We start from the raw sequence: 144,179 nt of genomic DNA, 5'->3' as shown, positions 1-144,179 counted from the left end.
CCATAATAAGACATGATCTACAACACTTTATAAATAGCAATCAACAGGACCAGAGAAGAGAAAAAAAGCCAATTAAAAACAGCAGGACAAGACATGACTTTGTTACGAGGTGAAGTTTGAACAAGTGAAAAACGGTTTTTCAAAGTCTTCTTAAATTTATAACTAAACACGTTAACAGGACATAGTTTCGGAAAAAAACATCTTTATTTTTACTTACCTTTCTTTCAACAACAACAAAAAAAAGAACATGAACATACATGTCTACATTATTTATGTCATGACTTAAAGTTTCTTAAAACGAACATCTTTTATCTTGAAACCATGAGTTCAATGACGATTCGTTCCTATCTTAAGGGGAAACAACTTCGTAGCGCAAAAGCATATGACCAAAATACCGCACTCCCACAAAAAGAGAGAAAGACATCATCTGTAAGAATAACAATTGAAGAATTAATGAAAAAGTGTGGTTGTGGCTACGATATCTCATCATTTCTTTGGCAACCCTTCTCAATTGACTAAAATATTTTGAAAATCTCTTTTATAGATGTCATCGACATATTTGAATAAATGCAGACAAACAACACAAGATCAAGACCAATATATGATTGAGAAAATTCCGCCTATTATCGACGAATTCATTGCGAACAAAGCGAACCATGCAAGTAAGTTTTACTTGCTCAGTCAAATACTCGGTCTGCACAAAGGCACAAATTTTCATTAACTTCTTATTTTGCTTTTTTTTTTCACTATCTATAACCAATAACGAATGTTGACATTTTATTAGAATATCCAGTAAACCCATGAAAAAAAGAGGTCACTTTTAATGGGATCACAATCTATTCATCAATTAAGTCTATCTTAATTCATAACTATGAAGGTAGAGAAAAAGATTCAAACAAACCAACTGGTGGCGAAAAGATTGATAATTACAATGTGCAGATTAAAAAGCTTTTTATTTGTAACTTCTCGAAAGGCAAGACATGTTCCATAGCTAAACTAAGAAAGCTACAATGGGAAGCTCAACCAAACAGAAGTCAAGGTTACTTGGTCAACTCAAATCCCTTAATTCGCGGTCTATGTTGACTGGATTGTTTAGCCAAATTACAATTACAAAATATTCCTTGATATTTCATAAAGTCTGGGAAATAGTTTAAGTAAACAGATTATTTGGACTTGGTTTCTATGTAACTTGATTTAAATTGACTCAAAACTAAGAAACAACTTACAACTTTAGATCAGGAAAAAAAGGAGAATGAGATTTGGATATGAGGTGAAAATAATGAAATCACGGTTTTATAGAGGAGAGTACTGGAAATGTCTCCGTTGTTGAGAAATAATGTGATAATGAATATATAAGCACACCAGGTAAAGAAACATACGAGGAATATAAAGGTTACGGAGCAGCGTGGCGGATGAAGGGGAAGGGATTTAAAGGTCAATGTGGAGGAAGGGCTTTGTGACTAGGACACAATGAATTCTCCTAGATGCTGACTGGGCAACCACGTAGATATATGACTAGGACAACCACTTCTCATTCAATTTGAACCATCTGTTTTCTCATTTACACTCCACATATTGTCTCTTCATTTATCTCCATTTAGTAGAAAGATTAATTCTCATTGTCAATGTACACTTGAATACTTGATTGTCCCTCCTTCATTTATCTCATTAGGTTATGAAATGTTCCTTTTCCCTCTCATAAATTCATTCTTTACCCCTCCATATAGAGACTCTCCATTATCCTCTTTTTTCTCTCCCAACAAAACTTTTCTTTTTCCCTCTCATAAACTTCGGACATCTCTTTCTCTTAACTCCTTACCTCTTCTCACTATCCAATTCTCTTTGTTCTCTCCTCTTTCTTGTTGTGTAATAGAACCCTATATCGAAAGTATTCGTTACTAACTCCTCCTCAACTCGTCCATTTGAAGCAAACCAAATTGAAACAACAACAACCAGCACTGCTAAAGAGATGTTAGTTATATAACTTACAGAAGTTCCAATGAAGTCGTATTCCCTGTTTTAGTTTTTTTTCTAAGAGAATTTCATGTTTGACAGTCCGAAGTAGCTGCTGTATTAGCTTCTTCCACCATCGCAAACCTCGGCAGAAGTCACCGTCTACAAAAGCAGCACTGAAAACGCTATTTACACTGTAAATTCTTATATCTCTCTTGCCCGCCTTCTCTTTAATTTAAAGTTGTACTCCTAAATCCCCTGTATATTGTCTTCGCTTTGGTATAGCCCAAAAACAGCTTCGTATGGATTCCAATCACTGGTACACTTTCTAATACGACCCAGGATCATTTTGGCTCAACAAGAAACTGATTTTGGAAATTTGAAATTGACCACATCAGTTACATTTCGTCCTCTCTGATGAAAAAAAGAAGGAAAGAAAACAATAGGATTCATCTTCAAAATATTTATGCAGGTCGGTATCTTCATAAAAGTGTGCAAAGAGCAGATAGATATTCTCCAGACTACGATCCCTGATGAGGATAAGAACGGGAATTCAAAACCATGGCTTGGCATACGGGGTGACAATTCTCATGTTGATATTATAGCTTACAAATATGTAGTGATTTGAACAACTAATTCTTGGTTACATGTTTTTGTTGTAATATTTATGTGCTCTCTTTGTCTAATAAGATCTTAGTTGTTGAGACAAGTTTCAGCATGATAGAGTATTTCGTATTATAAACTTAAAAGAGATATGATTGGAGACCAGGACTCGTGCTGCCTAAAAATCCAAATGTTTTGAATAGGCTCTGTCAAATTGTCAAAAATAGTGACTCTGTCAAATCTTACACTTAAACAACATGTGTCAAAGCACAAAATTCTTGCCCACTTCGTATAGATCTTGGTTTGTTAATCTACCTTTTCTTCGTCATGTTCTGATACTCACAACAAGGGTTTTGATTTCTATCGCAGTTCAGAATGGAAATTGTTTTTGTTGGCTATATAACAATTGAAGTTTATCGAAATATGTTCATGACTTGTACTATGTAAAAAAAGTTGAAGTTGGAAATTCCAAGATAGTAGCTCTGTTATTTTGGTTTTGGACCTAATCTAACTTTACAACATTGACAATATTGATACTGCCATAAAAAATCATCTATATTCAATTTTGAGAAATTAAAGCATTTAAGTTAGCTCTGTTATTTTGGTTTCGGATTCCTAAATCCTAACAAATTATCATTTGCAGATTTTCTGTAAGAAACAAGAAAGAATCATCTATATTCAATTTTTTCTTTCGCTTTTCTGGTTCTGTTAATTGAGCTTCTTCTTGTAAGATCTTTAACAAAAAAAAAAAGCTTCTTCTTGTAAGAGGAATCCTGTTAAATGGAGTATTATTATTTTCTGATTATTTTAAATTTATAGGGAGTATTTCAGATTAGTTCTATTTCAATAAAATAACTATCAAAGTGATTCACAACCGTTAGATTGTGGTATTTTATGATTAAAACTTTATCTCTAGAAATAATATGATAAAAAATAAAAGTAGAGATTCCTCCGGTAAGTTCATCAAGAATTGAAAAATCAAAAATACCTTCTCATTACTACTAATAGAATACCCATTATAGAACTCAACTATTTCTAAAACAAAAAAAAGTAAAAATAGAGACTACCATTTTTCTTACCGAAATTAAAAACTACTCCATGTAGTTAACCCTTTTGCAACTCTAGATAAACTTCTAGACAAAATGACAAAAATCGTACCACACAAAACTTTACTTGAACCAAACTTAACCAAAAACCCACTTATCACTCAAGCCACAGTAGTCATCAAATATAGTTCTTAATCTAGTATATATAAATATATAAATATATAAATATATAAATAATATAAAGTAGAAATGATAGCTTACTTAAACTCTACTGTAAGTAAATCTAGAATTTCGAGACTTTATATTTATTAAAGAAATGTTCACGTGTAATCTTCATACCGGTAATTTAAATTCGAAAAAAAAATTAAAATTAATTACTTTATGATATTTAATAATACAAATAAGAAAACATTATTAAACATTACTTCTTTTGAAATTCTGTTAAATAATTTTTTTTTTCTTTTTATAAAATTAATGTTTATTCTTCCTCGTAAGTTTTGTCAATAGTTTTCTTAATAATATATTAAATAAGGTATTTTTGTTTTTATAAAATCGATTTTAACAAGTATAAGACATCAAGATTTTAGATTTATAAAGGAAGCAATAACTAATCATCTTCATACCCATACGATTTGAACTTAAAAAATTTATAATTAATTAATTTATAATATTTTAATAATAAAATAGATTTCTATTTAACTAATAAATTTTGTTGATGTTTTAATAATGTACTTAATTTATAATATCGATATAACAATTAAGTTAGGTTTTGGTGCCATGTTATAACAATTATGTTTAGTTGTTTCGATTGTACCATTTAATATGCCAAAATGTAAGAAGAGTCATAGAAGGCAAAGATAAAAAGGTAGAAGAAAGTGTAAAATATTTTTTATAAAATGTAAGGAAAGAAGATGTGTTGATGGAATATAGCAAAGACTTTTTACTATAACAATAGTTTATATCCAAGCTACCATCTGTTTATTTTGGTTTTGGACCTAATCTAACTTTACAACATTGACAATATTGATACTGCCAAAAAAAATCATCTATGTTCAATTTTGAGAAATGATAGCATTTAAGTTAGCTCTGTTATTTTGGTTTCGGATTCCTAAATCCTAACCAGGGGCGGACCCATGTGTAGTCCAGACTAGGCAGTGGCCCCGTCTATAATTTCTATAATTTTATGTAAGAAATGAACATAAATGAACTAATGAAGGAGTAGCTTAGTGGTTGGTTCCCTATCTAATGCATTGAAGGTCACGATTTCGAATCCCTGGAAACGTAACTTTGCCCATTTTCTTTTTTGTCAATTTTCTTCTTTGATACAACTTGTTTTTATCTCCATTCTAAAAAATGATTCCAATATTTTTACCAACTTCAAAAATAACCCCTATAGATAACTTTTTTGTTATCTTTTCTCTTTTGATAGTGATTAAGTACTATCTTAATACCTTTTACCTTAAAGTTTTTAATATTATGGAAGATAAAGGTTATTATAAGGGAGAATAGAAGATTTGGTACTTTTTACCACTCTCATTTTCGCCTCATATTTAAAGTCAATGTCTCTTCTTTTCATCCTCCTCTCGAAGAAGATGAAATTCTTTTGTAGAGAGAGACTATTCCTCTGTTAACGAGCCTCGTTCTCGCTCTTTTCTCTCTCTCTCTCTCTCTCTCTACTTAGTTTCAGATAACAAAATATCAAAATTTGTACATATACGCATAATAATTTGTGAAATTTGTAAACATCTACACAATACTTACATGTTCAATTTATAGTACTTTAAGCTTGCCCAGGCTAGCTGGAAATCCTGGTTCCGCCCCTGATCCTAACAAATTATCATTTGCAGGTTTTCTGTAAGAAACAAGAAAGAATCATCTATATTCAATTTTTTCTTTCGCTTCTCTGGTTCAGTTAATTAAGCTTCTTCTTGTAAGATCTTTAACAAAAAAAAAAAGCTTCTTCTTGTAAGAGGAATCCTGTTAAATGGAGTATTATTATTTTCTGATTATTTTAAATTTATAAGAAGTATTTCAGATTAGTTCTATTTCAATAAAATAACTATCAAAGTGATTCACAACCATTAGATTGTGGCATTTTATGATTAAAAATTATCTCTGAAATTAATATGATAAAAAAAAAAAGTAGAGATTCCTCTAGTCATCAAGAATTGAAAATCAAAAATACCTTCTCATTATTACTAATAGAATACTCATTACATTAGAACTCAACTATTTCTAAAACAAAAAAAAAAATAGAGACTACCATTTTTCTTACCATTACAGAAATTAAAAACTACTCCATGTAGTTAACCCTTTTTCAACTCTAGATAAACTTCTAGACAAAATGACAAAAATCGTACCACACAAAACTTCACTTGAACCAAACTAGCCAAAAACCCACTTATCACTCAAGCCACAGTAGTCATCAAATATAGTTCTTAATCTAGTATATATATATATATATATATATATATATATAATATAAAGTAGAAATGATAGCTTCCTTAAACTCTACTGTAAGTAAATCTAGAACTTTTGACACTTTATGTTTATTAAAGAAATGTTCACATGTAATCTTCATATCGGTAATCTAAATTCGAAAATAATGAAAATTAATTCATTTATGATATTTAATAATAAAAATAAGAAAATGTTATAACAAAAAATTATTACTTCTTTTGAAATTATGTTAAGTAATGTCTTTTTCTTTTTATAAAATTAATGTTTATTCTTCCTTGTAAGATTTGTCAATTGTTTTCTTAATATTATATTAAATAAGGTATTTTTATTTTATAAAATCGATTTTAAGAAGTATAAGAAATCAAGATTTTAGATTTATAAAGGAAGCAATTATAAATCATCTTCATACCCATACAATTTGAACTTAAAAAGTTTATAATTAATTAACTTATAATATTATAGTAATAAAATTGATTTTTATTTAACTAATAAATTTTGTTGTTATCTGAATAACGTGCTTAATTTATAATATCTATATAACAATTCAGCTAGGTTTTGGTGCCATGTCATAAACATTGTCTATAAATCTTGGACGTGCAATCTTCATTGGTAAATCATGTCCCTTGATCTAAAGCACTATATAACAACCTATATTTGAACTTTATTTTTCAGCCGAGTATAATGCTAACCGAACCCCATGATCTCTGATGTTTGCTAGTGAGACATGAAAATAACCCATCAGAATCACTTAACTCGGGCTAGTTAGTCCAGTTCGAGCAGTGACTCTCATGAATTGTGTGTTTCCCTTGTCCAGGTGTCTTTTATGGTAGGGGTGAGCAACGGTCGGTTTTAGCTTGAGCCGAAACCGAACCAATAAGTGGCGGTTTCACTAAATCGTCAGCCGAAGTCGAGTCGATTATTCGGCCGACCGACATGGTCCGACCCGGTTTGGTTCGGCTCGATTGAGTTCGGTTACTCGGTTTAAACAAACACAATTTCATTGCATAAAAAATAAATTTCTTAGTCTTGATTGGGGTTCTTTTAATTTATTTTCCTTTTCAGTTTAATACTTTTTAACGTTATTATCTATTATTAACTTAAGGTAACAAAAATAATTCGGAACTTCTTACTAAAGTTTACTATTTCTTACTCTCTACTTCTATATATAATATTTTAGTATGTTAAATACCTTAGGGGTCGGTCAGTTCGGCTTGGGCGGTTTCTAGAAACCAAAGCCGAAGCCAAACCGAATCGATTTAAGTTGTTCGGTTTTTTGGCCGAACCGAGTCGAATAGTGATCGAGGGTTTTCGACGAGTTGTGGCCGATTTTGATGCTCGGATGAAAGTAGAGTCCAAGACGAGTTCAGCGGCAAAAACGGGAGTTAAATCGGAGTCCGGGGGAGAGAGTTAGCCCAAGTCAAAGATCGAGTCAAAGATTGTAACCCAGTAAACTAGATGACACGTGGTTCAGATCTGGCGGGAGTACGCGAGGCAATCTGGGCGTGAGTGGGATACTGTTGGCGCTCGGGATGTCCTGGAGTATGCGATTCAGTACTCGTGGACGGAGGTAACTACAGTGGTCTCAAGCGATCCACCCCTTCATTTCTGTGCACGGCTTGATCTGATGGTTCTTATACAATACGTGCCATCCAACGACTTGAATGGAGCATCCCACCTTCTTAAGTTACTTTTTATAAATGGAGCGTCCCACCTTCTGATGGGGTAGGAATAGATGGAGACGGAGAAGGATTAATGGAAACATAAAATCAAGAGAGAAAGATATCTTTTTATAAATGGAATGAGTGATTTTTAGAGATAACCAAACAAAGAAGGAGAGTTGAGATTTGGATTGATTTAGAGAGAGGATTTACACAGAGATGGAAAGAACAACTGGGTAAAGCTGGAGATATTTGATTTCTCGGCTGGATTTAGAAGGAAGGTTGAAGAGTCAATTTTATGACTGAAGAAGCTTGAACAGATTTCATAATCATCCTAGTTTTTTGATGCACCCGAAAAGGTTACACACCCAAACGGAGGTATCAAGTAGTAATCCGGCAAAGCCGGGATCGATCCAAGGATAGGAAGGTAGTTTGGATAACGAAGGGTCTTATCCCTCGGTCTAGATATTAAAAGCTAACTTAGACTAAAAAGGAGAGAAACAAGGATAAAAGGGGGTTATGATATTGAATAAGTAATAAGAGAAGAAAACAAGTAAAACTAACTGGATAATAAAAGTAAACGGGCGAAAGAGATTCGAGAGAAGAGTCGGAGGAACAAGAGTCGGGAGACGGTAAGACTAGCTTCGGGCAACAAATAAGTGAGAGAGGTGTCGAAGTCCGGGAATCCATAATGATAAACCTACGACTATGTGTAGTCCGATTTAATGTGTCGAAGTACAATCGATGTTCGACTCCTAAAGTAGATGTCTCTAAGTACTACGTATATCCGGAGATTATACTTAGTCAAACAAACGTCTAAATCGGTTAATCCCGAGTCATCGAAAGTGTCGTCTAGTCGCCTAACTATGTGAAGTGCATGACAAGACACATGAAATTATGACTTAGACTACGATCGATATCGAATACTTCGTTTCGTCGCTTAACTATGCGAAGTGCTTGACAAGACACATGAAAATACGATCAAAACGATAATCGAAATAAATGAACATCAATTTATAATCAAAACATCAAATCATATTAAACATAATCACGAATTCATCACATTTCATCTCATATAATCGACACACTAAAGTTAGCTAAACATGGTGATTAAATAAGAAATGGAAAGAAGATGACGAGAGAATCCCCCTTTTTCGATGTGGTTCGAGGCTAGTATCGTCGGAAAATATGAGTCTTTAAGGTGCAGCCGATCTCCCCTTAGCAAATTTTGGGTCCCCATAGCGACCACCATCATCTTCTCCATTTAGAACACAACCTTCATTAAAGATAACCCTAGCTTTCTCTCTCTAGAAATTTCTTGTCCAAAATCAAATCAAACTACATGGGAAGCTAGCCAAGATGATGGGGAGCAAAAGCTCCATGGTTTCGGATCAAGAAGGTTGCCGGAAACCTTTGAAATTTCTGGTCAAAGATGGTGAAATCCAGGCCAAGAAAAGTGGAGTTTCCGGCCAAATCAAGCAAATCCGAGCCTTCTTGAGCCGTCCCTTGCGTCTCGTGTTGCTGTCCCGAGTAAACCGAGCATGGGAAGCTTCCACGGAAGCTGCTGTCGCGCCGGAGCAGCTGCTGTGTGACCTCCATTGCTGTTGTAGAAGCTCCCGTGGACGCGTCCGGCTGTCCCGTACACAGATGAACAGCAGCCCGAGCTAACCTTGCTGCTCACGTGTTGTTCCTATGCCGGAGCAGCTGCTGTCCCGTGCTGCCGTAGCCTCCCGTGCAGCCCGAGCTGCTGTTCCGGCCAAGCTTTGGCCGGCCTTAGTGCTGGCCGGCCTAAGCTTGGCCGGCCCCCTTCACCTTCTCTCTTTGCCTCTCCTCAAGCTCTCTTTCTAGCTCTCAAGAACAATAAACCCTAGAAACTTCAAGCCCTACCTCCTTCTCTAACTTTTGTTAAGGAAGAAGATGATGAATAGTCTTTTTTTTTTTACTACTTGTGATCCTTTCTTTTTGACTCAAAACCCTAGTCAATGTTTGACTTTGACTCAGACTTTACTTTGAACCATAAAGAGGGTGCCTCCAAGATTTTTCCTTGTAATCTTCTTTGGGCTTGTGTGGGCTTTGGGCTTGGTTTAGAAACCAAGCGAGTGCCTTCATCTTGTCTCTATATTTAAAACCAAAGGGGGTGCCTTCAAGAAAAGACCTTAGCTTCTATCTTTCACAACTTCCTCGTCCGAACTCGGAATTGACTTCTGTCTTCACCGTTGGACTCGCCATTGCCTCCACTTGTAATTTGATTTGCTTGAAATATTTTTCTCTCATTTTGGGCACATGAAATAATAGTGACAATTCGTTCCCTTTATTCCGATTTTCATGTCTAACTCCAAAATAGGTACCTAACATGAAAAACACATAAAATATTATTGATAACACTCGATAAAGACTAATTAGTCTAAGTTAGGCTCTCCAAATGTGACATTTTCATGTCACATCAAGATCCCCAAACTTAAACTTTGCTAGTCCTCGAGCAAATAAAACAAAATAGAAGCCTAACTCACTTTCGGAGGCATCCCGATTGCATTTAGCGTATGCACCAAGCCTTTAAACCTCTAGGTTACCCCTAGAGGACGAGTATTGTCTCGTGAGGGTTTCCATAGATGACACCCACAAACATCATGGTTTCAAATACACAAGGGTCCAACATCCAAATCATAAATAAGCATGGTTCATCTAGTAAAGGGTTTAAGCATGTCAAATCATAAAGCTAATGGTCCCTTCACTAATGATCTTACCCTAAAGTGCTAGTGTCATACCATAATGAGCAACATCTATGTTCCGAAGTCACAAAACTTTGATTCTTAAGTTAGTACATTTCGCCTCGACTTCGGCCTCACGGACATACACTCCAAATATGAAATCACTCAAGAATGGTTCGCTCGTATGTGTGAGTGTGATCACTAACATGTACTCAACACATAAAAAGGGGTGAAGACAACATTTTGGAACGAATGATCTTCGAAAAGGAATTAGCCACTAAATAGAGTGGGGACTCTCACTCGCCCTTCTCACCCATTCTACCCTCTAAGAACGCCTTATAAAGGTTAACGGATACTAGAAATGGATGATGATGGTGGATTCCTGAGAATGTCGAACTCTTCATGATAGAACCTCTTAAGCATTTCCACATTCGTTTCTTGCTTCGAATACTTATTCATGAACATACACACAAACACACATATATACAATCACATCACTCACACGAAAGAGCTAACATGCTCAAACATAACATAAACAACTTTATTCATCATTACTTCCTTCTTTCTTTTCTTTTTTTTTCTCTTTTTTTTTTCATTCTTTTTTTTTTTCTTTTCTTTTTTCTTTTTCATAACACAAATACAATCAACCAAAACAAAATACAACACACATAACTCTATTCTTGCAATCAACTTTTCATTTCATACTTGCTCTTGACATTATTTATTCTTTATTCTCATGTCTTCTTTCTCGGGATATAAGATGATGGATGGTGATGGAGTATCCCCCTCCCTCTAGTTGGCATTCTTATCGGGTTTCATGGACTACAAGGGCAAGGTTAATTCGCTATCCTAATGTCACTCCTAGTGGCTAAGGAAGTTGAGCACACGAGATCAAATGAGCTCTTTTAGTAGTTACGAGGTTGAGTAGCTCTTCATTCTACTCGGAGTTAGCGCGGAAGAGTACACTCGAAAGGCAATTTAGGCTTTGAGCTCTCACATGGGTTAAGTCTCCACTAATGACTACTCTAGGTCTCTTAGAGATGTTTCTTCTTCACTAAGATGTTACTCCCATAGTATAACACAAACACTCAAAGACTCGACTTTCATGCAAAGACCATTAGCAATCACAAAACTCATAAACTCGACACATATGCATCAAGATGTTTAAAACTATCACTACAAACACATGCAAGTCTACTCAAAATGTTAAAAAATTTTCAAATTTTGGCTAATTTGAACCCTTTTGTCTTTGAAACCCATGGTCATGCATTGGTTATGGTCATATCCCGCGTCCCCAAACTTAAAACTAACATTGTCCTCAATGTTCTAAGCATACACTCACCAAAAGATAAAGAGGCACATCAATTTAAAGAGAAGAGTGGAGAGATATTACCATAACCGAAGGAGATAAAGATGATATTACCAAAGCTCATGTATAAAGAGGTTCCAAGTTGATGTTAAGCTCGCGCCATCCCCAAACTTGGAACAAACCATGTCTTAGAAGTAAAACATATAACAGATGCTCCTAAAATATCCAATAATATAATGAGAATGAAGCACATAAAAAGCATGACCATATAGAACTCTACCACTAACGCGGGTATACACGATAGCATTGAGCTATGCAATTAGCCTTCGATTCTCTTGTTGTCACACAAGAGCACGAGTTATGTCTCGCGGAGGGTTTCCAGAGATGATGCCCACAAACATCAAAGGCCCATCTTAATCGACTAACGATCATTTAGTAAAAGCCGGAAGATTTGGGGATCAACCCAAAGAAAGCTATATACACATGGTAATCGTCTCACAAATATATACAAGCTATAACGTGCAAGTGAGACGAAAACCGAAAAGAGGCCATCCCCAAACTTAGTGGATGCACGGTCCACTAAGTTAGCATGAATGCTAGGGGCGACGACTAAGAAGTCGTCAAAAGGAACGACATACAATTGAAGGGTTAGGAAGTCGGTCGAAGGTAAAAAGTCAAATCCAAGCTTAGTGGATAGAACATCTACTAAGACCCTAGACATGCTAGGAAAGACGTCTGAAGTGTCCCATAAGGGGTCAACAACCGAGTCTGAGATCATTTGGAAGGTCGAACTAGACTTTAAGGGTAAGACAATAGGCTCGGGGACCAAGTCATGGTCCGTAATTTCCTTAGGTAAATGGTCCGATAAACTATCCATTATGTCTCTAACTACTATGTCATCGACGTCCTTAAAGGCATCGGGAGCCTCCAAGTTGGTTACAACACCATTCCTTCCTAATATGGCATCTAAGACTACCTCCTCACAAGTGTCAAAAATTGGAAAGTTCATAATAGTTTCGTCCCCAAACTTGCTCATAAAGCCCTCATCCTGAACATCAAGGTTTACTGTAGTCCTATCATGGTGAGATGTCGAAGGTCGGGAAAATGAGCAATAGGGGTCACCGGTCATTTCCATCTCAAAAGGTCTATCAGGAGCTTCTTCGACATTTAACTGAAGACTAGAGTTATTAGGTGTATTACCGCCACCATCATTCATAGTCTCTTCTTGAGTTTGGGGTGCACAAACCCCTTCCTCGTCGACGATAGGCTCTGACTCAAGTCTATCAACAATTTTGAGAATCCATTCCGTGATCTCTGCTACATCTCGATTGAACCTAGTCTGATACTCTAAAAATGCTTGGAGAGTGTCTTCAGACATCTCCTCGTAATAAGGCACATGAGTATAACTAGACGAAGACTCTCGTAGAACACGGATCATGGGACAATACTCTGCCAAATGGTCTAAGCTCGCACAAATAGCACAAACTGGCCTAATGGTCTCCATGGTCCTTTCTTCACTACCTTCATGTAGATACCTAGACTCGACTCCTTGAGTGGAATCATCGAGTCGGGAATTATCATCACAAAATGAACCGTTCATATATGCTTGTCGATAGTCACGAAGACTTTGACGTGATCGATCAATACTAATAGAACTACGGTTATCATCAAATGACAAATCCATACATGAAGGTGTTGTCATCCCAAATTCTTGTCGATAGTCTCGAAGACTCTTACGGGGTTGGTTACCCTCATGCTCATAATCTCTAAAACCATATTCATGACGAGTCTGACCGACTCCATACATCCGTCGATATTCACCCATGGTCATCCTAGGTCGGTCAGGCTCAACTCGCCTATTCCTATCACTAGTCGGACCATTCCTATATAAATTTGAGTAGTCCTGATGACTTGTAGATGGTCGACTAGTGTTGGAAAGGGTTCGCATAAGGTCATTCTCATCAAATGACCAACTTGCCATGATCTCACAATATTCAAGGACACTAACACACAATCGCAAAAATGGGAACACACTTATAGAACTAAACAATCACACACAAGTAAAAAGGATGCGATAGAATGCGATACTATCGAGTGCTCCTCTCGTTTCGTTCGTCTTTCTTCTTAAGCTTCTCGAATCCTTCCTTTTCCTTCGCCTATATGTCACCTTTGGCTCTTTTCTCGAAATCGGTACCTAAAAAAATGAAATTAAGAAAGTACAAAATAAAATAAAGATGTCTAAGAAGAAAATAACACTAAACTAATAAAAAAACAATAAACGATGTCCAAACTACTGAACCTATCCCCGGCAGCGGCGCCAAAAACTTCATGCACCCGAAAAGGTTGCACACCCAAGCGGAGGTATCAAGTAGTAATCCGGCAAAGCCGGGAGCGATCCAAGGATAGGAAGGTAGTTTGGATAACGAAGGGTCTTATCCCTCGGTCTAGATATTAAAAGCTAACTTAGACTAAAGAGGAGAGAAACAAGGATAAATGGGGGTTATGATATTGAATAAGTAATAAGAGAAGAAAACAAGTAAAGCTAACTAGATAATAAAAGTAAACGGGTGAGAGAGATTCGAGAGAAGAGTCGGAGGAACAAGAGTCGGGAGCCGGTAAGACTCGATTCGGGCAACAAATAAGTGAGAGAGGTGTCGAAGTCCGGGAATCCATAATGATAAACCTACGACTATGTGTAGTCCGATTTAATGTGTCGAAGTACAATCGATGTTCGACTCCTAAAGTAAATGTCTCTAAGTACTACGTATATCCGGAGATTATACTTAGTCAAACAAACGTCAAAATCGGTAATCCCGAATCATCGAAAGTGTCGTCTAGTCGCCTAACTATGTGAAGTACATGACAAGACACATGAAATTATGACTTAGACTACGATCGATATCGAATACTTCGTTTCGTCGCTTAACTATGCGAAGTGCTTGACAAGACACATGAAAATACGATCAAAACGATAATCGAAATAAATGAACATCAATTTATAATCAAAACATCAAATCATATTAAACATAATCACGAATTCATCACATTTCATCTCATATAATCGACACACTAAAGTTAGCTAAACATGGTGATTAAATAAGAAATGGAAAGAAGATGATGAGAGAATCCCCCTTTTTCGATGTGGTTCAAGGTTAAGATCGTCGAAAAATATGAGTCTTTAAGGTGCAGCCGATCTCCCCTTAGCAAATTCTGGGTTCCCTATAGCGACCACCATCATCTTCTCCATTTAGAACACAACCTTCATTAAAGATAACCCTAGCTTTCTCTCTCTAGAAATTTCTTGTCCAAAATCAAATCAAACTACATGGGAAGCTAGCCAAGATGATGGGGAGCAAAAGCCCCATGGTTTCGGATCAAGAAGGTTGTCGGAAACCTTTGAAATTTCCGGTCAAAGATGGTGAAATCCCGGCCAAGAAAAGTGGAGTTTCCGGTCAAATCAAGCAAATCCGAGCCTTCTTGAGCCGTCCCTTGCGTCTCGTGTTGCTGTCCCGAGTAAACCGAGCATGTGAAGCTTCCACGGAAGCTGCTGTCGTGCCAGAGCAGCTGTTGTGCGTTGCTGCTGTGCGACCTCCATTGCTGTTGTAGAAGCTCCCGTGGACGCGTCCGGCTGTCCCGTGCACAGATGAACAGCAGCCCGAGCTAACCTTGCTGCTCCCGTGCTGTTCCTATGTCGGAGCAGCTGCTGTCCCGTGCTGCCGTAGCCTCCCGTGCAGCCCGAGCTGCTGTTCCGGCCAAACTTTGGCCGGCCTTAGTGCTGGCCGGCCTAAGCTTGGCCGGCCCCCTTCACCTTCTCTCTTTGCCTCTCCTCAAGCTCTCTTTCTAGCTCTCTAGAACAATAAACCCTAGAAACTTCAAGCCCTACCTCCTTCTCGAACTTTTGTTAAGGAAGAAGATGATGAATAGTCTTTTTTTTAACTACTTGTGATCCTTTCTTTTTGACTCAAAACCCTAGTCAATGTTTGACTTTGACTCAGACTTTACTTTGAACCATAAAGAGGGTGCCTCCAAGATTTTTCCTTGTCATCTTCTTTGGGCTTGTGTGGGCTTTGGGCTTGGTTTAGAAACCAAGCAAGTGCCTTCATCTTGTCTCTACATTTAAAACCAAAGGGGGTGCCTTCAAGAAAAAGACCTTAGCTTCTATCTTTCACAACTTCCTCGTCCGAACTCGGAATTGACTTCCGTCTTCACCGTTGGACTCGCCATTGCCTCCACTTGTAATTTGATTTGCTTGAAATCTTTTTCTCTCATTTTGGGCACATGAAATAATAGTGACAATTCGTTCCCTTTATTCTGATTTTCATGTCTAACTCCAAAATAGGTACCTAACATGAAAAACACATAAAATATTATTGATAACACTCGATAAAGACTAATTAGTCTAAGTTAGGCTCTCCAAATGTGACATTTTCATGTCACATCATTTTTGAAGACAGATAACACAGTGAGAGAGAGAGAGAGAGAGAGAGAGAGATTTCTCTCGTGATTGCAGCAGATTTGTCAAGAGAAGGAAATATGAGCAGAATTTTAGTGAGAAAAAATCAGTGGGGAGATTTCTGAAACCAAGAAGGAAATACGATTTTTCTTTTATAGAAAGAAGGAATTGATGGTATTTCTAAAGGAAGGGATTTGATTTTTATTTTAGTGAGAGAGGAGAAGATAGGGAGTGTATTTTACTTCCTCTTCATAGCTAAATGAGGAGGAGATTCAGAGTTTGATTGAAGATTCAACAGATTTTTAGAGACAGGGTCGACTGTGGAGAGCTCTTGACTTCTCTTCTATATTTAGTGAAACAGAGAGAGAGAGAGAGAGAGTGAGAGCAGCAAATCATCTCATCTTTGGGGAGTCGAATCCTCTCTGAAGCTCAACTAAATATAAAGATATCAGATAGAGATAACCAGAGACCATTATCATCTTCTTCATCCTCTGTTTTCGTTTATTTTGGTGAGAGAAAGCGAGAAACAGAGAAACAGAGAGAGAAGTTTGTACAGAGAGAGAGAGAGAGATTGTTTGTATTTTCAAGTTTTAATATTATATAACATCTCTTCTTTCAATTAGTTTGTGTTTGTTGAGTTAAAAATTGAATTAAAAACAGAGAGAGAAGCAGTGGCGAGAGAGAGAGAGATTTGGTGGAGAAGAAGACCACGTTTGGATCGGGAGATTTGCTGGAAAATTATTTTCCCACTTGCTGGAAATTTACTTTCCTTAGGGTGTTTTTGACTGCCAGACAGGAAATAAGCAAGAAAGGTCTAACTCTTCTTCCATTTTCTCCCTTATTCTTCATATTTATTTTAATCTCGTATTATGATTAGCTAACCATCTAATCTAGGCCTAGGATGAATCCCATTTTTGAGCTTTTAGAAACATATTTTGAATTGATTAATTCTCTAACTGTGCTTCGATGGTTAAGTTATTTTCTTAAATCGGTTATTTTTTCATTTTGTATGCTTTTAGATTTGATACATCATGCTTAGGTTAAATCCTTTGATTGTTTATACTTATCACTTGATAGATAATATATTTTAGAGGTTTGTTTTTCAAAATAAAATGATTATCAATCGGGTTTTAATGAAAACATCTTCCGAAATTCGGATAGTTCATTACTTTGAATTTTGAGTTATAAAAAGAGAGATTTAATTGATTAGATAATTATTTGTTCTAAATGTGATTTTATGTGGTGAATTCCTAAACCCAAGACTTCCCTCATTTGAGTTCATCTCTTTTATTCGTTTTAATGCTTTATTATTTTTATCACAAAAAAAAAAAACAATTTTCAAAGAAAAATCTGACTAATTCTAAGTTTAAGAACGGGTTTGACTAGTCTCTACAGATCGACCCCGGTCTTACCGGGCTTTACTACTTGACGCCCGTGCACTTGCCGTTATAGACCTTTTAGGCCGATCATTTGCTTTAACACCAAAAAAATATCTCTGATTTTCTCTTTCTACGCTTAACTTCCTCGATGTTCCAATTGGTTCATCCAGTTTCTCAACAAAAAAAATTGGTTCGTCCAATTCTTCATCCAAGGTCAGATTCAATCTGCTTTCACCATGATCTCTCCTCCATTATTTCCAACTTCCCCATAATAAATTCATTTAAACCAGAGAAACTGTACAAACATATAGTTCTACCAACGTCAATTGGAGTTCCAGTACTCCGTCTCTCACAGTTGAAAGGTCAGTAACCTTTTTCCGAAAACCCATAATAAATTCATTTGTTGTTCGTTTTCTTTTCTATATGTAGTAATTTTGTGGAATTCTTAGCTTGATCCACATACTTTATTAGCTTCATTTGTGTGGGTTTCATTGAGTTGTTTTATAACCGATAGTTATATAAATTTCTTTTCTGTATGTAGTAATTTTGGGGGTAGATTATTAGCTAATGAATTCCATATGAACTTCCATTCATTATTAGCTTGATGCACATAAGGTGTTTGCATAAATGTTCAATTGATGATTAATGAAATTAATGGAACTCTTCGAATTCTTCTGCAAGTGAAAACTATCCTCGCATATCTAATTGTTGGTCAACACAAGGGTTTGTTTTTAGTTAGGTCATTACTTGATATTATTCTAGAAAGGTTTTAGATTGCTTGTATGCTAACTTCTTCATGTTGCGTAAAGGGCATTCTCCTGCCGTAGGGCGGGGGTTATGCCTAGTATAGATATATAGGAGGTGGTATATATAGTCTTAGGATGTATAAAAGGATTGTGTTATACAATCCATGGGATTCTAGGAGATGTAACGGACACACCTGCCCAAAATCAGAGTTGGCAAAACAGCCAACTTTTAATGATTTACTAACTTTTGAGAAAGGGAAATGCTAAATGTACAATGAATCTTTGACAAGATTCTTGACAAAATGCTAAGTGAACGGTCTTGATCAAAGTCAAATTGTCAAAAACTTTGATCCATTTTTGTCGAGTCATTAAGTCAAGAATTTTATCAAAGACTTTGTACATGTAGCCCTCCCGTTTGTCAAATTAATCCAAATGTGAATTCTTGATGGACTTTCTCACTGCTTTTAATAACGGTTGATTATAATATAAGTTTGAAATAGTTTTTTTTAAATGTTTTCTATCATTTTTATACATAAAATTATAATTTGTTTCTGTTTTTAACGAGGAAAGATTTAACGACTATCTATATGCCAATTCTTCCGAGTTAAAAGTAGAAAAGGTTTATGCATTGAACTGTTAAGGTAAATAATAAATGGGGGTCCCTTGAAGGAATAATTTGCTTTATTTTGGAATGGGGAGACCATTTTGAATATCGTTTGGCGAATTAAGGAGAACTATAGAGAGGTGGAGATAGTCATACAAGATTAAAAGTTAACAGGGTTTATGGTACGCCCGACTTGGACGGGTATAATCTAGTGGGAGAAAGTGTTCCCTTGACCGGGATTTGGCCTGGATACTTGCCGGACATACCATCATTTTTGAAAAGTTAAAGTGGTTAAATTTGAGAAATATTTTTATCCTGTTATACTATTTCATTAGAAGTACAGATTAAGGAAGTATTGGCTTAGATGCATCATGAGATCATAAGGTATTGCTATCATAGGTGTATGAAAAGCTACCACATTAACAAGTAAACGGCCATATATAAATGTGATAAAACAAATTGGTTTTCGGTATGGGAGGCCATTAGTAGAAAAGCAACCATGGCATAAAGAGTTTGTCCATTTTTGTAGATTGTCAACGTCGATCTCTTTAGCTATCTCAAAACTAGAGTTGAAGTAAGCATGTATTGCACATTATAAATAAACTTCTTAATCTCTTGCAAATAAAATTTCATCTGCTGTCTATTTTAGTATACGTAATTTGAGTTGTAATGACGAGAACTCTAACATAAGATAGCATGTTTTACATTTGTATGGAATTCATGATCGTATTACTCAAATTGATTTGTTTAAACCTGAAGAAGACGTCTCAAAAATTAATTTTGTATGTTTGAAGAAATGTACGTAGCTTTATTAGTTGATGATCACTCTACATAATGTTCAGGGCCGTGCGGTGCCCAGTGCGGGCGCCGGGCAGGGCGCCCGTACTGGGCCCCACAATCTAGAGAGCCCACAAATGGTAATTAAAAAAAGGTAGTAGTGGACGTGTGGACTGGATCAACGTTAAATTCTTTGTTTCCCTCTCACCCACCGTTGATGCATGTGACGTGTGGCCCCACATTAAAAATTCTCAATTTCCACAAAATTATATTCCTTAATTTTCTCTCAATTTTAATATTATTTTATTCACTCGTAAGCGCTCAAATTTTTAGTTCTTTTTATCTCTTCCCTACTATTTTATTTTAGCTTAATATGTTTCTAAATTGTCCTCACCTAAATTCCTAAATTATTACTTATAAATTACAGTAAAAAAAAATTATTTCTTATAAATTAAGAAAATGGTTGAAGTTTGCATTCAATCTTGGATTCGAGTAATTTTTTGGATTTCTCCCGTCAATTTATTTTGAATTTGAATGTTATTTTGATTTTAAAATATCTCTTTACGAGTTTACGTTCGATTACACAAGGGGCAGGGCCCCAAATAAATTTGCACTGGGCCCCTGAATTCTCAGGCACGACCCTGATAATGTTCCTATATGTATGTTCTCGCACGTCATTGGAATTAATTCTCCATATTAATGTTTGAATTCCAAATCCACTGATGTACATCGTTCCATGAAGGCAAAACACTACCTCAAAGAAATGATTTTGCTCGGTGTTTGTCTAAAAACAGAGATATATAGTAGTAAACGAAGATTTTGGTCTAGTATTCGATCGGTCTCTTATACTTTCATGCATCATTGACTTATTTTTAAGAAGTGTTGGAAGGCTGAAGGAAGACGGAGAATGTAATTCTTCATTTCCTGGGTATTGGCTCAAGGGATTAAGCTTGATCTCAGAAATAGGAAGCTCAGATTCAACATGAGCGTGCACCCATAGCTCAGACTCCGGGCACTTTCGTGAGCGATGTGAGACTATCACGAGAATGCTTAGATTTTTTTTAGCAAATTGGGTTTGTGACGAATTTGTATAAGTGACACACATAAAAACCGTTCAGATTTTGATTTGAATGTCATATTATATGTAGGTAATAAACAGCAAAAAGGAAAAGAGATCTTAAACACCTAATTTAATTAGTTTGAAACTTGAATCAAGGAAAGCAACAACAATCTTATTTGAAACACAGTAACGACGACCCCCTAGATGAAAAACTAGATTAAAAGAAAGTTAAAGAAGGTGGCCAATACGCGGACAACCGTTTTTCTTATATGGACAACTATCTTATGTGGACAACGTAAAAAAATTAAATTTTTATATGGACATCAGTTTCTAAGGGGACAACTCTCTATTATTTTCACTCAAGTCCTCTTAGAATCAGATGTATTATTTGATGACCTCTCTCTTTCTCCATAAACCCTAGGTTAGTTTAGTCTTCATCTCTTCTATTACTTGTTCTTCATCATCACCCAAATTTCTAGAGAGAAACTCCTTGGAGAAGCATTGGTGGTTATGGCATCAAACAAAGGCAAGAGAGTTGTTGTAGAATCTCCCCAAAGACAAAGGTTAGAACCCTAAAACTCTAAAACCAACTATTAAGAAGAAGATGGTACTGATGACAGAGAAAATTAGAGAAGATGTGGAAGATGAAGATGGATCTGTTGGTTCCGACTCTGAAAACGATGTTGAAGAGGAAGATGAATCTGGTAATTCGGGTGGTGCAAAAATATGGCATAACAGAACATTACTTGCGATGAAAATCTGGCATAATCAGAAAACTTGCCAGATTTTCGTCGCAACTTAGCTTCTGTTATGCAATATTTTCGTCGGTTTTCTCCGAAAATACGGCATAACAGAAGCTAAGTTGCTACGAAAATCTGGAAAATTGTCCGATTTTGCCAGTTTTCGTCGCAAGTTATGTTCTGTTTTACCTCATCAATGTCATTAATGCCTATTATAGAAACGCCCGGAAAAACTTCTTCAGGTGCAGATTGAGGAATTTTGTCTTCTTCATCCATCTAAGGTTTGATAAAAAAAATGGTAGAAACTACAGTTTACTTTTAGTAGAAGTGAAGAAAGAAGAATAAGACTAAGAAGAGATTTTGTCTTCTTCATCCATCTAGGGTTTGATAAAAAAATGGTAGAAACTACAGTTTACTTTTAGTAGAAGTGAAGAAAGAAGAATAAGACTAAGAAGAAGGAAGAAGATGAAGAAGAAGAAGACAGTTTAGGTTTTCAATCTTTAACTATTATTTTTGTTAGTAGTCCGCAAGTTACTAATTATTAGTATTTAAGACTTTATGGAGTTGTCCCCTTATTAAATCAAAGTCAACTAAGTCAAGCATAGTTGACTCGCATCGGGCTCGAAAATAATTGTCCATATAAGAAAAACGGTTGTCCGCGTATTGGCCACCTTAAAGAAAGCATAACATATGACTAAGTTTAAGGAAAAGCAACAACAATTAATCCTTATAGTAGCTTTATTTTACTCCTGGCACAGATCATAGGAATCAGATAATATCGCCTTCTCAAATTCCTCCGACAGCTTCATTGTGGTCTTTTATTTGAAACTGCGTATACAAATCAATCATGAAAGTCTCATAAGTCCAAATTAAGATAATAATTAAACATAATTAACTAGGAACTTGAATGTTATGCTTTATCTATAATAACCTCACCTTGTAACATATGGCTCAGTCGCAAAATCTGTATACATTTCATGAGTGATGAGTTCCACAAGTGACGCGGTAGTAGCTGGTGCTGATTCTGAAGCAGCAGGTTCCGACTCCTTGGATTTTGGTTCAGGTATTGACTTCCTTCGTTTTGGTTTGGTTATTATTCCAGTTCTTAAAAAGAATAAAACCGATTTCTTAGACCGAAATCGATAGTCGAACACTGGATCATAATAGTACTGCACGCATATATAAATCATATGAAAACATCGTTAGTTTCCCCGGTAAATGCCTCAATGTATATGTATATACTATAGTACTAAAAGTAATTCTCTTGAACAAATAAAAGAAGTTGGTGATATGATATATATATTTACCGTGTCCTTCCTACTACCGTTGGGTCGTTCCTTTTCTTCCATCCTCCAGTCTTCGGGTAGCCATATCGGCCACTTAGTATCAGGACTATCCACTAGTATTTCTGCTTTTGTTTTGGCTTCGTACGATAGACGCTTCCTCCCACGATTCGACTTCAAGATGGTGGTTACGGGGGTTGTTACTTCAGGATTATCAGTTATTGTTATCTCATTCCCCAGCAATTGTTGAACATCAGTGTTGTCATCAAATTGATGAGCCACTTCTTCACTAGTATCATCGTTCCATGTCTCGTCATTTAAACCTAGACACCTCTCTAATTCAACCTCCCAATCATCCTTGTCCTCGCCCGTTTCTGCGTTAGGAAACATTGGATCCATGGCAAATGAATAAGGCAGAAAGAGCAAGAGAAGAATGATGAAGATGAGGAAATGGAGAAGAGGTATTTATAGTGATTTTACACTAGTTGTATATTATATATATATATATGTATCTGTATGATATAGTATATCTTTTCATAACAATCTTACAATATGTGTATTTGGGTATGTAATTTAATGGCATGAGTGTATTAACTTTTATGATATATATCTAAATGATCTTCTAAGAATATTAAGGTAGTTGGCCATAATGATAAACTAATTTTAGATTTTTGAAATAAGATTTTTTTTGATATTTTTCTATGAGAAAATCATGTAAAAAAATTTATGAATTATAGGATCATGGAGAACCACTTTGACTTTACAATAAATATTCTATTACTTTTTCCTCATTTTCTTTTGGTTTTTAGGATGAATTCTTTGTAATATTGTAAATCACTACAACAAACATCTTTTTTTAATAAAAGATATTGTCTAGGAGTCCTTCCTCCTTTGCAATATGGTCAATTTTTAATAGATATTAGAAATTCTTAAAAGAGAATAGGGTTAATTCCGTTTTGGCCCCCGATTTGTGACCAACTCACCGTTTTGGTCCCAATAAGTGTCCGGCAGTTCGTTTGGTCCCAATTTCCTGTTTGGCCCCCACATTTTTTATAAGCTTCTCCATTATACCCTTATGGCAATTCCGTAATTTAAATGTGTTTTTTTCTCTTTGTCCACCTCACCAAGCAATTCCACGTCACATTTGTCCACATAAGAGCCGGAATATGTTGCCGGAAAATGTCGCCGGACGACATCTTTTTCCGGCGACCTCCATTTTTTTTTTTTATCTTCTTCTCCAATCATCACGAGTCTGTTTGTGATGAATCTTTCTCTCTCTCTCTCTAGATCTGTTCTAGAGAGAGAGAGATAGACGAATGAAAAAAAAAAATTTAAGAGAGAAAAAAAAAACAGTTTGAAGGTCGCCAGTCGAAAATTTGGTCGCCCGGCGACCACTGCCGGTAAAGACGATGATGTGGCGTGTTGAAATGACGTGGCAGAGAGAGAAAATGAGATGGAGGAAAGAGAGCAACGGAAAGTTAAAGATAACGGAAAAGGGGGCTATACGGGAATTATTGCTAAAGTAGGGGGCCAGGCAGGAAGCTGGTCACAAAGTTGGGAGCCGTTTGGGAAATAACCCGAAAAAAAAACGCTATCTACATCTTGACAATCAAGAAAAGATATTTAATTACCGTGTTTAAGGGGTAATTGCGAGGCCTCGTTGCTTTCCCATACCATACATTCCTAGATTGTTTCACTTCACCAACATCACTATTGGCATGACATTCCGATTCTGTAAGAAAATGTTAAAGATTTTAAAAGGAACTTAGATCCAAAAATAAATTGGAGTATAAAATTCAGACAAAGTAAAATAAATTGAACAAAATCAAAATCAGAGAAACTTACCATCATTTTCGAACCCCTTGACATGCCCTTTGTGTATCTCAAACGCCACATCTATCATTTCTGCGGATAGAAATTTTCTTAGGATGGCAGAGAATGTGTCTATGGTGTTCTTTTATATAGACCTGAAGCCCATAGTTATCTCTCCAAACCGCAACGATGAGCCCCTTGTATTGAAAACCATTGTTTTCAAGAAATAATTCTCCCATCTGACGTGGATCCTAAGGTTCTAGTTTCTAGAAATACCTCACTTACTCTATGTGCTTTTATTTTTCTTATATACCGCTTTGCATATCACGTTGTAAGAGTCTCAGTTGTTACAAATAAACCGCTTTCATCTCACGTGACTCTAAGGCAGTAATTTTAAACAATAATTATGCAATCTCTTATTGTTCAAGGATCTTACCTAATGATTTTGTTAAAATGTAAACCTTTTATATCACTGTAATTTTTTTATACTAAAAAAAAAAAAGGTAATAATATGTGATGATAAAACAAGATTTTTGTTTCTTCGAAATGGGCGTAGATAATTTTCTGATCATTTTGTGAAAGACACATGAGCTTTTGATTAATTAGGAATCGACTCAATATTAACTGCCACTTAACTTCAACTAACCGTCGTGGGTCAATTTGTTAAATACAAGAATTACTTATAAATTTGTAAAGGCTATGGCAGGCCTTGTTATTCTAAGAGCTACCTAATCATTATCACATCTTTGTCACCTCAAAAATTACGCCATGAACTGAAGTGCAGTTCTCCATTCACATGTCATACAATTATAAATTATTAAATTGTAGTCGAAAATAATTAATACGAAAAAATGATAAGGAAAACTAAAGATCTTAAATTAGGTCGTTAATGCTTTGACTATATTCTCATGTTGAATGTTTAGGCTATGAATTATAAGGTTTAAATGCAGCTCTTGGTTAGTTTCTCCATTCACATGTCATACAATTATAAATTATTAAACTGTAGTTAGAAATAATTAATAGTGAAAACTGATCAGGAAGACTAAAGATCTTAAATTAGATCGTTAATGCTTTGACTATATTCTCATGTTGAATGTTTAGGCTATGAATTATAAGGTTTAGATGCAGCTCTTGGTTAGTTTCTCTTGGTGTATTTTAGTTATATGGACCAAATGATTATTTTTTTCCCTTTATCTGCACTTTGGTGCTTAATATACTCGTCACTTGCGTGGTTGCTTAGGTTTTAAATTGTAAAAATATGAAAATGTTATTGGATGTTCGTCTATACCTCTTATATAAGGCCGCGGCTTTGGGGAATAAAGAAAAATCTCTGGGGAATAAAAAATTAGTTGATAACAAATTGATTTAGAAGTATGTTCTTGTTTTAATTCAAAAATTGATTTGATCAAACATTGCCCCCTAATCTCTATCTTCTCACTTCGTGTCTCTCTCGTTCTCGTTTTCGTTTTCTCTCTCTCTCTCTTTCTCGTTTTCTCTCTATCTAAAGAAAATTCCATCCGCGTTTATTATTAGTAAACCTTATACCCACCATTAATGAAAGAAGACCTACTATTCATCTCTCTCTCTTAAAAGGAAACGGCATGCATGAACTACCCACTCAAGTATCCTTCTCTAGGGAGTGGCCCCTCCATTAAAGAGTACATCAACATTCTCTTTCCTTCAGCTGGAAGGGAATCAGAACCACTTCATCTCCTTCCTTCAACCAATCTGACTGTTAATTCAAGCCCATCTAATGATTTCAAACAGGCCCATGGAATTCACCAGTAGTGGATTGTTGGTGGATTGTTCGAACAATAGTGGGGCTTAAACCCTTTGGACAGTTTATGATCATCATGATTATCAGATAAATCTTTATACACAACTTCAAATCACTTTTCGTGTGAATTTTTTTCGTTCTATATTAGTGATGTCTTCTGTTATTTGATACATCTCATATAAAGTTTTGTTAGATTTTCCTTATTTGATGATTTGAAAGGTGATTCATTATATTTTAAAAAAAAAACAAAATTCTCTTTCTCTCTCTAAAAATTGTACATAAATATAATTATAATTCTAACCTGTTACTACTACAACATCAATGAACAAAAATTCCACCTACCCATCTCTCATTTTTCCTTCTGAAAACCTGCAACGACAAACCGTAATCCATGGAATCTCTGAGTAAAGTTCAACTCCTTCAAATCTCATTTGCTACTCTTTTAATCTTCACTCTTCTAACCCACTACACATTCTTATTCTTCACTCATTTCCTTCACTTTATTTCCATTAATTTCACTTTTTCTTTATCCTGCGCTTGGTGTTGTTTAATCACTCTAAATCCCCTGTATATTGTCTTCATTCTGGTATAGCCCAAAAACAGCTTCGTATGGATTCCAATCACTGGTACACCTTCTAATACGACCCAGGATTGTTTTGGCCACATCAGTTTCATTTTGTCCTCTCTGATGAAAAAAGGAAGGAAAGAAAACAATAGGATTCATCTTCAAAATATTTATGCAGGTAGGTATCTTCATAAAAGTGCGCAAAGAGCAGATAGATATTCTCCAGACTACGATCCCTGATGAGGATAAGAACGGGAATTCAAAAGCATGGCTTGGCATACGGGGTGACAATTCTCATGTTGATATTATAACTTACAAATATGTATTGATATGAACAGCTAATTCTTGGTTACATGTTTTTGCTGTAATATTTATGTGCTCTCTCTGTCTAATAAGATCTTAGTTGTTGAGACAAGTTTCTCACCAAATTGTAAAAAATGTCGTTCTTCAGTTGCAAGCAGAATGAGGGACCAAGAGGCATGTGTTTTAGCATGATGGAGTATTTCGTATTATAAACTTAGAAGAGATATGATTGGAGACCTGGACTCGTGCTGCCTAAAAATCCAAATGTTTTGAATAGGCTCTGTCAAATTGTCAAAAATAGTGACTCTGTCAAATCTTACACTTAAACAACATGTAGGTACCCATCATTTCTAGCTGTGTCAAAGCACAAAATTCTTGCCCACTTCGTATAGATCTTGGTTTGTTAATCTATCCTCTTCTTCATGTTCTGATATTCACAACAAGGGTTTTGATTCCTATCGCAGTTCAGAATGGAAATTGTGTTTGTTGGCTATATAACAATTGAAGTTTATCAAAAGATGTTCATGACTTGTACTTTGTAAAAAAGTTGGAGTTGGAAATTCCAAGATAGTAGCTCTGTTATTTTGGTTTTGGACCTAATCTAACTTTACAACATTGACAATATTGATACTGCCATAAAAAATCATCTATATTCAATTTTGAGAAATGAAAGCATTTAAGTTAGCTCTGTTATTTTGGTTTCGGATTCCTAAATCCTAACAAATTATCATATGCAGATTTTCTGTAAGAAACAAGAAAGAATCATCTATATTCAATTTTTCTTTCGCTTCTCTAGTTCAGTTAATTAAGCTTCTTCTTGTAAGATCTTTAAAAAAAAACTTCTTCTTGTAAGAGGAATCCTGTTAAATGGAGTATTATTATTTTCTAATTATTTTAAATTTATAGGGAGTATTTCAGATTAGTTCTATTTCAATAAAATAACTATCAAAGTGATTCACAACCATTAGATTGTGGTATTTTATGATTAAAACTTATCTCTGGAATTAATATGATAAAAAAAGTAGAGATTCCTCCAGTAAGTTCATCAAGAATTGAAAAATCAAAAATACATTCTCATTACTACTAATAGAATACCCAGTATATTTGAACTCAACTATTTCTAAAACAAAAAAAAAATAAAAATAGAGACCACCATTTTTCTTACCATTACAGAAATTAAAAACTACTCCATGTAGTTAACCCTTTTTCAACTCTAGATAAACTTCCCGACAAAATGACAAAAATCGTACCACACAAAACTTCACTTGAAACGAACTAGCCAAAACCCCACTTATCACTCAAGCCACAGTAGTCATCAAATATAGTTTTTAATCTAATATATATATATATATATATATATATATATATATATATATATATATATATATATATATATATATATATATATATATAAAATAATATAAAGTAGAAATGATAGCTTACTTAAACTCTACTGTAAGTAAATCTAGAACTTTCGACACATGTTTATTAAAGAAATGTTCACATGTAATCTTCATATCGGTAATCTAATTTCGAAAATAATGAAAATTAATTCATTTATGATATTTAATAATAAAAAATAAGAAAAATGTTATTACAAAAAATTATTACTTGTTTTGAAATTATGTTAAATAATGTCTTTTTTTTTTTTAGAAAATTAATGTTTATTCTTCCTCGTAAGATTTGTCAATTGTTTTCTTAATATTATATTAAATAAGGTACTTTTTATTTTATAAAATCGATTTTAAGAAATCAAGATTTTAGATTTATAAAGGAAGCAATTTTAAATCATCTTCATACCCATACAATTTGGACTTAAAAAGTTTATAATTAATTAACTTATAATATTTTAGTAATAAAATTGATTTCTATTAAACTAATAAATTTTGTTGATATCTTAATAACGTGCTTAATTTATAATATCTATATAACAATTAAGCTAGGTTTTGGTGCCATGTCATAAACATTGTCTATAAATCTTGGCCGTGCAATCTTCATTGGTAAATCATGTCCCTTGATCTAAAGCACTATATAACAACCTATATTTGAACTTTATTTTTCAGCCGATTATAATGCTAACCGAACCCCATGATCTCTGATGTTTGCTAGTGAGACATGAAAATAACCCATCAGAATCTCTTAACTCGGGCTATTAGTCCAGTTCGAGCAGTTACTTTCATGAATTGTGTGTTTTTCTTGTCCATGTGTCTTCTACGGTAGGGGTGAGCAACGGTCGGTTTTTTTCGGTTTTAGCTTGAGCCGAAGCCTACCAATAAGTGGCGGTTTCACTAAATCGTCGGCCGAAGTCGAGTCGATTATTCGGTCGACCGACATGGTTCGACCCGGTTTGGTTCGGCTCGATTGAGTTTGGTTAATCGGTTTAACCAAACACAATTTCATTGCATAAAAAATAAATTTATTATTCTTGATTAGGGTTCTTTTAGATTTTTTCCTTTTCAGTTTAATATTTTTTAACGTTATTATCTATTATTAACTTAAGGTAACAAAACTAATTCGGAACTTCTTACTAAAGTTTACTATTTTTTACTCTCTACTTCTATATATAATATTTTAATATGTTAAATACCTTAGGGGTCGGTCAGTTCGGCTTGGGCGGTTTCTAGAAACCAAAGCCGAAGCCAAACCAAATCGATTTAAGTTGTTCGGTTTTTCGGCCGAACCGAGTTGAATAGTGATCGGTTCGGCCCAAAAATCGATCGGTCTGGTTCGACTTGGTTTGATTCGACTGATTGGTTCAGTTTTTGCTCACCCCTAATTTACGAAATTGAGCTCGAAAAATAAATAAAAAGAGGGGTATTTTGGTCATTTTAGTGGTAAGGGTATTTGGCGAGTTATGGCCGATTTTGATGCTCGGATGAAAGTAGAGTCCAAGATGAGTTCAGCGGCGAAAACGGGAGTTAAATCGGAGTCCGGAGTAGAGAGTTAGCCCAAGTCAAAGATCGAGTCAAAGATTGTAACCCAGTAAACTAGATGACACGTGGTTCAGATCTGGCGGGAGTACGCGAGACAATCTGGGCGTGAGTGGCATACTGTTGGCGCATGTGGTACAATTTCGGGATGTCCTGGAGTATGTGATTCAGTACTCGTGGACGGAGGTAACTACAGTGGTCTCAAGCGATCCACCCCTTCATTTCTGTGCACGGCTTGATTTGATGGTTCTTATACGACACGTGCCATCCAACGACTTGAATTGAGCGTCCCACCTTCTTAAGTTACTTCTGCTACACTATATTCACTCGACTTTGATAGCAATTAACAAATATTCTGTTTCCATTTTCTCTCATCTCTATTTTTTGGTCGTTCAAAAAAGAAAGAGAAGAGGAGGATGTCAACAAAAAAGAAAGAAAGAAAGAGGAGGGTGTGGGGTAGGAATAGATGGAGATGGAGAAGGATTAATGGAAACATAAAATCAAGAGAGAAAGATATGTTTTTATAAATGGAAAGAGTGATTTTTAGAGATCACCAAACAAAGAAGAAGAGTTGCAATTTGGATTGATTTAGATAGAGGATTTACACAGAGATGGGATAACCAAACAAAGAAGAAGAGTTGCAATTTGGATTGATTTAGATAGAGGATTTACACAGAGATGGAAAGAACAACTGGGTAAAGCTGGAGATATTTGATTTCTCGGCTGGATTTAGAAGGAAGGTTGAAGATCCAATTCTATGACTAGAGAAGCTTGAACAGATTTCATAATCATCCTAGTTTTTTAAGACAGATAACACAGAGAGAGAGAGAGGGAGATAGAGATTTCTCTCGTGATTGCAGCAGATTTGTCAAGAGAAGGAAATATAAGCAGAATTTTAGTGAGAAAAAAATCAGTGGGGAGATTTCTGAAACAAAGAAGGAAATACGATTTTTATTTTAGTGAGAGAGGAGAAGATAGGGAGTATATTATACTTCCTCTTCACAGCTAAATGAGGAGGAGATTCAAAGTTTTATTGAAGATTCAACAGATTTTTTGGGACAAAGTCGACTGTGGAGAGCTCTTGACTTCTCTTCTATATTTAGTGAAACAGAGAGAGAGAGAGAGCAACAAATCATCTCATCTTTGGGGGGTCGAATCCTCTCTGAGGCTCAACTTAATATAAAGATATCAGAGAGAGAGAGAGAACCAGAGACCATTATCATCTTCTTCTTCCTCTGTTTTCGTTTATTTTTGTGAGAGAAAGGGAGAAACAAACAGAGAGAGAAGTATGTACAGAGAGAGAGGGATTGTTTGTATTTTCAAGTTTTAATATTACATAACATACCTTCTTTCAATTGGTTGGTGTTTGTTGAGTTGAAATTGAATTAAAAACAGAGAGAGAAGCAGTGGAGAGAGAGAGAGAGAGAGATTTGGTGGAGAAGAAGACCACGTTTGGATCGGGAGATTTGCTGGAAAACTATTTTCCCACTTGCTGGAAAATTACTTTCCTTAGGGTGTTTTTGGCTGCCAGACAGGAAATCAGCAAGAAAGGTTTAATTCTTCTTCCATTTTCTCCCTTATTCTTCATATTTATTTTAATCTCGTATTATGATTAGCTAACCATCTAATCTAGGCCTAGGATGAATCCCATTTTTGAGCTTTTAGAAACATATTTTGAATTGATTAATTCTCTAACTGTGCTTCGATGGTTAAGTTATTTTCTTAAATCGGTTATCTTTTCATTTTGTATGCTTTTAGATTTGATAAATCATGCTTAGGTTAAATCCTTTGATTGTTTATACTTATCACTTGATAGATAATATAGTTTAGAGGTTTGTTTTTCAAAATAAAATGATTATCAAACGGGTTTTAATGAAAACATCTTCCGGAATTCGGATAGTTCATTACTTTGAATTTTGAGTTATAAAAAGACAGATTTAATTGATTAGATAATTATTTGTTCTAAATGTGATTTTATGTGGTGAATTCCTAAACCCAAGACTTCCCTCATTTGAGTTCATCTCTGTTATTTGTTTTAATGCTTTATTATTTTTATCACAAAAAAAAAAATCAATTTTCAAAGAAAAATCTGACTAATTCTAAGTTTAAGAACGGGTTTGACTAGTCTCTGCAGATTGACCCCGGTCTTACCGGGTTTTACTACTTGACGCCCTTGAACTTGCGGTTATAGACCTTTTAGGCTGATCATTTGCTTTAACACCAAAAAAATATCTTTGATTTTCTCTTTCTACGCTTAACTTCCTCGATGTCCCGATTGGTTCATCTAGTTTCTCAACAAAAAAATTGGTTCGTCCAATTCCTCATCCAAGGTCAGATTCAATATGTTTTCACCATGATCTCTCCTCCATTATTTCTAACTTCCCCATAATAAATTCATTTAAACCAGAGAAACTGCACAAACATATAGTTCTACCAACGTCAATTGGAGTTCCAGTACTCCGTCTCTCACAGTTGAAAGGTCAGTAACCTTTTTCCGAAAACCCATAATAAATTCATTTGTTGTTCGTTTTTTTTTTCTGTATGTAGTAATTTTGTGGAATCCTTAGCTTGATCCATATACTTTATTAGCTTGATTTGTTTGGGCTTCATTGAGTTGTTTTACAACCGATAGTTATAGAGATTTATTTTCTGTATGTAGTAATTTTGGGCGTAGATTTTTAGCTAATTAATTCCATATGCAATTCCATTCATTATTAGCTTGATGCACATAAGGTGTTTGCATAAATGTTCAATTGATGATTAACGAAATTAATGGAACTCTTAGAATTCTTCTGCAAGTGAAAACTATCCTCGCATATCTAATTGTTGGTCAACACAAGGGTTTGTTTTTAGTTAGGTCATTACTTGATTTAATTATTGTTAGTTAAATTATTCTAGAAAGTTTTTAGATTGCTTGTATGCTGACTTCTTCATGTTGCGTAAAGGGCATTCTCCCGCCGCAGGGCGGAGGTTATGCCTAGTATAGATATACAGGAGGTGGTATATATAGTTCTTAGGATGTATAAAAGCATTGTGTTATACAATCCATTGGATTCTAGGAGATGTAACGGACACACCTGCCCAAAATCAGAGTTGGCAAAACAACCAACTATTAATGATTTACTAACTTTTGACAAAGGAAAATGCTAAATGTACAAAGAATCTTTAACAAGATTCTTGACAAAATGCTAAGTGAATGGTCCCGATCAAAGTCAAACTGTCAAAAACTTTGATCAATTTTTGTCTTTTAGTGAAAATGAGTCATTAAGTCAAGAATTTTATCAAAGACTTTGTACATGTAGCCCTCCCGTTTGTCAAATTAATCCAAATGTCAATTCTTGATGGACTTTTTCACTGCTTTTAATAACGGTTGAATATAATTTAAGTTTGAATTAGTTTTTTTTAATGTTTTCTATCATTTTTATACGTTAAATTATAATTTGTTTCTGTTTTTAACGAGGAAAGATTTAACGACTATCTATATGCCAATTCTTCCGAGTTAAAAGTAGAAAAGGTTTATGCGTTGAACCGTTAAGGTAAATAATAAATGGGGGTCCCTTGAACGAATAATTTACTTTATTTTGGAATGGGGAGACCATTTTGAATATCGTTTGGCTAATTAAGGAGAACTATAGAGAGGTGGACAAGATAAGAAAAAGTTAACAGGGTTGATGGTACGCCCGACTTGGACGGGCATAATCTAGTGGGAGAAAGTGTCACCTTGACCGGGACTTGGCCTGGATACTTGCCGGACATACCATCATTTTTGAAAAGTTAATGTGGTTAAATTTGAGAATTATTTTTATCCTGCTATACTATCTCATTAGAAGTACAGATTAAGGAAGTATTGGCTTAGATGCATCATGAGATCATAAGGTATTGGTATCATAGGTGTATGAAAAGCTACCACATAAACAAGTAAACGGCCATATATAAATGTGATAAAACAAATTGGTTTTCGGTATGGGAGGCCATTAGTAGAAAAGCAACCATGGTATAAAGAGTTTGTCCATTTTTGCAGATTGTCAACGTCGATCTCTTTAGCTATCTCAAACCTAGAGTTGAAGTAAGCATGTACATTGAATATCTCATTATAAATAAACTTCTTAAATCTCTTGCAAATAAAATTTCATCTGATGTCTATTTTAGTATACGTAATTTGAGTTGTAATGAAGAGAACTCTAACATAAGATAGCATGTTTTACATTTGTATGGAATTCATGATTGTATTACTCAAATTGATTTGTTTAAACCTGAAGAAGACGTCTCAAAAATTAATTTTGTATGTTTGAAGAAACGTACGTAGCTTTATTAGTTGATGATCACTCTACAAAATGTTCAGAGCCGTGCGGTGCCCAGTGCGGGCGCCCGCAATCTAGAGGGCCCACAAATGGTAATTAAAAAAAGTAGTAGTGGACGTGTGGACTGGATCAACGTTAAATTCTTTGTTTCCCTCTCACCCACCGTTGATGCATGTAACGTGTGGTCCCACATTAAAAATTCTCAATTTCCACAAAATCATATTCCTTAATTCTCTCTCATCTTTAACATTATTTTATTCACTCGTAACCGCTCAAATTTTTAGTTCCTTTTATCTCTTGCCTACTATTTTATTATTAGCTTATTATGTTTCTAAGTCCTCTCCTAAATTCCTAAATTATTACTTATAAATTACAGTAAAAGAAGTTATTTCTTATAAATTAAGAAAATGGTTGAAGTTTGCATTCAATTTTGGATTCTGAGTAATTTTTTTGATTTCTCCCGTCAATTTATTTTGAATTTGAATGTTATTCTGATTTTAAAATATCTCTTTACGATCGATTACACAAGGGGCAGGGCCCCAAATAAATTTGCACTGGGCCCTGAATTCTCAGGCACGGCCCTGATAATGTTCCTATATGTATGTTCTCGCACGTCATTGGAATTAATTCTCCATATTAATGTTTGAATTTCAAATCCACTGATGTACATCGTTCCATGAAGGCAAAACACTACCTCAAAAAAATGATTTGGCTTGGTGTTTGTCTAAAAACAGAGATACATAGTAGTAAACGAAGATTTTGGTCTAGTGTTCGATCGGTCTCTTGTACTTTCATGCATCATTGACTTATTTTTAAGAAGTGTTGGAAGGTTGAAGGAAAACGGAGAATGTAATTCTTCATTTCCTGGGTATTGGCTCAAGGGATTAAGCTTGATCTCAGAAATAGGAAGCTCAGATTCAACTTGAGCGTACACCCATAGCTCAGACTCCGGGCACTTTTGTGAGCGATGTGAGACTATCACGAGAATGCTTAGATTTTTTTTAGCAAATTGGGTTTGTGACGAATTTGTATAAGTGACACACATAAAAACCGTTCCGATTTAGATTTGAATGTCATATTATATGTAGGTAATAAACAGCAAAAAGGAAAAGAGATCTTAAACACCTAATTTAATTAGTTTGAAACTTGAATCAAGGAAAGCAACAACAATCTTATTTAAAACACAGTAACGACGACCCCCTAGATGAAAAACTAGATTAAAAGAAAGTTAAAGAAAGCATAACATATGACTAAGTTTAAGGAAAAGCAACAACAATTAATCCTTATAGTAGCTTTATTTTACTCCTGGCACAGATCATAGGAATCAGATAATATCGCCTTCTCAAATTCCTCCGGCAGCTCCATTGTGGTCTTTTATTTGAAACTGCGTATACAAATCAATCATGAAAGTCTCATAAGTCCAAATTAAGATAATAATTAAACATAATTAACTAGGAACTTGAATGTTATGCTTTATCTATAATAACCTCACCTTGTTACATATGGCTCAGTCGCAAAATCTGTATACATTTCATGAGTGATGAGTTCCACAGGTGACGCGGTAGTAGCTGGTGCTTGTAACGCGGTAGTAGCTGGTGCTGATTCTGAAGCAGCAGCTTCCGACTCCTTGGATTTTGGTTCAGGTATTGACTTCCTTCGTTTTGGTTTGGTTATTATTCCAGTTCTTAAAAAGAATAAAACCGATTTCTTAGACCGAAATCGATAGTCGAACACTGGATCATAATAGTACTGCACGCATATATAAATCATATGAAAACATCGTTAGTTTCCCCGGTAAATGCCTCAATGTATATGTATATACTATAGTACTAAAAGTAATTCTCTTGAACAAATAAAAGAAGTTGGTGATATGATATATATATTTACCGTGTCCTTCCTACTACCATTGGGTCGTTCCTTTTCTTCCATCCTCCAGTCTTCGGGTAGCCATATCGGCCACTCAGTATCAGGACTATCCACTAGTATTTCTGCTTTTGTTTTGGCTTCGTACGATAGACGCTTCCTCCCACGATTCGACTTCAAGATGGTGGTTACGGGGGTTGTTACTTCAGGATTATCAGTTATTGTTATCTCATTCCCCAGCAATTGTTGAACATCAGTGTTGTCATCAAATTGATGAGCCACTTCTTCACTAGTATCATCGTTCCATGTCTCGTCATTTAAACCTAGACACCTCTCTAATTCAACCTCCCAATCATCCTTGTCCTCGCCCGTTTCTGCGTTAGGAAACATTGGATCCATGGCAAATGAATAAGGCAGAAAGAGCAAGAGAAGAATGATGAAGATGAGGAAATGGAGAAGAGGTATTTATAGTGATTTTACACTAGTTGTATATTATATATATGTATCTGTATGATATAGTATATCTTTTCATAACAATCTTACAATATGTGTATTTGGGTATGTAATTTAATGGCATGAGTGTATTAACTTTTATGATATGTATCTAAATGATCTTCTAAGAATATTAAGGTAGTTGGCCATAATGATAATCTAATTTTAGATTTTTGAAATAAGATTTTTTTTGATATTTTTCTATGAGAAAATCATGTAAAAAAATTTATGAATTGGCAAAAATAAAACTTATAAGATCATGGAGAACCACTTTGACTTTACAATAAATATTCTATTACTTTTTCCTCATTTTCTTTTGGTTTTTAGGATGAATTCTTTGTAATATTGTAAATCACTACAACAAACATCTTTTTTTAATAAAAGATATTGTCTAGGAGTCCTTCCTCCTTTGCAATATGGTCAATTTTTAATAGATATTAGAAATTCTTAAAAGAGAATAGGGCTAATTCCGTTTTGGCCCCCGATTTGTGACCAACTCACCGTTTTGGCCCCAATAAGTGTCCGGCAGTTCGTTTGGCCCCAATTTCCTGTTTGGCCCCCACATTTTTTATAAGCTTCTCCATTATACTCTTATGGCAATTCCGTAATTTAAATGTGTTTTTTTCTCTTTGTCCACCTCACCAAGCAATTCCACGTCACATTTGTCCACATAAGAGCCGGAATATGTTGTCGGAAAATGTCGCCGGACGACATCTTTTTCCGGCGACCTCCATTTTTTTTTTTATCTTCTTCTCCAATCATCACGAGTTTGTTCGTGATGAATCTTTCTCTCTCTCTCTCTAGATTTGTTCTAGAGAGAGAGAGATAGACGAATGAAAAAAAATTTAGAGAGAGAAAAAAAAAACAGTTTGAAGGTCGCCAGCCGGAAATTTGGCCGGCCGGCGACCACTGCCGGTAAAGACGATGATGTGGCGTGTTGAAATGACGTGGCAGAGAGAGAAAATGAGATGGAGGAAAGAGAGCAACGGAAAGTTAAAGATAACGGAAAAGGGGGCTATACGGGAATTATTGCTAAAGTAGGAGGCCAGGCAGGAAGCTGGTCACAAAGTTGGGAGCCGTTTGGGAAATAACCCGAAAAAAAAACGCTATCGATCTACATCTTGACAATCAAGAAAAGATATTTAATTACCGTGTTTAAGGGGTAATTGCGAGGCCTCGTTGCTTTCCCATACCATACATTCCTAGATTGTTTCACTTCACCAACATCACTATTGGCATGACATTCCGATTCTGTAAGAAAATGTTAAAGATTTTAAAAGGAACTTAGATCCAAAAATAAATTGGAGTATAAAATTCAGACAAAGTAAAATAAATTGAACAAAATCAAAATCAGAGAAACTTACCATCATTTTCGAACCCCTTGACATGCCCTTTGTGTATCTCAAACGCCACATCTATCATTTCTGCGGATAGAAATTTTCTTAGGATGGCAGAGAATGTGTCTATGGTGTTCTTTTATATAGACCTGAAGCCCATAGTTATCTCTCCAAACCGCAACGATGAGCCCCTTGTATTGAAAACCATTGTTTTCAAGAAATAATTCTCCCATCTGACGTGGATCCTAAAGTTCTAGTTTCTAGAAATACCTCACTTACTCTATGTGCTTTTATTTTTCTTATATACCGCTTTGCATATCACGTTGTAAGAGTCTCAGTTGTTACAAATAAACCGCTTTCATCTCACGTGACTCTAAGGCAGTAATTTTAAACAATAATTATGCAATCTCTTATTGTTCAAGGATCTTACCTAATGATTTTGTTAAAATGTAAACCTTTTATATCACTGTAATTTTTTATACTCAGAAAAAAAAAAGGTAATAATATGTGATGATAAAACAAGATTTTTTGTTTCTTCGAAATGGGCGTAGATAATTTTCTGATCATTTTGTGAAAGACACATGAGCTTTTGATTAATTAGGAATAGACTCAATATTAACTGCCACTTAACTTCAACTAACCGTCGTGGGTCAATTTGTTAAATACAAGAATTACTTATAAATTTGTAAAGGCTATGGCAGGCCTTGTTATTCTAAGAGCTACCTAATCATTATCACATCTTTGTCACCTCAAAAAATACGCTAGGAACTGAAGTGCAGTTCTCCATTCACATGTCATACAATTATAAATTATTAAATTGTAGTCGGAAATAATTAATACGAAAAAATGATAAGGAAAACTAAAGATCTTAAATTAGGTCGTTAATGCTTTGACTATATTCTCATGTTCAATGTTTAGGCTATGAATTATAAGGTTTAAATGCAGCTCTTAGTTAGTTTCTCCATTCACATGTCATACAATTATAAATTATTAAACTGTAGTTAGAAATAATTAATAGTGAAAACTGATAAGGAAAACTAAAGATCTTAAATTAGGTCGTTAATGCTTTGACTATATTCTCATGTTGAATGTTTAGGCTATGAATTATAAGGTTTAGATGCAACTCTTGGTTTTTTTTTTTGTTGAAAGCAAATACATTAACTTAAGAGTCTATTACAATCTCCAAATTAAAAAACAAAACATAACAATAAACAAAGTAATACAACAAAATACAGAATTGAGGAATTGCGTAAAATAGCTTCTAGTAGTGGAGCTTCCTTCATTCTGTAGCGCATACACTTGACAACTCTTCAAAAGGATGATGTGAAAGTTGGTCTTGCGATTCCTTTCGATAGATTGAAAGATGAAACTAGTACCTGCCTTCCTGTAACACTGAAGATGGATTAAACAAACACCCGAAGTTCCAGAAAGAAACAAGGGTGTCTGTAAGGTGGAACCAAAAGATGGTTCCGAGTTATCCCGCCAGTATTCTCCATATGCAGAGACCATATCCATTCGAGTTCCACAAAGTAGAATCTGATCAGATACCTGGAAATTGGGATCGCCGTCATAGCCCGAGTATGAATACTCCGCTAATTCGACAAAAGATCGCAAATGAGTTGCGAAGAGGGGTGGAAGTGAGCATGTTAAGGACCTAGGATAATTAGTTAAATCTATTCGAACATCAAACACGAAAGAATTCGACAGGGATTGAGCTGAAGCGTATGAAACAAAAAGTGGGGTACCAAGATGGACAAAAATATTTGAATCGAAGTGTCTTCCTGGGTCGAAAGGTAAGTTAATACTAATGTTAAATCTCTTATAAGATAGACGATATGAGCTCATAATCCATAAGGTTAAGCGATGGATCCAAATTAACATGAATTGATCCCATATGTTAAAACCTTTCTTGGTGATGAAATGTAATATGATAGAAGACGGACTGAGGTTAAGGTAATATTCAGTTAAAGTAGAAGAAAAATTTGAACCTAAGGTATGATCATCGGTTAATCGGAGGGGGGTGAAAACCACCAATCGATGTTGAGCTCTAAGCTTGACCTCTAAAGAAGCACATCTAAAAGCCAAGAGATGCAGAAAATTATACATGTCTGTGGTAATACTGTTACCGACAGATCTAAAGATCACAAAAATCAACCAAAAAATGCAAGAAACCATTACAATATACTAAATAATGATGAGAAGAAAGCTTAGATTAAAGACTAGAATCTTAATGAGAATAAGATATCAATCTAGACACAGATACGGTACTGAAAAACCATAAGATAAACATGCATGATAATAAATGACATGATAAAAAGAGGTGGGTGATGAGGAACTCCCTGATGTTTGAAGTGTAGATATGTTTCGAGAAATTGATTAGCCGATTTATAATCTACCCTTTGTCTTCGATCTTGCTCCTTTCCACTCTTTGGTTACCAGTAGTATGCCCTTTGTAGTTTTATTTTACTTTGTCCTTTATGATGGCTGGTTGTTGTTTGTTGTTGATTTGTTGATCGGGGGAGGAATAGGTTGTTCCCACCTAACACTAGATGCGACTAGATATCTAACCACTGAATATACTATAATATATTCGACTACATAGGTCTAATATGAGGGGAGATCGAGAGAAAATTAGTGTCTAAGCAAACAGACATGCAATGAGGATGAAAAGGAAAAAGCAATGGAGAAAAGATCAGTCAATAAGATCAAAAGCAAATAGAGTGCTTCCCTGAAAGGACGACGCCTTGAAGATTCTTTACTGATAGTCCTGCTACTTTTTTACCTCTTAGACCCTTTTACCTGTAGTGCTTTCGTGGGGAGCCTCGTAAATAACTTTTAAGTCAGCAGTAGTTGACAAGATGAAGATTTGTTGTGGATGATGATAATGGTAAGGGTTTTTTTTTTAAGAATAATGGTAAGGGTTTAGGTGGGTATTTCTTGGAGTTATTGGAGATCTATGTACTCTAGAAGGAAAACAGCTGCGAGATTGATGGATCGACAGAGTTAGGGTTCGTGGAAAGGAGGGTAGGAAAGATTACCTCTAAAATGTCCGAGATTTGTTGCTCTGCTTGATGTATTCAACATCCAAGTTAGTTAATCTGGTTGTGGGTTGGTGGTCTTATGATGATGATAATGAATTTCTTGAGGATTCATGATGTGTTTCTAGTCTTTGAGAGGGTTAGATTGGTTGATTTGTAGTATCTTATGAGTGATGTTGCTGCTGGATTTATGATTTAGGTGAGATTGAAAGGTAAAGTTAGGGTTTGGAGTGGAAAGGAAAGGGGAAAATCGGGATTTTCTCTCTCCTCAAAAAACTCAAAATCTAAATACTCTTAGAAGCATCGATGCAACTCTTGGTTAGTTTCTCTTGGTGTATTTTAGTTATATGGACCAAATGATTATTTTTTTCCCTTTATCTGCACTTTGGTGCTTAATATACTCGTCACTTGCGTGGTTGCTTAGGTTTTAAATTGTAAAAATATGAAAATGTTATTGGATGTTCGTCAATACCTCTTGTATAAGGCCGCGGCTTTGGGGAATAAAGAAAAATCTCTGGGGAATAAAAAATTAGTTGATAACAAATTGATTTAGAAGTATGTTCTTGTTTTAATTCAAAAATTGACTTGATCAAACATTGCCCCCTAATCTCTCTAGATGAAGGACTGCGCTTAATCTTTTTTTTTTTGATGAAGGACTGCGCTTGGTGTTGTTTAATCACTCTAGATTATTATTATTATAAACCTCCCTTCGATTTAAAGTTGTAATCCTAAATCCCCTGTATATTGTCTTCATTCTGGTATAACCCAAAAACAGCTTCGTATGGATTCCAATCACTGGTACACCTTCTAAAACGACCCAGGATCGTTTTGGCTCAACAAGAAACTGATTTTGGAAATTTGAAATTGCCCACATCAGTTTCATTTCGTCTTCTCTGATGAAAAAAGGAAGGAAAGAAAACAATAGGATTCATCTTCAAAATATTTATGCAGGTCGGTATCTTCATAAAAGTGTGCAAAGAGCAGATAGATATTCTCCAGACTACGACCCCTGATGAGGATAAGAACGGGAATTCAAAAGCATGGCTTGGCATACGGGGTGATAATTCTCATGTTGATATTATAGCTTACAAATATGTAGTGATATGAACAGCTAATTCTTGGTTACATGTTTTTGCTGTAATATTTATGTGCTCTCTCTGTCTAATAAGATCTTAGTTGATGAGACAAGTTTCTCACCAAATTGTAAAAATTGTTGTTCTTCAGTTGCAAGCAGAATGAGGGCCCAAGAGGCATGTGTTTTAGCATGATAGAGTATTTCGTATTATAAACTTAGAAGTGATATGATTGGAGACCAGGAGTCGTGCTGCCTAAAAATCCAAATGTTTTAAATAAGCTCTGTCAAATTGCCAAAAAAATGTGCAAAGAGCAGATAGATATTCTCCAGACTACGACCCCTGATGAGGATAAGAACGGGAATTCAAAAGCATGGCTTGGCATATGGGGTGACAATTCTCATGTTGATATTATAGCTTACAAATATGTAGTGATATGAACAGCTAATTCTTGGTTACATGTTCTTGCTGTAATATTTATGTGCTCTCTCTGTCTAATAAGATCTTAGTTGATGAGACAAGTTTCTCACCAAATTGTAAAAATTGTTGTTCTTCAGTTGCAAGCAGAATGAGGGCCCAAGAGGCATGTGTTTTAGCATGATATAGTATTTCGTATTATAAACTTAGAAGAGATATGATTGGAGACCAGGACTCGTGCTGCTTAAAAATCCAAATGTTTTAAATAGGCTCTGTCAAATTGCCAAAAATAGTGACTCTGTCAAATCTTACACTTAACCAACATGTAGGTACTCATCATTTCTAGCTGTGTCAAAGCACAAAATTCTTGCCCACTTCGTATAGATCTTGGTTTGTTAATCTATCCTCTTCTTCATGTTCTGATATTCACAACAAGGGTTTTGATTCCTATCGCAGTTCAGAATGGAAATTGTGTTTGTTGGCTATATAACAATTGAAGTTTATCGAAAGATGTTCATGACTTGTACTCTGTAAAAAAGTTAAAGTTGGAAATTCCAAGATAGTAGCTCTGTTATTTTGGTTTTGGACCTAATCTAACTTTACAACATTGACAGTATTGATACTGCCATAAAAAATCATCTATATTCAATTTGGAGAAATGAAAGCATTTAAGTTAGCTCTGTTATTTTGGTTTAAGATTCCTAAATTCTAACAAATTATCATTTGCAGATTTTCTGTAAGAAACAAGAAATAATCATCTATATTCAATTTTTTCTTTCGCTTTTGTGGTTTAGTTAATTAAGCTTCTTCTTGTAAGATCTTTAACAAAAAAAAAAAGCTTCTTCTTGTAAGAGGAATCCTGTTAAATGGAGTATTATTATTTTCTGATTATTTTAAATTTATAGGGAGTATTTCAGATTAGTTCAATTTCAATAAAATAACTATCAAAGTAATTCACAGCCATTAGATTGTGGTATTTTATGATTAAAACTTATCTCTGGAATTAATATGATAAAAAAAAAAGTAGAGATTCCTCCAGTAAGTTCATCAAGAATTGAAAAATTAAAAATACCTTCTCATTACTACTAAAAGAATACCCATTATATTAGAACTCAACTATTTCTAAAACATAAAAATAGAGACTACCATTTTTCTTACCATTACAGAAATTAAAAACTACTCCATGTGGTTAACCTTTTTCAACTCTAGATAAACTTCTAGACAAAATGACAAAAATCGTACCACACAAAATTTCACTTGAACCAAACTAGCCAAAAACCCACTTATCACTCAAGCCACAGTAGTCATCAAATATAGTTCTTAATCTAGTATGTATATATATATATATATATATATATATATATATATAACATAAAGTAGAAATGATAGCTTACTTAAACTCTACTGTAAGTAAATCTAGAATTTGGAGACTTTATATTTATTAAAGAAATGTTCACGTGTAATCTTCATACCGGTAATTTAAATTGGAATTTTTTTTTTAAATTAATTACTTTATGATATTTAATAATACAAATAAGAAAACATTATTAAAAAAGTTTATTACTTCTTTTGAAATTCTGTTAAATAATGTCTTTTATTTTTTCTTTTTATAAAATTAATGTTCATTCTTCCTCGTAAGTTTTGTCAATAGTTTTCCTAATAATATATTAAATAAGGTATTTTTGTTTTTATAAAATCAATTTTAACAAGTATAAGACATCAAGATTTTAGATTTATAAAGGAAGCAATAACTAATCAAGATTTTAGATTTATAAAGGAAGCAAAAACTAATCAAGGAAGACATATTTTTAGTGGAACGATGCATCAAGGAGAAATCACCCCTCGAACATGAATTTGACAAGGCATGGTTTACGGTACAATTTCATGATCTACCCTACCATATCTTAAATGACAAAACCATCAATCTGTTAGCAAAAGGGATCGGGACTTTTGTACCAGCGACGGCGGAGGAAGCAGCCACTTGGAAATCATTAGGCAAGGTAAGAATAGAGGTCTCTATCTGCCAACCTTTACCAAAATCTGTCTGCCTACAGATTGTGGGGGGCAAAACACTCCATGTATCCTTACATTTTGAAAGATTAGGAAGGTTCTGCTTATTTTGTGGTTTCTTAGGTTACACTATGGGGTTTTGCCCACGCCGATTAAAATTGTTAGACTCATGAAAGAAACAGAGGACCCAGGGAAACAGGAAATGATCATCAACAAAGCTAAGGCCAAATATCCAGAGAATTTCAAAGTAATTCAGCCATGGTCGGGAAATTTCCGAATCACAACGGTTGGTGACACGGGTGACCGTCGCTGGGATGATTCGGATAGGTCGGAAGAGACGACGTCGCCTGAACGGAGCGGAGACAACAATTCCACAAACCGCTACCCACTTACTACCAAAGCAGTTACCAGATCGGCCAGGCAAAATAGTGGTGGGGGCAACCACAATGCAGGAGGTACGAATCTGGATACCTTCCCACTAAAGAGTGGGACCCAAGTAGAATTTCTCCCATGATCCCTAGGAAATTCAAGGCAGCAAGTGGGTCAGGGAACCAACTGGTTATGGCTGACGTAACTCCTAAGGTGCCTGTTGAATTTGCAGAACCCTCAAAAGCTAACCTGAAAAGACCAGCTAGAGAACAGGGTATTACTGAGTTACATTCTCCTAAAATCCCCAAAAACAATACACCAAATGGTAAAGGAATGGATAGGGTCGTGGCGGCTGCTCCCGAAGAGCCGCAAGGACGATGTTAGTCCTCTCATGGAATTGTCAGGGATTGGGGAACTCTCTGACTAGCCACACTCTTCATCAGTTCCTCCAGTCAGTTAAACCAAACATTTTATTTCTGGCTGAAACTAGACTATAGATGCTATGGTTTTTAATCTTGATCGTTTCAATTTAACAAATAGAACTATTGTACCTGCCTTAGGCCGAAGTGGAGGCCTAGCTTTATTTTGGACCAATGATATCAACCTAGAGCTGGTCCAGCAATGTTCTAATCTGATTCATATGAAAGTGCTAAACCAGGACGGTGAACACGAATGGGATTTACTATGTATATATGGGCCACCCTGTCTAGAAAACAGACAGTCTTTTTGGAATGGTATCCAAGACAAGTTAAACTCTCTCACTACCCCTTATTGTTGTATTGGGGACCTAAACGCCATAAAGAATTCCTCGGAAAAATTTGGTGGATCCCAATCTGTCCCTTTTTTAGACCAATTTAACTCCTTCATGAGCAATACAGGTTTGGTGGACCTGGGATTTAATGGCCCAGCTTATACTTGGTCTAACAATCGTGGCAATGGTCTTTTAATTAGAGAAAGATTGGACAGGGTGCTGTCGTCAGTCAGTTGGCTCGATATGTATACAAATGCCAGGGTTTTTCACTTGCCAAGATATAACAACGATCATTGTCCTATCCTGCTTAAAACAGAGGTACATGGTACGACCACAAGGGCAGAAAGTAAATTTGAGGCATTTTGGTTGAAACATCAAGACTACAAAGAACAGCTGAACTTGCATTGGATGAAGGCAGACTCAAATATCAACCTTAGGCTGAAGGGGGTGAAAAATCAACTCAATCTATGGGGAAAAGACTGCTTTGGCAACCTTGACAGACGTATTTCGATTCTCCGATTTCGGCTCAAGAACGTACAGGCCCAACCTATCACTGACTGGACATTAATGCAGGAATCGAGAATCCAGGAGAACTTAATACACCTTGAGGAACTTCAGAGGACAAAACTCGAGCAGCGGACCAGACAATTCTGGGCACTAAATGGCGACAGAAACACCAAAGCTTTCCATGTTGCGGTGGCAAACAAGAGACAAAAAAACCACATCCAATACCTTATGAAGCCAGACGGATCGAGGGCCACAACAGAGACAGAAATCTCAGAGATATTGATTGCTCACTTTCAGAACTTATTTACGGCAGACAGGGTAAATACTCCTCCCTCTGACGTTTTATCTAATGTCAAACAGATTCCAGCAGATAGTCTACATGTCATTTCAATGGTCCCAACGGCTGAGGAGATTAAACAAGTGGTGTTCAACATGGGTGCCTTAAAAAGTCCCGGGCCGGACGGGCTCCTGTGCTTATTTTACCAGAACGGATGGGACATTGTTGGTCCTGATATCATTAAGTTCATACAAAAGTCTTTCTCTGAGGGCTACTTCCCCCGGGAGATAAATGAAACCAACCTTGTATTAATCCCCAAAACCGAGCATCCTTCGAAGGCTGCTGACTATAGGCCGATAACTCTGTGTAATGTTTTATATAAGTTCATCACCAAGATCATAGCAAACAGACTCAGACCCAATCTTGATTCGTGCATTGGTTGGTATCAGAATGCTTTCGTGCCTAACAGACAAATTATCGACAATATAATCATTGTTCAAGAATCGATGCACTCTATGAAACTTTCTAAAGCAAAGGCAGGGGCATTTATGTTAAAGTTGGATATGGCCAAAGCCTACGACCGTGTAGACTGAGGATTTCTTAAACTGGTGCTTATTCAAATGGGAATTCCAGAATCACTACTCAAACTTATTATGTGTTGTGTAACAACCCCTACTTTCAGTGTGATGATAAATGGAAAGAAAAACGGGAAATTCACTACCACCAGAGGACTTAGGCAAGGTTGCCCCCTCTCACCTTACTTATTCATATTGGTGTCACAGACTCTGTCGACCCTTATAGAGAAGTACGAAAGAGAGTCACTATTTGACGGATTTAGAGTTAACAGAAAAGCACCACGTGTCTCACACCTATTATTTGCAGATGACCTTATCATTATGGGCGAGGCTACTCAAAAGAATCTACACGCTGTTAAAGCTATTGTGGAGGAGTACACTGGTTTTTCGGGACAGGCGGTCAATTTCACCAAATCGTCCCTTTTCTTCAGTTCGGGTGCCACGATTGAGATCAGAGACCTTTTCATTAATGTACTCCAAGCCCCCCTTATGAACGATTCAGAGAAATATTTGGGAGCTCTTATCCTTAAACCCAATGCGCGTATCAAGTCACACGACTTTCTAGTGCAAAAATTCAGGAAAAAGCTTGCAGGGTGGAAGAGGAAATTTATATCTCAGGCGGGTCGGACCACATTGATCAAGGCTTCTTTGAGCCCAATCTGTACTTATTTCATGGGCATGTCTCTACTGCCTCAGGGAACCATTTCCCAACTTGAGAGACTAGAGAGAAATTTTTGGTGGAACCAAGATGAAGGGGCACACAAAATGCACTTTCTATCTTGGGAATTGCTTCAAAAACCTAAGGTATTGTGTGGACTTGGGATTAGGGATTTGGCCAAAGTAAACCAGTCTCTTGTGGCTAAAATAGCCTGGAGACTGCTAATCCAACCTAACTCTACTTGGGCCAAGATCATTATTGTTAAATATTACAGCACAAGTTCGTTTTGGAATGAAGGAAAAAAAAGAAATGCAACTCCTCTCTGGGCGGCTTTAATGGAGGTTAAAGAGCAGCTTCAAAAGCAGTGTTGTTGGATGGTAGGTGATGGAACCTCTCTGAAAATTACTGAAGACCCCTGGATTCCAGACTTAGCTGATTTCAAGCCTCGGTGCATAGAGCCTCTACCTGAAAGTGTGTACTGGGTATCAGATCTGATTGACAATAAAACTATGACTTGGAAAACAGAAATGCTAAATCAATATTTTGATGCTACTTCGGCCTTGACAATCAACCAAATAAGGCTATCTAGACTCATACCTATAGATAGACTCGTTTGGATACCCACATCTAATGGTGTTTTCTCATCAAAGTCGTACTTCAAGGAAATATCATCAAACCACCCAAATCCTAGAACAGATGCTGATTTCCCATGGCAAAAACTGTGGAATCTCAAGTTTATTGAACCCAAAGTACTTCACTTCATTTGGAAATTAGTAAACAAAGGATTACCTGTGTTGACGAATATAGCCAGAGGTAATAACCAGATTCCAACAGAGTGTATATTGTGCCACCAGGGACCAGAATCAATCAACCATCTCTTCACTGAATGCCCAAGATTTTTAGATCTATGGGTTTTAGCACAGGTGCATGAGCCTCTCACCAAAGAAGATGAACCAGGGAACCTTATCAGACATCTCATATTACTCGGTAAAACAAATCAAAAGAGAGTAAAGTTTTATTTCTACCTTTTGTGGTTCTTCTGGGAAGGAAAGGAACAATAGCCACTTCAATCACACCATTATACACCTGCCAGGAATAATCATCAGATCTTTTCGAGAATCATCAACAGTTATGGAACAAAGCACACTCGACAATGGAGATCGCCTCTGGACACCTCCTGAAGACAATATGATCAAAGCTAACTTTGATGGGGCGTATGGTAGCAAAGGTGCTTCAGTGGGAGTGGTAATCAGAAATAAGGAAGGGGAGATATTGTTCCAAGAGGGAAGATTGATAAACCCTAAATCGCCACTTGAGAGTGAGGATCAAGCTCTGCTGTTGGCGACTAAGATTGTGGTGGATTTAGGGTTCCAAAGAGTTATATTTGAAGGAGATTCAAAGGCTGTGATTGAAGCAGTTATGGACGGTGAAGATCATGCCCCGTGGCGGATCCAAAGCATTATTTCAGAGGCTAAAAAACAGGTGTCACAGTTAGAAAAAAGGGCCTTCCACTCGGTATCACGTGAGGCGAACACACTTGCCCACAACTTAGCTCAATTTGTTTTTAGTACCTAAGTGTGCTCCGTTTGTATGTCTAGTCCTTACGTTTTGTTAGGTCTAGTCTGTTATCTAACTTCATTTGTAATCTCAATCTGCCGTTAGTGGCTTTTGATGAAGTTTGTTTCCAAAAAAAAAAAATTATCTCTGGAATTAATATGATAAAAAAAAAAGTAGAGATTCCTCCAGTCATCAAGAATTGAAAAATCAAAAATATCTTCTCATTACTACTAATAGAATACTCATTACATTAGAACTCAACTATTTCTAAAACAAAAAAAAGTAGAGACTACCATTTTTCTTACCATTACAGAAATTAAAAACTATTCCATGTTGTTAACCCTTTTTCAACTCTAGATAAACTTCCAGACAAAATGAAAAAAATCGTACCACACAAATCTTCACTTGAACCAAACTAGCCAAAAACTCACTTATCTCTCAAGCCATAGTAGTCATCAAATATAGTTCTTAATCTAGTATATATATATATATATGTATATATATAAATAATATGAAGTAGAAATGATAGCTTACTTAAACTCTACTGTAAGTAAATCTAGAACTTTCGACACTTTATGTTTATTAAAGAAATGTTCACATTTAATCTTCATATCGGTAATCTAAATTCGAAAATAATGAAAATTAATTCATTTATGATATTTAATAATAAAAATAAGAAAATGTTATTACAAAAAATTATTACTTCTTTTGAAATTATGTTAAATAATGTCTTTTTCTTTTTATAAAATTAATGTTTATTCTTCCTCGTAAGATTTGTTAATTGTTTTCTTAATATTATATTAAATAAGGTATTTTTTATTTTATAAAATCGATTTTAAGAAGTATAAGAAATCAAGATTTTAGATTTGTAAAGGAAGCAATTATAAATCATCTTCATACCCATACAATTTGAACTTAAAAAGTTTATAATTAATTAACTTATAATATTTTAGTAATAAAATTGATTTCTATTTAACTAATAAATTTTGTTCATATCTTAATAACGTGCTTAATTTTTTGAGTTTAAGGCCCAAAAATAGGGGGGTAATGAGTCATATATCCACTCCTAAATCAATAAATAAAATAAAACCAAAATAAACCGAAAATGTAAAATAAGTCCAAAAATTAACTATTTGGTGGGCCCCATGCACCAATCCTTTAATTTTCTCTCATTTTTGCCCTTTCATAAATATTTTTTAACCAGTAAACCAAAGGTTTCTAATGGTTGAGTTAATACAATTGTTATTTCCATAAATTTTATGAAATAATATTTATGGTGCATCTTTAATGTCAATCTTTATTTCCAAAAACTTACATTTTTCTAAAGTAACTTGGCAAATCAATAGATATTTACATAAAACTAGTTTCTTTTTTTCAAAATTCGTTTTTCTCTTTCTGTAACTCTATGTTCTTTGAATTCAAGAAAATATATTATTTCAAAAACTTGTATTTGTCTAATGTAACCTACCAAATCAATTGATATTTACCTAAAACGAGACGCTCTCTCCCAAAAATGAGTTTCTCTCTCTGTAACTCTATGTTCTTTGAACTTCAAGAAAGTATGAATTTGTGATTTGCTTTTTATCTCTACCTCGATCAAATCAGACATCTACAAATTCGTTTGTGATGTATGTCCAATTTAAATTGATCGTTAGAATCTATAAATCTCTATTACTACAATCTTCTTAAAAATTAATTTTATTCCAACCAAAAACTTTAATGTAACATTTTTTTATCACTTTTTGGTAAAAAGTGAATGTTTAAATCTCTATCACTACAATCTTTAAAAGTTATATAGAGTGAAATTGTTTTTGCTACATTTTTTGTATTCTAATAGCATTTCTTACATTCTATTAGCATCTGTTGAATGAATTTGTTACAGTAGGTTAAAAAGAAAGTACTATTTTGCTAGCATCTTATTGATTCTAATAGCATTTCTTACATTCTATTAGCATCTGTTTGAATGAATTTGTTACAGGAACATATTTAAAAAGCAAATACTATTTTGCTAGCATCTTATTGATAATACTAGTATTTTTTACATTCTACTAGCATCTGTTGAATGAATTTTTTACATTCTACTAGCATTTTTTTACATTCTACTAGCATTTTTGACATCATCAGGAGTAAATTCTAACTCTACTCCTCCAAATATAAATTTCTTTTTATCAGTGTTGAAGTAGCATAGCAGCTCAAACACTGCCCGATGTGGTTTCACTTGATTCTCCATAATTATCTGACCTCGGATTTTTGAGTTACACTATCCTTTACAGCCACCGAAGTTCGACAATCGACTTTCTTGTCGCTCTGGAGCTTTAATCTTACCATTTGTCTGAATCTGCGAAATGACTAACAAAAAACATATATACTAGTTAAATTACAAATGTGTGTTAATCAAAATACCATACAAACAAGTTTGGGTACCCGTAATTTATGTGTTTCTATAAGAAACTAAAATATGCTAGTCAAACAAGTCAGTTTTTTTTTATGAAACTAGTTTTGAGTAGTAACCATTACAAGGTTCTATGATAAAATTCAAAAATGCTAGACAAAAAAAAGGAAATTGTTTATGCAATCCGATATATTTTGGACTTATTACACCATATAGTGTTTTATGGTTGTCAAAAAATCAGGTTTAGGTTGTAACCATTGATAAAATTCTATAAGAAACTTCGTAATGCTAGACAAAATATTAACTTTTTTTTAAGTCACTATATTTTATATCTAAAACTATGCTTGAAATAATCATTATAACTACAATACAAAAACCTAAATTAGATAGAAACCTAAATTGTGGGACTATAATTAAAATTTTTAGAGAAGATGTAGTAGTAACTAAACTTTATAAAGAGATTAAGCTCTAGATGTTATTTCTTCAAAGAAATTATACAACAACAGAGACAATGTAACCCTAGAAATTTCTTGTTGCATGAGAACCTTACTCTTCACTGTGAACTGATTTAGGGTTTCAAAAATAACTTCCATTAATCCACATTGAAACAACTAAACCCTAGAAATTTCTTAGTAGCTGATCAATTTCAAAAAACTAAATCATAAGAAAAGTTGTACAAATCAAAACCTAATTCGTGTTGTGTTGTAAAAATCAATCTAAATCATAAAAAAAAGTTGAAGGAACAACCAAAATGATGAAAACCTAAATGCAATTTACTTACTCTTCACTACTGTAGATGATGAATGAAACCAACAATCGATTTTCTGTCTCTCTCACTCGATGCTTTCACCTTTTCACTCGGTTTGATTTGGGCGTCGATGATGAATGAAATCAAAACTTAATTTGAGTATTAGAAAGTGACGATGCTCCTCTCTCTATTTCCTCAGTTTGATTTGGCCTAATTCTAATAGAAATGAGAAATCTAAAATAAACGGAAAAGGCAACTCTTTTTCCGGAAAGAAAGTTTGTTTTTGAGGAAATCATTTAATGAATCTCTAAATATTATGGTATATTTTATTTTGGCTTATTTTTTTTTAACTTAGGATAGGTTAGGTAGTAAAAGTGAGTGGGAGGATAGACATATAATTTACTTTGAGTGGATTTATTTTCTATTTCAAATTATCTTTGGTCTCTAGACTCATCGATCATGCGATTTTGGACTTAAAACCCGTCCCCCGTTTATAATATCTATATAACAATTCAGCTAGGTTTTGGTGTCATGTCATAAACATTGTCTATAAATCATGGCCGTGCAATCTCCATTGGTAAATCATGTCCCTTGATCTAAAGCACTATATAACAACCTATATTTGAACTTTATTTTTCAGCCGATTATAATGCTAACCGAACCCCATGATCTCTGATGTTTGCTAGTAAGACATGAAAATAACCCATCAGAATCTCTTACTCGGGCTAGTTAGTCCAGTTGGAGCAGTTACTCTCATGAATTGTGTGTTTCTCTTGTCCATGTGTCTTCTACGGTTGGGGTGAGCAACGGTCGGTTTTTTTTTGTTTTAGCTTGAGCCGAAGCGAACCAATAAGTGGCGGTTTGTCAAAAGAAGGAAATATGAGCAGAATTTTAGTGAGAAAAAATCAGTGGGGAGATTTCTGAAACCAAGAAGGAAATACGATTTTTTTTTACAGAAAGAAGGAATCGATAGTATTTCTAAAGGAAGGGATTTGATTTTTATTTTAGTGAGAGAGGAGAAGATAGGGAGTATATTTTACTTCCTCTTCACAGCTAAATGAGGAGGAGATTCAGAGTTTGATTGAAGATTCAACAGATTTTTAGAGACAGGGTCGACTGTTGAGAGCTCTTGACTTCTCTTCTATACTTAGTGAAACAGAGAGAGAGAGCGTAGCAAATCATCTCATCTTTGGGGGGGTCGAATCCTCTCTGAAGCTCAACTAAATATAAAGATATCAGAGAGAGAGAACCAGAGACCATTATCATCTTCTTCTTCCTCTGTTTTCGTTTATTTTTGTGAGAGAAAGGGAGAAACAGAGAAACAGAGAGAGAAGTTTGTACAGAGAGAGAGATCGTTTGTATTTTCAAGTTTTAACATTAGATAACATCTCTTTTTTCAATTGGTTGGTGTTTGTTGAGTTGAAATTGAATTAAAAACAGAGAGAGAAGCAGTGGAGAGAGAGAGAGAGATTTGGTGGAGAAGAAGACCACGTTTGGATCGGGAGATTCGCTGGAAAATTATTTTCCCACTTGCTGGAAAATTACTTTCCTTATGGTGTTTTTGGCTGCGAGACAGGAAATCAGCAAGAAAGGTCTAATTCTTCTTCCATTTTCTCCCTTATTCTTTATATTTATTTTAATCTTGTATTATGATTAGCTAACCATCTAATCTAGGCCTAGGATGAATCCCATTTTTGAGCTTTTAGAAACATATTTTGAATTGATTAATTCTCTAACTGTGCTTCGATGGTTAAGTTCTTTTCTTAAATCGGTTATCTTTTCATTTTGTATGCTTTTAGATTTGATACATCATGCTTAGGTTAAATCCTTTGATTGTTTATACTTATCACTTGATAGATAATATAGTTTAGAGGTTTGTTTTTCAAAATAAAATGATTATCATCAATCGGGTTTTAATGAAAACATCTTCCGGAATTTGGATAGTTCATTACTTTGAATTTTGAGTTATAAAAAGAGAGATTTAATTGATTAGATAATTATTTGTTCTAAATCTGATTTTATGTGGTGAATTCCTAAACCCCAAGACTTCCCTCATTTGAGTTCATCTCTTTTATTCGTTTTAATGCTTTATTATTTTATCACAAAAAAAAAAATCAATTTTCAAAGTAAAATCTGACTAATTCTAAGTTTAAGAACGGGTTTGACTAGTCTCTGCAGATCGACCCTGGTCTTACCGGGTTTTACTACTTGACCCCCGTGCACTTGCGGTTATAGACCTTTTAGGCCAATCATTTGCTTTAACACCAAAAAAATATCTCTGATTTCTCTTTCTATGCTTAACTTCCTCGATGCCCGATTGGTTCATCCAGTTTCTCAACAAAAAAATTGGTTCGTCCAATTCCTCATCCAAGGTCAGATTCAATCTGCTTTCACCATGATCTCTCCTCCATTATTTCCAACTTCCCCGTAATAAATTCATTTAAACCAGAGAAACTGTACAAACATATAGTTCTACCAACGTCAATTGGAGTTCCAGTACTCCGTCTCTCACAGTTCAAAGGTCAGTAACCTTTTTCCAAAAACCCATAATAAATTCATTTGTTGTTCGTTTTCTTTTCTGTATGTAGTAATTTTTTGGAATTCTTAGCTTGATCCACATATTTTATTAGCTTGATTTGTTTGGGTTTCATTGAGTTGTTTTATAACCGATAGTTATATAGATTTCTTTTCTGTATGTAGTAATTTTGGGGGTAGATTATTAGCTAATGAATTCCATATGCACTTCCATTCATTATTAGCTTGATGCACATAAGGTGTTTGCATAAATGTTCAATTGATGATTAATGAAATTTGTTGTAAAATTAATGTCAACATATGTGTACTGATTCAAATCCCGTCGGGCTTACGTCAACATATGTACAGAAAATGTATTTGGTAGCCTAACTGTTGTTGTTATCATAATTGAGTACCATGATACATTCGTTTCTCATGCATAATGCAAGCAATTTCGAGTATATACATGGTCGGATTCTATATGTACATGGTCGGATTCTATATACATGGTCGGATTTTATATGAAAGTCAATTGACATATTTCATGTTTCCTTAAAATTTCAGGTTACTGCATCAATAATCCAGGATACGGCTATTGGAAAGAACTATGCTTCTGATAAGGTAGACTGCACAGCTGTTGCAAGTTTCTGAGTTTCTATTGCAACTAGGAGAAATGTTGAGTATACTCTGATTAATATTCTCAAGTTTACCTCTTCTAATCTCTGAGCATTCAGCCATTTCTATGTTGTCAGCTAATTGATGAGACTTCATCTTTGAGAATTCAACCATTACTCGCACTTACAAAACCTAATTTTTTAAAATCTAAAAATGAGTATGAGAGAATTAAAGTCTATTCTTTTGTTTAGGTTTAGTTTTTAGAATTAATTGCTTAGATCTTATTTATTTATATGTTGAAACATGCTTTTGTGCAGGCAACATGTTTGGAAAAACTTTATGAATCACTTACTAAAATGAGATGGAAAGAAGAAGGTCCTCCCATCCCCTCCAAATTCATCATCTCTACGGCTCGGCCTCTTGAGTAAGTTTTTTAGTTTCCTTTTTGAGTTTCATTTATCTTATTGCATTAGTAATTTCTTACTCTATGAGGTTTATTTTTTAGCCTATGATGGTCCATAGCTCTGTCCTCTTACTCCATTGGGAATTAGTAAAATTTCAATTTGTTAGTGGGCTGAAACAAAAGGTGGGTGGAAATTAGTATGAATTTTTCATTGGGAATTTGAATATCAGGTTTTCAAGTTTACATGGCATATTTTTTTTTTAATATTTACATGATTCTTTATACAAAAAAGTAGTAGTCATTGCATGATTTAGTGCATCTCTTCTACAGTTATTGCATGATTTAAACATTTTCGATCTTATGAAATTATATTTTGGTTATATTCTTTATTTTATTTTACTTTTTTTTTTTGTTGAGATACAACGGAACTATCTAAACCAAATATACAACTCCTCTGGGAGATCTAATAAAGAAAGCCACAACCATGTTCCCCTATTCATTCGACTCCATTTTGCCACCTGGTCCGCTTTGTAGTTGCCTTCTTTAGGAATATGAGTATAGATCACCTTGGTAAAATTTCCTTCCAGCTGGTGCACTTTATCTATTAGCTTTTCAGTCTGCCAGGTTATGTCTGTTTGCTCCTTGTTAAGTTTCTGAACTATATTTAGGTTATCACGTTTAATGTGAAGATAAACAATCTTCTTTCGAGAGCTTTGATGATGGCTCCGTATTCACATTCTTCAGCATTTTGACCACGAAAAGTGAAAGCCGCTGCCGCGAGGAAGTTTGCCTGGTCATCGTGCATAATACACCCTATCCTCGCCTCTTCCTGCGCTGCTATAAAGGAAGCATCCACATTAATTTTAACAAAAGGAGGTGTTGGGGGTGACCAAACGATAACCTTTTCAATCTGCTGTGAAGTACTTTGATGATTTTGGATATTAGCAATACATTTGATTTTATCTATGATCAGCATCGGGACAGGATTCGTTGATGCAAAACATTTATCACATCTTGCTTTCCATATATGCCATAGTACTGTTGCAAAAAGGCTACTAAATTGTTCATCTATATCTTTCCAAGAAGTAATCTTGTCGAGAATATTAAGGATATTAATTGAAATAACATTGAAGTGCAGCCATATAACCTTAGCTAAATCACAGTGTAAAAGTACGTGAATCATAGTTTCTTGTTCTTGACAAAATTCGCAATTATAGATCTGGCCAATATATTTACCAATTCTATCTCTTACCGGAAGACTGTTAGTACAAAATTTCCATAGGAATAGTTTGATTTTGGGCAGAATTGGCAAATGCCAAATAAAAGCCCAATCATTCGTATCATAAGGATAGTGTTCAGTTCGCAAGTAGTAGTACATGGATTTTATAGTGAACTTACATGATTTGGTTAATGACCATCTGGCTATGTCATCCAGCTGCTCCTGTATATTAACACTCAAAATTGCATTGCGTATATCCCTTAAAGCATTGAATCAAAGTATTCGTATCCCATTGATTATTCCTAATAAGTTGTGATACCTTGGTGAGATTACTATTATTAGTATTGTTTAATGGGGGAGGATAATTGGGTATCCAGTAGTCCTGCCAAATATTTATATTCGTACCTTTATTGATATCCCAAAAGGTTAGATTGGACACTTTGTCTACATGATTGGATATGGATTTCCAAAGCCAAGAGTGATGGTTCTTAGCCTCCTTAGGTTTATGATCTTTGGTGAAATACTTAGCTTTAAGGATAGAAACCCACGGGGAGTCAGGATTTTTGATGAGACGCCAGACAAGTTTACTCAAGAAAGCTTGATTATCCAAAATAGGGTAACGAAAACCAAGCCCTCCTAATTTTTTTTGGAAGACATATGGCCGACCAGTTAATAGTATGGATGGATTTGGGTTTTCCCCGCCAGAGAGCTCTTTGAAGAGCTTCAATGCGATTACTTATACCTTTAGGTATGGCAAAGCATTGCATTTGGTATCGGGGAACAGCCGCAGCTATTGTATTGATTACAATAGAGCGGCCATCTTGGGAAAGGAGAGAAGCTTGCCACTTGGACAACATATTCTGGATTTATGTGACGAGGGAAGAAAACACTTTCTGTTTATTAGCTCCAATGAAGAGATGAGTGCCGAGATATTTATCAAGATTAGAGGATTGGTGAGCTTTTAAATTATGAATAATCTGACGTTTGAATTTCGGGTGCTGTTTTTCGAGAAAAAGATAGTAGATTTGTCGAAGTTAATCCTCTGGCCAGAAGCTGAACATAAAGTATCAAGAATGTGCTGAAGCGAAGAGATATTCTCCAGAGAATTTTGACCAAAAATGATGCAATCGTCAGCAAAGAGGAGATGCTTGATATTAATGCTGGTTCTAGGGATAGGAAAACCTTTGAATGGAACAACCATTCTGTTAGTTTCTAAAAGACGACTGAGGCCTTCCATGACTAAAGTGAACAAGAAAGGAGAGAGAGGATCACCTTGTCTAATACCTCTACTGACATTAAAAGTCGGGCCAGGGCGTCCATTAATCAGAACAGCCATGGTAGAAGTAGAAATACAAGTATGAATGAGATTAATCCAGTGAATCGAAAATCCCAGCCGACTCATGATAGTCTCTAGGAAATTCCATTCAATACGATCGAAGGCTTTAGACATATCAAGTTTAAGAGCGAAAAAACTTTTCGAACCCCGAGTGAGCTTAAAAGAGTGAGTGATCTCTTGACTGATAATAATATTATCGGTAATTTGTCTACCGGGAACATAGGCAGACTGAAAAGGCGAAATGATCTCAGGAAGGACTACTTTGAGACGATTGGCCAGAATTTTGGTGATGATTTTGTAAGTAGTGTTCATAAGGCTAATAGGTCTATAGTCAGACGTAGTCTGCGGGGATTTGGTTTTGGGGATGAGGCAAATATGGGTATGATTAACCTGCTCAGGCAGGTAATTCTGATGAAAGAAGTCTGACACTAAAGCGATAAGATCCGCTTTCACTGTGTCCCATTTAGTTTGATAAAAGTGAGGGGGAAAGCCATCTGGACCCGGAGCAGAATCATATTTAAGCGACATGACAGATTTGTGGATCTCAATTTCAGACGGCATATTGGTAAGAATAGTATTCTGAGAGTTAGTAATTTGGCCATCAAAGAGATCAAGTAACTCACTGGAGATACTTGAGCCATTAGACTTGGAGATAGCTTGAAGGTTAGAAGAGAAGATATTGGAAATATCAGAGGCTTCCTGCAACCATGAACCATGGTTGTCTTTAATGGCCGTAATTTGATTTTTCCGATTACGATTAATGGCTTTAGCGTGGAAAAATTTTGTGCTCCGGTCTCCTAAATGGATATTCTCATTTCTGGATTTTTCTTTCCAGAGACTCTCCTGTTGATTATAAGCCTCCTCCAATTTATTATTCAAATCCTGATAATTATCAGGGTTATCAGTATTCTGGAGAGCCTCAGTGAGAGCACGAATCCGGTTGTCCAAGTGACCAAACACAAGTTTATTCCACCTGGCTAGTTTAACCGCTAATTGGTTGAGTTTCGGCTGGATAGGAATGGAAATGATGGGCCAATGATCACGAATGAAATTACCACAGTCAGGATGAGACATCCAAGTCCTAATAAATTTAAAAGGTCACTTACCCAAATTAGAAGTGGTAGCAATAGTCTGAATGATGGGGATGTGGTCAGAGCCAACCCCAGACAAATGAGTAACAAGAGAGGAAGGGAAATCCATAAGCCAACTGTGATTCGTGAGGGCTCTGTCCAATATTTCCTTGATGAGGGTGCCCCTAAAATGTTTGTTAGTCCAAGTAAAAGTATTGCCTCGAAAGCCCGCATCTCTCAGGCCTAACTAGTTAATAGCAATATTAATTTTATTAACATAGTGGGGAAGCTCCTCTTTACCACCTTCCTTCTCCGAAGGATGAAGGATGGTGTTCAAGTCTCCTATGACCACCCATGGGTCTGAAGACTCAGTATTTTGATTAATAAGAGTGTCCCATGGTACCATTCAGTTCTTGCTATATGGGCTTCCGTAGAAGCCCGTTAAAACAAAACTAATCCTGTTACTGATGTGGGTACATTTAGTATGAATAATATGGTCGTCCGCATATAAAATCTCAACATTATACTCATTAGTCCAATACAAAGCAAGCCCACCGGCTTTATTCTTGGGCTCAACCAAGAAATGATTGTACTCCGCATGCAAAGGTAGAAGTTTGTTAAGTTGGTTCTTAGTGCTCTTGGTCTCAGACAGGAAAATAAATTCAGGTTTGTGGGATTTAATAAGAGTATAGAGGTGTTTGCGATTTAAGAATTGCCCACATCCTCTAATGTTCCAAGCTAAGATGGACAGGTCTGGTCTCGGGTGGTCCATTCTAACGTCTAAAGGCACCACAGAAAGGAGAGAAAGAAAAGAGGAAAAAGAACAAAACAACAATTAACCTCCACCTAAGCTAAAGCAACGAAGCAAACAGAAAGAAGGAGATGCTAGAAAACCAACAGGAAGAGCTAAATCAACAGGAAAAACAAGACTAACATAAGATTACATATAATAAACTACACCAACCATACAAAACAAGCAAGAGCAACCTCCACCTGGTACTAGTTGCCACAGAACCAAAAAGGAGTCCCACTAACTTGTGGCTAATGCCAGAAAGTTAGTAGGCTCATCAATTTGCCTCTAATCAATATAAGATCCAAGGCTAAGCTCTTTGGCTACTGGTACCAGAGAGTAACCACAAAAGAGGCTAAGAAGCCAACAAAAAGACCTGCAACACAAACTCTAACGAAACTAAAAAAGATTAAACAGAAAACACACACTACTACTAGGAACAAAGAACTAAGAAGACTGATCTGGTGGGTGAACACCCTCCCCTTCCTCCCCTTGCACAAGAATATCCAAACTACGAGATAATAACATTGATTCCTCAAGAAGGATCTGGGTCTCCTGATTATCTGAAAACATGGCCTGAGGTTGATTATCATCTTCTGAAAACTCCGAGGAGCTGATCGAATGGTGACTGGACTGATCTCGAATCCTCTTACTCGAAGGGTTAAAGAGAAGATGGGGTGGTGTAGGGTGATGAACAGGAGAAGATGGAGGTGCTAGAAGTAAAGGTTCTACAGGATCAGGGGAGATAATAATGGTATCATACATGGTATCATCCATGGGGTCTGAGTCAGATTGTTCATCTTCACCAGAGTAATAGTATTGGAGAGGAGAGGGACACCTATTCAAAGGATGCTCGATAATACGACAGTTTTGACATATAGCTCCTGGAAACTTTTTGTAACTGAGCTTGATTTCTGTCACTGTATCTTGAAAGATGGGGTTGATAACTGCCAGCAGAGGAGAGCGAACATCATACAAGAAATGAATCCGGATAACAGGGTTGTTAACAAAACCAAGGTTTCTAGGCCGAATCTGTATGATCTTATCCATACATTCAAAGATAGCTTCAAGATCCTCCTTGTTCTGTATAGCCTGTCGAATCTTGTAGAGAGTACACCACATTGGTTTATAATACAAGTCATCTGTACTCTCCGAGAGTGGGAAACTTTTACTTAATGTTTGTTAAACCTGTTTTCTTTCTTTATGTAGATAGTGAAACATGTTGGGGAAAAAGAAAAATGACGGATAACTACTTAATTTGTATTAATCTCCTTATACGTTTGGGTTAGTACTCATCTCCCTCCACTTTCAATTAAATAAATTTGAATTCTTTTCGTATAATTATGTTGTTGAACTACTAACATTTCATTTATTTTGTGTTATATAGGTTTGATGAGCAACCGAAGCTTTAACTTACAACTTTAACTTTCAAGTCTTTCTTGATCAATTTGTGGAACACTTCATATTTGTTTGGCTTTATCTTTGACTTAGTTAACTTTCTATATTTATGATTTTAGTTTTGTATCAGTTAAAATTTGGGTAAAATATAAATTTTAGTTATGTCAATTTACATACATTTATATATAATGTATTTGGTATAGCACTTAAAATTACTTCCTTGCTTAATCTTTTGTTAACTAATGAAATAAACTTGATTCCCCCGCTTACGAAGTTAAAAAAAAAAAACTTGATTCTTCTTACTAAGGTAATGGAGGATTGTAATAATTTGCTTTACCTTTGCTCTCCGTAATATGTAAATGGAGGATTGTAATAATTTGTTTTACCTTTGATTTATTGTTGTTGGATAAATATCATAATTATTTTTCTTTTATTTTCTTTAATAAAAATTATATTCCATTTTTAACTTTTCTTTCAGAAATTTTTAAACATTATAATTATTCAAATGATAACCATGATCTTTTCTGTTGAGCAAAATGTTCAAAATATTTTAAGATTTACAACATTTTCTCAATTTTATACTACTTTCTTCTAGACAGGTTGTAATGCTTGATCTTAAATCTATAGTTTCTTTTCTAATGCAAGGTGATTTTGGCTTCGTCATTTTACTATTAACTAGGTATCTCTCGCGCCATGCGGACGCGGTCAATCCCGCCGGGCTTACGCCAGGCGTGGTTGAAAACCTTTGTAGCACAAGCACAACGAGTTTAAACATTCACTCGGGGTGCATGTAACACGATGTCTACGTAAATCGTCGTCTGACGTCACCCAGACCAAGCCCAAATCTAGATGTGTTAGCACTGTGGTGCATATATTTCTTCATATAGTGCTAGCACGACTACGTTTATGCTCGGTCTGGGTGACCCCAGATGACGATTTACGTAGACATCGTGTTACATGCACCCCGAGTGAATGTTTAAGTTCGTTGTGCTTGTGCTACAGAGGTTTTCAACCACGACTGGCGTAAGCCCGACAGGATTGATGTCCATGCTAAAAAGGAATTGTCCTGAGCTTAGGAAGAAACCAGCAGAGGCAGCAGTCAATGGGATACTGCATATCTACTTTGGTTTCTATATATATATGGATCACCTCCTACTCAATTTATAAATTACTCATAATCTTGTGTGATTTTTTGGAATGATTTACAAAGATGGTGTTTGGAAAAAAAGAACAAGAGATGCTCATGATATTTCTTCATCTCACACCCAAGATGTTGATCAAGAAGATATTGAAATTCATAATTTGGAAGAGAGTTCTGGTGAAGATGACCATACTACTAATGCTAACAATAATTCATGTGCAGGAACCAACAGTTCGAACAAATCAAGACAAAAAAAGATGATTCAAATTCAAAAGAATCAAAACCATTGCATGATGAAGTTATTTTCTGTTGGTTTCGGGGCCTACGGTTCGATTCTTGACAGTCTAATAATATAACAATACCAAAATATATAAATATAAAAGCGAAAAAAACTTATCTTGTTTGATCGAGGCGAGTGGTCACTCTTTCCTTAAGACAATCATGTCCCCGCAACGGTGCTAACGGTCTACAGACATTTGTCTCCCAAGATACAACGATCACGTCATATAGAAAGAAGCACTACAATTCTATATGCTCCATCGAACTATCCAGTTACTATGCTCTCAAAGACGACTCTAGATGACTCGACTATTGTCTTTAAATTTATAACTAAACGCTGTCCAAACTTATATAAAAGAGAAATCAAATGGTGTATTTATAGAGTTAGTGGTGACTCTACAAATTCACAAGATGCCTCTCCATTGGGTTGTGTCTACCCCTAACTTGTGTCTTTTCACAAGTAACCATTGCATATAATTTCAGTCAAATTAAAAATTATTTATTACATAAGTAATTTTCCAACAATCCCCCACATGAGTGAAATTACCAACAAAAGACAGACGACTTACAAACAAATGACAGACAAACAAACAAACAAACATACATAAATATGAGAGCATAACAGGAGATATCATGCATTGGGAAAGATAGCTTTTGGCTTTGAATCTTCCGTAGTAAATAGATACCGGGTTTACAAGGACCTTAGTGAACTATGTCTTGAACTGGGTCCTATGAACTGTAAACCGATGCAGTAGCTATCACACATGATACTCCTTGTAACCTTCCGTTCTCGGTTGTGTTCATTTCGGCCTTGAACATTCTCGGGTTTCATGAGCGCTTTAGAGAAGTCGGCCATTACGACCTTCTCACGGAACCGGCACCAGTTCACACTCATATAGGTGATCTCCTATTAACGGTATCCTGTAATACCCCACTTAGAAAACAAATTTCTAAAGTATAGGAATCATTAAAAGATAATCTTATCCTCACTTATTACAGGCAACACTGATTCATCCTAGGAATGGGTAAGAGAATACTCTCTATCAGTGTTACTGGCGAGTCAGTATATAACTTCAGTTTCCCATTGAACCTAGATCTTGGGATCTCCAGTCAACTAGGTTGGGTTTCCGTTATGACTTTACTCATTTACTTTAGGCAATAATCCCATTCCCCTTGATGACAATTGCTCGTTATTGACACACCATTACTAGTTGGATCCTGTTAGGTTGTCATTCAACATATATACACTAATAATTGATTCATACTATCAAATTGTATAGAGCAATCGTTATATGGTAATACTATGTCGACGCATATACCATGACTTACCATATTTCATTTTGAATATCCTCCAAGAAATTTATTTTTCTTATGTTATCTATGTCAATTAACATCTGTTATATTGATTTCGACAAACAGACTGGATATTCATTTAGTTGTATTAATCGAATTATTGTTCGCAGTATGCAACTAATCAAAAATTGTATCTTATATACCCGTTCATAAGCTTCCATTTACATTATTTAGAACTCTCTATCGGTACGATTTCAGGGTATAATTTTTTCTTAAATTTTCAAGTGTTTGCGTAAAATCTCATTTTTCTATGTTCTATATAGAATGAAGAGATGTGTATTCTTAATAAAGTTTCCTCAAAGATAATGTAAAACAGTGTTTACGACAATTTCCATTTGGTACTAGGTCGGCCGCCCTAGTCCCAAATTGTTACGCTTTACATTCGAGTCGATCGACTTTAATTTTAACTAAGAGATCTACCTCTTAATCATATCTTCGAAGTATTCTTATAGTCTCACTAATAAGAATTTGAGCACATAAAATTACCTTTGTAATTACACCCCCTTGTATTGATATTGCTTATGAAAGCATTTTTTAGAGTCATACCCCCACATTAAATGTGAACACGATTATGCAATATCATAGCTTTACGCTTTTCCCCTTGATGGGAAACTCCCCCACATTTCTTTGTACGAAGTCGTGAAGCCAAACTTAGACGATGCTAGGCTGCCCTGCGAAGGATCTTTGTGTTTTTCTTTTTAAAAGATTTTGATGTCTTCTTTAAAGAACATTAACGAGAAAGCAACTATGACATATCATCCATGTTTCCCCCACATTTCGTGACTCTCACTAAGATGTCATGAAACCAAAAGTTTGTTGCGGATATTGAGTATGTCTCATGATAGGATTACGTTAGAAGATAATGATCGTAGACCCGACCTTCATCTTCTCTTAGAGATAACTGAACAACAAATTTGTATATAGATAATATGTTAGCTTTCTTATATACGTTTTTTTTTTTTTTTTCATTTTTCTCTTTCAGGAATTCAGCCTAGTTGACATTTGTAAAGCCTCCAAAATGAAATCATTACAAAATAATTCACCATTCAAGTAGTGTAGCTAGTTACTCATCACTTTTATGACTGAACTAGGACTAATTATTTAGCCTCTGTCATTCCTTCACTACTTTGGCCATCATGCCAACAGTAGCCACTACTATGCATGGTTCATTTCAAAAACCAATCATGATGGGAATCCTAGGAATGTAACCTCTTGGCGCCTCTTCAGTCGATTGGTACCAACAAGAGATAGTACAGAAAGATTCAGTTGTTGTATGTCAACTATGTCTTCCTTCCTTCTGATATTCCGGTCTGAGTCACCCTTTATTGACAAGTCGTGTAAAGGAACAATTAGGTGAATCAAACAGTCAAAATATTAGAGATTAGTATCCCTGCATGAACCCACACCTCAGATAGATCAATAGAAAACTGTTATAATTCTGAAGGGATAATAGCAAGTGTTGTATACATTAGAACACAGTTATCCCGATTTGATGTACGTCGGCGTTTGTGAAGATCATATGATATCACAAATACATGAAAATTTCTAAAACAGTGAATCGGTAAGTACTTTTTCAATGTAAAGAACTGGTTCATCTTACAGAATTAAGAACCTTTCTTTTATGATTTTTATTACTCCACCTGGATGTCGTATTCAATCTTTCTAAAGACTCGCATCTCACTATGTGGTCTCTTTCACGGTTCCATCTACAATCAAAATTCTTTACTCTTTCTCTTTTACAATCAACCATATGGTCATCCACATGTGTATACATGTCTTGTACTTACAACATGAAGCGGGTAAGTTTGCATTGATCTGATTAACCTCATCTTGGTCATAAGAACGAATAAAATCTAGGCACGCAATCTAAATGCTCCATTCAACATAAACAACCCACATTTGATCTACTGCAAATTCCCTGGCCCAGAATTTCATCTTAATGAAAATTGCTAGCCATGAATAGCATAAACAGATCCAAACTTAGTTGCCCTTAAGAAAGTTCTTTTCCCTCCACTCTGACTAGTTTTATCAACTGGGAGTGTTATTAGGAAGATCAAGAGAATTTTGATTTCCTGAATTTTGAACAGCTTTCACCAGAACGTTCTTGTATATTGCCTCTAGAAGTAAAAGAAAAACATGGAGTTATTTATTTTATTTATATTGAATCACTTGATATTGTTGTTCTCATACAAGAGAATTTGAGGCAGACATAAACGTTGTTCTTGAACAACCCTCACAATGAGAAAACTTAATATATATGACGTGTCTAATCTTTGTAAATCCCGCACACTTCATGATTTCACATTGTCATGAAACAAAACTCAGGTCATATCTTATTGAATTATCCAACAGTTTCAGGTTATTATTAAAAACGGCATTGTGAATTTCCCAATTGTTTTACTTTGCGAAAACAATATATATGGCTTTTAAATTTCGACATGGTGCCTACATATTATAATTTGCCGCATCCCGCACAACTCGGGTTATTCCAAAGAGATATTGGTTGTCTAAAAATGCCTCAAGACGACCAAACAAAGCCAAACCATGCCGGCCTTATGCTAACAAATTCTTCTCCATGACACCCTCTACTAAAAGAGATATGTGGTTGTGGTAACCATTACTGTCATTAAGTATTTTGTGTCATTTGTCCCTATAGGAACCCCTTTATATGATAAGGTGAAAAGACGACATGATGATCATTTTCGTACCTTCTTGCTTTATGAACAGCAGGTTCAACACACAATAATACAATTCTCACATGGGCTCATTGTACAGTAGTGGTTAGGATTTAGAGAAAGGTACATTATATCTTTCTCTTTCAGCAGAATCATCAACGAGCCAAAAACACGCAAGGAGTGCCGCATTTTCATTCCAACTGGAGGCATACCGCAGCGTTCGGAAAACACAAACCACTAACTTGGATTGCTCGGAAAATTCCTTTCATGATCTCAAATAATATGATTGCACCTGTTACGGATAAATTGTACGAAAAGATCCAGAAAACTCTATGCTGAAAAAGAAAATCCAAGTCGCTAATAATAATCATTTTCTTCTCCCTTATTGTTGGATGACTTAAAAAGTGAGATTTTAACAAGTCTATCTCTCTCTAAAAATTTATTCGTGCCTCTCTTTATCTCTTAGGAGAGTGAATAGATGTCCCACATATATATAAGTGAAAATGACAAAAAATTTCTACAGTCTGAAAGCATCTAAAACGCAATATCATCATTGATTACTTTCATGAACCAAAATCAAATGATACTTAACATTTGAATAAGAACGCATCCAGCTTAATGGCCATTAGATGTAATATGAGGAGAAGTAATCACCGAGAGTAGGTCGAATAACCATGAAATATACCAAATCAAACTTGTCCATTAAATTGCATACAAAATTCAAATTACACACAATAAAATAAAGAAATGAAGCATTGAGTCTGATGTTGCATAACTTTTTGAAGTAAGGTGTCCCATGAGTGAACGGATACCGTCAAAGGACATTATTTATGATGAACTTTGTTATATGTTTAGGTGTCGTTTGGCAACGAGAAGTAGAAGTACTTTTGCTTGTAGTAGAAGTTCTTTTGCTTTAAAAAAGTAAAAAAAATTTAAAAGTATATTTGGCAAAATTGTTACTTATAAGTAAAAAAGTCAAAAAGTTAGTTTGGTAACTCAATTTACTTTTGATAATTTTATTTTTCTTTCTCATAGAGATACTTGATTTTAATTTGAATTTATTCATGATTTCCATGATTAGTCTTGTATAAGAAGTAGTGGTGATATTGGTAGTAGTGGCGGTGTCATGAAGGTATAGTTATGGGTTGTGGTGGTGGTTGAGGTTTGATTGTGGTGGTGGCAGAGAGGTATAATAGTGGCAGCGGTGGTGGTGGAGGTATGATGGTGGTGGAAGAGATGGTGAAAGTACGGTGGTGGTGATGGTGGAAATACGGTGGTGGTGGCGGATAAGGTATGTGAGTGATAGTGACAGAGTTATGGTGGTGGTGGTGGAGGTGGCAATGGTGGTGCAAGTATGGTGGTGGTAACGGTGGAAATACGTTGGTGGTGGTGGATAAGGTTTGTGAGTGATAGTGACGAAGTTATGGTGGTGGTGGTATGGTGATGGTGGTAAAGGTGGTGGATAAGATATGTAGGTGGTAGTGATGGAGGTATGGTGGTGGTAGTGGTGGTGAAGGTATGGTGGTGGCGGCAGTGGTGGTGAAGGTATGGTGGTGGCGGCGGTGGTGGTGAAGGTACGGTGGTGGTGGTGAAGGTACGGTGATAGTGGTGGTGGTGGTGGTGGAGCTACGAGGTGGTTGTTGTCGAGGTGTGGTGGTGTATGGTGGTGGTGGTGGTGGTGGTACGTAGGTGGTGGTTAAGGTGTGGTGGTGTATGGTGGTGGTGGTGGTGGTGGTACGTAGGTGGTGGTTAAGGTGTGGTGGTGCTAGTTGAGGTAGGGTGGTGGGGGAGGTGCAATGCTTGTTGTGGCGGTGGTGAGGGTAGAGTGGTATGGTTGAAGTTTAGCTGTGGTAGTGGAGCTGAGATAGACAAAAAAAATTCGTCAAGTAAAGTTCATGCATGTCTCAAAAAAAAAGTTACTTTACTTTGAAGTCAAAAGCTAAAAATTTTAACTTCTAAAAAAAGTCAAATTTTAACTTAAATGAAGTCGATAATTTTTGCGTACCAAACTAACTTTTTGACTTTTCTACTTAAATAAGCAAAAAAGTAACTTATTTTAGTGTTGCCAAACGACACCTTAATGTATATAGGTTTACATGAACAGGTATGAACCTACGGGCAGTGGCAATCCCTTCTATTCAAGCAATATCATAACTTAATTTGAAGAAACACCCAACCTCCTATGTGTTAGCATGCACATCTTACTGCCTTATGGGAAGTGGGGGTGTTAAATGAGTTTGATGGGCATGTTGACATACAAGAAATATCAACAGTTCAGAGAGACAATGTACTTTCTAAGTCAATTTAAGAAGCACGTTTGTGTACATAATTACTTTCTATTGCTCTCCGTGAACACAACAAATTTACAATTTTAGGGAAATCAAATTGAATGATAGAATGTGTTACACCAATTCCTAAACAGTAACATAGAAAATTACTACTGCCAACTTAAAAAAATAACTACACAGGCCACAAACAATTGGTTTCTCCACATAAAAGTTTGAACATGAGAAGATAATATTATACATCACTAACACTGTCAAGACCCGAAACAACCTGATTGTCTTAAGATTGTTGGTTTCGGGGCCTACGGTTCGATTCTTGACAGTCTAATAATATAACAATACCAAAATATATAAATATAAAAGCGAAAAAAACTTATCTTGTTTGATCGAGGCGAGTGGTCACTCTTTCCTTAAGACAATCATGTCCCCGCAACGGTGCTAACGGTCTACGGACATTTGTCTCCCAAGATACAACGATCACGTCATATAGAAAGAAGCACTACAATTCTATATGCTCCATCAAACTATCCAGTTACTATACTCTCAAAGACGACTCTAGATGACTCGACTATTGTCTTTAAATTTATAACTAAACGCTGTCCAAACTTATATAAAAGAGAAATCAAATGGTGTATTTATAGAGTTAGTGGTGACTCTACAAATTCACAAGATGCCTCTCCATTGGGTTGTGTCTACCCCTAACTTGTGTCTTTTCACAAGTAACCATTGCATATAATTTCAGTCAAATTAAAAATTATTTATTACATAAGTAATTTTCCAACATTTTCAACGATAATAAATCAACAAATACAGGAGGTGGGTCTAGGAATTGCGCATGCAAACATTGTAAAGGTAATTTTACAAGTTCATATACTCGTATTTACACTCACTTCTTTGGTCCTCCAGTAGGCAAAAAAGCTGATATCAAACGATGTAATGTTTTAATGAGCAATCGATCTTTATAAGATAAAGTGCGTCAAAAATCAATTGAAGCAGAAAAAAAAAAGGATTTTTTCGTCACTAAAAAGTTCCACTCTTACAAAACCAAAACAAGTCTTTTAAGGACCACTAAAAAGTACATTCAAAATAATGGATAGAGACGAGGTTGATATGAAAATCATGAAAAGATTGTGTGCAAACGGAATTCCTTTTAATGTTCTTAGAAATCCTCAATTTCATGAGATGATTACAGCAATAAGTAGAGGACCTAAGGATTACAAGGCTCTATCATATAAAAAGGCAAGAACTACCTTGTTAGATGAGTGTAGAGGAAACGTTGAAAGGGATATGACGCCTGTCAAGGATACATGGTATTCCCATGGAATTTCAATTGTTTCAGATGGTTGGACTAATGTTAAACACCAACCATTGATTAACATCATTGCGGTAAATAGCCTAGGCGCCATGTTCTTATATGCTCGAGATTTTGAGGGAACGGAAAAACTGGTTTAGCGATTTCAGAGTTCTTACTTGAAGCAATTGAAACAGTAGGTTCATCTAACGTATTGCAAGTTGTTACTAATAATGCAGCAAATTGCAAGCTTCTTGGTAAAGAAGTTCAGAAGGTACACAAACATATTTTTTGGTCTCCTTGTGTTGTTCACACTTTAAATCTTATTTTCAAAGATATTGCAAAAGCATTTACATGGTTTATAGATTCTTATAGAAGTGGAAAGAATATTGTAAAATACTTTCTTAACCACACACATGCTTTAGCTTTATTTAGGAATCATTCCAAATTAGAACTTCTTAAAGTGGCAAAAACTAGGTTTGCTTCACATTATATTTTCTTGAAGCGACTTGTTGATTGTAGAGAAGCTCTTGCAACTACTATTGTTGTTGGAACATGGAAAGATATGGTAAGAAATGGAGATGAACACAATGGGAGAATTAGTTACAAGTACAATTATTAGTGAAGAATTTTGGGATGATGTGGACCATATACTAAGCATTACCAAACTAATATATTTCGTAATCAAGTTTTGTGATGGAGAAGGTAAAAAAATGGGTGAAATTTATGAAAAATGGACAATGTGCTTGGTGAAATAAAAAATATTATGTGTGAAGGAAAACATGCCGATAAGCAGTGGCGAAGCAATAAACTTTTCTTTGTGGGGGCACAGTTAAACAGTAAAAAAACGAACACCGTCATTAATGACGAATTGCGAGCTTCATTACTAACCTCTATCAAAATTAGTTATAAGTCTAAATTACTAAAACAATCATATGTTGTTCAAACCAATGACTTGTATATATCATAGCAACACTATTAGTCCATCAACTAATTAGGCTACAACTAACCGTGACTTATTTTGACCAAAATCTAAATATAAATAAATAATATTTGCAATTAAATTAAATAATGTTAGGAAATATACATAAAAACGAAGAATTAATAGGACATAAGGGTAATACGGGAGTGCAAATAACTCTATCGAAAGTTGGATGAGTTTACAAAGAAATAAGAACAAAAGAAATTTGTTAAAAAAATAAGAGTTCAAAAGAAAATTTGGTGTATCAATTAGATAACTATAGAGATAGTAGGGGCAAAAATAAATTGGAAAATTTAGAAAAACCCCTTATAAGTATTAATGGTGCCTCCCTCAAGACAAACATGAGGAGCCTTTAACACTAAAGCAAGGCACCTTTAAAACTTCTCACAATAAAATACTCAAGAAAATCTGAAAAAATATAAGGAGGTAGGATTCAAACCCATGACTTGCCGGGTGCACCACTAGTGCCGGAACCACTAAACCATCTACAACTTTGTGACATAATATAGCAATCAATCTATTTCACTTAAACTCGGTCCTGAAATTTTCATACCTCTGTAAAGGCTTTTGGCGCGGAGCCGTGGAGGCATGCGCCCCCACGGGGCCCTACGTGGCTCCGCCCCTGCCGATAAGTATCTTGAAATTGAAAGTATTGTGTTTAGGAGGTGGGAAAAAATGAATATTCCATTGCATTGTCTTGGATTTGCACTAACCCCAAGGTATTACGATTCATTCTATCTTGCTACACCTGCCCCAGGTGGTACAACAAGAAAATCTCCATATCAAGACAAAGAGGTAATGATAGGAGTTTTGGAAGCATTTGATAGAATATCAGAAGATGTTAATGAATCAAAAGAATTGCAGGAGGAATTTGTGAGATTTCACTTAAGAAAAGGTATATATGCCACGATGTCTGCCCAAACTGATGCTGTAACAATGAATGCAATTGATTGGTGGTGCACATATGGTTCAGAAACTCCAAAATTGACTGAAGTGGCTAAAAAGGTAAAAACTTTATTAGTATTTATTATTTTCTACTATTATTTTCATAGTTTTAAAACATTTTTATTTTTATTTTAAGGTATTGGCTCAACCAATTACTAGCTCGTCTGCTGAAAGGAATTGGAGCACATATTCATTTATACATAGTGTGAAGAGAAACAAGTTGAATTCTACGAGAGCGGATAAATTGGTTTACATTCATTCCAATATTCGTCTTCAATCACGTTTCAGTAAGGGTTACAAGGAAGATCCTTACAAAAAGTGGGACATCGATCCTGAACACACACACCTAGATGACTCGATTATCATACTAGAGGATATGCGTTGGGGTTCCTTTGAAGATGATCAAGTTCATGATGATAATGAAGAAGATAATACACCATCTAACACTTCAAGCACATCTAAGTTTGCAAAAGGAAGTAGTTCAAAAGACAAAGGCAAAGGAAAGATGAATTAGTATTAGTAATTTAGTAATATTTTTTTCTGAATTTTGAGTTTTAGGTTTTGAATTTCCAAGTAATTTCTATTTTATGATTTTATCTTCATGTTTTAAGTACTATTATGATACGAGACTTTTGAGTAATTAGTTATTTCATCCCTTATGAGTTTTGAAATATTTATGTCTATGACTCTATAATTAAATTTGGAATATCTTATCAAGGTAACGAATCGAACTTTTATATTAAGCGAATTATGTACCGAATTAGCGTACCGAAGAGGTATACCCCCAACGTACCGGATACACTCTAATACCGCGTACCAGTTTTCGTACCGCGTACCGGAACGTACCGCGAATCTGGTAACCTTGGTCAATACAATAAAATAAAATAAAAATGAGATGGGTTATTTCCCTAGTGGCCCCCAACTTTGTGACCAGCTTCCCGCCTGGTCCCCTACTTTACGAGAAATACTCATATGACTCCCTTCCGTTATAACGCCGTTACTCTCTCTCTTCCATTTCTTTTCTCTCTCCTCCAGCATGTTTTCTCTCTCTGCCACCTCGTTAAAACAAGCCACATCATCGTCTTCACCGACAGGGTCGCCGGCCGGCGACCTTCAAACTTTATTTTTTCTCTCTCTCTCTCTAAAAAAAAATTTTTTTTTTTAGATTCTCTCCTCTCTCTCTCTCTAAACTCCGGCGAAGGGGGTTTCCCTTCGCCGGAGTAGGTCGAAATCGACCTTGAACAGAGCTGTTAGAATTGTATCTCAATGTTAGCGGTGAAGAATTCTATTTCTCTTTCGCATTTTCTCTTTATAATGTTTTGTTTATTTCTCAACTTCAACATTTTGTAATTGTTATCGGATTGTTCTTACAGTTGGTTACATTGTTGGTTACATTGTTATGATTTTGTTTGACGACCATTGTTTATGTGTGGGTTTTCTTGTTTCAAGATTGTTTGAATGTATGTTTTTGACATTATATAATTTGAGGATTTAGTATAATTTTCATGGGAGGAAAAAATGATTGATGTCCGTTTCATTGGTCCCCGAGAAATAGGTAACATGAGGTTTTCATTTCTTCAGAACTTGCTTCTGTTACCCATTCATTTCGAAGGAAGCCATAAAATTGGTTAAATTCCATTTGCATGTTTCCGACAATTTGTGAAAGCATGCTTATGTTGCCTATTACATTATATGTTTATCACCGAAATATGTGTTCTCTTACGCAAACGGCGCCCATACCATTTAGTTGGGAGGTTTGGCGGACATGCAACTAATATTAGCATGTTTTCGTGCAAGAATTATTGGCATAAAAAATGTTCATCAAGTAGAAGAAGTAGGTCCTTCAAATAGGTTTCATTAACAAAAAAAAAATCAAACCGGCCAAAGAATTAGTTGGCCAGATTCACATTAAAGATTCTATCATCGGTAAAACGCCAACAATAAATTAACTGCAGCTATATATCTTAACTGAAATTTGAGTATGAAGTAAGAAAAGGAACACAATACCATATAAAATACTTAGATTTTATACTCATTAAAGTCAAAATTTTCTAATACATGGGAGGTTTTCTCAACCTCCAAAAATGAACAAGAGATTACTTGTAACACTTCAATGTTCTCTGCTTTAGACATTCTTAATGAATAAGAATTTGTGGAAGTATAACTTCAGTTCCTATTTTGAGACGTGTTCCGAAATTTGAGTTCCTCTCACATTATTACTTTAAGCTCTCATTAACTTATTCCGGTTTCCGGCAAGTAATGACAGCAAACGTGATTAAATTCTTCTTGAATCCTTCAACCATTAAGGGCATTGCCAGTGCACCCTTTATGGTTTTCCAACCTGAATCAACCCAAAATGGTGAAGATGAATCAAACCCTTGAGATAAAAATCGTTCTTTAATGTATATGAATTTCATGTCTTTTCTGCTAATTTAGCTTCTTTTACATACCAGTTCTCAATAGTGAAGTTAAGCCTTTCCATGATAATGCGGAACGAATCACCGCTGGCCAAAATGGAGCTACGTATTTTGACCAATCCGCTGACTTGATATCCTGCTCATTTACGAAAACGGTTGTAATAATTAAAAAAAGGAATGATACTCTGCCAGATTGTGTCTAGTTTGCTGACTTTTAGTTAGTTATGACATGAAAATTTGTAAAGATATACTAGACTGATTTGAAAACTGTTGTTTATTTCTGTTATAATGGGCGCTTGAATGGAGGTGAGAAAGATGTACAATGGTTACCTGCATTGAGAGGGATTCAAGTAGTTTGATATAATCCGAAGTGGAACACCAAGCAGGAAGATAATAAGCATCACAAATTTTGTCCAAGAGTTGCTTCTCTTCAGGCTTCAAGGACTTCTCAGACGGAGAAAGATCTCTATGACACCATGTTACTATTATTATGGTTCCTCCTGGTGCTGCTACTCTTACCAACTCATTTACAAACTGAAACTCAAACAGTTAAGTCATTTACGGAAACGATTCAATCTTTTTAAATGTGCGAGTGTGTGTGTGTGTGTGAGAGAGCGAGAGAGAGAACCTTCGGTTTGTCAGGCATGTGTTCTCCACTCTCCATAGACCAAACAAGATCAAACTGCCCATCTGCAAATGGTTGCTCAAGCATCTGCAACTTGAAATGTTGCCTGAAAAACAACATTTACTCAAATCATTTTAATCATCTCCGTCCCCAATATGAGTTTTCAGTTACAATCTTGAAAACAAGATCAAAAATTGAAAACTTGCTGTGTCTTCATCGATGGAAATAACATCTGATTTCAGAACAAATTAAGCAGGAAACAGAGAAAGAAGATGCGGACATACTTTATCTGCCAATCCTTCAACCCAACCCTACCCGTGATGTGAGGGTGTACATGAGGAATGGGTTGGTGTATTAGAATGGATTGGGTTCAACCCAACCCTACCCGTGATGTGAGGGTGTACATGCACCTAGCATTTCCCATTATAAAAATAAAAGCAACCCCACCTTCCCAATTTTGCAGACGAGAGTGATGGGCTTTATCAGTAATTAGGGTCAGCATTTGCAGTTAAACACCACAAGAGACTGAGAGAGGGATTAATATAAAGTAAAGCATTCGTCATTCAATCAGTTTTTGGCACACACTCTAATAACACCAACCAACCCAATGAATACTCTCCACAGCTCTCCTCCATCTCTTCAACTCATTTCACTTCCAAAATCAAATAGGAGGACTCTCACACCAGCTGGCTCTTTCTCATTCGTGAAAAGGAACAAAGATTTTGGAGTTGTTACAACTAGTAGATTAAGAAGAAGAGGAGGTATAACAATGGCAGCCGCAACAGTTGGGGAATCATCAAGAGTAGCTCTCAAGAAAGGAATCGCAGAGTTATATGATGAATCCTCTGGAATATGGGAGAATATTTGGGGAGATCATATGCACCATGGATATTATGATTCTGATGTTTCAGCTAACATTTCTGATCATCGATCTGCTCAGATCCGTATGATTGAAGAAACTCTTCAATTCGCTGATGTTTCAGGTAACCTAATTCCATCCTTTATTCATCTACTTACTTACTACTTGTATCCAACTCAACTCTCTCTCTCTCTCTCTCTCTCTCTCTCTCTCTCTCTCTCTCTACCTTCTCTCTCTAAAAAAATAGAAACTACCATACCATACCATGCCTTTTTAGGGGCATCTGATTGGTTCTGAATCCCACCACCCTTTACCTAATCATCTATCTTAAAAGAGCAAACTAGGGCAAAATTGATTTTCATTTTTATGTAGATAGCTATTAGTGATGATTTGGATTTTTGGTGTTAAATTAGATAAAAAAGTGCTACCCTAGTTCAAACCCTTATTTGGGTTTTTCATTTTTTTGGGTGTAAATCACTTTATTTAATCTATATTTAGAATTATTTCCTAATATGAAAATTTCTCCGATTAGTCTTTTTCTTGGTCCACTAATTATGGAATTATCATTTACATGATAGTAATTCTTTTAATCTGGAGTATAATTTAGAACGTCTCTTCTATTCTTGAATCCGAATATTCCACACAAAGCAGAGTAACTAATTGGTGTTCTGTTCTGCAATCCCACATTTTTGTGGGTCCCACCTAAAATAGTAGTACTTCAATAAATTGAGCTGTAACTAATTGTGCTTGGGGCACATGTTATGTTCATCCTTTGCTTTGGTAGTATGCAAAAGGCTCTAACCATTTTTCCCAATTAGGGATGAGATCAAACATCAATCCTAGTTTGATTGGAAAGAAACATGCTACATTATAAATACAAAGTGTATATATTTATGACTTTTTTTGAAATAGTAAAATTGGAACTTAATCTTTTTTATTGAAAGACACAAATGGTACCATTCAATCCAAGTGAGTTTCGCGTATACATTTTCATTTCAACAAGGCTACACAACCGGCCTCTAGGGACACCCACTTGAACCACTTGTGAGAAAAACAAGAGTTTCTCTCTCATCTCACATGTTTAGTCACGTGGAAAGAGAAACAAGGTTTTCTCTCACATGCGGTTCAAGTGGGAGTCCCTGGAGGCGGACTGAGTATACTTTTTGTTTTCATTTATATAAATGTTTCATAGTTTCATCTAAAGTGACATGTGGTCGAACGATAATGCTATATACATACGCAGTAAAATTATATGCTGCATACAAATACTAATGAAGGTGCAGACAAGGAAATAACATACTATGATTCCTATCCTCCCTCTCTACTCCAACATGTTGTGTTTCTAGAGTTTGGGAAGATCGCATCCCCCCTTTAAGTTAGCATGGTCTCGGAAAAAGACCACAAATTTTACCACCAAAAATTGAACCTCGCTTTTCTATATGAAGTGAAACACATGAAAATGCTAACCAAGTTGGATTTCTCCCTCGATGGAGAAAATTACTGCTCGTAGTTGCTAACTTAGACCAAGCTGTTTACATAAGAAAATGCTACTTGGCCTGAAATTCTTTCCCGAGTATGGCCGGAAGGATGATATGGGATTGGAGAATGAACATCCACGTCAGCACCAGGGGCCATAATCGGCAAACAACTCGGGCCAAGTAGCAACGTTGGTTAAAATATGCGAGATTACTTTTTCAGTAAACTATTTAATATTATTTTTGCATGCAGATGATCCATCGAAGAAGCCAAAGAGCATAGTGGATGTTGGGTGTGGGATTGGGGGTAGTTCAAGATACCTAGCAAAGAAGTATGGGGCTAAATGCCAAGGTATCACCTTGAGCCCCATTCAAGCTGAAAGGGCTCAAGCTCTTGCCAATGCTGAAGGATTGGCAGATAAAGTATGTCCGCATCTTCTTTCTCTGTTTCCTGCTTAATTTGTTCTGAAATCAGATGCTATTTCCATTGATTATGACACAGCAAGTTTTCAATTTTTTATGTTGTTTTCAAGATTGTAACTGAAAACTCATTTTGGGGATGGAGATGATTAAAATGATTGAGTAAATGTTGTTTTTCAGGCAACATTTCAAGTTGCAGATGCGCTTGAACAACCATTTGCAGATGGGCAGTTTGATCTTGTTTGGTCTATGGAGAGTGGAGAACACATGCCTGACAAACCGAAGGTTCTCTCTCTCGCTCTCTCACACACACACACACTCGCACATTTAAAAAGATTGAATCGTTTCCGTAAATGACTTAACTGTTTGAGTTTCAGTTTGTAAATGAGTTGGTAAGAGTAGCAGCACCAGGAGGAACCATAATAATAGTAACATGGTGTCATAGAGATCTTTCTCCGTCTGAGAAGTCCTTGAAGCCTGAAGAGAAGCAACTCTTGGACAAAATTTGTGATGCTTATTATCTTCCTGCTTGGTGTTCCACTTCGGATTATATCAAACTACTTGAATCCCACTCAATGCAGGTAACCATTGACATCTTTTTCACCTCCATTGAAACGACCATTATAACAGAAATAACAACAATTTTCAAATCAGTCTAGTATATCTTTACAAATTTTTACGTTATAATTAACTAAAGTCAGCAAATTAGACACAATCTGGCAGAGTATCATTCCTTTTTTTAATTATTACAACCGTTTTCGTAAATGAGCAGGATATCAAGTCAGCGGATTGGTCAAAATACGTAGCTCCATTTTGGCCAGCGGTGATTCGTTCCGCATTATCATGGAAAGGCTTAACTTCACTATTGAGAACTGGTATGTAAAAGAAGCTAAATTAGCAGAAAAGACATGAAATTCATATACATTAAAGAACGAATTTTATCTCAAGGGTTTGATTCATCTTCACCATTTTTGGTTGATTCAGGTTGGAAAACCATAAAGGGCGCACTGGCAATGCCGTTAATGGTTGAAGGATTCAAGAAGAATTTAATCACGTTTGCTGTCATTACTTGCCGGAAACCGGAATAAGTTAATGAGAGCTTAAAGTAATAATGTGAGAAGAACTCAAATTTCGGAACACGTCTCGAAATAGGAACTGAAGTTATACTTCCACAAATTCTTATTCATTAAGAATGTCTAAAGCAGAAAGCACATTGAAGTGTTACTAGTAATCTCTTGTTCATTTTTGGAGGTTCAGAAAACCTCCCATGTATTAGAAAAATTTGACTTTAATGAGTATAAAATCTTAGTATTTGATATGGTATTGTGTTCCTTTTCTCACTTCTTCCTCAAATTTCAGTTAAGATATATAGCTGCAGTTAATTTATTGTTGGCGTTTTACCGATGATAGAATCTTTAATGTGAATCTGGCCAACTAATTCTTTGGCCGGTTTGATTTTTTTTTTGTTAATGAAATCTATTTGAAGGACCAACTTCTTCTACTTGATGAACATTTTTTGTGCCAATAATTCTTGCACGAAAACATGCTAATATTAATTGCACGTCCGCCAAACCTCCCAACTAAATGGTATGGGCGCCGTTTGCGTAAGAGAACACATATTTCGGTGATAAACATATAATGTAATGGGCAACATAAGCATGCTTCCACAATTTGTCGGAAACATGCAAATGAAACCGAGACTTGCATTCATAAATAACTTCTAAAAACACATGAATAAGCATATGAAACCGAGAGGATGTCCGCTGCTCTTGAGTGAAAAACTGGAAATGTGTTTGACTTGAAAAGTTGAAGTTGCTTCTTTATACATCATATATGTCAAACTAGATGTCTTAACTAAGTTATCAATGCACGGGCCAACAATCGAAACACAAATGTACAATGTAAGTGTAGGACAACTCCTAACATGAGGTTGTTATTAAAATAGTATTAAAAACAGAATTGTAAAAGGAAAATTTCAATGAGCAATAAACAGTAAATTAAATAAGTGACTTATCTTTTTTGCAGAGCTAAAATCAAGTATTAATCGAACCAACCAGAAAGAATGAACCTGCAATAAACCGTAGTAGAATAAAGGTGGAACAGAGGCACAAGTTTAACTCGCTTTCCTGAAGACTTTAAACACCCCTGCTACTGTAGTATTAGGTATTGCTTTGCAGTATGTGAACGTAGTCCCCTAGGATTCAACTATTCCTTATCAAAATTGAAGAAGCAAACTTCAATTTTGATCTCCTGATCTTGACAGAATTTCGAAATAGAGAGAAGTAAACAGAGAACTGAGAGAGAGAGAGATAGAAGACGAAATATTTTCTGTGTTTTTTCCTTCTGGGAGTTTATCCCTATTTACAGAGTACGAAACCAGATCATAAGACCCTAGGTTGTTTTGATCCAACGGTGGAGAAAAAGTAGCCAGTAGAGGTCTGAGAAAATTAAGGAAGTGGACTCTTTCCACTAGCCAGTAGGGGAAGAAAAAGTCTGAGAAACTTAAGGCAGTGGACTCTGTCCACTAGCCAGTAGGGGAGGAAAAGGTCAGAGAAAAATTAGGGCATTTCTCTGGTAGACCTAGACCTAGACCTAGACCTAGACCTAGATCGAGACCTAGACCTAGACCTAGACCGAATCCGAGTCTGGGTCCGTGTCCGGGTTCCGGGTCGGGTCGGGTCGGTGACCCGACCCGCGAGGGTGTGAAAGGTATAAATCTAAGTGTGCCTAAGGTAAGGGTGCCTCTAAAAAGTGATGGGTCTCTCCTCCGGAGAGCACTATTGTAACCCCAAGGGCCACACCTCTTTACACCCAACTTTATCCTTATAAACACAAGTTTGTTTTTCTCTTTGAGAGATGTGGGACTAAAGTAATTTGTGTTGTGAAAGTCTCTTTAGCTCAATAGAAGTAGTTATTAGATTTTATTTAAATCCTACTACTAACAATCCCCCACATGAATAAAATTAGAAGAGTTGATTAGAAGAGAAGAGTGCGAGGCTTTGTGTATCAGCGAAGGTGTTGTTATGACTTGAACCTTTGCTTTGTGATGGTTCGTTGGGACTACCAGTCGTTCAGTGAACATAATGTTCTTGAACTGAACTTCTGTTTTGTAGACTCGGTCAAAAAACCTCACACACAAGTCCTCTGATTTCTGTCAAGATCATTCGGTTGTGCTCGTTACCGGCCATGAGCATATCCTAGTATTCATGAGCGCTCTAGAGAATAGCCCAATTCTCATAGGAAGCGGCCCCACTTCCACACTCATATAGGTGAGTCCATCAAGGGTGTCATGTTCCACCCCACTTGGTATACCCAAGCTATAGATCTCATCCCCCCCACATTGAACAGGTACACTCGCTTTGTCATAGGGATGGGTAGGAGATTTCTCCCTTGGGTGTTTACAAGCTCTCATATACAACTTAGTTGTTCCATTGAACCAAGGTCATGGGATCTCCAATTCCAAGGTTGGGTATCCGTCATAGATGATTTACTTTGATATGGGCTTTAGCCCCATCCCCCTCGACGTTAAATTTACAACATCTCTTGATAATCCTTTCGTCAAAGGATCTGCCAAGTTTTCCTTAGATCTCACAAAATCTATGGAAATTACTCCATTAGCCAATAATTGCTTAATCGAGTTATGCCTACGGCGAATATGTCTAGACTTTCCGTTGTAGATGTTGTTTTTAGCTTTAGCTATTGCAGCCGTAGAGTCACAGTGAATCAGAATTGAAGGCATTGGTTTAGGCCAAATTAGAATATCATCCAAGAAGCTTCGTATCCATTCAGCTTCTTCAGCGACTTTATCAAGTGCGATGAATTATGATTCCATAGTTGACCTTGCTATGCAGGTTTGCTTGGATGATTCCCAAGCAACTGCAGCTCCTGCTAATGTAAAAACAAACCCACTCGTGGATTTGGATTCTTCAGAGTCTGAAATCCAGTTTGCATCTGTGTATCCTTCTAGAACCGCAGGATACTGTGAGTAATGTAAATTGTGTGATAATGCGTATTTAAGGTATCTTAGTACCTTAATTAGTGCATCCCAGTGGGTCTGTCCAGGATTACATGTGTACCTGCTCAGTCTGCTTACCGCGTAAGCAATGTCTGGTCTGGTGCAGTTCATTATGTACATAAGACTTCCTATCACCCTTGAGTACTCTAGTTGGGATACTGCCTCACCCTTGTTCTTCTTTAAGACTAAGGAATGGTCAAAGGGTACTCTTGCAGGTGAGGAGTGAAATTGATTAAACTTCCTTAGTACAGACTCGATATAGTGTGTTTGACTCAAGATAATCCCTTCAGGTTTTCTTATTACTTTTATCCCTAGAATTACATCTGCTTATCCTAGGTCTTTCATTTCAAAGTTTTTAATCAGAAGTTCCTTAGTTTGGTTTATTATCTCTAAGGAAGTGCCTAGGATTAACTTGTCATCTACATATAGATATATAATCACATAACACCCATTTACACATTTAGTGTACACACATTTATCTTACTCATTAATCTTGAACTCATTCTCTAATACTATTTGATCAAATTTTTCATGCCATTGTTTCGGTGCTTGTTTAAGACCATATAGGGATTTAATGAGTTTGCAGACTTTGTTCTCTAGCCCCTTGACCACAAACCCCTCTGGTTGGTCCATGTAGATCTCTTCTTCTAATTCACCATTTAGAAAAGGCAGTTTTTACATCCATTTGATGTATCTCTAGGTTGTAGATTGCTTCGATTGCTATTAGAATTCTAATCGAAGTGATCCTTGTGACAGGAGAATAAGTGTCAAAAAAGTCACGTCCTTCTTTCTGTCTGAATCCTTTGGCTACTAACCTAGCTTTGTACTTTTCTATTGTGCCATCTGGTTTTCGTTTCCTCTTAAAGATCCATTTACTTCCTATGGTTTTAGAACCTGGAGGTAAATCAACGAGTTTCCAAGTGTTGTTTTGTATTATGGAGTCCATCTCACTTACTACCGCTTCTTTCCAGAATGGTGCATCTGGAGAAGTCATTGCCTGACTGTATGTTTGGGGTTCATCTTCAGTCAGGTAAGTGAGGAAGTCATGACCGAAACTGTGTTCTTTCTTAGCTCTCTTACTCCTTCTAGGTTCATCATCTGAGAGTGGAGTATCTGTGCTAGTGGAAGGTCGACTAGACTCAGGGTCTTTCCTTTTTAGAGTCTCACTCTTTCTAGGGAAAGTGTTTTCAAAAGACTCAGCATCTCTTGATTCTAGAATCGTGTTTGAGTTTATGCTGTCGACGGAAGAATTTATCACTAGAAAGCGATAGGCACTACTGTTCTGTGCATACCCTATGAATACACAATCTATAGTTTTAGGTCCTATCTTAGATCTTTTAGGTAAAGGTATTGCAACCTTTGCCAGACACCCCCACACTTTTAAGTGTTTAAAGCTAGGCTTTCTACCCTTCCATAGTTCATATGGAGTTTTATCTTGTGTTTTAGAGGGACTCTGTTAAGCACATAACAGGCAGACAGAATAGCCTCTCCCCACAAGTTAAAAGGTAACCCTGAGCTTACTAGCATGGAGTTCATCATTTCTTTTAGTGTTCTATTTTTCCTTTCTGCTACCCCATTGGATTGAGGTGAGTAAGGAGCAGTTGTTTGATGTATTATGCCGTGATTCCTACAGAATTGAGTGAAGAGATCTCCTACGTATTCACCTCCTCTATCTGATCTAAGGATTTTTATCTTTTTATTTAGTTAATTTTCTACTTCTAGTTTGTAGGTTTTAAAACTTTCTAAGGCTTCATCTTTGCTATTTAGAAGGTAGATGTTACAAAATCTAGAGTGATCGTCAATAAAAGTTATGTAGAAGCATTTGCCTCCTCTCGAAGGAGTTGCTTTTAGGTCTCCTAGATCAGAGTGAACTAATTCTAGCTGTTCATTAGTTGTTCTTTCTACGGTTTTAAATGATTTCTTTTTAAGTTTTGTCTCTACACAAATTTCACATTTGTCTTCTTTTTATTGTTTAGTTGTAGGAATGTATCCTTGTTTCATAAGTCGTTCTAAAGTGGAGACAATAAGGTGTCCTAACCTACCATGCCAAACATCTGAAGTACTAGTAGGATTATGCACAATCGAGTAAGCAAAAGAAAATACTTTATTTAATTCAGAATCAGAAACAACATTTAACTTAAATAGGCTCTCGGTGCAATACCCTTTTCCCACATAGACCCCCCCTTTGGACAGAATGACCTCGTCACTTTCAATCACAATCTTAAACCCTTTCTTGTTTAATACCGAAACAGAGATTAAGTTTTTCCTAATTTCAGGAACGTGAAGCACATCATTCAGAGTCATGGTTTTTCCAGAAGTCATATTTAGAACAATCTTCCCTTTTGCTACAATTGTGTACGAAGAGTTGTTACCCATATACAGTTGTTCTCCTGTTTTTACTGGGTTATATGAAGAAAATTGTGACCTTTCTGAACAGATGTGTTTGGTGGCTCCTGTATCGAACCACCAATCTTTAGTGTTCGTCACTAAGTTGGTTTCAGTTACCATTGCACAATAGTTCTCTGTTTCGACTACGTGAGCAAGATTGGGTCTGGGATGTTTAGTCGGGGGGTTAGGGTTAGGGTTTGCTTTCCTGTGTCTGCAGTCCTTGGCTAGGTGACCAGACTTACCACATACATAACAAGGTTTAGAATTACCTTGGTTAGGCTTAGAACCAGCCCTTTTGAATTTAGAATTACCTTTCTTCCGCTGGTTAGAAGGTTTGTAATTGGTAAGCTTTTTCTTCTTTACCTCTTCCACGATGTGTGAGCTTTAGATACAAGTGAAGCAGCCACCTCATTTTTCTCCTGTTTCAGATGTTCTTCTTCAACCCTGATTTGAAGAATCAAGTATTGCATGTCAATGTCCTTCCTTTTGTGTCTGAGTTTCTTCTTGTACTCATTCCAGCTGGGTGGTAGCTTTTCAATAACTGCAGCAACCTGGAAAGCCTCATCTATAACCATTCCCTCAGTTTTGATTTCATTTAGAATGAACCTTAGTTCCTGAAATTGGCTTACTACAGATTTTTCATCTTCCATTTTGTAATCCAGAAATCGTCTTACTACGAACTTCTTAATACCTGCATCTTCAGATATATATTTCTCTTGTAGAGAGTCCCATAATTCTTTGACAGTCTTAGTATGGCAGTAAATATCATATAAGATGTTATCTAAGCAGTTCAGAATATAGTTTCTGCATAGATAGTCAGCCTTATTCCAGGCCTCTACTGCTCCATATCTACCAGGTTCATTTTCCCCCACAACAGTGGTAGCTGGTTCGGTTAAAACATAGTTTATATTCAAACTGGTTAGAAAAAATAACATTTTTTGTTGCCATCTTTTGAAATTTTGACCATCGAATTTCTCTGGTTTTTCATTGCTCATCTTAAATTCCATTTTCAGTAAAACAGTAAATTATCTTGGTCGATTTTGAAAAGAGAATGTTTTAAAGTCTTCATATTGTTATTAAAATAGTATTAAAAACAGAATTGTAAAAGGAAAATTTCAATGAGCAATAAACAGTAAATTAAATAAGTGACTTATCTTTTTTGCAGAGTTGAAATCAAGTATTAATCGAACCAACCAGAAAGAATGAACCTGCAATAAACCGTAGTAGAATAAAGGTGGAACAGAGGCACAAGTTTAACTCGCTTTCCTGAAGACTTTAAACGCCCGTGCTACCGTAGAATTAGGTATTGCTTTGCAGTATGTGAACGTAGTCCCCTAGGATTCAACTATTCCTTATCAAAATTGAAGAAGCAAACTTCAATTTTGATCTCCTGATCTTGACAGAATTTCGAAACAGAGAGAAGTAAACAGAGAACTGAGAAAGAGAGAGATAGAAGACGAAATATTTTCTGTGTTTTTTCCTTCTGAGAGTTTATCCCTATTTATAGAGTACGAAACCAGATCATAAGACCCTAGGTTGTTTTGATCCAACGGTGGAGAAAATGTAGCCAGTAGAGGTCTGAGAAAATTAAGGAAGTGGACTCTTTCCACTAGCCAGTAGTGGAAGAAAAAGTCTGAGAAACTTAAGGCAGTGGACTCTTTCCACTAGCCAGTAGGGGAGGAAAAGGTCAGAGAAAAATTAGGGCATTTCTCTGGTAGACCGAGACCAAGACCGAGTCCGGGTTCCGAGTTCCGGGTCGAGTCGGTGACCCGACCCGCAAGGGTGTGAAAGGTATAAATCTAAGTGTGCCTAAGGTAAGGGTGCCTCTAAAAAGTGATGGGTCTCTCATCCGGAGAGCACTATTGTAACCCCAAGGGCCACACCCCTTTACACCCAACTTTATCCTTATAAACACAAGTTTGTTTTTCTCTTTGAGAGATGTGGGACTAAAGTAATTTGTGTTGTGAAAGTCTCTTTAGCTCAATAGAAGTAGTTATTAGATTTTATTCAAATCCTACTACTAACAGAGGTTGCTATTCATGAGCGAATCATCCGATGATTTCCATCTGAAACAACACTACTGAAATGCAATCGGTACTATCCTGTATCGACATACGATGATGTCGAGCACATGAGGCGCAACGGTGCATAGACGAAGACCTAGTTTGGTTCTTGTTCAGTTCTTTGTACCTCATTTCTTCTCTGCCGAGGCTAACTCAATACAAGTCATATAGTTTGATTTATTGCTACAGAGAGCGCTACATGTACAAAAAGTTTTTACTTAATTTATAATTTATGACTTGCTGACTCACTTTCGAAGAAGAACAGTCTGGATTGTGGTCAAACTTTCAATCTCTTTCAATCACTTGCCGACTCTTTCAAGTCATAAATTAAGTCAAAACTTTTGATACACTTAGCATTACCAATAACATCCATCCAAAGGTGATAATTGGAAACAAAAAGTAGAAAAGGTATAACCATTCAATGACTTTTCTACGTGGACGGACAGAAAAGTGTGAGTCAAGTGTACATTCAAGTGGGGTGGAACATGTAAAATTGGGTGCATTAATGATTTATCCAATTAAGATAACGTTTTTATAAGAGGACCAATGGGAGTATGCCACGTGTATTCTTTGAGTATCATTTTTTCACCCTCCATGGAAGAAACTTCCTCTTCTCTCTTTCAATTTCAACACTGAAAAACAGAAGAGGGAGGTAGGTTAGTTAATGTAGAAGAAAAAGTTAGTTAAATCAGTTATGGCAGTTACAACAACACTTTCTTTCCTCTCAAACCTCCCTTCCTCTTCTTTTATCCCAACATCACCAACCCTCCCCACTGCACTCAAACAATCCTCTGTAAGTATTCCTGTTTCTCCTAGTATTAGCTTTCGACTACATTAACTTTTGAGTAAGACTCTGAGTAAAACTCTAGCAGAAAGGATTTGAAACCATAAATTGGTGACAAACTAAGTGAAACTTATCAGTAATCCTTGGTTGCATATATTTTACCCTCATTGCTATTTTGATGTGGTAAAACAGGGAAAAATCTACTGCAAAAAGAATGAATCTTTAGTTTATAACGAAGATGGATTTAGTCGAAGAGATGTCTTGAAAAGCTTTGGCGCTACAATTAGCATTGTATGTATACTCTTCTAACTAGTACGGCAAAAAACTGCATTCTACCCGAATATTATACTTTGTTCATCGAACTCAATTGAATAAAACTTGAAACTGTTATACCTATAGTACTTACAAAAATTTATTTTATAAGAACAAATCTGCTTTATATATATATACACGTGTTTGTGTGTGTGTGCGCGCGTGTGAGAGAGAGTTTCTGTCAGTTGTGATCCACTCACCCCTCCTTAGATGAGCTCAGGATCATTCGTCGAAACAGCCATGGCTGCTGATCTGATCCAGCTAAGACAGCGATCGGAGTTCTTGTGTAAGTTCTTCAAACCCACTATCGAGCTTCTCATGCAAGAGAGCCAATATTGTAAGCTAATCTTTTTGAATAATTTACAGCTAAAGTTAAAGGAACATTATATACTGCTTTAAAGGTGAGCTTATGCAGATTTTGTTGAAGTAATGTTGACGTTTTTATCAACCTTTTAGAGTGTTAGAGATATTTTGGTATTTCCCTTTCATGTATAGGCGAATCCGGAGCTCGTCACATCATTACTGACTTTAGCTCTGAATGACGCAATCACTTATGACAAGGTTGAATCCCGAAACAAACCTGATTTTTGTTTTTAAGTAGTAGTCGCGTTTTTATTAATAATTTAATTGCGCTTCAATAAATTTTGTAGGCCACAAAAACAGGAGGTCCTAATGGGTCAATCCGGTTCAGGTAGATGATCTATAAAACTATTATGAATATTATATGAATAAACACATGAAATACATAAGACGGATGAAGGGGGGAGACATCTGAGATCCATTCATCACGATCAGAGGTGCTTGCTATGCGAGCAAAGGCGAAGTGAGTCATATAGGCGAGGCAAGAGGTTCATTGACTTGGCTTGCTTCTCGCCTCGAACACCATAGGGTAGATGTTACATGTTACCTGCATTGTATTTTGAGTGGACTCTTTGAATTGTCGTCCATGAACTTAAACTAGATCATCTCATCCATTTACTTACCAAATATGAATTTAGTACATAATTGCTTTCGATTACATAGAAATGTTTGTATGAGATTATAAATATTATACAACACTAATGTGGCTCTGTTGGTCATTGTCTTCTATTTATTGCTTAAAGTTCAGAGATAAGCAGACCCGAAAATGAAGGACTTTCTGCTGCTTTAAATCTTTTAGAAGAAGTGAAAAAGGAGATTGACTCGTATTCAAAGGGTGGACCAATTTCATACTCAGACCTCTTCCAATATGCAGGTTAGATATAGCGGACAAATGAAATAGATCATTACCAAATTAGTAGGCATCTAACTCAAAACCAACCGGAAATAAGTAGAGAGACACTAGACTTTACATTCATGGTCATGCGACTTGCGTTTGTCCATCTCAGATTATTTTCACGCGTTATCATGTTTGATTTTGTTTGAACCTAATGGGTATCTATTTGTTGGGTGGCATGGAACACACATGACTATTGGGCCTATTACGTGCCGGCCTAACTCTGATGGACTGATACCATATAAAGTGTGTGGCAATCTAACTCCAAACCGTTTGGTATTGAGAAACCTAGGATATCATATTCTTGGTCATGACTTAAAAAAAAACACTTCGGTCATGAAACTTACTTTTTCCCCTATGAGACTATTCTCATGTGCCCCCGTCATTTTGACGATCTTTGATCCCTGCGAATGTCTTGTTGTTGGGTGTTGTAAGAAAATATATGATTCCTGGCCCATCACATGTGAACTTAACAACAATACCTTATTAAGTTTGTAGGAGAGGCCATGGATAACATTTTGGGTCATGAGACTTCCTTGTGATCATGTAGAACTATAATCACAAAATCATTGACATAATGAACTTCGATGAATCCGATAAGAATGTATGCAAATGATAAACTCAAACATGAACACTTTTGCTGTCTCAACAACCCAACCAAAAGCTCATATTTAAGTGGTAATCTTGTCTCTTATTTCTTTAGCTTTTGTCATCGGTTAGAGTACTAAGATTTGCAAGGTCTCCCTTTCGTGAAAAATGCAGCACAATCAGCAGTGAAAAGAACTTTTCTTAATGCGGCAATCCGAAAATGTGGAGGGAATGAAGAAAAAGGAAACTTATTATATTCTGCTTATGGTTCAACTGGACAGGTTTGGTTCTAATAAATCTATCTAACAAAGATAAAGAATCCTGAAAGTTCATCATGCAATATTCTGTCCATTTAATCCTTAACTGTATTTCAGTGGACCTTGTTCGATAAACAATTAGGACGTTCGGATACACAAGAACCTGATCCTGAGGGAAGAGTTCCAGTATGGCAGAAGGCCTCAGTTCAAGAGATGAAAGATAAATTTTCAGCTGTCGGATTTGGCCCTCGCCAGGTATTTCTGTTCTATTTTTCTAGTTCTCTTATCTTTGTCTATGTTAGATGTTCCTGAGCATTTTCCAACCCAAAAGGTAGATCAAGAGGTGAAACTTTATCCCTATTTTATAAATTGATCACCTGTCCCTTCCCCAAATCAATGTGGAATTGTTCCAACAATCTCTCCCCTCAGAAAACCAGGTTTGAACTTTGATGGGACATAAGGTTGGAATTTGTTGTTCCCTTGGCTCTGATATACCCTTGTTTGGTGGTCTTGGCTCTCTCTCACCCTGGAAGCTAGCTCAAGAGATAAGGCTTCCCCGACACACATACGGACTGACCATATGCTCATCCGCGACCAATGTGGGATTATCAGAACAGTTCGAAGTAGGAAGCAAGAGTCCAGAGATGTTTGATTTAGAGAGCAAAGTTAATGGATTTGTTATATTAACTGTATAATGAACTGAAATTACTGGTAAAAAATATCCATTATTCGGCAACTTAATATCCTCATCATAAAACGCGGTTGACACACACACACAAACACATATATTAACTTACTGACTCGTGTTTTTTGCAGCTAGCGGTGATGTCTGCGTTCTTAGGTCCTGATCAACTAGCAACCGAGACTTTACTTGCAACAGATAAAGATGTTTTTCCATGGGTTCAAAAGTACCAACGTAGCCGAGAAACAGTTTCTCAGACCGATTATGAGGTGAGTATTGTGACAATAGTCCTACATTAACAAAAGCAAGTTTCATAACAAAGTTAATAACTAGGGCCTCTCCGCTCATTGTTGGGTGGTTTTCAAAAGGAAAAAGTCTATTACTAGTAATCTTTGGGATACCAAGCGTACTAAATAGTTGTAAAACTTGCAATTAAGTTGGTATTTGGTAAAATATTTAAAATCTTTGAGATACCAAAAGATTTCTTAGAAATAAAAGGAAAAAGTCTATTACTAGTAAGTACTTCCTATAGTTTAGTAGTCTCCTGACTCGGCCGAGTGACTCGGCTCTTGACTCGGACTTGGACCTTGGCTGAATCGAGTCGGAGTCCGGACCTTGGCCGAGCCGAGTCCAAGTCGTACTTCTTAAGGCCCAACGTAACACGTACGTGAGTCAAAATCTTGTCAATACTTGGTCCTTTTCTTTCTTCACGACTAACTGTAATTAGAATTGAACTCTTCTCAGGTTGATCTGATAACTACCCTCACAAAATTGGGTTGCCTTGGGCAAAAAATTAACTATGAGCAATACTCATATCCAGTCAAGAAAGTTGATTTTAGCAAACTTAAACTATAGAGAACGTTATGAAGATGATGGAGGCAATCTTATTTCAGAAGCTTGAAGAATGCTATCAATGGTGAGAATTTCATGAAGATATTTTTTTTCTCAATTTTTTCGGAAGGAGCTTGCAAATGGGGAACTCATGGCCCAATCAAGATGGGCAAATGGAGAGATATTGAAATTCAACCTAAAAAAGGTTGGTTTTGTATGAATTGTTTGTAGGTATTGTAAATGTGACATCATAATTATAGATGTCAATATCATGAAACCAATATTAAATTTCATACAATTTATATAATGATAATGTGATATGACATTTTCATTAAACCAAAGGTTAATAATGAAGATAAAAAAGGTAAAATTGATCACAATCTCAACAAGTTCAATTTCGGATGACAGTTTAATTTCCAACAACTCTACCAAGCAATGAATCTGATATTAATACAATATCTTTAAAGATTTTGGTAAATTTAATAGTGTAGAATCGCGCAAACTTCGCGAGAAATCTAAAAAGAAAATTAGAGATCTGTTTGGGTATGTATATATTGTAATGAGAATGGGAAGTTTCTCACAGAAATCAATACTCCTTCAAGAGTGAAGAAACCATGGGAGAACCCACAACTAAAGAACTTCATAACTTCCCTAAGGAGTTTTTGGATCCTAGTATACCTCTTAATCCATCTAAAGTGCAAGCTTTGGTAAACTCTGAAGAATGGAAAATTGTTGTTGAAAATTATGGAGCAAAGTGTACTTACGACGCTATTATAGGTCATTTGGAAGAGGAACGATCGAGAAGACCTAATATCGGTACTGGTACTAGTATACAAAATGGCAACTCGAAAAAGACAAAGAAGAATAACGCTGATATCGACAAGGATGGTGGTAGATCTTCATCTAGTCCCAAGTCTCCTAAAGTTGTTCGAAAGAATTTTGAAGATAATAGTACAATCAAAAAGGAAAAAACGTCCCTACCGAGAAAAGATTACAATAGTACCCCTATGACAACTAGACTCCAAGCTCGTAAAGCTGCTAAGGATTTGGATGCTAATAAATGTGGAAACAGTTCTCCAAAAAAATTCAGTGTTGAAGGTAATGATGCTAGTAAAAGTGGAAAAACTTCTCCAAAACTTTTCAAGGTTGAAGGTGATGATTTTGATCCTGCTTGCCTTTTTGTTGAGCTTAAAGGCATTCTTCCTGCTAATTGGAATGCTACTTTCAAATGAGTTTTAGAAGAAGAAAAGATGGATTGAGATCGTTTATAAGGAAAGCAATTTAGACTTTGCAGTTGTTGGTGGTAGTTTTTGTCAAAGGTGGGTTTCAAACCTCACCTGTTGTTTCTTTCTCATATTTAGAAAATTTTCTTCCCCTTGGTGGAAGGAGACATGATAATAACATTTTTCTTTAAATATAAAACGTCTTTTAAGTTTTAATTTTTATGAATGTAAATGACGTGAGGTTGGTTAGATTAGCCTACCCGCGTGCCCCATCTCCTAGTTGAGAGAGGAGTGATGTCATAGTTGAGAGAGGTGTAGAATCGGCACGAACCATATACCTCTTGGTTTAGTGGTTAAACACCCACTCTGAAACCTAAAAGTTCAACATTCAATTCTTAATAGAAGTAGAAATCTATGATTTATTAAATTAGGATTGTTAAATATACAAAAGAAAGTAAAGGTAGATTAAATAGGCTCTAGACTCTATACAAAAAAAAGGGTCTTTATATCTCTTTTAGGATCCGAGTTCTCTTTCACGATGACAATTGGAAAACTTATTCAATTCATCATGTATGTAGAGTATAACCTGTGCCCGTTGGGCATAGACAGTTCTATCAAATACATTATTTCAATCCTGAGAAATAAGTGTGAAAAGTGTTATTTAGCCATGAAAGAGGGTTTAAAGATAAGTTGCGAATGTATAATCTCAATCATAAGATAAGTTTAGGAAGAGTAATTGAAGAGGGTTTGAAGAGAATTTGAAAGATATAATCTCCATTATTGGAGATAAACTTGGGACGTGTAAATCCGTTAAAGAAGATCATATATTCTAAACAAGATACTTTCTTCCCTTCCATTCAGTTAAGGTCCATGTGAAAAGAAAAATATACCCTCAATCTCAGGGTTCAAATCTAAATGTAGTGCATTTTCGGCACAACCTGACCTTTTGCTGTCCTTAGAAATACTAGAAGGGAAATTTTATAGGGCCTCCCCAATTTTGTTAAAAAGCCTCCCCATGAACCATTTCACTTGGTAAATTATCATTGAGGGGGGTCCTTTTAACAAAAATGAGGGGGCCCTATAAAATCTCCCATACTAGAATTCCATAAACCAAGTGTTCCAAAAGACTAGTCAAACACTATGAATGGCCACAAAATTCGAAATGACCAAGTGGGGTATATGAAGTTATGAACGGCCTATGGAACACTACAACATCTATGAGTTTCGGCAGTTAGTGAGCGCCTTCCACCTTGTAGATGAACCTCGGTACAGCAAAAATTAAGGGTGGCTTAATAACAGCAAAAATTAAGGGTGGCTTAATATTCGTGGAAGAAAAAGTCTCACCTACAAATGGGATAACAATTCATAGTTCATATAAAGACCATACATTAAGATGTGGTAAGAGAACGAGGCCGAAATGAAATCCAAACACCGAAATTGGACGCTCAAGTTTGTGTGAAAAGAAACACGGTCTTTTAAGCATATCACATTCATATTGAGACGTTTGTTATTTATTTTTAAGTACAACCAGAAAGAAGAGCTTCACCAAAAGGATGAAGAAATACAGTAAAGTTTGACTCCATTATAAGATTACACATACATACCAAGAGAATGGTTTAGAAATCGTTTTCTCTTTGTTCTTTAAGTAGTAAATCAACTTGAGTCACTGGGTGGTTTCTCTTTCGGATGTTTGGACGAGTAGTGATCACCGAGCTGATTTGCATTAGCTAGTTGCACCTGAGAACATATTACAGACAATTACACATTTGAGGCAAAACATTTGAACAGAAAAATTATCGACAATATCTACAGCTCTGGATACCAATCACCATATCACTTGGACAAAAAAAAAGAAATAACGCAACCAAATTGTTAACAAGAAGGTTGAGTGATTAAATTGCTCCATAGTCGGATAGAAAAATGCTTCACTATCATGAAGGTGACTCTAGTCTCCTGTCTCAGTATATGTGAAGGAGTAATTACTAATCAGAGAATTAACAAAGATCGTCATCTTAAACTAGAAGTTATTCCACGTTTTTGTCGCATAACTTTAAGCAGAAGTGGATTATGAAACTGAAGCAGGAAGCTTCTTGAGATATTGATTATTTCAGAGATTACAATTGTAAGAAATGAATGAACCAACAACATCCATGGCTTACTTGAACTTCCATGGAATCAAGATCACTGAATTCACTAAACAGTGAATCTAAATCCTACCTTCACTTTTTTAAAGGACAAAAATATCTAATAGGATTTTAGTTTATAATTCCTCCTTTTGAGAGTCTTGCACTTTGGGCATTTCCTCATATTCTTCGGTCTATATTTTCATCATTTTCCTTGTCTTATTGAAATCCTTCAAAAACTGTTTTTCTTATATAAGCAAACTCATTTCGCCTACCGAAGAAACTTTCATATTTAACACATCGTAATGAAATGTTTATTGGATGTGTGCTCATAACGAAATATTGATTTTCATATTTCTATCAAGCAGAATGCACACATACAAAAATACAAAATTCATTTCTATTTTGTATCATTTTTGCATTATATGGAGCTTTGACAATATGAAGCAAGTAAAGTGTGAATATCCTAAGCTAACTAGCTTTGTTTAGAAATAAAAACAAATCATGCCCTAATTTGTCAAATTTATATGGACTAACAGAAAGGTGGACCATTATGATAGCACTCACCAATGCATAAGCAGGGTACGATAGCGTTATAGGAAAAAAGTCATCAGATACAAAACAGCACCTTAGACATTTTATTCTAATCATCAAAGATGCATTTTGATACAGTTATTATACATCTATGGCATTGATGTCGTAATATATCAATTTTTTTCATTCATTCAAACACCAAGATGGGTATAAACAATCAAACAAAATATCTGAATTTATAGCGAAAGCCGATTACTCAGCTAACCAAAAGCACCACAGCACTTGCAATGTTCCTCAAGCTGTACCTTCCTAAACCTAGAAAAATATAACTTACTCAATTCTGTATGTAGAAATCTTTATATCCAATGAATTTGCACACTGTAAATAAACTCTTACTTACACCACCAATATTCATACTACTAGAAAAAACCAGATCCATTCCAGTTGATCCTAGATAACTAGAAAAAAACACCTTCTTTTAATTAGGGTTCACTGGTGATTACAGAATATAAGGGACAATTGATTTCTTTAACAATCACAAATTTAGTGGTGAACGGTAATAATTAATCTTGTAAAGACGAAATCAAACACATAAATTCTAGGGTTTGGGGGCTACCTTGCAGATAGGGCAGGTGACTTTGAGGGCAACAGCTCTGGCTTCAAATTGAGATCCCTTGTTTTTCTGATTCTTCTCTGCATTTTTCTTTTGTGCTTCAATCTTCTGCTTTCCTCTCGTCATCTCTTGGGATTATTCTCTCTCTCTCTTCCTTCTCTCTCCTCTTGGTCTTGGAGCATCAAATATTTAGGCGCTGATCATCAACTTAGGGCAAGTCCAATGTGGGGCTCGGCTCCCAATTTTGGGACAACTATAAATTATTAATTTTAAATATAAAATTGAAATTTAATATTATGTTAGAGAGAGAAGGAATTTTGAAAATATAAAAAAAATTAAAAAAAGAAAAAATTAGAGAAATGATTGGAAAAACAAATTTAAAACAATTTATATTTTTTGAAAAAAAATTAATTAAAAAAAAATTAAAAAAATTAAAAAAATTTAAAAAGAAGTTTTAGGGGATCCACCCCAAATATGGTCGTTGGGATACCCCCAACGGCCATATTTGGGGCTGGGAGCCCCTCAGCCGGGGCTCCCATTTGGGAGCCAGGGAGCATGGGGCTCCCAGCCCCACCGGGAGCCCAGCCCCGGGGCTCCCGGGTTGGAGCATGTGGGCTGGGGCTAGGGCTCCCAAATTTTGAATTTGGGAGCCCCAGCCCCCCCACATTGGAGTTGCTCTTATATTTCTCACCAACCGGGGGTGTTGATTCTTAAAGAGTTAATTCCTATATGGCCCCCTACTTTGTGACCAGCTTCCTTTATGGCCCCATTTTTTTCGTAAATTCAAATATGACCCCCTATTTTCAGGTAAATGTCATTACTACCCTTCCTAATTCTAAATTTAAAACATTAAAACAAAATTATTTCCACCTCACCCCTCTCTCCCTCCACCTCATCTCACCCTACACCTCACCCTTCTCTCTCTCTCTCCAATTCACCTCTCTCTCTCCAATTCACCTCTCTCTCTCCAATTCACCTCTCTCTCTCCAACTCACCTCTCTCTCTCTCTCTCCAACTCACCCCTTTCTTCTCCGGTGAGGTGGCCGGCCGGAAAATTTTCCGGCCGGCCACCTTCAAATTTAAAATAAAAAATAAAAAATTTCTCTCTCCTCTCTCTCTCCGGCGAAGGGAAACCCCCTTCGCCGGAGTTTTAGAGAGAGAGAGAGGAGAGAGAAATTTTTTTATTTTTTTTTAGTTTGAAGGTGGCCGGCCGGAAAATTTTTCGGCCGGCCACCTTACCGGAGAAGAAAGGGGTGAGTTGGAGAGAGAGAGAGGTGAGTTGGAGAGAGAGAGGTGAAGTGGAGAGAGAGAGAGAGAAGGGTGAGGTGTAGGGTGAGATGAGGGAGGGAGAGAGGGGTGAGGTGGTAATAATTTTGTTTCAATGTTTTAAATTTAGAATTAGGAAGGGTAGTAATGACATTTACCTGAAAATAGGGGGTCATATTTGAATTTACGAAAAAAAGGGGGTCATAAAGGAAGCTGGTCACAAAGTAGGGGGCCATATAGGAATTAACTCATTCTTAAAAGAGAAGGGTCAATTCTAGTTTGTCCCCTTAGAGATACCAAACTCACTGAAATAGCCCCCTAGAGCCGGTCTTTCTTCAAAACAGGAAATTTAAGAACTGCCAAAAAAATTGTTGCTGATGTCATAGTGACGCCACGATGACGTCACCATTACCATAATTCTCATTCACGTGGGCAGCAATGCTATTTCCTGTTTCTCACATTTCAGTCCCTTATAATCCAAAATTGCCCCCTGTAGATAGCTCAACTGCAGAACGCACCTCATATTAACTATATTTTTAGAATCTTCAACCACCAAGTCACCAGTCAATCAAATATCTTCACCAGCTTCTTATAATTAATAACTTCTTTGTATTTTAGGGAGTTTCCTGCAAAAACCATGTAACTTAAATCATTTCCACCAAAATTACATGTAAAGACCGTAAAATATAGTCCGAAAAAAGAGTACTTTACGTACTCATCAACACATGAAATTATGACTTAGACTACGATCGATATCGAATACTTCGTTTCGTGTATTAACTATGCGAAGTGCTTGACAAGACACATGAAAATACGATCAAAACGATAATCGAAATTAATGAACATCAATTTATAATCAAAACATCAAATCATTTAAACATAATCACGAATTCATCACATTTCATCTCATATAATCGACACACTAAAGTTAGCTAAATATGGTGATTGAATAAGAAATGGAAAGAAAATGATGAGAGAATCCCCCTTTTTCGATGTGGTTCGAGGCTAAGATTGTCAGAAAATATGAGTTTTTAGTTGCAGCCGATCTCCCCTTAGCAATTTTCTGGGTTCCCCATAGCGACCACCATCATCTTCTCCATTTAGATTACAACCTCCATTAAAGCTAAACCCTAACTTTCATCTCTAGAAATTTCTAACCCAAAATGAAATCAAACCACATGGGAAGCAAGGTAAAAGCATGGGGAGTAGAAGCCCCAAGTTTTCCGACCAAGATTATGGCCGGAACCCTAGAAATAATCCGGCCAAAGTTGAGAACAAATCCGGCCAAATGATGAAGTTCCGGCCAAAAATGCCTAGATCCGTGCCGAGAGCTGCTATTCCGTGCACATACGAGTCGTACCGAGCAGCCATCCGGTGTCTGTCCCGAGCTGGAAACACTCCTGAGCTGCTCCAAAGCATCTCGGGTTGCTGCTGGCCGCATCCTCCATTGCTGTTGCAGCTCACAAGCACGCGCCTGAGTAGCTCGCGTTCCTGCTGTCCCGTGCCTATGCTTCCATGGTTGCCCGAGATCTTGTAGTGCCGGCCTTGCTTGATCGGCGTAGCTTGGCCGACCAAGCTAAGGCCGGCTACTCCTACCTCCTTCTTCTCTCTTTTCCTCTCTTCCACTCAAACCCTAGAAGCTTAGAGCTCAAGAACATCTAAAAACCCTAGCCTCTCATTTTCTTTCTCTTGGTGCTTGGTTGTTGATTGATGAAGAAGATGAATAGTAGCCTAAACTACTAAAACCCAGAGTCCCTTGACTCAGTCAATTCATTTAGACTTTGTTGACTCTAATCCATAAAGAGAGGGTGCTCATATAATTCTTCTTTGTCATTCTTCTTTGGGCTTGTGTGGGCTTTGGGCTTGGTTTAGAAACCAAGAGGTGCCTCTATCCTTGTCTCTACATCTTCAAATTGTCACAAAGGACTAAAGTACCCTCGGACTTCTTTCTTTCATAAGTTCCCCGTCCGAACTCAGAATTGACTTCCGTTTTCACCGTCGGACTCGTCATTGCCTCCACTTGTAATTTGATTTGCTTGAAGTCATTTTCTCTCGTTTTGGGCACATGAAATGATAGTGATAGTTCGCTCCTTTTATTCTGAATTTTATGTTTAACTCCAAAATAGGTACCTAACATGAAAAACACATAAAAAATTATTGATAACACTCGAAAAGGACTAATTAATCTAAGTTAGGCGCTCTAAATGTGACATTTTCGTGTCACATCAATCCTCTCCACAATAGTGCGATTCATGAGTTCTGCTACCATTTTGTTGTGGAGTTTTGGGAACTGTCTGTTCATGTCGAATACCATGGGTTTTGCAATACTCTTCAAACGACCCGATGTATTTACCTCCATTGTCAGTACGAATGCACTTCAATGATTTTCCTGTCTCCCGTTCTACCATGTGTTGGAAATTCTTGAAAACTGTAAGTACCTGATCTTTGGTCTTTATGGCATGTGCCCACACTTTCCTAGAAGCATCATCTAACAAAATTTAAAGCACCGCCAAGTGTTTTGACCTTTAAAGATCTACAAACGTCAGAACAAACGAGCTCCAAAACACTGGACTTTCTTTTAGATGCATTCCTTTGAAAGGAAACTCTATGTTGCTTTCCTACTAAACGGTGTGAGCAAGTGTTTAAATTTATACCTTTCATGTTCGGTAAGTCTTATCGTTTAGCAAGGATTTGAAGTCCCTTCTCGCTCATGTGCCCGAGTCTTCTATGCCAAAGATCAGTGGAAGAATCTTCTTTAACTGCATTCAATTCTTCTTTACACAGTTTTACTTGAGTCACGTACAAAGTACAAAACTTCTTCCCTCTTGGTATCACCATTGACCCTTTTGTGAGCTTCCACTTTCCATCACCAAAGTGACTGTGATACCTTTCATCATCTAATACTCCGGTAGAATTAGGGTATATCAAAGATCTGGTATATGCCTCACATTCTTAAGAATCAATGTATTCCCTGTGCTCGTCTCAATTTTCACTTCTCCAATTCCTATGATTTTTGAGAAACCTAAGTTTCCCATCCTGACTTTGCCAAGGTGACCAGTTCTGTAACATTTAAAGAAAACCTTATCTGGAGTAGCATGATATGAAGCACCTGAGTCAACCAACCATGTTGTTTCTATTTCTGACTCATTCATACTTAAGCAAGTGTCTTCACAACCTGAGAGTAAGATAATGTCATCACTTGATGCAACTGCTACAACATTGTCTTGTTTTTCATCATTCTTTTTATTTTCCTTCTTTGGTTTCCTGCATTCACTCTTGTACTGACGCATTCTTCCATAACCAAAACATCTAACTTCTTTCTTTGGTTTTGATCTTCGCCTTGACTTATCACGGTTACGAGGTTTTCTACTTTTTCCTCCCCCCGTCTTTCTGTAACAAGTGCTTCTGAATGAGACTCGTCTGACGACGATTTCTTTTTGTTTCTTCATTCAACAAACTACATGTTACGTGGTTCATACGCATTATGCCATCAGGAGCAGAATTGCTAAGAGACACTACCAATGTCTCCCAACTATCTGGTAAAGAATTTAGAAGAAGTAAGGCCTGCAACTCATCATCCAAAACTAACTTCATTGTAGAAAGCTTATTTACTAGAATTTTCATCTCATTCAAGTGTTGAGCAATTGAGGTTCCTTCTTTATATTGTAATTTTCCTAGCTTTCTGAATAAATAAGCATTTTTGGCTATTGTCTTATGATCATATAATTCTTCTAATTTCCTCCATAGAGTAAAAGAGGAAGTCTCCATCGATACATGATAAAAAACACTGGGTTCTACCCATTGTCGAATAAATCCAACAACCTGTCGATCTAACACCTTCCAGTCTTCTTCATCCATCTTCATCGATTTTGTACCGTGATTTTCAATAGGTGCAGCTAGGTCTTTGCAGTATACCAAATCTTTCACTTTTGCTTTCCACATCAAATAGTTTTCTCCATCTAAACTAATCATGCGATTAGTATTCACTTCTATATTTTTGAACAATAAATCTAACCTGAGCTCTGATACCACTTGTTAGGAAAAATAACCTAATTAACTTGTTCAAGAATATGAAGATAAACGATGTGAAAGTAAAAGCAAAGACACCAAGATTATTTAACGTGGCAAAAAGCCACTTCCAGATAGAAGGTAAAAAACCACGGGACCTAGTCCAGAAATCTTCCACTAGAATGATAATAATGGGTTACACAATTCTTCCCTAAAGCAATAGGGGATTAACCAATTCTTCAAGATGTGTAGAAACACTCTTGGATAAAAACTCTTCAGCAAAACTATGGTGGATAATTAAACTGAACAAAGAAACAAAGAAATAGAAATCTCTTACTTCTTAAGATTTGAACAAATCCTAGATTACCAAAGGCTGAAGAAGATAACCACGAACTAAATTGCTTCACAAGATTAATAATCTTCTTTCCTTCTAACCAATATTCTCCTCTTTCAATCCCTCTTGAAAGAACTACTTCTGAAATCTCTCTTTCTCTGACTTCTCTTTGTTCTGAAAGTTTTGTATAATCTCTTCCCTTTCATTCCCTTTTATAATGATAAATAGGGAGGTTAACCAATAGAAATAGGAATTCCTTTTTAGGCTTGAAAAATAGAAGTTTCTATTTTCTCACAAAATAAGGAATAGGGGAAATCATATTTCAACTAGGAGTCCTTTTATTATAAGGAGATACCCCAACACGTTTTCCATACGCTTAATTTCTTCCCATACATTCATCGCTATTCTTCACTGTGAAGTTTTAAGTTAGTATATATATACATGTAGATCGATAAAAAAACACAAAGAAAAGATAAAAGAGAGACTTGATAAATGGTTTATGTTGGATGGATAGAAGAAGAGAGACTAACTCTCTCATATATGGTACAAAGTTTTGAAGTGGGAGGTCCTTTCTTCTCTGAATTTAATACCGAGATATTTAGTAAATGCCCCTCACTTATTTAGTAATATTAAGATTACGCCCCAAAAAACATTATCGTTCGGGCGTTAACCCCCGAAGCCCATTTTTTCCGTCAAAATCTCGTTATGTAATGGGCGTGCGAGTCACGTGCTTCATCTTAGACGAAAATACCCATTTCAAATCCGGCGGTTCGTACATGCCTTACAATTCCAACTTCTAAGGGTTCAGATCTATTCCTCTCCTTGTATATGATTCACTCACACACAACTCAACTTGTGCCCATCTCTCTCTCTCGCTCTCTTGATCTCTTCTCCAACCTTATGGATCTCGTTTACCTTAGAGAAAGGAAATCCATAAGGTTGTTACCCAATTTCTCAATCCTGAAATTCTCCATTTCCTTCCACGGCTATAAGGATGCGGAAGTCTATGTCGATACGCTGATTTACTAGACTTCTCTCTCTCTCTCTCTCTAAAAAAGGGCACTGTATACATTTATAAAAGGATTTAATTGAACAAGAGAACCTCACTTAATTAAGTTGATGATCGTAATTCTGAGTCATAGATGGGACGAGTTCCAAGAACAGAGTGATGCATCTTGCCTCTGCAAGGATGAGCTTATTGTTTGAGATTTACATCTAGAGAGAGAGAGAGAGATGTCAAATTATCATTACCTTTTTTTTTTTGAAAAAAATTATCATTACCTAAAAGAAGAAGTTGTGGGTTGTACTATAGCACAGTCTTTTCACTATTAGAGAAGGGGTTTGCATGCATGGTCCCAATGAACCATTGGCCCAGAGATAGACTTCATTATCGAAGTCCTTGTTTGATCATCAAATTGCAGTGGTTCTGTGATCAAATACCACAATCTAAAAAAGTTGGAATTCAAAATTTGAGACTGTTTATCCACCAACAAAAATCCTTAATATAAGATCAGTACATAACGATACAACTTTATATAACTCCATATGTAAAATTGGTAACTAAAAAACGGTCCTTATCAACTAAGGCAATGCAGATCTTAACAAAAAAGAAAAAAAAAACTAAGGCAATGCAAAATGGATGATTGAGGACATGGTAAATGAAAAGTAGATTCAAACTCACTCTACTGTAATTCATATTCTAAGAGTTATATGGTCTTTATTGTATTTTATCAATAATTTATCTTTACGTGATTGTAGACGAAGATCTTAGTAGAAACGTACGCTCTTCTACGAAGAATCATGCTTTCTTGCTTGTGTTTGTCCGTCACAACCTATATTGTCAAACTAAAAAAACAATAACATCAGTAATTCCAAATAGATTAATTAAACAAGTTTGGCGATCGAACTTATATTAAACCGTATCAACTAAAAAAACTGAATAATAGTTATAACATTATGAAATCAAGCTAAAAAAGAACGGTATCGATTAATAAGTTTTGATATCAATTAATAAGTTCGGGTATTGAACTTATATTAAATCGTATCAACAAAAACACTAAATAATATTTATAAAATTATAAAATCAAGCTAAAAAAACAGTATCAATTATGAAGTTCTGTTATTAAACTTATATTAAACTGTATCGGCTAAAAAAACTTAATAATAGTTATATAATATAAAATCAATCTAAAAAAGAACGGTATCAAGTTTATCTAACTAAGAAACGTAGGCTCTTCTACGAAGAATCATGCATTCTTGATTGTTTTTGTCCGTCACAACCTATATTGTCAAATTAAAAAGAATAACCTATGTTACTATATATTTACTAATTATATAAGAACCATACAGTTTCTCTACATAAAGAAGATGTTAGTTGTTACCATCACCTTAGGTGCAAAAAAAGGAGGAAAAAGGAAAAAGCGCAGTCCACCTACCTATTCTCATAAATCTTCGTGCCACGTGCGACCAGTTCTAAGTTCTAACATGTTCTAAAGCAACAAGACTACAGTACCTCTCTTTTAAACAATGAAAACAAAAATGAATAGCATGCCTTTTCTACCAAAATGAAGGTAAATATGCATATGTTAAAAAGATATTAGGGAGTTGTGGACGACTGACCAAAACGCTTAGAAGTAAATTACTTGCAAGAGCAAGTAAAGGATCACACCTAAACATGCAATAAAGTATTCTTCAGAATGTGCCTCAAACTTCTTTGACGATAAAACCTCAAACTCAAATATTTGTGTAAGACTCAGCATAATGTATCGCATCTATAATACTCTAAATGATCGGAGGTAAAATATCTATATGTTTACAATATCAATTAATAAGTTTGGTGATCGAACTTATAAACCGTATCAACTAAAAAAACTAAATGATAGTTATAACATTATGAAATCAAGCTAAAAAAGAACGGTATTGATTAATAAGTTTTGATATCAATTAATAAGTTTGGTTATTGAACTTATATTAAATCGTATCAACAGAAAAACTAAATAATATTTATAAAATTATAAAATCAAGCTAAAAAAACAGTATCAATTATGAAGTTCTGTTATTAAACTTATATTAAACTGTATCAGCTAAAAAAACTTAATAATAGTTATATAATATAAAATCAATCTAAAAAAGAACGGTATCAAGTTTATCTAACTAAGAATCGTACGCTCTTTTACGAAGAATCATGCATTCTTGCTTGTTTTTGTCCGTCACAACCTATATTGTCAAATAAAAAAGAATAACATCAATATAACTAAATAGACTAATTAAACAAGTTTGTAACAAAAGAATAATAAGATAAATTAGTTTGTAAAATTACCCGGATCATCGAAGTGGTGATATCAATTAATAAATTTTGGTGATTGAACTTATATTAAACCGTATCAAAAATAATAATTAAATAATAGTTATAAAATTATAAAATCAAGCTAAAAAAGAATGGTATCAATTAATAAGTTTTGATATCAATTAATAAGTTTGGTTATTGAACTTATATTAAATCGTATCAACTAAAAAACTAAATAATAGATATCTATATAACAAAACACAATGTTTTGTGCTGACTGGGACAAGCCGAAAGACAAATTCGATCGTTCGTTATGTTTTTCCACAAATTTCAGCCACTAGATCTATTACCTCCCTTAAAAAATGAAAATTTGTTAACCCAGTCAATACAAAGTAAAGAAGGCACCGAATCTGAGCCGTCAGCGAGGTGAAACCTTCCATATGCTTTGTGGCCACCGTTAGATTCGTTTGATGTGCGTTCCCTCTTTAACTGCCTTGGGGCGTTTTATCTTCTCTTGACTGCCTTCACGCATTACTCTAGGCGCGTTACAATGTTCTTCACATAATAAAAATCCCCCAAAATATTCATGGTTGAATCTCCCCACATCCTTCCCCCAAAATTGTCACAGACTACAATCATATTCGTCTTGACATAATAAAATTTCCCCAAAATCTTCATAGTGGAATCTACCAACAAATCTATATATAAAACCGGTGTCTCCTCCAGATTCAACTATGAATTAACTCTTATTATTGAATAGGTGTATTTCTATCTTTTATCATTTCGGTTCAGCTCCAGGTACAATCTTCTTCTCTGTTACTTTTGATTTATTGGTTTGAATTATTGATTTTATTGGTAAGTTGGTTTCAATTATTGATTTTACAGGTATATTAGTTTGAAATATTATTTTTTTCTCTCATATTGGACTTGGAATTCAATATCAAGTTCTGATTGAAATAGATTTATGATCTAGAGTTTTGTAACGTAATATTTACAGGAACTGTGGTTTTAATCTCTGTTGTGATTCAGTAATAGGTATTACAATATCTCTCTCTCTTTCTATATCTTTTGTTATCCAAAAGAATAGAAAAAGAACAATCAATCCTATTGTATGTTATTTTCCGTACATCAACTGTTTGATAGAAGGTCTCGTGATTTTCTGTAATTGCCTTACAACTGTTTGATAAAATTTCTAACTCAAAATTTATACAGTTCAAGGCTTTCTATGGCAATGTTACGCACTCGTGGATTTCTCTACCATCTTCGAGTTTAAGAGAATGGATATATTAACGAACAACCAGAAGAGGACAGATAATGCGATTTATGGTTTCTGTTCTTTATTCGTTTTCTTATTTCAAGAAGCTATCAGCTCTTACTTTATTATTCTTCTTCTCTTATTTTCTCAGGATTGTCAGCTCGGGGATATAGTTTGAAGCTAGCCATATTGTCTCCATATATGTTTTATCTCTGTTGTGTTACTGGGTAACTTTCTTCCATATTTGTACTTCGGATTATATTATAGGCTCAACTGAATTTGGAAGGTTCTTAGCTACTATGGTTTCCCACAAGTACACGAGGGTGATGGTGTCTTCTGAGAAGAAATTTTGCTTAAAGCATTTATTTGGACTACCTTGCTTTGGTCGATGTTGCACTATCGGTAGTTCTTCAGGGACAACTATACTGATTGGTTTGCTACTTGGAAGGTATGTTCATGCTATAAAATTCAGAAGTAAAGTTTATTGAATAATCATGTTTTGTCTTGATTTGCATAAAAGTCTTCAGGGAGATCCTATATTTTCTCGTACTAGCTTCAAAAAGGATTATGAATTTTTGTTCCAAAAAAATGTAAAAATAAGAACTTTTCTAAATGATAAATGATAAATGATGAATGCAATTTATTGTTTCACCATTTGCAAAGGTTTATCCTCTTTTTCATAATTTCTTCAGGGCTCTTCACCGGACGCGTCCTTGCACACTTAGTTGGATATGTCATCATGGTACACATTGGCAGGATGTATACGCAGCAATCCGATACTATACATGGAAATCTATCCTACTATAAGGCTTGTAACTCTTGATCCTCGCTTTCTTTATTAACTTATATGGGCATTCTTGTGTTCATAAAAAGACTAATTTTACCTGTCGTGCATTTCTAATAATTCGACGCTTTTATTTGCAGCATGTTAACCTATATTCTGCACTCCTTTCATCTCCGAATCGGCTTCTACCAAAAATTGTAAATATAGAGGTTTGTTCTTGATTTGTGCAACATCAATGACAAGTGGGGATCATGTTTGTTCATTTACCCTTCACTGCGAAAGGGCATTCATCGAACTCAATTCGGTATATTCCCGGCAGTCTTCTTCTGGTAATTTTTCAATCATTACTTAAGTTCACCTAAACAAAATGATCTTATTTTTTTCCCTTTTAAGTTTCATAAAGAACTTGTGAACTTCAAAGATTTTTGTTGGAGATGTAGCTCTTTTTTACTTGTGCTGGTTAGCCCATTCAAGTTGTCTACCGATCAAGCCGTTATCGTTTCCTTCAATCGGTAAGGAATATCGATGAGTTAGCACGTTGTTTGGAAGGCTGATACGACAATGAGACACAATTATCAATGAGGGATGTAATATAATTCAACTAAATGTTGGTTCTAGAAAGTAAAACTTCTTTTTTTTCATAGGTTTTGATGTTGGACTTCTCTATGGTTGATCAACTTTGTAGTCAGGTACGTACCCATCTAAGCCTAGACTATATAGCTTGTTACTACATAACAGGAACTCAAGATTATGAATTTTGTATAAGGAACATGCATTATAAAGATCTTGCTTATGCCGTTTCATTTATTCGTTATTGTTGGAGGGCAACGCAGGTTCATGAATTCCAAAGATACTCTTTTTCAGTTTGTTTTCTTCTATTAGTGAACAATAAAATTGTCTCTAATAATGCCTTTGGGTATTCAGTGTGCTAGGAGATGGTTCGAAGATGGAGAAACAGGTCATTTGATCAATTTAGGCAAGTACATTCCGGCATTGTTAGCAGCTGGTGGCAAAGTTGCTTACGAGAAAAAAAGAAGCAGTGTTCGGCTAGCAATTGTCGTGTCTGAGTGGTGCCAAGATTTATCAATTTTATTGGGACTTTGTAAAAGACTGGGGTTTACTTCAGTCTAATTCTAGAAATTCATGGTGAAGAAATGGACTAATGCTTTGACAAAAATAGTTCATTGTTTATCTGTGGAGAGTTTTTTTTTTTTGATGAAGATGTGGAGAGTTAATAAAATATCATATTCTTTTAACTTTTTTTGAGTTTATTCATCTCTTCCTTTATTTCTTTTAGAGTTTGAATATAGATGCATTATTGAAGTTGAAAAGCAAGAAACACTAAAAGATAACAACAATTGTTGTAGTAATCCATGAAAAGAAAATGATCCCAAAGCCAAATAGTATTATCAAACACAAAAATCTAAAGAAACAAACCAAATCAAGACTTTTAAGAAAAGCATGAAAGAAGACTGAAGGAGTACAACTAATAAACCAGAGAGCAAATAAAGAGGTTCAACACCTTATCAAAACAAACTAGAGTAAAAAGAACATTAACTTTAGCTATTCTGAAGTTGCCTAACAAATCGAAGAAACAATTGCATCACCCGGCCAGTTAAAAAAAATATGTAAATTATGTAAATTCAGTCCTTAACATATACCATGCTATGACTTGCTAAACTCATATATGTCATCTGACTATTCATAGTTCGCGAAGCGTTGGTTACGTTTATGTTTTGTTTGATTGTATGCTAGATTTGGTCTTTAAACAAATATTTACTTCAATTTTGTTCTTGAAGTAAATATGTCATCCGTTCCAATCGTATTTTGTGGGAAAAGAAAGTCAGACATTTTCCCACTTTATTTTACAATGGGAATGTTGTTTTCTTACTCAACTTGACCAACCAAACGGTAGAAAATCGATTTTCGTAAGAAAATCGATTTTCTCAACCTATTTTCACACGTATCAAACAGACCCTTAATGAGAAAGATATTGAGAGATGAATCAAAATTAACTATCTTCAATTTCTAATGGACTATCACGCCGACTACGCTATGGAGGAGTTGTATTACCATATGATATACGGTGTCTAACCTACCTAATGATTCAAATTAATAGTTCTTATTTATATGATTCAAATGTAAGAGACACTGTGCAATAAGAAAATAAGTTAAATGATGGTTTTAGTTGGTACATTGTTTTTCATTTTAACCTTCGATGATGTCATAAAAGCACATGTTAACGTCCTGTTCTACGCAATCTGGGAAAAGAATTAAATGGAGGTTTTAGTTAGTACATTTTCATTTGAGCCTCTTGTGATAAAAGCATTTGCCCGTGCCCTTAGGGCACGGGTTATACCTAGTCTATATAACAAAACAAGACTTGTTTCGCTGACTGGGACAAAATAAATGAGGATGACTAGGACAAAATAAATGACTCTCTAATGCTTATTAGGACAACCAATCCAAACATTATCATCTTTAACCTTGGAACCCCTCATCATCCACTCACAAAACTTTTACTGTCCATTAAGTTTCTCACTCATTAAATTCTCCCTCTATATCTACTATTATTTGGAATATGTAAAGAAACTCATTTTGATTTTCTATTTCTTTGTTGTTCATACTGTAATTTGAAGTTATACATATCATTAGAAAGAAGGGGTTTCATTGAACTTGAAATTACGAAACAGTAGAAGGTACCTCAATCATTTTGATTTTGATTAGAAAGAAGGGGTTTAATTTTGATTTTCCATTTCTCCTTCACATGAAACAGTAGAAGGTACCTGGATCGTTTTTTTGGAGTGATCTACTACAACTCAGAGGCTGACCTATATGTTTCTTCTAATTCTTTGTAAAATTTGAAGTAATTTATCATTTTAACTTAAACCCTTAGCCATAAAAACCCAAAACCTTAAATTATAAACTTTGGTTGTATTTCATCTTGTTACTTGTGTGGTTTCTTCTTATACAGATAGCATGTTGGTTTTTTTAACATTCCTACCCTGAAGGAGGTCTATTCTGGTACTTGTGATCCAACAATTTACATCAACTTCAGTCGCATATTGAAATTGTTGAGCAACTATTTGAACTAAATCAAACTTCTTCTGTTTTATGTGTTAAAATAGTAATATTATTGACCTTTTATTGAATTTTTATATTTTTCAGAATTTGGTAATTTTGTTCTTTTTATTGTTTCTTGTACGGAAGGTGAGATTTTATCCCTGAAAAAACCCTGTAATAAGAGCTCTGATAAGAAAGATGGTTCGGTATCAAATCTCGCTAAAAGTAAGTAATTATCTTCTTAACGTTGCAATGCTAGAATAAGATCATATAGTTCATTTTGAATGTGTAATATAGTGGTTCTTAGTTTTTCTTTTCAGAAACTATGAAGGCTAATGGGACTCAGTATTTATGACTTGATGGTTTCTATCATCTTATGAATTTCAATTTAACTATTAGATCATATGAAGTAAAAGTATACATGACGATTATATTATTCATTCCAACAATTATGATTTCTAAACTGATTTTTGGTGTCTTTGTGTTAGGATTATGTATAAAATTGACTTTGACTCAAATATGATTTCAACCTTCTTCTTTAAAATTCTCAAGTTTTCCACTCCAACCCCAGTTTGTTCTTCAAACTTCAAATCCAAGTTTTGATATCACATTCTTCACAAGTTTCTCTATAATTTGTGTTTAACTGAAACTGTTCAAATTAACTCCAATGATTTCATTTCTTTTGGATAAGAACTATAACCGGATATCACTGCAATTTTTAAAGAATTTTAGCATTGTATCAAAAATTATTTGCTGCAATACTCGTATTACTAAGGACATAAGATCATTCTCCATTTAGCGGTTAATTCTGGTTTGTGAATTTTGATCTAATTTTCAAATAGTCGGACAATATGTGTTGTGTTTTGTGTATAAATCGGACTGAATTTGTATAAACAGGTGCACCATGCGTTCCAACTCAATGAAGAAATATTTCTAATGGATATCATTATAGACATTTTCTTTAACTCGAGAATCATTGAGAGAAACAAACTTTAGTTGGTCCGAATAACACTGATTCTCTTGACAACTAAATTATTTTTGCTTTATTTGATAAACAAGTTGGTCTCATTCGTATCTTTATAGATAGAAGTGGGTGAAGAATATCTGACAATAATTTTGTTACAAACTGTGTAGTTTTTTTACTCTATAGTTTTTGCGACCAATTCTAAATTTTGGACAATTTTAATTTGTTTGTATTAATTTTTGTTTTTCGAGTTTTACGTCTTCAAAATTTGGGTTTGATTTGAGAGGATATCCAATAATTGTAATAACAGAAGGCGTAAATTTACAAATTAAAGGTCAATATTCATTTTGATGGCGAAAGGTCCACTACTTTAAAACGCTAAAACGAAAATTTTCGTGCCGATGGCACGGGTTATGTCTAGGACAAGACTTGTTTAGATGACTAGGACGCAATAAGTCAGGATGACTAGGACAAAATAAATGACTCTGAATTCTTATTAGGACAACTAATCCTGACGTTTTTATCTCTACCCTTAGAATCCCTCTTCTTCCCCTCACAAAACCTTCACTGCCCATTAAGTCTTTAATGTCCATAAAGTCTAAACAAACAACTTCTATGAAGCCTCTTCATTTCCTTGCAGGATTTCTCTCTTCGTTACACCTTATGGATTTTCTATTTTTTTTTATTAGAACTCTTTGTATTTAACTCTCAAACTCTCATGGAATTTTAATGGTTTTTAAACCTTATCTCTCTCCCACTTCAGTGTCCATTCAATGATCTCATTTGCTATCAAACCCTCCATTTTCCTTTCTCTCTCATAATTTCACTTTCTTTGAATTTCGTAAATATTTCTGTGGTGTATTTAATTGATTGAGTTCAGAATTACAGATCATTTAGTACTCAATTTAGTTCAGGTTCATTTGGAGAAACAAATTGTGTTTATTATTCTTGGAATGAACTATTATTGATATAGTTAGTTTTCTCCATGAAGGCGTCGGTACGGAGTCACGTCAGTTGTGGATATAGACTAGGCTAAGGAACGGAGTCTTAAACTATGGACCGAGACTACACTAAGGAACAAGGAAGCTTGACTGAGCAAAGAAGTCAAGGAACCCTACCTTCTCGGATCCATTCGGTGCCGAAACGAAGGGGACTAAACAAGAACAAGAAGGATCTACCGAAGAAGAGCCATCCCATCATCTGGCTTATGTTCTTCATGTAGCACTAACCAACCTTTTTTTAGGTAAATCATGAAAATACTCCCTCCTTCTCATATTAAGAGTCCCCCTATTATTGAGATGGAAACTTGTAGGTCTCCATGGAGAGATGACATATCGAACGCGATGGATCCACTTCTCAAGGTTCCTTGCGGTGATGAAGTACCCCAATTTTCTGACAAAATTTTCGAAAACAGATTGGATTTCTTGAGGAAGTGCATTTAAAGTGATCCTAAAATGAGATGGACAAGTGAAGAATTACTTGACCATCTGTTTGTTTCTAACAATCCAGCATTGAGAAATTTGAGAGACAAAAATTGACACTTATTCACCAGTAAGTATCATAGAAATTGGTTTATACTTGTCTGAATCTGATTCATTTGATACTGATGAAGAAGCAAAAGTGATTACAAAAAGTAAATTTCCATTATTAAAAAGCAAAGTAAAAAAAAGGGTGTCTTGAGCAAAGTCATGTATGAATAGAGTTCCGCATACGGTTGGATAATTGTAAGACGAGCAAGTTCATAGTTCCAAATACATGTACAATTTTAGGAGAAAGTAGACTGACAAAACATGGATGTTTTTAATGTAAATTGTGAAATTAAGTATGAAAAAAGAATAACGTATTTTTATGTTTTTTTTCTTTCCAAAAAATATAGTTGTGTTAATCGAAGGGATTGAACATAAGAGGAAGCAGAGATAAAGATCGGGGTTCGCCAAGCAAGAACCGAGAGTTTCGTAGTGCGACACGCTACGTACGTCACACCCCTAAAGTTTCAATTTCACCAGTGATTGAAAAGATGTGTTTATTTATACTCAAACCCATTTCAATGAAAATTTAAGTCTATGAGTTCTCATTTTCTGTTGGTCGAGATAAAATCTTAATTCATATTCGAATATCGTAATGCAAGTAATCCACGTTATAATTGATGGATGATGGTTTTGGTGGTATTTTCTAAAGAGGCAAAATGTTGTATTGGGAGAAACTTGGGGTGTCGAAAGAAAAATTATTATTTTCAGTCTTAATATATTGTTTTTATAATTCAAAATTTTACTCTTTTTTTGTCTTAAGTTCTTTAATATTTCATTTCTGAATTATTTAAGGTACAAACTTTTGTTTCTGGAGACTTTCTATGATGGCCACTTCGAAGCTTTTTAAAATCATGTTCCACGCAAAGAAAGATTAGTTGTTCTTTAAGTTCATTTTTGAGCCTATCTTTTGGTGTGACAAAGAGTTAGGAATGGTTAGAGGACTTCATAGAAAAAATATGTGACATAGACCAAAGCAGTTTACAAGATTGTAAGTAATATTTTTCCTCTGTGATTTTATGATGCAATGCTTTACGAAGTCGCCCGTGCCGGAGGCACGGGTCATGCCTAGTACAATTATAAAATCAAGCTAAACAACAGTATCAATTATTAAGTTCCGTTATTAAACTTATATTAAACTGTATCAGCTAAAAAAAATAAATAATAGTTATATAATATAAAATCAATCTAAAAAAGAACGGTGTCAAGTTTAATCTAACTAAGAAACGTACGCTCTTCTACGAAGAATCATGCATTCTTGCTTGTTTATGTCCGTCACAACAAATATTGTCAAATTAAAAAAAATAACATCAATATGGCTAAATAGACTAATTAAACAAGTTTGTAACAAAAGAATAATAAGATAATTTAGTTTGTAAAATTACCCGGATCATCGAAGTGGTGAGATATATTGGAGAAACAAACTTTTTACTAGTATAGCAATGGTTGCCGGCATAAAAGACCTCGTCTTTCACTTCGGGAGGAATTACTACACGAACCACACTGCAAGAGTCTTCACTACTATCACTACCTGCATAGTCGATGTAGTCCACAGATGAACTCATTTTGAGAAGAAGAGTTTGAGAAGTGAATTAGTCTGATAGAGATAGTGGAGGTTGTAGGCGAGGGGTTATATACTGTAGTAAAAACGTTTTTACTCACACCATTAGCATGAAACGAATTACTTGTGATTCCATCTATTTCCAAAAGTGGACATTCAAACTTTTGTTCTTGGTCAATGTAAGATTATAAAGAATAAGGTGTAATGTGAGTGTAATCAGGAGTTAAGTCTAAATGAAATTAGGAGTGGTTTGAATAATTCAAATGTTAGTTAATCACTCATTAGTTAACTCTACAAATAGATAATAATATTGATTAACAATTTATCATACCTTAACAATTTATCATACCTAATATTGCTTTAAGATAGAGTGCTTTAAGTTATGTTTTTAGGACCTAATGTGACATACTATATTAATAACACATGAAGTATAGGCGTGTGTATATTCGTCACACTCAAAAGGCGGTTTGGGAAACTTTCACTTTCTCATTTTCTTTTATGGATGTCCCCCAAGACTAACCCGCCCCAAGAGGGGGTTAAGTCTTGGTGGCCGCCATAGTTTAACGAAAAAATACCCATGGCCATCTTCTAACAAAAAAAGGGTGCTTCTAAAGGCACCGGGTCAAAAGGATGTTAGCATCCGGAAATTTTATTGACTCGGGTCAATAGCTATTGACCTGAGTTCTCTATAAGCACCGGTTTTTAATGTGGGTGACATTCACCTTCATTTGCTTCTTCCATCTTCTTCTTCCAAAATAAAAAGAATACCAATTCATTTTTTTTCCAAAACAAAAATCATGAATGCTCATCTAGATAGTGTAAGTAAAAAAAAATTTCATTTTTTCTTATTTACTTTCTATTCCTGTTATTAAATACACAAAATTGAAAAGAATGGGTCCACTCTCTTCTTCCTTCTTCACCAAATTTCATCCACAAAATAAACTCATTTTCTCTCCTTTTCCTTCTCATGTTCATCTTCATCCCTTCTATATCCCCTTTGTAAATGTAGAAGAAAGATTGCAAGATTCAGAAAGGTAGAGAGAGAGAGATGAGAATAAGGGTTTTTAGAGATAGAAAGATGAAGAAAACCTTGCGAGAAGTAGCAGAGGAGCTGGTCATGGTCGAGTTCACGAGAAGGAGAGTGAGGATTGGGATGTTTTTCAAGCCCCGGATTAGCTGATCCATTTGGCCCTCTTAAGTCCCGGATCAGCTGATCCGTTTGGTCCTCTTAAGTCCCGGATCAACTGATCCGTTTGGTCCTCTTAGGGCTCGGACTGGTTCAGTCCGTCCGATAGATTTTGTTTGATTTTGTGATAAACGGATGGAGGTGTTAGGGTTAAGTTGGCTTTGACTGGTGCCTACATAGTTGAACGGTGCTAACAGAGAAATGAGCAGTTGAGCCTGGTGCTAATAGAGATGGATGCTAACAGCCTTTTGGCTTGGTGCCTTTAGAAGCACCCACAAAAAAAAGAGTACCCAGCACCACTATGCGTGAGATAAACTTTCACCACCCTTTTATGTCTTAACAAGTTTTTTTTTTATGAGATATGTCTTCACAAGTTGTCAACATAAAATAGAAATAGAAGAATACTCTATCAACTGAAGAATGTTAGGGTTTCATTTCTTTTCTTTATGATAATTCTCAGAGTACCCTTAAAATAAACACATCTATTTATACGAATGGTATAAATATCGAAAATATATTTCGGATCTAATACTTCGGACTGAAAACACAAACATACTAATTTGTCAAACTATTAAGCTGATTCAATTGAAACATAAAAAATATATTACAAGATTAATATGAATCTTAAGATGACTAGGGTATAGCGTGCCCGTAGGGCACGTAAATTTCTATATTTATGTTATATAAAATTATCAAATATTTTGGTCTTTTTCAAATATTGAAGTAATAAAAATATATTTAAAATAATAATCGAGATTATATTGAGTTGTTTGAAGGGAGAAAAGAGGAAAGAGAGAAAAAGAGTTGCAGAATTTTTAGGGAGTGAGTAGTTATTTTGACTGTTAAATATCTATCTTTTCAAAGACTCTTTATAATGAAGGGCCATGATTTACAAAAGAAAATTAGACAACCGAGATTTATAAACAAAACTTATGACATGACACCCAAAACCTATGTCATTTGTTATATAGATTTTATTGAGAGAGAGACAGATTTTTATTAGTTATTATTTTTTTGTATTACGTTTTTGTTTTTTTTTTCTCTTAAATTAGTTATTATTCAATTGAGAGAGAGAGAGAGAGAGAGAGATTTCAATTTCTTTTTTTAACCCTTGAAATTTATTTTGTTTTTTTATTTCTTAAATTAGTTATTTTATTTCTAAGAAGGAAACGATTATTGTTTTTTAAATAGGTAACTTTATTTCTACGAAGGACTATATTTTAAATTTTGAGAAGGGTTTCCAGACAATATCCTTTATTAAAAAAAAATGTTTGTCCCAGTCATCGTTTTCCCTTCTGTTTTATTATATAGATATACTAGGGTATAGCCCGTGCCCTAGGGCACGGACAATTCTATCAATGACATTTATCGAAATTGCTGGTGAAATCAAGCTGATCATCAGATTATCATAAACAAATTATTTGAACATTAAGAAAGAGCATATAAGTTGAAGTTTAGTATAAAAAAATGTCGTACATCAAACATGGTGCAAGTGTAGTTTAATTAAGAAATAAAAACAATTTCATTTCTCTTGCAAAACTTTTTAATATCCAAGATCTGATGGTGGTTTTCTTTTTGTAACACTTTTAAACATGATATCCTACAAAAATCCACTTGTATTTCTCGTAGAAGTCAAAACCTTAATTGGATAATTCATTAACACAACTTTAGAGTTCCTAGCAGCGATACACCATGTTCACCAGTGCCCGAGTGAAGAATAATAACAGCAGGACTCGTAGGTTATGTTTGCTCATATTAAACTGCAACAAAAGTTGAGAAACATGTCGCCAGAGGAAATGTTTAAACTTCCGTCTGCCCAATCATGCACAGATACACCACATGTACTGCAGATTAAAGACCCACTGGTCAAATTTGTGTTTGGGATGACTTTAGTTTCCCAAATGGGATGACTTTAGTTTCCCAAATGAGTTCCTGAAATTATCACTAAATAGAACCTGTAGATATTGACAAAATTTAAGGCATGTACTCAAATTATATGCATGAAACCCATAAATTCTACCCGAAGACAACGAAAAGGATTTTACCTTCCATCGTGAATTTTGAAATATCTCCATTTTCGACTCTATCATTGCTTTAGCTAGGTCTTTATCTTCATAAGCAGAGAAGTAACATTGAATGTTCTTTGCATCATTAACTAATGTTGTCCAGCAAGATCCACTATCAGTGAGAGTTCAGCCGTTCCCCAAAATTACCAATAGAGGCAATTCTGAAGATGACAAACATAATCCTTTCTCGAGGAATCCACAAAAGTACGAAGTTGCTTCATGAAAACGTCATCCTCAAGAATTCCAGGAAGAAAAGCATCAGATACATCTAATTTCTTGACATGCCGTCCTTTAGAAACAACCACAGTGAGAAGAAATCTTATGTTGCCTTGACTTTATTCCACGGTATAAACTTCAATCAACCATAAAAAAACCATATATATTATTCGCTACTTATCTGTGACACATATGGAAAGCTAGATGTGATAAATGCTTTCAACATATTATAACCTCCCTGGCACAGGTTATACAACAGATTAAAGCATTTCCTGTTCCATCGGTTTATTCCATTTCGACTAGCCATAAGCAAAAATCTTCTAAGTGGACTATGCCCTCGTATCCTTACATTAAAGTTAATATTGATGCTTCATTTAAAGATATTCAAGGTAATATAGGCACAAGCATTATTATTCATGATCATAACTCAAACTTCATTCATGATCAGAACTCAAATTTCTTTGCACCTAGTGTGGGTTCATTCAGAGCCAGGAGTGCAATGGACAATGGCCAACAAATATAAACCCATCATTGTTGAAAATGATAACCACAACCTAATCAAACATTACAGGACATTCGGACGGTTATCTTATGGCACTCGGCATCACATATTCATCAGATTCAAAAATTAATAACTTGCTTTCACAATATTAAATTGGGTTCCACGGGTTTTAGGACCAAAATAAAATTAAAAAAGGGATTAAGATCCAATCTTCCTAGAAAATAGGATTTCAGTCCTTTTCCCTTTAGAAGAAACATTGTTGATAAATAACGTGTTACAATAAGTCTATATGAACCGTCATTTGGGGACTCCCTATAAACTGTCCAACCCTGTTGGACAAAAAGACAAAGACCGAACCACTTTCTCTCTCTAGAATTTTTCTTGTCTTTTTGTCCAATATAGTTGGACGATTCAAAGGGAGTCCCCGAATGACGGTTCATATAGACTTATTGTAATGTGTTATGTATGACACATAAAAAAATATATGAAATAAAGTATGAAACTTTAACAATAAATAACACGTTATTTGTGAAACAAAACAAGAATCAATAAACAGAAAAATACTGTAACTTTGACATATAGACATACTTTACCTATACTAAATGTGTTTTGTTGTAGAAATATACATAACTGATACTAAATAACGTGTATATTGCGAAACAGATAGTAAGTTTGAAATCAATCGAAAAAATCTGAGAAAAAAAAGAAAGAGAATTTTGGGGGATGAATTTTCAAAAGTGGGTTTTTTCTTATATAAAAGGTTATAATGGGTATTATGATTAAATAGAAATGATAGAGATATGGTTTTTCTATAGAGATGGGTCAATTTGGACTAAATATCCATTATAATTATTATTTTGGCTTAAAATCCTATATTAATATTAGGGCGGACTGAATGTGTGTTTAGGTGTAGATTTTTGGACTGAGAATTCAAAAATTATATTAAATTTTCTATGTAAATAGATCTAATAATATCCAAAGTCATGTTATTAGTGGTCTAGAAATTGAACAAGGCATAAGCAATGGGATCATATTCCACTATCCTATCTCATCTTCATTGTAATCATACGCTTATTTGAGTTTTCTTTTTTATTTAGCCAAAAAAAAAAAGTTAGAGCAGTACGAACTTCAGCCACTATCCTTCCCAAACAAGAACTAGTACAAAAACACGATCTTTTACCGTTCCTTCATAACTGCATACTGATGGAGTTAAGACTTATATGATTCGGTTACTAATCCGTCTGCGATACTAACTTGACAGTGGCACCTCACCCATGAATTATCACAACATGAACAAAATAGGCGCCTTTCACAATTGTCGACCAGTCCATAGGTTGATTTTGATATCAAAAATTCAAATACAAAGACAAATAGCAGAACACAATTAAGATTCCCATTTCAATATTTGGAAAGAACTTACAAAGTGAAAAGCTTAATCAAATCCAGAGCTAACTATTTATAATTCAACCCTACCTGGATGGACAGGCTATCTTAGTCTGGCAAAGCAGTTCCTCTCTCAAGATTGTTCTTGATTTCCAGTGTATATTTGCCAAAGGCTCTTTCAATTTTCTTGTTGAAATGCTCATTACGATCATTGATTGAGTCAATATCTTTCTCCTCATGGAATTTCCTTCTTCTGCTAAATGCTTTTCGCTTGTCGTCCCTGTCGTGAAGCTCCTTCACCATCTTGTCAATCTTGTCTTCTGAAATCTTAGGGGTCTGCACACACAAGAAAGAAGACTAGTTGATTACCAAGAAATACCAACTTCTTTTTATTAAAGCCAATGTGGACTTTCGTGGTATACCTTCCCATACTGAAGACTGGAAGCTTCACGGTAGAACTCTGGATCAGCTTCTTTCATCTTATTATATTCTTCTAGATTACATTCTATGTTCTTCGTACGCTTCTTATACGCATTGTACAGTGTTTTCTGGTTGAAAACTGTTCAGGAAAGAGTTAATATGTCAGTATTGCCGATGTAAGACTTTATCTAGCATAGGAAAACAATTCTCTTCAACAAAAAAAAAAAGCATAGGAAAACAATTTATTCGTAAAAGCAAACGGTAGAGAAACAATTAAAAATCTATTTTAACATGAATCCATCTGCAAAACTTTGTGTGACAATATGACATACAAGAAAAAGGGACTGTTTAGAATTCTCCACATTCCCTCGCTCTGAATCTCATTCTATCTTTATACGACAATATGACATACAGGAAAAAATGACTGTCTAGACTTACCCACATTCCCTCAGTCTGAATCTCAGTTCAATCTTTATATGACAATATGACATACATGAAAAAGTGATGATAAAGCTGCTTTTTATGAACTCAATAACATTCGTGTTTAATATACATTCAAGAGCGAAAAGTCAAAGGATAGATGAAAATTGGAAATAGATCAAGGGAGATCTGGGTTGGACATATAGGGAATTCCGATGTTTTTAAATAATACCTAATGGTTTTATGTTAATCTGTTCTCAATGCAAAGGTTGAATGACTTATGGCTCTTGAAATAAACGATAATTGGCATTTGAATGATATCCTTCTGAGCAATCCTTATTATACTATGCTAGTAAATAGTAGTCATGGAATGAGCTATTTGAAATTAAAGCTTAGTATATCTTACCATCCCAACCGAATGGGGCAGGATCCTTTTCCCACTTCTTGTATTTTTTCTCTGCTGTCTCTTGTGTATCGAGCATGTAAGCCTTCTTCATATCCAGACCGTTTGCATCTAGCAGTTTTCCAATTTTTTTCTTCCTATCCTCCATCCATTTTTGTTTTGAAATACCTCTAGACTCAGGTGGATCTTCCATTTTCTTCTTTTCTGCTACCATGGCAGTCTGGTTGGCTTTTCTAGCCTCATTCTGCAAGCAGATGACCCAGAGCACATAAGTATTGAACTAGCAAAATGGGGTACAAAAAAACCACAAAAGATAACGTTCAAAGTTCAGGGGAAAAAGAAGAAAATGTAAGGCAAATTTAGGCAAGGGAATTGCAACTCTACCATCTTAAGGCGCAGCTCAAACAACTTTTTCTGGCGTCCAGTGAGTTGCGTGTAGTCCACTTCTGGGGTTTCTTCATCAGGATGGTCATCGTCATCCCCATCAGCCTGCTCTTTGTGCCCTTCGTCTTGGTCATGATCATCCTCCTCCTGATCTGGCTTATTTGAATAGACATGACCACTGGCAATACTCGCTTGTTTAAGCTCTGAAACATTTGAAGCATATCATCTTTACTAATTATTACCACTTTCATATTAGCATAAAGTCTAAACCATAAGATAATAATCTTTTATTCACATCACAAATCAAACTAAGAGTTGATTTTGATATTCAACATTGCAGCAATACCTTGAAGATTTTTTTTTTTTTTTTTTTTTCAACAACAAATACAGTAGTCCGAAGTATGGTGGTTATAATGTAAAACATTCTTCTCAAAAAATCTCCAAATTAAAAAAATTCAGAGTCAATCCTCTCAGGTCTCTCTATGCGTCAAGAATTGTGCACCTAATATTAGTCGAGAATAAAAACCCTAATTTGCTCACTACCCTTGGAAGTTAGAACTATCCACTCCAAGTCAACCATGTTCACTTACGTAAGTGTATATGTTTCCATTACATAATTTAGCCTATGTATTGCAAAAAGACAAACCCTTCCCCTAATTTCCTCCCTACCTTAAGTAGCTTCTATGGATTAGCAGTTCAAAAGAGTAATCCAAAATTTCCTCTTAATATTTCATACCATTCAAAATCTAAAGACAAATCAGTTCAATTAGAGAAATTTTTTTACTTTACACATCTAAATCGGACATCCAATACGGGAATAATCAATCTTATTGTCATTGGTACAGTCAGAATTAAGGGTTTAAAGAAGAGAGTAAGAAATACCTAATTCCAGTCGTTCCTTTCGTTCTTTCTCAATAGCAATTCTTCGAAAGCAATACTCAACGCATTCATGATAAGGATTAGATGCGTTTATGCAATCAGGATGAACTCTACTTTCTTCAGCCATTGTTGACTAATAATAGACCTTCAGAAGCTTTATATATCCTCCCCAAGAGCTTAGTTACTTCACAAGGAATTGGAATTTCAGATACAGATGAAGAGAAGAAACCTCAGAATTGAAAAAAAAAAACCCTAACTTTCTTCGTTCCTTATCCTCACAGACTGAAAGTCTGAAACACTAAAAAGTTTCAAGGAGATGTCAATCGAAAATTTTAATTTAACAAAAGAAATCGAAAGATTAGGGTTTCTATTCGAGACGCTTACCTGAACCTAGAGAGAGAAACACCGCATTAGAAAGAGAATTCCTTTTTGTCTTTGAGAAACGAAGAAGTAAAACCAAGTAGATCTCTCGGGTCGGCCCAGATCCAACCCATTATAACCAGTAATCTCAACCACACGTGTGATATACACGTGTGATACTTTAAGATACTCGCATATTATCTTCTCCTCTCTATCTTCCGATCTCTACTCTGAAATTGTAGAACAAAATGGCGCAATTTTTATCATCTCTTACAATCTCAAATCCACAATCTTTCAATCTTCGAAACCCTAATCCCAATTCTCACTGTCTCTTTCCTAAAAAATATCTAGTTTTACATAGAAGAAACCTCAAGGTCTTCCCTATTTCCGGTGACAGGAATCTTAGATCAATTTCACGTTCTCTACCTAACATTAATAGTATCACTACTTCACCACCTACCCAAACCCTAAATTTGCACTCTATTTTGCTTCAAGTTTCCGCTTCTGCTATACTCTTCTTCGTTGGACTTGGAGCAGCACGAGCTGCTGAGCCTACTAACCTCCCAGCTCTTCCTAATGTCCTGTGCCAACCACTGAACGAAGAAGAGAGAGAAAGTGAAATCGTCAATGGTGATGATTCTCTTATTTCTATCAATGGGAATTCAGGTTCTTTTTTACTCTTTTGTTTATTTTTTTTTGTTCAAACTAAACTTATTTCCATCACCAAGAATCACATTTCAGTGTTTGTATTAGCATCCACATTATGTGGTGATATTTTTTCAGTCTCATATTGCCATGATCAGGGCACAAAAGTACTTTCGGGCTTATTTCAAACTCGAATAGACCCAAAGAGAGTCTGAATCAGAGGCTGGACAAGTCACAAGCACAAGTCAGATAAAAACAATAATTCTAAAATGTAACCCGAGTCAATAAAGATATCGAGTCAGATTTCGCATTTGGATTTCAAAGAAAAAAATCACATTGGTATAAGTATTAGTTCCTACGTAGTACGTAGACAAGGGAGGGAATAGAAGTCTCAGTGGAAGGATGTTTTATATATGTGGGTCATGCGGCACCCAATGTAACTGTAGGCATCAGAAGAAACATGCTGTATTGGATATTTTGATGATGACATGGCAAAATCGGCTTTCAGCATTGCACCTGAGGTGCTAGTTGGAAAATGCATAGAGATGAGAGAGTGGGTATTATAAAGTTAAATATGTTAACGGAAGTTCGTACGGCCCATTTAATATGGAAAAGTATCTTTACAGGAATATCTGATACTGCGGAAGATGTAGAAGATAAGGAGTTAAAGGCGATGTTTGATAATTGGAAGTCTAAGACATTTGCCTTGACCGTCCCTCTAAGAGTGGTTGCACTCCGTAGTTCTATTCCTCCTTCATGGATTAAGGTTGATATTTCTTTTTTATTTCCTTTCATTTACTTTTTGATTTGAATTATTCAATTTATGAGTTTGTCATATCCTGCGATTAAATAGTCAATCTGAAGATGACAATGTATTTTGTAAGAAGTTCAGGGAACATGTCTTGTTATTTTGGAGTCACGTATCAACTCGTAGATATGTTGTTTAGCTTCCAAATGTTCATGTCTTTCATGGTTGGAGTTACTACTTGATTTTGTATACATATTCAAAACAAGCCCATGTTGAACAATTCGTGTTTTTTGTTTTCTTATGGTTTTGTAGGATTTTATACAATCTCAAGGGAAGAGATTGAAGTTACGCACAGAGTTTCGTGGAAATCTAAATGACATTTTCTCTGACATGTGTTCATCCTTAAGCAAAGGCAACATTGATCTTAAATCAGCCATGTCAGCTGATGTTGTTTCGGTTGGTGACTCATGGCTCAGTTTCGGAATTAATGAAGGGATAATTGAACCCATACAAGATGTGGAAACACAAGATTGGTTCAAGGGTTTGAGTAAAAAATGGCAGGTAATAGTTCACTCTTAAATCTTCAGTCAGCCACAGTTGAAACTCATATAAATTGGATATATGGAAATCGGCTGTTCCTCCGTCCCAAGTAAATCTAGCCATTGTGTGGGTGGTCAGTGAGAAGACCAAATCGGTGTTTTTTTGCCTCTACTTAGACCAGCTCAGGTTCATTTACGCAGGAATGACAAAGGACAGTTAGATGAATCAGGCAAAGTCTGGGCAGCTCCATATAGATGGGGAAGCATTGTGATTGCGTACAAGAAAAACAAATTTCGGAAGTATAACATACCCCCTATCGAGGTAACGCACTAGCTAACAAGCTTACTTTATAATCCAGAGTTTAAACCAGATGGACTTTTTTCATCTGATTCTTTGAACTTATAAACCACCACTTAAGGACTGGGAAGATTTATGGAGGCCTGAGCTTGCTGGGAAGATTTCAATGGTTGATTCTTCTAGGGAGGTAATTGGTGCAGTCTTGAAATATATGGGGGCCTCATACAACACCCAAGACATCAATTCTCAAGTTAAAGGTGGAAGGAGTGCTGCCCTGCAGAATCTATTGTTGCTTCAACAACAGGTATGAAGATCAGGATCATCTCTTTATCTAGTGATGGAATTTGGGAGTCGTATATTGTTCGATTGGGTGCGGAAGACCCCATAATGTAATTGGAGGTGGACTTAGCAGCTCCGGCATCCCCACCAATTTTCAATTCAAACCTGAAATGAGACCCCAGATCTGAATTGACTCGGATGAATGATCAGAATCTTTGTTTTCTATCTGATTCCTCTAGGCTAATTTTGAGTCATACTTAAAATAAGTTTAAATTAAGAGCTAATCATCTGAAATCAAAGAATGAAATTTTGGTGTTGGTGGAAATTTCGTTAGAAATGACAGAAATATTGTGAAATTTATTTCCTTGACAAGGCATTGTTAAGAGAAACTTCGTTAAATTTCTGTTTGGATGGAAATTTCTGTAGGCATGGATTTCGAAATATTTCGATCGAAATAAATTTAATTCCTTGTCTAAAATAACATGAAATGACTACTGTGCTTCGGAACGTAACAAGACAAACTCGGGCGACTGAGATCTAGACAAATCGGACTGAGGCAATTCAGATTCAAACACTAAAAAAGAAAACAAATGTGTCTCTTGGTAAATTGTCGAATTTGAAGTCATGTTATGACCAAAGGTTCACTGAATGGTAGCCTAGTTGCAAACAGACCCTATACATGTCTTTCTATCTCTTCAGCTTGTCCAGTGGTCGTGATATGCTATGCCCGGCTATAACTAGTTATTTTTTTTTTACTTATAAAGAAATAAAAATAACAATAAGTGTATTTGTTGTTTGCTTGAGATTCTTCTTGTGTCAACTTGCTCGTGTAGGTTCGACTATTCGATAGTGTCCACTACATGAAGGCATTTGGAGTGGGAGATGTGTGGGTTGCTGTTGGATGGAGCAGCGATGTCCTTCCTGCTGCTAAGCGAATGTCAAATGTTGCAGTTGTTGTTCCAAAATCCGGAGCTAGTCTTTGGGCAGATTTGTGGGTACGTCCTTATACACATGTTATTATCGCATGCAGTTTCATTCACCCATGTGTAGCTTGTGTGAGAGCAACACCAGACGTTTTATTCCTCCCTCTGCTTGTCAAATACCCACTTTGATGACTACGTACGAGTGGGGTACTAAAACTGCACTATTCTATGTTAGTCTCATGTTCTGTTTCTTTTTCATTCTTTCTGCATTTAGTTTCGCTGGGCAATTCTTGTTCACTTCAAATATAATCACGATCAGTAGGAGGTCATCTTTAACTTTTTCGCTTTCTGAAACTATAGACCTAAACTGGAAACATGGGTGGTTAAATAAAACTTGCAGTCCCAAATACAATGCTAAGTTCTGTATATTTGCAGGCAATACCGGCAACTTCCAAATTTTCTACGGACCGAATTGGTGGGAGAACCAGGAGTCCATCTCCACTAATCCATCAATGGATAGAGTTCTGCTTACAAGCAGCTAGAGCTTTACCTTTCCAGCAAGAAATTATTCCTGGTTCCTCTCCATTTGCCCTAGAAGACCCACAAGTCGAAGCATTTCAAGATTTGAATAAGGGTAAACCGAAGCTGGACACGAACCTTATCTTCGGTGTACCTCCATCGGAAATCTTAGCCAAGTCTGAGTTTCTAGAGCCGTTATCCGATGCTACAATAATGGATTATCAGTGGCTAATCGATAATATGCAGAAACCACGTCGAGGTCTGATCAACAACATTCAGTATTATATCTCATCAGTGCTTCAGAATGTCAATTTCAAACCAAAATTGAGTTGACCTTAAAGCAATCCAACTTGCGTAATCCTTTTTACTGCTACAATAGAACATTTCATGTTGAAATTGTATAATTATTTTCATGAAGTTGTATATCCAATTTTTTGTAGAACTAACTACCATATTTTCATGTATTCTTGTAAATGGAAAAGTCTAGGGATGATTAGGTAAAACCTTTGCATTTGCTCTCATCGATCTCGAATTAGAAAAAAGAAAAATCTATAACACAAGCAAAATGACTGGAATACAGTTATGTTACTTTGACTGGAATACAGTCAAAGTATTCTAACCTAGCAAAAGCATTTGTCATCCTTGCTCCTTGGCCAAAAGCAAGTTACTTCCATTCTCAACTTCAGAAAGCTTAGAGTGTCTCCTATGGGACACTAACAAACACTCTGACAAACGTTCTAAAAGTCTAATTGTCAAGTGTCAACGAAAATTCCCTTTCCTAAATGTCAATATAGAGACACTCTAAAATTTTTTGTCACTAATGGAGATCTCTAGAATACATCAACTTAAAGCACGTGTCACTCTTCAATTTAATAGATAAATAAGTAGTTAAAAAGCAAGGGTTTCTATTGATTAGAATTTTAAAGTGACACGTAGAGAGTCTCTAGGAGACACTCTAATTTTAGAGTTTCTCTATTAATAAATGTTACACATCATCATAGAGTGTCTAGTTGAGTGTCCCATTGGAGAAGATCTTTTAACAATATCTCTATAAATCCTAAATGACACTCTAAACTTTCGAGTTTGAGTGTCCCATTGGAGATGCTCTTAGTCTCCTTTATCGTGTTGATTGTGACATATTAAGACCACCACCTACACTTAGTATCCTTTGACCTCTCAAGTAGAAAGTCTTGAGTCTAAACTAGTTACATGTGAAAAGAATGAAAAGAACGGAAGACTTTGTAAAATGACAAATTGGTAGAGGCTTAAAAGTCAGAAGGTCACCGCAATTATTTAGAAACATATATCAGCTCAATCAATATCTTGAAATCCCTTACTTCACAAAGTAACCACAACCACTCATTTTAAATATCTTTTCCACCAAACTATAATGTCTTTGGTCCCATAAGATAGACATGGAATTCAACCAATGGAGACTTTGGAGTCATTAATCATAGAGTGATAGAAACAAAGAGAGCTCCCAATTGTTCATATATATATATATATATATGTAGCTTCCTTCCTAGGTTTGTTCATTAAATTAAACACTTCCTTCCTATTCTAACTATATATTAATCAACATGTTTCAAAGACAAATTGTTGATTTTGTTATTGGATTATTGTTGTTGGTCTTAGTTTCGAATTTCGTTTTGGTTATTGGTGAAGTTTCATTAAGTAGTACTACTTCCAAAAGAAGTGCAGCAGTACTTGAAGAAGAAGTTGAATCTCTTCTCAAATGGAAATCTACCCTTCCCAACCAAACTCAAGTTCAAGCTCAATCTCTCCTCCACTCTTGGACGAGATCCGCCGACCCATGCAAGCTGTGGAATGGAATCATTTGCAATGAGAAGGGAAACTTCGCCGAATTGAATATAACAGGTTTGGGTTTACAAGGTACACTTTACGGCTTAAACTTCTCAGCTTTCCGCAACATTCGTCTTCTAGACTTAAGTTCAAACGCGCTGTTTGGCTCAATTCCATCCCAAGTTTCTAATCTTTCAAAACTAATCACTTACATTGATCTCGGCAATAACCAACTCTCTGGTAACATTCCTCAACAACTCGGAGATCTATCCTTCCTTGAAATACTAGTCCTATACAAAAACAACCTCACAGGTTCAATCCCGTCTTCAATATTCAATTTGACCAAATTGTCTCAACTCTCTCTATCTGGGAACCAACTATCTGGTCATATACCTCAAGACATGGGAAGGTTAACGTCTCTTACTGTACTCATTTTGTCTAACAACAGTCTCACTGGTTCGATTCCAAAGGATATAGTAAAGCTAACGTCTCTTACCGTGTTAGAATTATCTATTAACCGTCTTACTGGACCAATTCCAGATTCTATAAGCAACTTGACAAAGATGACATATCTATCATTATTTCGCAATGAACTTTCTGGTAGTATTCCTCGAGACATAGGAAAGTTAACATTTCTTACTACTCTATATTTGTATCGGAACATTCTTACTGGCTCGATTCCTGATTCTTTATGCAACCTGACTAACCTAAATACTCTATATCTTTACAACAATCAACTTTCTGGAGTCATTCCTCAAGATATAGGAAGGCTAAGATCTCTAACCGACATAGAGATGTCAGTTAACAATCTCACTGGACCAATACCTGACTCCATATGCAATGTGACCACACTGTCTTCTTTGAATATATTTGACAATCAACTATCTGGTCACATTCCTCAAGATATAGGAAGGTTAAGGTTTCTTACTGAGATAGGATTGTATAATAACAATCTCACTGGCTCGATTCCATCTTCGTTAGGAAATTTAAGCAGCTTAACTTATTTATCCCTATTTGAGAACAAACTTTTTGGTTCATTACCATACGAATTAAACAACCTAAAAGGCCTAAATTCTTTTTCGTTGGGAGACAATAACTTATCTGGTTATTTACCTGAAAATGTATGTAAAGACGGAGCACTTGTACATTTTTCAGTTTCCAACAATCAGTTCACTGGACCTATTCCGAGAAGCCTCAGAAATTGCACCAACTTACAAAGAATTAGACTTCAGAATAATAATCTTGTTGATAACGTATCAACGGCTTTCGGTGTATATCCAGAGCTTGATTACATTAATTTGAGCAACAACAGGTTTTTCGGAAAACTTTCCCAAGATTGGGGTCAGTGTCAAAACCTGTCAAGCTTTTCTATCTCTCACAACAAGATTACTGGTGGAATACCGATTGAATTCACGAAGTTAAAAAAATTGAATGAACTCTATCTTGATTCAAATCATCTCACAGGAGAAATTCCGAAGCAGTTGTTTCAATTATCATCTTTGGAGAACCTGAATTTGAGTAATAATCAACTCTCAGGTATGTTGCCATTGACAATTGGAATGTCACCCAACATACAAAATCTTGATCTATCTGCAAATAATTTGAGTGGACCAATACCAACCCAACTTGGAGATTCTTCCAACCTTTTGTCGTTGAGTTTGAGCTCAAACAAGTTGAATGGAAGCATTCCGTTTCAGATCGGCAACCTAGGTTCCTTACAAATCTTATTGGATCTTAGTCGGAACGAGCTTAGTGGAGATATACCCCAAGATCTAAGTAAATTAAATAAGCTAGAACGGTTAAATCTTTCACACAACAAGCTCTCGGGTTCTATTCCATCTTCATTTGATGGCATGCTTAGTCTGACAGTTGTTGATGTTTCTTACAATGAATTGAGTGGTCCTGTTCCAAATCTGAAGGCCTTCAAAGATGCTTCTTTACATGCATTCAAGAACAACCTTGGCTTATGTGGTTATAATTTTAGAGGCTTAAATCCATGCGAGAATTCTTCGACAAAACCAACACCCCGGAAGCTGGTTAAACATAAACTTCTTATCATAATTCTAGTTTCTCTCTTTGGTTTGATGATAATTTTGTTCTTACTTGTAACTATCTTTTTTTGCTATAAGAAAAGATTGGTGAGGGGTTTAGAACCTATAGAACAAAGAGAATCTGAAAATAGAAAAAGAGATTTATTCTTGATATGGAATTATGATGGCAAAGTAGCATTTGAAGATATCATCAAAGCCACTGAGAACTTTGATACTAAATATTGCATTGGAACGGGAGGATATGGGAGTGTTTACAAAGCAGAGCTCTCAACAAGTCAAGTTGTCGCTGTGAAGAAACTTCACTCGTCCAATGAGGATTCTGAAATTTCTGATCTCAAATCTTTCAAAAGTGAAATTTATGCATTAACACAAATTCGGCATCGACACATTGTGAAACTTTACGGATTTTGTTCTCATCTAGAAAGAAAAATCTCATTTTTGGTCTACGAGTATCTTGAAAAGGGTAGTTTGGCAAAGATTTTATGTGACGAAGAACGAGTGAAGGAGTTCATATGGATAAAGAGGGTGAACTTTATTAAAGGTGTGGCTAATGCACTTAGTTATATGCACCATGACTGTGAACAGCCATTAGTGCATAGAGATATATCTAGTAACAATGTCTTACTCGATTCTGAATATGAAGCTCGTGTCTCTGATTTTGGTACTGCACGGCTTTTAAAGCCTGATTCATCCAATTGGACTTCGCTAGCGGGAACCTATGGATACATTGCTCCAGGTAATACTTTTTTAGTTTTTCATTGCTCTATTCACATTTGAAGAAATTAAATTTGAAACTATAATGATGTTAATGTTTCTTGGAATATCTTTGGTCAGAGCTTGCATATACGATGAAAGTCACGGAGAAATGTGATGTATACAGCTTTGGGGTAGTGACATTGGAAGTATTGATGGGAAGGCATCCGGGTGAATTCATTTCATCATTTATTCACCCATCTTCATCTTCAAAATTTTCAGTAGGCCCGAACATAATGTTGAAGGATGTATTGGATAAACGAATCGATGCCCCAAGTGATTCTGCTGCAAAACAAATTATGGATGTTTTGAAGTTAGCCTTTTCATGTTTAGGCAGTCAGCCACAACTAAGGCCAACAATGAAAGAAGTATCTGCAAGTCTACCTTCTTTATCTTCAAATAGATCTACCTTGTGCGAGCCCTTTCAAAATATTGATTTGAGACCATTACTGATGGCTTTGTAGGAACATTATCAAAATGAAGCAATTTTCATTGTTCAAGTCGATAAATTATTCTTTTCATCATTCTAAAATGTGAACAAAAAGTTAGGTATAGTTGGTTGATCCAGAATTACAAAATATATTGTTGATGCTCCATTATAATACTTTTGCAGAGGCCATATGTACGTCTTTGTATTTAGATTGCAAAGTGAATATAACTTTCCGCTGAAGTCATGAGTTTGGTTTCGTCCTCTACCCACCGGGGACGAGTTATACCCTCATCTATGTTGCTTTGATCGATTGTTGGTAGGAGGGGTGATTGAGGCGGTTGAGATCCACCAAGTTAGATTCAAACTACTATTTCATAATCGGAACATATTAGGGTTTTCCTTTGAGGTTATCCCTTATCTTTGATAGCTAGGAGTTACCTTGTTCAAATATGCTCAATAGAGTATGTTTCTGAGTTTGTAAATTCTTTAGCAGATGTTTCCTCCTTGAAAGACTCTTGAAGTCCAAGTTAATTAAATACTTAAGATCCTCGTTGACTGGGATCTTGGATAGGATTTGGGATTAAGTCGGTAAGCATTAGGCACGCGTCTACCCCCTATATTTCGGGATTAAGGTATCGGCCTGCTAACGTGGACCCCTTAGTCCTCTCGTTAATCCCAGGGTAGACCTGGTTGTATTTGAGTCAGGGCAAGGCTTAAGGCGCCTCAGATATATTGTGTCATTGGGTGTGATCTAAGTGTCAAATCTGGACCTTCCCTCATAGCAAAACAAACCTTGATCTGACTTTCCCATCTTAGCTTTTGGTCCTTATTAAAACCAACAAACTTCAGACGAGAATATCTTACTCACCTGAAATCGATTTGATCGTTTTTTGGTTTTAAACGAAGGAACTGGAACACCACAATGACGCATCTATTATCTAACTTTGAAAATTATAGTCTACTCGGAATCGGTTCCGACTCCAACAATACCCCACGTGAATGAACATTCGAGATTGCAATGTAGACTGACACACTGACACTGACAGGGGAATTTCACTACGTCAAGATAGATAAATTGCGACTTTGAATCTTCTGTAGCGGAATAGCCATCAATTTTATACCTCAGTGAACAATGTCTTGAACTAGGTCACTTGAGTTGTAAACGAAGGAGTAACTATTACAAGTTAGTTCTTTACTTCCAAAAGTTGTTGGTTGTATTCATTTCGGCCCTCAGCAACCTGGTTTTCGTGTATGCTCTACAGAAGTCGGCCATTGACCAGCTCATAGAACCCGGATCAATTCGAACACACATACGTTATCCTAATAAAGCTATTCGACCATACCTTACATTAGAAGTAATTTTCTAAGATTTATGATTCATTAAAAGTTTTTAGCTTAACCTCATTATAGGAGGCCACACTATCGACACTATCTCATTGTACGAATCTTGGTAAAATCTTGGTTTATTCAATCATCAAGGACACTCAAGCACACAAATTGTCTATAAATAAAAATATACAATTGAAGGCTTGTTATCCAACAATATAACATGACTTGTATGCCCGTGTCAATCTATAGGGTAACCGTACGATCCATTCGACGTGTACAATTTCTTTTCCGTCGAGACGTCTTGCAATTTGTACTTGATAATTGAATGCCTACAAATTTGACAATTGGATGATTTTCGAATGGGCTTATCAACGTAGAACTTTGAGAGAGGTAAGTTTTGCATGTCCAATTACACGAGCACCACTTAACTGGAAATGGACATATTCCAACCAGAGAGGGTTCCGTACCAATCATTTGAGAAACATGAGGGCGTAGTTCAAATATCAGTAAAAGGGATCTATCAAAAAACCTGTGATATATCATACCATTTGTTGAATGGACAAATCATGCTAATCAGATATTGATAATGTATTAAAGGTACAATTGAATAACTAACTAAGAATCAACACTTCCTAAAGTAAGTTTAAGTTAATCCGCTCATATAACCAGTAATGTAATCTGGTTACATGAATTTGGGGTTATTAGGGCATAAATAATGTAGATGAGCTTTAGGCCATAGTTAGTTGGGCTTTAGGCCTGTTCGTGTTTAATCTGGCAGTTACCGTGCTTATCACATCTTTGATGTATCAACGCCATTGTAATGACTATCGTACATCGAAGTCAAATTCCAAAAAAAAAAAACTACTTGCCACACTCTTTCGGCTTAGTCTCTCAATTCTGTTATGAGTTTTATTAGGTAAGGTGCAAACTTAGTATGACATACCCTTTTAGTTAAATCACACTTTTATATCCCATCTCTAGTAACCTTCTTTACTATATATAAAGAGACATTAAATATAATAAGCCACAAGACAACCATTTTTATAATTTGATCAAAACATCTCTGACTATCTTCTTCATATATAATTGAACTTCATATATAATTGAATTCTCTTAGTTTTTTTTCTTCATGACTAATTTCACTCTACTTCAGTTGTTAGTGACAGTCCTAATGGCTTTCTCTTATGGCTTTGTTTATCCGTTCCCTGAAGGATTGAGTGTTAATTTGATTCATAGAGACAGCCCTCTCTCTCCATACTATAATAAATCAGCAACCCCTCATGAGAGATTAGTAAGAGCTGCTGAAAGGTCATTCCGTCGTAGTAAATATCTCTCTAAGAAATCATTTGATAACGACTTCTCTTCTAGTATTTCAAGTACGAGTGGCGAATATTTTGTGACATTTAGCATTGGCACCCCTGAGCACGAAATAATTGCTACTCTAGATACTGGAAGTGATTTAACTTGGACACAATGTGATCCATGCTTAAAATGTTCTGAGCAATATAATTCTTATTTCGATCCCCAAACCTCTACAACATACCAAAAGTTAGGTTGTTCAACGCACGATGAGTGCAAAATGTACAAAGAATGTACAGACGGGAGATGTATAAAAGATGAGTCATTTTGTGTGAACAACTATTGTAGGTTCATTATAGTGTATGAAGATGGTACCGACACCAGTGGAGAAACAGCTTATGAAACTTTCAAACTTCATTCAATTACGGGTGATAAAATTCCTTTCCCAAGAATCCGATTTGGATGTGCCCACAAGAACGATGCATTAGAGCATAATTCCCATGCTGGTATAGCTGGTTTTGGTGGAGGGTCTTTTTCTCTGATTTCTCAGATTGGATATATGCTTGGTTCTCTCCAGTTCTCTTATTGCCTGAAGCCTTTCAGAGGAATTGCTAGGATTGATTATACTCTATTACACTTTGGAACCAATGCTGACATCGAAGGTGAAGGGGTTGTTTCAACACCCATAGTTACAAAAACACCAAAAACGTTGTATTTCCTCACACTTACAAGTATTTATGTTGGTAATCAGAAATTCCTTTTTAGTTCACAGGAAAAAGGTAACATATTTATCGATTCTGCAGCGACAGTGACAGAACTTCCAAATGATGATTATTTGAAACTTCGAGCTATGGTTGTGGAATCAATTGATTATGCTGAACCATACGATGAAGAAGTGGACATGTACGATCTATGTTACTACGAGGAAGATAATATAGTGTTTCCTGATATCACCTTTGAGTTTGAAGATGCAAGTATTGTCCTTCAATCTCAAAATGTTTTTATTCCAAATGTTGATGGTAAAGAAGGGGAGAAATTGCTATGCATGTCCATTGCCCCAGGTTCGAGTGGCAACTTGCCAGTTTTTGGAGTTTTCTCACAAATGAATTTCATAGTTAAGTACGATCTTGAAGACATGAAAATATCTTTTAAGCCAACTGAATGTTGAAGAAGGTTCAAACTAAATACTCCCTCCGTCCCCATTTTGTTTGTAGTTTTGAGAAATTGAACTTATAAAACCTTATTTAATGTTGATGACTAAAATTACTTTAAATTATCCCTATTTAATGTATAATATTTCTTGGAAATAACATTGATAGAAGTGTAGAACTAAATAAAAGTAAAGGGAGTTTTGAAAATGTCATCACATTAGTAATTAAATGAAGGTTATATAAGGAAAGTTAACAAACATTTTGGGACATCCATGAAAAGAATAACAACCAAACAAAATGGGACGGAGGGAGTATATTATTTATCGTTCTTAATTAGCTTGTACTACTCATTATACATATTAATGGGTCGGCTTGGACCAAAAATTACTTTTATTGTTGTTAAGCTTATTAGTTAATGTAATGTTTAGCCGTTTAGGTTAATTCCTTATTTATGTGTTTAACCCTATGGAGAGTTTTATATTAAGTTTTTACATTACAGTTCATGTGTTTACCAAGAAACTAAGGTGCTGTTTTTTTTTTTTAATTTTCAGATCTAAACTCTATATTGGGATCTGTTTTTTTTTTTTTAATTTTCAGATCTGTAATCTAATTTTCAGATCTGTTTTTTTTTTTTATATTAAGTTTTTACCTTAATAGGCTTAGTCTGTCCGGCCCATGCCCCTTAAGTGGCTGGCCAGGGATCTCCAAGGGAATCCCTTCGTTGCCTTTAAAAGTGGGTTTTGCCTTTTCTATCTTTTGGGCACTATCAGACTAGATCATATCCATCTATAGGCAAGCTCCCGCGAGTCAACTCTCTCCGATCAAGCTACCACTCTTTGGTGTAACCCGTTGTAGGATCTGGTCTATGTTAGCTGCGGATTACCGAAGTGATTCGACGATTGTAAGCGGCTTCCAGCTAAGCATTACGATCCCTAATTGGACCGAACTAGATGATCTTCCGGGTAAATTCATCGTCATCCTAACTGACAAATTGTACGCATTGCCACCTTGGTCGAAGGACATTCCTTCAGACCGAAGGACTATATCCTTCAGTCTCCCACTTGTACTTAGAACAAGTGTAATGCTCGATTCCCATGTCACTTCGCATCTCATTTGATACGTCATATCTTTTCAAACTTTCTTGATCTAGAGAACAACTGCAAAGCTAATGATTAACTATTAATCAATTAGAGTACGGCCGTACATTTTCAGTTGCTTCTCCTCAAGTGGTCTGGAGATACTAATCCTAACCTTGTTAGGAGGACATAGTCCAGTCTTGAACTCCCACTTAACTTCATGTCTATCATCTGATTCCTGGTAATCCGCTTTTATAACCTCCTTTTACGGCGCGGCATTTGGCAGTACCAAAGTTTGATACTCCCTACATAAGATGAGTGGAGCACTCATCTTTAAGGAATCTCTCCAATCTTGCCTATGAGAGTTCATGACGTATTTAAATACTCATTGAAGAACTCTCATGTTTGGGTTATCCAGTGTATATTCCCAACCATACACCCATGTAATTGACTCGAATCCCAATTCGCATAACCCATGAAACTGCGCTATTAGTCAATCTCACATGCTAGTGTTCGTAAGTCATTGTTGTCCATTCAATGACCTGGACTAGGGACTTAATAATGAATCTATTCCAAATTCACTTGGTAGGGTTTCATTTACCAGATCACGTATCTGATAACCCTTCTTGGAATGCTTCACTATTTTTGGACTGTCGGTTAAATACTAAACCACGATTTAACGACGAAATAATTATTTCAGATAATAAGAGTTTGTAAATCTTGAGCTTTCCGGTGTAACTGATGAGACATGAAAATATCTCATCTGAATCTCTTAACTTGGGCTAGAGTATTCTGGAAATTTTGATACTCGGATGAAAAGTGGAGTCTAAGACGAACCCAATGGTGAAAACGAGAGTCAAAACGGAGTCCGAACGAGCAATATAAAGCAAGTCAATTTTGGTGTCAAAATCATTTGACCAAATCAGCTAGAAACACGTGGCAGACAATCCAACGGCCATGATAAATATTTCGATACACTGTCGGTCAGGTTTGGGAACAGTTTTTGGACTGCCGAAGGCTCAGCTTGCCTGAATGCGGGTGCACGATACTTCAGTAGGTCTCGGTCAAGCCAACTGAATCCAAGGGCTGATAAATACCCTCTCAAATCCCGTGGATCTATGCTTATGTCGCAGCCTCTTCATTTAGCCCGCGATGCACTCAATCTACTCCTTTGGCCAGCAAATCAGGTCCGGATTGGGTAGTTATTTTCTTTTCATCTTTCTCTCATCTCAATCCTACCCATTATATACTACAACCGAGAAGGAAAGAGGATGAGAAGAGATTTTTTCCATTGAGATTTATGGAGAGAAATCATGGAAAGAATAATCAACACAGAGAGAAGGAGTTGGTCGATTGTTGCATTGCTTTAGAGAGAGAAAGAAATATTTCTTTCTCTTTAAAACAGAAAGAAGATAGCTGGGATTCGGCTAGAATTGATTGATAAGAGAGAGAGAGGGAGCTGCTACTGATGGGGGATGTGGGGGTCATCTCCTCTGATATAAAGGAGGGAAGAAACAGAACCAGAAATCATCTCGGTTGGGGGATCAATTCTCTCTAAGCTCAAACAGAATTATAAAAGAGAGAGAGAGAGCAGCTTGGTTTTTGGGGAAGAACTCAAATCAGAGGGAAAGAACAACCATTATCATCATCATCTCTCATTTTAATCCTTCTTCTTTTGTAATCCTTCTTTTTGTGAGAAGAAAGAGAGATTTATAGAGAGAGAATGTTTTGTAGAGAGATAAAGAGAGATCACAGAGAGTTATCTATCATCTTTTATTTTGTTTATCTATATAATCTCAAGCAGGAATTAAAACCGAGGCATCATTGACATTATTTATTTGATTTGTGTTAGTTTCTATTAGTGATAAAGAAAACACAATAGAGAGTGAGAAGAGAAACAGAAAGTTAGAGAGAGAAAGAGAGTTGGAGAAGACGAGAAAATAATTTTCTCACAGGGAATCCATTTCCGGGAAGACGAGAAAATCGTTTTCCCTAAGGGTGCGTTTGGCAGAATTCTGGGAAAACAGAAGGAAATCATTTCCCTAAGGCCCTGTTTGGTTTGGAAATAGCGAAAAAGTTAAGTTTTCTTCCATTCTCTTTTATTATTCATATTTATTTAAATCTCGATCATGATTAGCTAAGACTCTCCATCTAGGATTTTACGATGAAACCCATTTTTGATCTTTTAGAGATATATTTTTGTATAATTAATTCTCTTGATTGCGTTTAAAAGTTTAAGTTGTTTTAATTAGTTAAACTTATTTTCTTTTCATTGCCTATATTTTTGGTTTGATACACCATGCTTAGATTAAGTTCTTTGATGGTGTATGCTTATCGATTAATAGTGAATAGTTTAGAGATTTGTTTTTCGAAGAAACAATTACCATTCATGATTATCAGTCACGTTTTAACAAAAACATTTACCGAAATTCGGTACTTCATTATCTTGACTTTTGAGTTCTAAAAAGAGAGATTTAATTTGTGTAATTATTTGCTCTTAAAAGTGATTTTATGTGTGAATTCTAAAATCCTAGGTTTCTCCCCCCCATTTGAGTTCATTTTTATTTCCGTTATTTAAATATTTTATCACCAAAACAAATTTTCAAAGAAAACCGAGTTACTTCCAAGTCTTAGAATAGGTTTCACTTAGTCTCTGAGGAACGAACCGGTCTTACCGGAATTTATTACAACTTGACACCCGTGCACTTGCGGGTGTAGACCTATTTAGGGTAACCTTTCTAGGCCCACCAAGTTTTTGGCGCCGCTGCCAGGGACTATGTTTTAAATTTGTTCTAATCTTGGAAAGTTTTTATTTTTGGTAAGTTTTGATTTTTGGCCACTTTGACTTGCTTCTCTATTTTTGGTGTGTAGGGCATTAAGGAGCGAAAGAGAAGGCGCAAACAAGGAGGAGGAGTCGAAAAGAAGAAATTTACAGTTTTATTTTTGGTGAGAGAGAGACTTTTGACTTTCTAGTTTTTTTTTTTATATTTGGATTAAAGTTTTGACGCTAAATTAGAGGGCTTGTAAATTGTAACCGAAAATCAAACGAAGCCTCGGGTTCAGACACTTAAGGGAAAAGTGGCCCGGGTCGTCCTCAAAGGTCATCGCCAGATGGGCAAAAACTTGATGGGCCTAAAAGGTTACCCTAAAAGGTCTCTACCCGCAAGTATACGGGAGTCAAGTAATAGTTCCGGTAAGACCGGTTCGTTCCTCAGAGACTAAGTTAAACTAAATTCTAACCTTAAAACTATTGAGATTTTCAAAAGTGGTTTGATGAAGGTAAAATAAAAATAAAATATAAAACTCGAAAAATAAATAAATAAAGAAATAAGTCGGTATTCAGAAAAAGGGAACCTAGGGTTTTCGAATCCGTCTTCCTAATAATTCTAACGACAATTTAATTTTGATCTAATTAGAGAGTTCTTTAGATAACTCAGGTTTTAGTCCATGAACGGTCTAAAAACCCGGAAGATTTTATCGTTAAATTGGTAAAAACTTTAATAAATTATCGGGAAAATAATTATTATGACTTCATCTAAAACCCTAGATATAAAAGACTTAGATACTCATGCTAGAAACGATAAATATTTGAAGTAATATAAGAAAAAGAAGAAAGAAACTTACTTTTCTGTGATTTTCCCACCAAACAGAGCCTAAGGAATTGATTTCCTTCTATTTTTCTCGGAAATTTGCCAAACGCACCCTCTGGGAAAACGATTTTCTCGTCTTCCCGGAAATGGTTTCCCTCTGGGAAATTTATTTTCTCATCTTCTTCAACCTTCTTTCTCTCTCTAAACTTTCTGTTTCTTTCTCACTCTTTCTGTAATCTCTCTCTCTCTTTAATCTCCCTCTCTCTCACTAAGAAGTAGAAAATAACAAGAGAAATCAAAAAATCAAGAAAATCGAACTAAGTTCTTAAAACCGAGTTTCTGTCTCTCTACAATATCTCTCTGTCTCTCTCTCTAACTTTCTCTCTTTCTCTGTAATCTCTCTCTCTTTCTCACTAAGAAGCTAAGATTAACAAAGAGAAATAAAAAAAAATCAAGAAAAACTAAATTGATGAAGCTCTCGGTTTCTGTCTTTCTCTCTCCTGTTCTTCTCTCCAAAATTCGTCCCTCTCTAATTCTCTCTCTTCCTTTTATCAAACTCTCTGTCTCTCTCTCACTAAGAAGCAGAGGAATCAAAAAGGAAAATAAAAAAATCAAGAAAATCGAATTCCTTAGCTTCGGTTCTGTCTCTCTCTCTCTCTACTGTTCTTCTTTTCCCAAAACCGATCCCCAACTCTGTTCTATTCCTGCTCCTTTATAGACCCATAAAACAAAGATCCAATCCTCCTCCAAATCCGTATCCCAATTCAGTTTCATGGTTTCTCTCGATCCGATTCTCTCTCGGGTCTTTATCTCCAATGCTGTTTTGATTTGAGATGGGAGAAGATAGCAGATTTCACGTACTAGTGAGGAGGGAGCAAGTGATCCAGTAGTTCGCGGGCTATCGAGAAATCCATGGAGGACCGTCCGATCTTCACGGGAACCGCAACCTTCGTCGGATATGCAAGGGACTATAGAAGCTTGGATGCATGCCATGTACAGTATCATGTTTCACAGAAAATCCCAAATGTCGTCCTTCCGTACCCGAATGTAGCCCGCGTCTCTTCTGGTTCGTGCGATTGTTTCCTGGATGCATGCCATGTGTCCATCTTGTCATTTAGTCAACTAAGTTTGACCCGAACTTTGACCTTCTCTATTTTATTGATCCGGACTCCGATTTGACTTCCGTTTTCGCCTACGGGCTCGTCTTGGACTCTACTTTCCATCCGAACACTAATCTTGACCAAGATGTCAGAATCAACAAATGACCAAAATGCCCCTAGTCTGTATTCTTTCCGACTTTATCCGTTTTGCACGCGTAACTCTGTAAAAAGGTACCTGAACATAAAAGAGAGTAATTCGTGAGAGTAACTGCTCTAGAGAGACTAACTCGTCTAAATTAAGAGACTCAGATGGGACATTTCCATGTCTCATCATCGCCCGTCTTGAAAGGGAGGTAATTTCTCTGACCACCCACGAATCCCCTGTAAGTGGGTACTTGTATGTTTTTTTTGGGTGCCTCATTGATTTGACGAACTGCTTAGTTTAATCGTCTTTAGTAAGGGCACAAACCCCATTACAAGATAGGAGTCGGATTTCATCACCGATCTCTTGCCCATTTAGGAAACAACGTTGCGAATCCCAAACCTCACTTAAATTAAAATCTGGTTTAGACATTGGCCTTAGGGTATCGAGCTTATAGGATCTTTGAAACAATTCAGGGACTTAATTTTTATTGGGGCATTCCTAAAAGGAAAGTGTCACTCAATTCTTTAAAAGGTCACCTCGAGAAGAGGAAACGTTACCGAAGGTTGGACGGCTATCACAACGTTCATCGTTGGTCGTCTCCAAGAATTGTTTGACCGTATTACTTTGACGGAGTAACCCTCATAATAATTATAGTTCAGGCTTTGTTACAATATAGGAGCTGTCTAGACTTTTAAGTGAAATTGACCAACCTGTCAGTCGTCTAGATTTTGTTTAGGTTGCTTGGTTGAGTCAGCTTGATTGTGGTTGTTTTCCTTCTAGGATCTTCGTAGTGCTTGCCCGGTTTTCGATTTTAAAAAAAAATACAAAAAAAAAAAAAATTGATGAGAAATGGATAGATCGTGGTCCCAACATAATGACAGAAGGGACGAGAGTTCTTCAAATCTACCATGGTGGTATTTAGCAAATGGGCAGAATAGTAGTAGTCATCCTAGAGACAATGTGCATAATGATGGTCGTAGGGATTATTATCAACCTCAAGAAGGTTATGAACCATATTATAGATATCCTGACAGATCATCTTACATGCACTATAGTAGAGAGTCTTATACTCCAAATGTGTCCCAACCTCAATGGGAAAACATTGAAACTAATGACTCTTACATGCACTATAATGAAGAGTTTTATGCCGCACACGTGTCTCAACCTCAATGGGATAACGGTGAAACTGTTGATCCTTCATCTTTAGCATCACCTTCATTAGTCCAAGCTGTTAGTGATCTTCAAAAGATTACTTTCGAAGCCATCAGTACGCAAAGGAGGATTATTGAAGAGTCTTATGCCTTACACAAGGCTCAACCTCAATGGGATAACGGTGAAAAGGTTGACTCTCCATCTTTAGGATCATCTTCGTTGGCCGAAACTATGAGCATGTTAAGGAAGATTACTGAAGAGTCTTATGCTTTAAATGTGTCTCAACCTCAATGGGATAATGTTGAAACTATTGACTCTCCATCTTTATCATCATCTTCATTGACCCAAACTGTTAGTGATCTTCAAAAGAGTACTTTCGAGTTTTGTCAGACTTTAGAAGAAAGGAATGACAATACCTGTAGAACTCTACAAGAAATAACAACCAATATTATAGAAGAAGATCACCATGAGAATGTAGAGTACGGTCCACAGTGTCCTGTATACTATGATGACGAGGATACAATTTTAGAGGAGTACAATTCTCCCGACAACATCGTTATTGAGACTAAAATCTCAGAAACGATGGAGCCCGATATTGAGATATTCTCCCATTGTATCGAACTTGAAATCCATTCAGACCATAATGAAGAGTTCACTAGAGTTGAAGATGATTTGAAGTCGTTTGACTCAACTGAGGATGATGAATCATGGTTGACCAATTTGCTAAATGAGAGGATTGACTCGCCTGATTTAGGCGAAGATTTAGAATTCTTTAGGGACACCGATGATAACATGATAAAAGAAATTATAGAAGGACTCTCTAACTCGACTTCTAGGGATTGTGAGTCTGATAGTAGGGTTTCTCCATTGAAGGAACCCGAAGTACCTGTTTTAGAGAACCCTAGTTTAAGTCTGGGTGTCATTGATAGTCCTCTAGATTGCTTTGCGTTTTGTCCCTCGAAACTATGTGTAGATTTTGAAACACTCACTCCCTCTGTCAATCATCCATATGAAGACCCATTCTATCCGATCTGTACTCTCTCTAGTGCGGTGCCAAACTTAACGACCTTATTGTCGTCTAAGTTTGGGGATTGCCCTTCTTACTTGATAGTCTCACTTACACTATCACCAATTCACAAAAATGTGAGACTATCGTTAACTGAAAACTTTGTGTTTTGGGTGGACCCACAGATGTATCGAATATTGGTTTACAGTTAGTTACACTTTTGTAATCCAGTAGGTATAATTTTTTTCCATTTTTCGAATCATCTGTTTGGTCTGGCTGAAGACGTTAAACTTAGCGCTTTCTGGGAGGCAACCCATGCAGAGGACGCTGAACCGGGTAATATCTCTCCCTTCACCCTGTTATTTTTGCATAGTCTTCAGAACATTGAGGACAATGTTCGGTTTAAGTTTGGGGATAGGGGATTGAAGTTTTTGCTAAGTCCTTATTTCAAAAATTCAAAAGGATTTAAAATTTTTCAAAATTTTTAATTTTTGGATTGAAAATGTGAGTCTAGTTGTTTTTGCTTGTTAATAGTTATAGAGTCTAGTTTGTCAGACTATCCGTTTGCTAAAGGTTTTTCCATGAATTTCGAGTCTTGAAGTTGTCTGTGCACTAGCCATGTGAGTGTTAGATAAGTGAAGAGTTGACTTTTCTGAGAAAACTTAAACGATCATCAGTGGAAACTTAACCTATGTGAGATTCTGAGCCTTTCTTGTTGTTTTGAGTGATCTCTTCTGAGCTAATTCTGAGTAGAATGAAGAGCTACTCAACCTCGCAATATTGAAA

At 35.7% G+C, this 144,179-nt stretch overlaps 7 protein-coding genes, 2 long non-coding RNA genes and 3 pseudogenes across 19 annotated transcripts; 8 read left to right on the top strand and 4 right to left on the bottom strand.

The window, feature by feature from the left end:
- Window positions 1–35,582: 35,582 nt before the first annotated feature.
- Window positions 35,583–38,274, bottom strand: LOC147544260 (uncharacterized). Its single transcript, XM_086638588.1, has 5 exons — window positions 38,187–38,274; window positions 37,973–38,073; window positions 36,355–36,704; window positions 35,960–36,216; window positions 35,583–35,851 (listed from the first exon to the last, which is right to left on the bottom strand). The coding sequence occupies exons 2-5, from the start codon at window positions 38,016–38,018 to the stop codon at window positions 35,842–35,844; spliced, it is 663 nt and encodes a 220-aa protein (XP_086494714.1). The 5' UTR covers window positions 38,019–38,073; window positions 38,187–38,274; the 3' UTR covers window positions 35,583–35,841.
- A 16,520-nt stretch (window positions 38,275–54,794) lies between these two features.
- LOC147544259 (uncharacterized) lies at window positions 54,795–62,088 on the top strand. Its single transcript, XR_015223177.1, has 5 exons — window positions 54,795–55,052; window positions 55,610–55,666; window positions 55,978–56,084; window positions 61,688–61,762; window positions 61,866–62,088. It is a non-coding gene; the product is annotated as an uncharacterized LOC147544259 (long non-coding RNA).
- Window positions 62,089–70,698: 8,610 nt separating this feature from the next.
- LOC147544258 (uncharacterized) lies at window positions 70,699–73,341 on the top strand (annotated as a pseudogene).
- A 1,495-nt stretch (window positions 73,342–74,836) lies between these two features.
- LOC147544257 (gamma-tocopherol methyltransferase, chloroplastic-like) lies at window positions 74,837–76,293 on the bottom strand (annotated as a pseudogene). Its single transcript, XR_015223548.1, has 6 exons — window positions 76,255–76,293; window positions 76,154–76,180; window positions 75,873–75,975; window positions 75,575–75,778; window positions 75,278–75,380; window positions 74,837–75,168 (listed from the first exon to the last, which is right to left on the bottom strand). The product of XR_015223548.1 is annotated as a gamma-tocopherol methyltransferase, chloroplastic-like (transcript).
- On the top strand, window positions 76,259–79,941 carry G-TMT (gamma-tocopherol methyltransferase). Its single transcript, XM_086633151.1, has 6 exons — window positions 76,259–76,852; window positions 78,457–78,626; window positions 78,804–78,908; window positions 79,001–79,204; window positions 79,396–79,498; window positions 79,608–79,941. The coding sequence occupies exons 1-6, from the start codon at window positions 76,477–76,479 to the stop codon at window positions 79,709–79,711; spliced, it is 1,062 nt and encodes a 353-aa protein (XP_086489277.1). The 5' UTR covers window positions 76,259–76,476; the 3' UTR covers window positions 79,712–79,941.
- A 2,169-nt stretch (window positions 79,942–82,110) lies between these two features.
- LOC147544255 (uncharacterized) lies at window positions 82,111–86,033 on the bottom strand (annotated as a pseudogene).
- A 1,619-nt stretch (window positions 86,034–87,652) lies between these two features.
- On the top strand, window positions 87,653–92,096 carry TL29 (ascorbate peroxidase 4). The gene is made up of 11 exons (XM_086672929.1): window positions 87,653–87,882; window positions 88,066–88,164; window positions 88,396–88,471; window positions 88,552–88,586; window positions 88,681–88,746; window positions 88,836–88,876; window positions 89,289–89,419; window positions 90,203–90,309; window positions 90,403–90,540; window positions 91,102–91,236; window positions 91,712–92,096. The coding sequence occupies exons 1-11, from the start codon at window positions 87,784–87,786 to the stop codon at window positions 91,820–91,822; spliced, it is 1,038 nt and encodes a 345-aa protein (XP_086529055.1). The 5' UTR covers window positions 87,653–87,783; the 3' UTR covers window positions 91,823–92,096.
- A 13,580-nt stretch (window positions 92,097–105,676) lies between these two features.
- Window positions 105,677–108,480, top strand: LOC147544253 (uncharacterized). Of its 8 annotated transcripts, none has more exons than XR_015224080.1 (7): window positions 105,690–105,983; window positions 106,398–106,888; window positions 107,133–107,248; window positions 107,365–107,553; window positions 107,869–107,913; window positions 107,991–108,057; window positions 108,149–108,480. It is a non-coding gene; the product is annotated as an uncharacterized LOC147544253 (long non-coding RNA). The 8 variants fall into 8 exon arrangements; XR_015224078.1 differs by lacking the exon at window positions 107,991–108,057 and adding an exon at window positions 106,183–106,220; XR_015224075.1 differs by having other exon boundaries at window positions 107,991–108,480.
- Window positions 108,481–119,615: 11,135 nt separating this feature from the next.
- LOC147544252 (GCIP-interacting family protein) lies at window positions 119,616–122,666 on the bottom strand. 3 transcript variants are annotated; one of them, XM_086633777.1, is made up of 6 exons: window positions 122,582–122,666; window positions 122,201–122,381; window positions 121,319–121,521; window positions 120,938–121,178; window positions 120,114–120,250; window positions 119,616–120,027 (listed from the first exon to the last, which is right to left on the bottom strand). In XM_086633777.1, exons 2-6 carry the CDS (start codon window positions 122,322–122,324, stop codon window positions 119,800–119,802), a joined length of 933 nt encoding a protein of 310 aa, XP_086489903.1. In that variant the 5' UTR covers window positions 122,325–122,381; window positions 122,582–122,666; the 3' UTR covers window positions 119,616–119,799. The 3 variants fall into 3 exon arrangements, with proteins under 3 accessions (XP_086489903.1, XP_086489904.1, XP_086489905.1); XM_086633778.1 differs by having other exon boundaries at window positions 122,201–122,495; window positions 122,582–122,664; XM_086633779.1 differs by having other exon boundaries at window positions 122,201–122,487; window positions 122,582–122,634.
- On the top strand, window positions 122,631–127,011 carry LOC147544251 (putrescine-binding periplasmic protein-like protein). The gene is made up of 7 exons (XM_086633776.1): window positions 122,631–123,223; window positions 123,829–123,968; window positions 124,263–124,511; window positions 124,677–124,811; window positions 124,909–125,091; window positions 125,900–126,061; window positions 126,425–127,011. The coding sequence occupies exons 1-7, from the start codon at window positions 122,806–122,808 to the stop codon at window positions 126,839–126,841; spliced, it is 1,704 nt and encodes a 567-aa protein (XP_086489902.1). The 5' UTR covers window positions 122,631–122,805; the 3' UTR covers window positions 126,842–127,011.
- An 832-nt stretch (window positions 127,012–127,843) lies between these two features.
- LOC147544250 (uncharacterized) lies at window positions 127,844–131,639 on the top strand. Its single transcript, XM_086635178.1, has 2 exons — window positions 127,844–131,098; window positions 131,197–131,639. Exons 1-2 carry the CDS (start codon window positions 128,089–128,091, stop codon window positions 131,577–131,579), a joined length of 3,393 nt encoding a protein of 1,130 aa, XP_086491304.1. The 5' UTR covers window positions 127,844–128,088; the 3' UTR covers window positions 131,580–131,639.
- Window positions 131,640–133,901: 2,262 nt separating this feature from the next.
- Window positions 133,902–135,436, top strand: LOC147544249 (aspartic proteinase CDR1-like). The gene has a single exon (XM_086636260.1). It carries the CDS (start codon window positions 134,004–134,006, stop codon window positions 135,339–135,341), a length of 1,338 nt encoding a protein of 445 aa, XP_086492386.1. The 5' UTR covers window positions 133,902–134,003; the 3' UTR covers window positions 135,342–135,436.
- Window positions 135,437–144,179: the final 8,743 nt, after the last annotated feature.

Source organism: Eschscholzia californica, unplaced genomic scaffold (genome assembly GCF_041429995.1).
Source record: "Eschscholzia californica isolate CP2 unplaced genomic scaffold, dmEscCali1.0.p SCAF_4, whole genome shotgun sequence".
Lineage (NCBI taxonomy): Eukaryota > Viridiplantae > Streptophyta > Magnoliopsida > Ranunculales > Papaveraceae > Eschscholzia > Eschscholzia californica.
This window is presented reverse-complemented; position numbering and strand designations above follow the sequence as displayed.

Coding starts and splice junctions, on each gene's coding strand:
- LOC147544260 (XM_086638588.1), bottom strand. CDS start 38,018: ATGGTATGGGAAAGCAACGAGGCCTCGCAATTACCCCTTAAACACG. Junction 36,705..37,972: donor GCAATTACCCCTTAAACACG/GTAATTAAATAT, acceptor TTCCTAACGCAG/AAACGGGCGAGGACAAGGAT. Junction 36,217..36,354: donor ATGGTAGTAGGAAGGACACG/GTAAATATATAT, acceptor ATATGCGTGCAG/TACTATTATGATCCAGTGTT.
- G-TMT (XM_086633151.1), top strand. CDS start 76,477: ATGAATACTCTCCACAGCTCTCCTCCATCTCTTCAACTCATTTCACTT. Junction 76,853..78,456: donor TCAATTCGCTGATGTTTCAG/GTAACCTAATTC, acceptor TTTTGCATGCAG/ATGATCCATCGAAGAAGCCA. Junction 78,909..79,000: donor ACATGCCTGACAAACCGAAG/GTTCTCTCTCTC, acceptor TTTGAGTTTCAG/TTTGTAAATGAGTTGGTAAG.
- TL29 (XM_086672929.1), top strand. CDS start 87,784: ATGGCAGTTACAACAACACTTTCTTTCCTCTCAAACCTCCCTTCCTCT. Junction 88,747..88,835: donor ACGCAATCACTTATGACAAG/GTTGAATCCCGA, acceptor TAAATTTTGTAG/GCCACAAAAACAGGAGGTCC. Junction 88,877..89,288: donor AATGGGTCAATCCGGTTCAG/GTAGATGATCTA, acceptor TATTGCTTAAAG/TTCAGAGATAAGCAGACCCG.
- LOC147544252 (XM_086633777.1), bottom strand. CDS start 122,324: ATGGCTGAAGAAAGTAGAGTTCATCCTGATTGCATAAACGCATCTAAT. Junction 121,522..122,200: donor AAAGGAACGACTGGAATTAG/GTATTTCTTACT, acceptor CAAATGTTTCAG/AGCTTAAACAAGCGAGTATT. Junction 120,251..120,937: donor TGCCCCATTCGGTTGGGATG/GTAAGATATACT, acceptor TTTCCTGAACAG/TTTTCAACCAGAAAACACTG.
- LOC147544251 (XM_086633776.1), top strand. CDS start 122,806: ATGGCGCAATTTTTATCATCTCTTACAATCTCAAATCCACAATCTTTC. Junction 124,812..124,908: donor ATAACATACCCCCTATCGAG/GTAACGCACTAG, acceptor CCACCACTTAAG/GACTGGGAAGATTTATGGAG. Junction 125,092..125,899: donor TATTGTTGCTTCAACAACAG/GTATGAAGATCA, acceptor TTGCTCGTGTAG/GTTCGACTATTCGATAGTGT.
- LOC147544250 (XM_086635178.1), top strand. CDS start 128,089: ATGTTTCAAAGACAAATTGTTGATTTTGTTATTGGATTATTGTTGTTG. Junction 131,099..131,196: donor CTATGGATACATTGCTCCAG/GTAATACTTTTT, acceptor ATCTTTGGTCAG/AGCTTGCATATACGATGAAA.
- LOC147544249 (XM_086636260.1), top strand. CDS start 134,004: ATGACTAATTTCACTCTACTTCAGTTGTTAGTGACAGTCCTAATGGCT.